This window comes from Notamacropus eugenii, chromosome 1 (assembly GCF_028372415.1).
Source record: "Notamacropus eugenii isolate mMacEug1 chromosome 1, mMacEug1.pri_v2, whole genome shotgun sequence".
Lineage (NCBI taxonomy): Eukaryota > Metazoa > Chordata > Mammalia > Diprotodontia > Macropodidae > Notamacropus > Notamacropus eugenii.
The window spans coordinates 157,706,161-157,850,339 of NC_092872.1; the positions used below are offsets into that span (position 1 = coordinate 157,706,161).

Sequence of the window (144,179 nt, forward strand, 5' to 3'; positions counted from 1 at the left end):
CATATATTTATATGCACACACATATATATTTACATAATGCATATAAATACACATGCATATATATGCATTTATAAGCACACACACACATATATATACATACATATACATATATACATATATATGTGTGTGTATATATATATATATATATATATATATCTCCATATGTCCCTGCTCACCATCCTGACTAGATTACAACAAAGTTCATCAAGACATTGCAAACCCGTCAACCCAACTTGATGTCAAACTCAAACATGTCCAAAACATAACTTATTAGTTTGAACTGCCTTACTATGGTTGAAAGCATCACTGTCTTCCTATCCACCTGGTTTTGAAAACTTGATATTATCCTTCACTTCTCTCTCTCACTCACCCCACTTATCCAATCTATTGCAAAATTTTGTCCTTCCTAAATTTATAAGAGTGCTTATGTATATCCTCTTCTCTTCAAGAAAACAGTTATATCCTTAGTTTAGGCCCTCAACATCTCTTTCCTGGACTATTATAATAGGCTCCTTATTGTTCTGCCTGCTTTAGGACTCTTCACTGAATTTCATCTTCCACACAGCTTCCAAAGTAATTTTCCTAAAACACAGGTCGGATTATATCACCTCCCTGTTCCGTAAACTACAGTGGTTCCTTATTACCTCCATGATCCAATATAATGGTCTTTATTTGGCATCAAACAGTCTTCACAATCTGGCGCTTAACTGCCGCCCCAGCATTCTTATGTTTTACTCTCCACACATTCTAGAATCCAGCCATATTGAACTATTTGCTGTTTTTCACAGATGACACACTCAGTGCCTTTAAACTTGTTGTTCCATAAACATGGAAAGTCCTTCCTCCTCCACTCTGCTGCTTTGCATCACTGGCTTCCTTCAAAGCTTAGCTCAAATCCCCCTTATGTAGGAGTACTTTTCCAGCCCTGATCCCTCCAGGTGTAAGAGCCTTTACCTATAAGATAAAGTTACCTCCCTTCTATGTTATTTCACATATTTACAAGTTGTTTCTCCCTCTGCTGCTTGAAGGCAGAGACTTTCATCCACTTTTTATTTTTATCCCCAGTGCTTGACACATAGTAAATGTTTAATATTTTTTGACTAATTGATTGACTTGAATTCAAGGATGTAACAAACATGGAGCACTTAAGAGTGCTGCCAGATTTGAGGATGCCCAGAACTCAACTATAAAGCCATTGACTTTTCCAAGATACCTTAATTTTTATTTGTCCCTTTAGTATTTCTGGAGCTCCATTAGTTTAAAATACCTGGATTATGCCCTGGCATGATCCCAAGTAAAGGTTCTGGATGAAAGTATGGTTCATGGTGAAAGTATACTATGTGGGGGGTAGGACCTGGGGGACAGAACAATCAATTTCTGTGATCTAAACTATATTAGGATTGTTGAGAAGCAATGGAATTTAAATGGCTACTTTATGACTATAAAGTCATACACTTTATAGTTCACATATACACTACTTAAATGAGTGGTTCTTTTTATGTGTTTTGTTCAGCCTTTCTCTTTATTAGTTTATTTCTAAACTGAAAAGAGATTGTTTGGAAAGTGTTTTTGGACCATTCTTCCAGACCATGGCAAGAAATAACAAAATCCTAACTCCCTTGCTTTTCTTAAGTGGAAATCATTTATGTATAGCCCAAATATCACTCTATTTTCTTTATTACACTGAGCTGTGTTTAATAAGTAGACCTCTGTGGGAGGATTAGCTCTTATACAAATATAGAGAGTTTTTTATTGTATTATTATTCCCCAAAGATAATACTCTTCATATATTTATTTTAATGTGACTTTGAAAATAGGCCATTTCATACTCCTTTTTTTCAAATGCCAAAATGACTAGGTTGACTTATATTAGCTAAAAGTATTTATTAATTTCTTTTCCAAAAGCAATAATGCAACTTACTTCTATTAAAATTATTCATGACAATTTTTTCTCTCCTGGAACTTCTCTCACTGTCTGGCACCTTCTACCTCTGCAACATCTCACTATCTCTGTGGCTGATTCAACTTGGAACATCTCTTTCAGTGGCACACACTTCCATTGGTGAATTCGTCCTTGAACCTTCATTTCATGGAAGGTTAGAAGCCAGTCTTCATTTACCTCCCAGCCTTCTTCCTAACCCTTGGACCCCAAAACCAGCATCTTTCTGCTCTTCTACCCCTTATTTTTCAGAATCTTATTGTATGTTACAAAGTACTTAAGGGCAGGACCCAGTTTCCTTTTTATTGTGATTTATTCCCTGTGCATAGCACAATACCTGACACGTAGAAATCCCTCAATAGTTCTTTCCTTCCTTCCTTCTTTCCTGCATTGTTGTAATTAATTACAAAGAGCAAATTTCTCCCATCTCCATATCCTCCTCCTCATAGAAGAGTCTATATTAATCATAGGAATCAATTATTTTAAAATAAAGACAAGTCATTTTGGTATTTGCACAGCATTTTTTATAAAAAGACTAGATGATCTCTAACAATCCTACCAACTCTTAGTCCTATGACTGAGAAGGAATGATTGAATCAATCAGAAGAGAATCGGGATAGAACAACATCACAAACATCTGGAAAACAGAGAATGCCCTGTAAGGGAGAAGGAGAATAATAATGGGAAATTCTTCAGAGAATTAAAGGAAGTGTTTCCAGATCAATTTTCACAGATAGCCATCCAAATTCAAGCACAAGCACTCCAACAAGTGAGAAAATAGGTAGCACGTGACCTTAAATGAATGAAAAAAATTGTTACAAACTTATTGCGTACTATGTATTGTATGAAACAGTGATGATAAAAATACAAGCAAGAAAGATATTCCTTGCCCTTATGGAATTTGAGGAAGAAAGGAATAAATGCTGAGAGAAGAAGAAAACATAAATTTGAGAGTTCCCAGACCCCAAATTAGCCAATCTAGAATCCTGAGCCCAAGAGCCCTGGGAATCACAAGGGTCTCATGTCACTGGAATTGCTTCTAGGTCTGCCCTTGCAGACATTATAGAGAGAACTAATTCTTGTAAAGACATGCTATGGCAAAGGCCTCTGCAGGTACTTCCTCAATAGCCACAGTTTTTAAAGACTCCCCCCTCAAAGCTTTTATTTTCACCAAAGTCCTTTAAGATACGAAATGTTTCAATATCAGATATGCAAATAGTTTTGTCAGTGGAAATGATATTAAAGAAGATGCAATACTATATACTCCACCATTACAGCCTAAAAGTCATTGGACCTCACTATTTTTGTTGCCACTAAAGTCTCTTACAGGTTTATTTTCCCCTTATTAGAACAGATCACCTTATTTTTTTATTTGGATATCCAGCACTTAACACAATGTTTTGCAGATAGCTAATGCATTCATTCATTCATTCATTCATTGAACATGATAAAGAATGTCTATTCAAGTAAATACTATGTGCTCAACTGAACCACTGAATCCTAAAGATAGAAGGACCAGAAAAATCATCTCCTTCATTTTAATCAATTCAATTAACTCTTTCATTTTAAATGTAGAGTAATAGTATAGGAAATCAGAACACAATGGAAAAGTGACTTACTCAAGGGCAAGTGAGTCCTTAATGGCAAAACTGGCACTAGATTTCAGGTTTTATGTCAAGTCAATGGGATTCTCACCAGACCACCATAATACTTCTATTAAACTCTCAATCTCTCTAAGCTCCCAGCTCAGTTGCTTCAACAAGCATTTGTAAGCATCTCCTATGCACCAGGAACTGTGTTAAGTGTTGAGGATTCAAAGGAAGATTCCCTCTCCCCCTCAAAAAGTTCCTATTTTCAGGTATCCCATAAAGAACTCAAGCTCACACTTTTCTGAGGTGGTATTTGAACGTAGTTCTTCTTGATTTCAAGTCAAGAACTTTACTTACTATGCTATTTTATCTCATGTAAAGTTAAAATAATGGGAATTTTCAGTGGTATCTGATTCCCTACATAGCTGAGGGGGGAAATGATCAAGTCAGACAGTTAAGAAGAAAATGAAACAAAATAGTCAAAATGGTTGCTTGAATGACATCTGTCTTTTTTATGTCGTTGAAATAGTCATATCCCTATTTGTATGGAGACAGAATTAGGAATTCTTGAAAGGCTGATGAGAGAAAGACTGCCTGTCTGCAAAAAATAAGCTCATCAACTACACATAAAGCCCATTACTGTGAGATGACATGACTAGACATATTTGTTAGTCAGGAGTGGGGAACCTGTGACCTCTAGGCCACTTTTGGCCTTCTAGGTCCTTGGGTATGGCCTTTTGACTGAGGCCAAATTTTATAGGACAAATCCCTTTTTTTTTTGAGGGGTCAGCAATCACTTTAATCAAGCACATGTATTATTCACTTAGTTCAGGGGAAAAAGTCAGCACCCTGAACTTCAGAGAAAATACAGAAAAATCAAAATAAACAGACGTTCTTCCAACTGTCTGACATAAGCAATACATACATCATGGATCAATAGACAGATCCAACTGTCTGACCATTACATACATACATAGTTACCAGAGAAGGAAGCGCCAATATCTGGGTTTTCAAAGCCAGGGGCCTGCTTAGTGGCTTCCCAGAATCTTATCTTTTTTTAATATTAATTTTATTTGTTTTTAGTGTTCTACAATCACTACTATATAACTTAGATTATTTTTTCCTTCTCTCCCCCCTCCCTCCCCCCTCCTTCCCAAGACAGCATACAATTTTATATAGGTTCTATACATGCATTCCTATTAAATACATTTGCACTATAATCGTGTTGTGTAGAAGAATTTTAAAAAATTAAAATGAATGAGAGAAATCATATAGCAACCCAAAACGTAATACAAAAGAAAATGATCTGCTATATTCCGTGATTGATTTCTTTTTCTATCTCTTGCTGTTGGGCTTTGTTAGTAATATAGAAATGCAGAAGATTTGTGCGGGTTTATTTTGTAACTTGCAACTTTCTCAAAATTATTTATTATTTCAAATAGTTTTTTATTTGAATCTCTGGGATTCTCTAAGTATATCATCATATCATCTGCAAAGAGTGATAACTTAGTTTCTTCTTTGCCTATTCTAATTCCTTCAATTTCTTTATCTTCTCTAATTGTTACAGCTTACATTTCTAGTAACACATTGAATAATAGTGGTGACAATGGACATCCTTCTTTCACCCCTGAACTTATTGGAAATGCATCTAGCTTATCTCCATGACATATAATGCTTGCTCAGGGTTTTAGATAGATACTGTCTATTATTTTATGGAAAGTTCCCTTTATTTCTGTGTTCTCCAGTGTTTGTAATAGGAATTAGAGTTTTTTTTTTTTTTTGTCAAAAGCTTTTTCTGCATCTATTGAGATAATCACATGGTTTCTGTTAGGTTTGTTGTTGATATGATCAATAATGCTAGTAGTTTTCCTAATTTTGAATCAGCCCTGCATTCCTGGTATGAATCCTACGTGATCATAATGTATGATTCTCATGATAAGTTGCTGTATTTTTTACTAAAATCTTATTAAAATTTTAGCTTCTATATTCATTAGACAAATTGATCTATAATTTTCTTTCTCTGTTTTGTCTCTCCCTGGTTTAGGTATCAAAACCATATTTGTATCCTAAAAAGAATGTGGGAAGGCTCATTCTTCCCCAGTTTTCCAAAATTGTCTGTATAGTATTGGAATTAACTGTTCTTTAAATGTTTGATAGAATTCACTTGCAAATCTATCCAGCCCTAGAGATTATTTCCTAGGGAGTTCATTGGTGGTTTGTTCAAATTTCTTTTTGTGAGATGGGATGTTTTAAGTATTCAACTTCCTCTTCTTTTCATCTGGACAATTTATATTTTTTAAAATATTCATCCATCTCAGTTAGATTGTCGAATTTATGGGCATAAATTTGAGCAAAGCAATTTCTAATTATCATTTTAATTATCTCCTCATTGGAGATTACTTCACCCCTTTCATTTTTGATATTGGTAATTTGGTTTTCTTCTTTATTTTTTTAAACAAATTGACCAAAAATTTATCAATTTTATTGGCTTTTTCATAAGACCAACTCTTACTTTTATTTATTAGTTCAGTGTTTTTCTTAATTTCAATTTTATTAATTTCTCCTTTGGTTTTCAGTATTTCTAATTTGGTATTTACTTGGGAATTTTCAATTTGTTCTTTCTCAATCTTTTTCAGCTGCATGCCCAAATTACTGATCTCCTCTTTCTCTATTTCATTCATGCAGGCATTCAAAGATATAAAACTTCCCCTAAGAACTGTTTTTGCAGTATCCCATAAGATTTGGTGGGTTGTCTCATTATTGTCATTCTCTTGGATGAAGTTGTTGATTGTTTCTATGATTTGTTGTTTAACTCACTCCTTTCAGATTAGATTATTTAGTTTCCAATTAATTTTTGGTCTATCTTTCCATGGCCTCTTATTACATATGATTTTTATTGCATTATGATCTGAGAAGGATGCATTGACTATCTCTGCCTTTCTGCAGTGAATTGTGAGGTTTTTATGCCCTAGAACATGTTCAATTTTTGCATATGGGCTATGTAACACTGAGAAGAAGGTATATTCCTTTCTATCCCCACTCAGTTTTCTCCAGAGATCTATTATATCTACCTACTCAGAGTTTTATTCACCTCCTTAATTAGTTTCTTGTTTATTTTATGGTTAGATTTATCAAGTTCAGAGAGGGGGAGGTTGAGGTACACCACTAGTGTAGTTTTGCTGTCTATTTCTTCCTGTAACTCCCTTAACTTCTCCTCTAAGAATCTGGATGTTATACCATTGGAGCAAGTATATTTAGTAATGGTATTGCTTCATTTTCTATGGTGCCTTTTAGCAGGATATAGTTTCTATCCTTATCTCTTTTGATTAGACCTAGTTCTGCTTTTGCTTTGTCTGAGATTAGGATTGCTACCCTTTCTTTTCTTACATCAGCTAAAGCACAATATATTCTGATCCAACCTTTTACCTTTACCCTGTGTGTATCCCACCATTTCAAAAGTGTTTCTTGTAAACAACATATTGTTGGATTATGACTTTTAATCCATTCTGCTGTCTCCATTTCACAGAATTCAACCCATTCACATTCACAGTTATGATTACTATCTGTATCTTTCCCTCCGTCCTCTTTCCCACCATTTTGCTTTTAGTTCTCCTTTCTCCCTTCCCCTCCACAATAGAGTTTTAATTTTGCACCTCCACCTCCTTCAGTCTTCCCTTCCTTCTTTTAGCCCCCTCCCTTTTACTTTACCCTTACTACTTCTTCCTTCCCTTTTAGCCACCCCTCTCCTTTCTTTCCCTCTTCCCCTCCCACTGCCTATAGAGCTAGTTAGATTTACATACTTAATTAAGTTTGTTTCCTCCTTGAACCAAATCAGATGAGAGCATCTCTCCAACAATGCTCATCTCCCTCCCCTTTTTCCCTCTACTGTAATATAATTTTGTGCTTCTTCCTGTGATGTAATTTACCATTTTCTGCTTCCTCCTTTTCACCTCTCCTGTTAATCACATTTTTATCATCACATAATTTACTTTATACCTGTTCCCTCTGTCTCTGAATATCCCTTTTATATTTCATATCAGATATATAATTCTCTAGATTAACTAGTATCATCTTCCCTTATAGGGAGATAAACAGTTTGCCCAAATTAAGTAATAAGTTTTCCTTTCCCCTGTTTAGTTTTTTATGCCTCTCTTGAGACCTGCATTTGAATATCAAATTTTCTATTGAGTTCTGGATTTTTTATCAGGAAGATCTGGAAATCCCTTATTTCTTTGAATCCTTGACAATTGATTTCATTATCTCCTTGCCTGAAATGCTATGCTGAACTTTGCTTGGTAATTGATCTTTGGTTGTACTCTCAGCCTCTTTGCCTGCAAAATACCGTATTCCAATTCCTTTGATCTTTTACTGTAGAAATTGCAAGGTCCTGTGTGATCCTGACTGTAACTCCTCAATATTTGTATGGTTTCTTTCTAGCTTCCTGTAGTAGTTTCTCCTTCACTTGATAATTCTGGAATTGGGCAACAATATTCCTTCATGTTTTTAGTTTGGAGTCCCTTTCGGGAGGTGAGCAGTGGATTCTTTCGATGACTATTTTGCCATCTGAATCTAGCACGTCTGGGTAGTTTTCCTTGATGATTTCTTGGAATATATTGTCCACAGTCTTTTTTCATCATAGATTTCTGGTGGGCCAATAATTCTTAAATTTTAGCTACTATATCTTTTTTCTGGGTCATTTGGTTTTCCCATTAGATATTTTACATTTTCTTCTATCTTGGGGGACAGAGCCAAGATGGAGGAGTAGAAAGGCATATGTACTCTAGCACTTCCCCCACAGTCCACAAAATACCTGTAAAAAAATTACTCTCAATAAATTCTAGAGCAGCAGAAGCCACAGAACACCAGAGTGAAAGAGATTTCCAGCCAAAGGTAACCTGAAAGGCCAACAGGAAAGGTCTATCCCACAGGATGTTGAATGGAGCAGAGTCCAAACCTGGCCACACAGCATGGGGAGGAATAGGACCTGAACAGACTTCTGGGGCAGAATCCCCAGCAGGGAGGGTCCCAGATCCCTCAACCCACAAGCGACAGAGAAAGCTTCAAAGATCAGTGTGAGAGGGCTTTCCCATCCAAGTGAAAGGGGAGTAGGGTACCCCCAGCACAGGCTCCAGGTGGCAGCAGAGGTGGCGGCAGCAGCAGCAATAGTGGGCAGTGGTTGGCTAATGTGACTGTGGAAGCAGTCTGGGACCATTGTCATAGCAACTCAACTTAAAGGCTCTGGGGGAATTGAGTAGGGAACCTGAACTTTATCTCTCAGAGGCAGCCCTGCCCCCACCCAAAACCCCTGGGGGAATTGAGCAGCTTATCTGAATCTCAGCCCTGAGCACGGTCCTGGGGGGAGGAGGAACACTAGGACTCTCCTCTTGACAAAGAATTCAGAACTCAAGTAACTGGCTGGGAAAATGCCCAAAAAGGGGGAAAAAATAAGACCACAGAAGGTTACTTTCTTGGTGAACAGATATCTCTTTCCATCCTTTCAGATGAGGAAGAATAAGGCATGCTGTCACAGAAAGTCAAGGCTTCTGCCTCCAGTACCTCCAAAATGAATATGAAAAGGGCTTAGGCCATAGAAGTGCTTGAAATGGGAGTCAGCAGCTTGCTAAAGGAGAACCAAAAAAATGCTGTGGAAAATCACACCTTTAAAAATAGGTTAATTCAATTGGAAAAAGAGGTTCTAAAAGCCAATGAGAAGAAGAAGGCTTTAAAAAACAGAATTAGCCAAATGAAAAAGAAGGTTCAAAAGTTCACTGAAGGAAATAGTTCTTTCAAAATGAGAGTAGAGTTCAAGGAAGCCAATGATTATACAATAAACCAAGAAGTTACAAAACAAAACAAAAAGATTAAAAAAATAGATGATGGTGCAAAACATCTTGTTGGAAAAACAACTGACCTGGAAAATAGATTCAGATGAAACAATTTTAAACTTATGGGATTACCTGAAAGCCATGATCAAGAAAAGAGCCTAGACATAATCTTTCATGAAATTATCAAGGAAAACTGCCCTGATATTCTAGAACCAGAGGGCAAAATAAACATTGAAAGAATCCACCAATCACTGTCTGAAAGAGACTCGAAAAGAGCCACTCCCAGGTATATTGTGACCAAATTTCAGAGTTCCCAGGTCAAGGAGAAAATGTGGGAAGCAGGTAGAAAGAAACAATTCAAGTAGTGTGGAAATACAATCAGGATAAAACAGGATCTGACAGCTTCTACATTAAGGGATTGAAAGGTTTTGAATAGGATATTCCAGCAATCCAAGGAACTGGCATTTTCTTCTATCTTTTCATTCTTTAGATTTTGCTTGACTGATTCTTGATAGCTCATAGAATCATTAGCTTCTACTTGTCAAATTCTAATTTTCATCAAATTGTTTTCTTCAGTTAACTTTTGCATCTAATTTTCCATCTGTTATTAAATTATTAACAATGTATAAATAATTAAAATTATTCCTTTTAAGGAATTATTTTTTCCAGTTAGTTTTTGTACTTCCTTTTCCATTTGTTCAATTTTCCTTTTTAAAGAACTGTTCTTTTCAGCGAATTCTTTTTTCATACTTTTAAAATCATTGGCTATTTTTTCCTCTATTTCCTTTTTCAGCTGTTCCAGGAGCAGTTGCTGTACATGCAAGCAGTTCATAGTCCATTCTGAAGATTCAGATAGGAGTTCAGTCTCAATACTGACCTCTTTGGTATTTGTGTTTAGGTCCTTGTTCCCATAGAAAGACTCTGTGGTCTTTTCCTTCTTCCTTTGCTCTTTGCTCGTGATGTTGATGCTTTGTGTGTTGTGGCCTCTGGTTCTGTCAACTAAACTCTAAAGAACTTGGTGCTGAACTGGCTGGTGTCAGAAAGCAATGACAGGTGAACTCTGGTTGTGTTTCCTGGGATTAGTCCTGGAGCTAGCTAAGTGTGAAGGAGGGGTGGTCCCTTCACAAGAAATCTCTTCAGCTGAGCTAGAGCAAAGGCAAACTCAGTGCTTGGTGATCCAGGCTGCCTTCCAGTTTCACCTGGAGCACTTAGGCACACCTGGGTCCCAGTACAAGGCTCCACACCCCTGCAGCTCCAGCTGTCTCAGACAGCTCTGTTCCTCAGCCACAGTAAAGGGAATATTCTTTTGCTATTTTCCTAGCCTCAGGTGTTACAAGACTGTTTGGCCCCTCTGCTGATCCCACTGATCCAGGTTTTTTTTAGGGACATATTTTATAGTTCTCTCAAGGTCAACCAGGGGAAGGGAAGAGAATATTTACTGATCACTCCATCATATTGGCTCCCAGAAGTTCAAATAGGTGACTTACAGATGTTCAATCTGTGAGCTGAAAGTCTGTCTACATGCAGCTGCTGCAGGTACCTGGGCCTCTTTCCACAGCTCTCAATTGCTCAGCTCTCCTTGACTCTCATGCTGAGCTGCTATCCTGCCATGCTGTTGCTTCTTCAGACTGCCCCCGAGCTTTCCTGTAGCCATGTGGTGGCAGGGATGCTGTGCTGTGTGCTGTATACTCCACCCTCGTGGAATAGATTCTTACTGTTGATCTTCCAGTCTGTCCTGGACTGTGAAACTGCCACAGTCTGTTTCCTATTGGGTTCTGCAACTCCAAAATTTGGTCAGATTCTCTTTTTTGAGGTATCTGATGGAGTTTTTCTAAGAGTGTAGATGAGTAGTTGCTCTCACTCCACCATCTTGGCTCCCTAATGAAAGGAACAAATCCTTTTATTAAGGGGATTTATTCTGTGAAGTTTGGATTAAGTCAAAGGGATGCACTTGTGGATCTAGAGGGGCACATGTGACTTCAAGGTCACAGGTTCCCCACTCCTGAGTTAGGTTCTAAAAATGCAGAAGTATATGATGAAGCCATTCACCTACTCAAAACCACAGTATACATAACAATGTCAAATGTTGATATCTGAGATTTGTGTAACTAGAGATAATGAAGACTTGGTGGTTTCAGGGCCATGACTTCTGTGGAAAATCTAGGCAAAACTGAGATGGCAGGTTGTTTTCAAGTGAAGAGGGAAGTAGCATTAATTTCTGCATGAGGATCAATCATCCTTGAATTGAGTATCAGATGTACTAGTGATTGTCAACATAATAAGCATTTTAAGAAAAATAAAAAGTCCACTATTCATTTGGATGGTCTTCCATTTTGTCAGGGGCTGCAGGGTAAATGTAGTCTCTGTGTATTTTGAGAAAACAGAGGAAGATCATAAAAATGGATTTATTTGGAAGGGAAGAAAACATTACCATTTAGCATGCTCTAGAGTTGGACTAGCAAAACTAAAGCTATCATATATTTTATTTGGATTCAATAAAATGGGAATATGGTCCATTAGCTAGCTAATCAACCATGTACTTAGTGACAGAAGCATTGTGGTCCTTATTTTGAAATTATGAGGAAAACTGAGAGAGTTTAAAATGATGCTCCTAAAGGGATATATAGTGTTAGTTGGATTCAGGGAGCATTGGCTACACTGATGGCAGCAGAACCTTGACCTTTCCAGCCCATTCATATCTCAAGTGTCAAAGTGTTTTTGAATTTTCACTCAGTGCACCTACCCAGGGCCTGATTCATAATCTTAATTGACTCCTGTGTATGAAGAATTCCCACTGCTGTCAGTTCAAATTCACCAAAGTTAAAACTACAGACTCTGACTTTGAGGCTGCTAATAGTTTATTATTTCAAATACATTTTTTCAGCTTTATAAAGCCACAGAGTGGACCAGGGGTCCCGGTGTGGAGTAGAAACTAGAGAATGAAGCCTGCATTTAAATTGTCCTCTAGCTTTGGAGACATCAACTGCTTTGTGCCATATTTCCTTCATCTGAAAAACAGGCAAGCAATATCTGTTTCACTGAGATCTCCTTATTGAATTAATGCCTGAAAAGTGCTGGAGGGGTCTTGGAGTGAACATCTACATGGAAAGAGAGGCTGGTGGTTTAGTGCTAAGGGGAAGATTTAAGTATTGGCCTTTTATACAATAATTAAATAGAAAAGAAACCCTCAAAAAGTAAATTATTAAATTAAAGGCAAAAGTCAAAGACATATCTTATCTCCCCTTAGAGACAATAGTTTAAAAGTCACTCCCTGTTAGAAACACTAAAAGCCTCTTGTTGATATCAAAGTGCTGACAAGTAGAGTAGTGACAGCAACATCATATGAAATTAGAACAAGAATCTTCCTTTTTGCAGCAGGTCCTGATAAATTGGACATTCTGATCCTAGCAATTTGTTGCAAGATAGTGTGGCGCCTTTTATTATTTTTATTTTTCTTTAACAGGCGCTAATTATTGAGCTTCAAATAGCGTAAAATATAACAGCTGTGCATCCTGTCAGTGCTGCATGGGCTGTTGAGAGTGTCTATGTATGCATATGCGGGAGCATCTGACAGTGGATGGTTTTGCTGTTTGCTTTATAAATACATTGGAATAAATGGAATTTTAGCAAAGCAGGAGAAATGTAACTGCGATTTACAGCTGAGTTGGCAAGAAGGAATCAGGTTCCTTAAAAGACTGTTGCTTTCTTTTTTGTCTTTTTCTTATTTTTGCCACTGCATTTTTTGAAAGGGCACTCATTCTATATTCTAATGAAGTTTACTTGAGGTGGAAAAAAAACAGGGAGTAAAGGTGCTGCTAAATGCTTGGAGAAGGAAGCAGAAATGCAAATTAGTCTTCTTCTAAAAGATTTCTAGATACCAGATCAAAGAGTTTCTGCATTTGAAAATGGGGAATTAATCATCATAATTCATGTTTACATAGTACTTTCTTTTCTTTCAGAGACTGTATCTTTATAATTCAACCAGGTTGGAAGTGCAGCGACCACTCCAGGGCCTGATTCCAATACTCATTTGCATGGGAGATTTTACCTGCTGGGTTTATAGCCTGGGCAATTTCTCCCCTCCTCAGAGGCTGCTGGTGATGACTCACTGGATAAAGCACTGGATTTGGAGTCAGGAAGACATTTACTAGTTGTGTGATCCTGGGTAAGTCACTTAACTTCTATTTGCCTCAGTTTCCTCAGTTAGAAATTGGAGAAATAATAGTACCTAACTAGCAGGGTTGTTGTGAGGATTAAATCGGAAAATATTTGTTAAAAAAAAAAAACGAAACAAAAACTAAGCACAGTATATGGTATATAATAGGATCTATATAAATGTTTATCCCTTTCCCCTTTCCTTAATGTGGCCTCCTTCTTCCACTCTCTCCTTGAAGTTCGCCATAATGGTACTAGACTTAGTATGATCATGTGGTTGGCTGAACCCTACCATAACTCAGAACTCTCCATCTCAGAGTCAGCCTTCCCAGTAGCAGAACTTAGATGAGAGGACTATCAGATCCAACTATTAATTTTTTTTTTGAGTTTTACAAAATGATTTGTGTACGTTATTTTATCTGATTCTTACAAATATCTTGGGGATGTGTTATTTAGGAGTTGCTATTATTATACCAATTTTATAAATGAAAACATCAAAGCTCAGAGACATTAAGATAATTTTTCTTAACTACTTAGCTTTTAAGTGTTTGAAGTGGAAATTGAACCCAGTTCTTCCTGATTCCACTTCCAATACTCCATGCCCTAAGCAACAGCTCCTCCCCAAAGATATGTAACTGATTATAGAAGTTTTAAGGGTGAAAAGTACTTCACACACATAATTTCATTTGGCTCTCACAATAATCTTGTAAAAATAAGGGATACAGATGTCATTATTCCCATTTTACAAAGGAGAAAATGAAGGCTCAACGAGGTCATAAAGAAAATGTCTAAGGTAAGATTTTAACCCACATATTCACAATTCTTTTGGATAATTTTAAGTGTTTTGTTTGAATCATTAATTATTTATTAAGTGCCCACTATGTGTCAGATGATGAATATGGGTGTGAAAAGATGGAAATTAAATAGACCTTGCTTTCAAGAAGCTTATATTCCACGTCTTAACACAATGAATTTTTCATCATAGTTTTAAGTGGATTAGGAACACTCACTTAGAACTAAAATACTGGAAACAAAAATCTATTTTATGATAAAATAGTATCGTAAAAGATGCTATATGGTAAAAATAGCATCTCAAGCTGTATATTCAGCAGAGGTTCCTAATCATCAAAAATTTATAGAATTCCCTTGGGATCTACAACAGTATCATCTTTCTGTGCCTGATTTCTTTTGGCATTTCCATTTTCAGTATGGTTGTTCCAATTCTTATCTACTCATTTGGATGTTCAAACCAATACTCCAGTACTCTTAAGTGGAAAAGCAGCTGTTGACCTTCATTGTCAGAGAGAGTTTACTCACTGAGTGGTCCTCAGAGTAATGAAATCACAGATCTAGATCTATGACTCTAGAGCACCGTGAACAACGATAACCACAAAAAAGATCTAGTTTTATATTCGATAATTTTTTCATGTTTTGAAAAACAGTGGCTACAATATAATTATAGAAATCAATTAGGAAGATATTTCTTCATATCATTGCCCTCCATTAATCTTCCCTCACCGCCCGCCCCGGCTGTAATAGCACCTTTAAGATAACCATTCTCAAGCCAGGTACTGAAGAGCTGAAAAACCATGTTCCAACAGAAAAAAAAAATATGATTCATTGAGAGATAGTCTGCCCTTCAGAGGTAATTTTATAAACAGCCTCTCAAGGAAATAATTTCCCTGCCAGCAGTAAGTAACATGTATGTCTATATTGGACATGGTCTGTATTTTTAAAGGAGTGCATGTTTATCAGATTCCTTGTTTCTCCAGAACTCCAGTATAGTAGAAACAACATTGACTCTGGAGTCAAATCTTCTCTGTGGTTCAAATCCTCTTGGCAGCACATTCCTTGGTCCAGTCACTTAGCCTCTGGAAACATCAGTTTCCTCATCTGTAAAATGAAAGTGTTGGATAATTTTAGTCAATATATGTTGAACAGCACTATTCCTTCCCAGAAAGCCGATTGACTCAAGGTGCAGAGTGAGATATTTTTAGACATGACCAATCTTGACTCTTGCTTTGTTTGACTATGTAGGGGTATAAGAAGTAGAAAAGAAGGAAAATAATTCTTTATTCATACATACATATATATATATATATATAGTTGTCGTAATTCATTCATATCAGTTGTGTCTGATTCTTTGTGACCTCATTTGGTCATTTGTACATCTTTGCAAAGATGCTAGAGTGGTTTGCCATTTCCTTCTCCAGCTCATTTTATAGATGAAAAACTGAGACCAACAGGGTGAAGTGACTTGACCTAGATCCCATAGCTAGCAAGTGTCTGAGGCCAGATTTGGACTCAGAGAGATGATGCCCCTTGATTCCAGGCCTGGCACTCTATCCGCTATGCCACCTAGCTGCCCCATATACAAATCTATGTATATGTGTTTGTATGTGTATATATATACATATATATATGCACACATATATGCGTGTATATATATACTCTATCTATCTATCTATCTATCTATCTATCTATCTATCTATCTATCTATCTATCTGCACACACATTTGATCCCCCTTTCAAACCTAGCACGTCCACTCCACCACACTGCCTCAGAGTGGTTAAATATGAATGTGTGTGTGTATGTGTGATATTTCATCTGAAAGTTCAACCAGAAGGTTATAGAGTATTTTCTGCCCTAAAGTTTACTTTTAATTATTACTTTTGAAATGAGTTTTAATCTGTAATTTATAAATACCAAACCATAGTACCTATCTATAGAAGATAACCTCAAGTGGAAAAAAAAAATCTCCTGAAAATGTTAGGCACCTGCCTTATGATTGGGTCAGGTCCTTAATCAGTTGCAGGATGTTTCTCTTGAAATCAAATGAAAGGATTTCTCCAGGAACAGTTTGGTCTTCTCGGGTTATGGTGAAACAAAATATGTAAAGTTTGATGCTTCTGAGTATGAGAGCAGGTCTTTTAACATTCTTTCCTTTTAAGTTGGAAAAAATGTAGTGAATAGAGACATTCTTTTCAACTCAAAACTTCTTCATGAAGGCTGGGTCTTTTTGTTGTACTGGTAGTACAACAGTGGCTTTAGGTGACCTTGACAAGTATCCCAGGGAGACTTTATCTTGATTAAAATGGTTCCAGACACAGAAGGGGAAGGTCTCTGACATCATTCTGAAGAAAACCTCAACAGGACAAGCTGTAAAAAAAAAGAAGAAAAATTTCTTCTTTCAGAAGAGAGGAGCAAAGAAAATAGGAAGTAGAAGAGGAGGGGGAGGGAAAGAAAAGTCTGTACAGGTTCTGAATGGGAAATGACATGAAAACCTGACTTTTATTTATTAGTCCTAAACACTGATTCTTTAAGCTAATGACTAATGTGTCTCCTACCCTCCCAACTCTGAAGTCTTGATGCACTTTTAGTTCGTTTTTCTATGTCCTCTCCAAAAAGCAATGCTAGGGTTGCATCCAATATTGACCTAACCCATTCATCTGCTTTCACTGGACAAATGTCAAGTTCATATTCTTTTCACCTTGAGGGGGAAGGGAGAAATGGAAGGAGGTAATGGTGGAAATAAAACTGTTGTAACTTAATACAGGCGAGGGGATTTATTTACTGTTGATCATGGTCGGTGAACTTTTTGTATCTCACATATGTGTCGGGTTTGGGTCAAGGTGCATATGCCATAAGAGGGATGGGAAAGAAAGAGAGGAAGGAGACTATGGAATGAGAAAGAATATAAGAAGGAAAGGCCAAAAGGATGAAGCAAAGTAACAAAGGAACAAGGGACTCTGGAGAAAATTTATAGCAATGTGATCTGAGCCCAAGGGAGAAGTCCATACCAGAATACTCCCTGACCATAAAAATGCACTAACTGATAATGGCTGCTAATGGCCCAGTGTTACTTTCCTGAGTAAGAGATCTCATATTTTGATGGGGCTGGGGAAAGAAAGGAAGATATAGATAATCTAGCAATCACACATAAGCACTCTAAAGAATGAAGGAAATGGCATCATGGTATTTGAAAGTGGGGGTTCTCCTCTCCTTGAGATTGTTTTACTGTTTGTAATTTGCTCTCCCCCTCTTCATTCTTCAAGCAAAAGGAACCATACATCTTTGGAACTTCTCCCTTCGCATTGCTCTACAAAATTCCCAGTCTCTCAAAGGCACTGATACTCTCTTCTGAACTGGGATGGACGGTGCTATGAGCCAAGCTTGGATAGAAATGAAAGAGAAGTTTAAAACAAAACAAAAGCTCAAGCAGGGAATGTTTTGTTTTTCTTTCCTTTAAAAAAATGTTAGTTTATGACCCAGTTCATTCCTTTACTTCTGGGTTATGCTTCTTGACTGTGGCATGACAAAGAGACAGCCTATTACGATGGAAAGGGTATTCATCCTGGAGTCAGAGGAGCAGATCCCTACTATTCCATTTACATTTTTACATTTACAAACCCTGAGACCTTGGGCAAGTCACTTGACCTCAGTTTTCTTACCTCTTAAACAAGCTAATTGGAAGCCTCTGAGATGCCTTTTAGTTCTAGATTTATGATCCTCTGAAGAAGGGTTTCTTAAGTTGACGTCTATAAATATGTGTGTGATTATGCATATGTGACTATATACACATACATAATATGTGCATGTATGCATGTATACACACATATATACATTTGTGTGTGTAACTAAATTTTGGTATTTTCAGATTTGATGGAAAGACAGTGTAGTTCAATGGGAAGAACCTTGTTCTTGGCTTCTTTAAATCATAAAGTTGGCTATTGTGCTACTATCACAGTGCCAAGGGTGATCCCAATGACAGAAATACATTCCCTTCTTCCTGACACTTTTTAGTACCTCTGGTTTCTTCTAGGCCTTTCCTCATATATTCCCTCCTTTAGGAATTTCTTCATGATTCCTCACGTTAGTAGTGTTCTCTCTCTACTCAAATAAATATGGATATACCTATATTTGCATGTTACATCACTGAAAAAATAGAAATTCCCCAAGGAGGGGGTCTTTCTTCTTTCTTTATATCCTTAGCCCCTAGCACAGTACTTTGTGCTTAGTGGCAACACAGTAAGTGTTAGAGACCAGTCCCCTTATTATAAAATCAAAGAAATTGAAAACCATATAAGTTAAGAGACTTACTCAGAATCACATAGTAAGTCAGAGTCAAAGTCTAGACTAACACCCAAGTTTCCTAGCATTAAGTCATGTAATCTCTCTCTCAGTTACTTCATTTTTAAAATGAAAAGTTTGACTCTAGTCATTTCTACCGTCATTTCTCTCTCAAAAATTATACTTCTGCAGACAAACCTATGACTGATTTTCTTGTGAATATTGTTATCTCCCATAGGGGTTCCAAAATCATTGGAATTCTACATCTCTTTGCATGAGATAAAAGTTTCAAAGGATGAGTCAGTTGCTGGTAATAATGAGATCTTAAAAAAGTAATTTTTCCTTTGTAGTAATGTCTAGAGTAGTCTGAAAGGTGAGAAAAGAACTGCTAGAATTTTGAGAGTTTAGCCTTGTATGAAATGTGACTACTACAAAATAATGGTTGATTTGAATATGTGTCTTGTGGAATGCCACATTATTTTTTAATTTCAACCCATATGCTGAAACCCATTAATTTTCTTCTATTGCTGTTGCCTAGTAAAAGTAGAGCCCTGTTTCAGCAATGTTAAGGGTATTAAGAAGCAAATTAGTTGTGAGTTGTTTCATATGAAAGGGTTTTTTTTCTGAAAAAATGCCAACTTTATTTAAAAAAACAGATAATGCTAGGGATATGGTAGATATTCAATAGATAATAGTCAACTGATTGACATGTAACTCAATTACATTTAATTGTCTTTCCAGGATCTGACTTAAAAAGAAAGTTTTCTTTATTAATCAATCATCAAAATATTATACGTGACCCAGCAATTAGACATTGTGCCCTCCACCCTCTTACCCTTATACCCTTCTCTTTACATAAACAAACACAAAACTCTAAGCAAAACAGAAAGAAAATTTTTTTTTTCATACTTCTGCTCCACCATTATAAACATGCAACACTGATGGATTCAAGGAAAGGTATCAGTGAATGAATGAATGAACGATTGGATGAATGAATGAGTTAGAAAGTGAAGGAATGAAGATAGGTTTTACTATGTATTGAGTTACTGCATGGAGACTCAGTGAAACTAAGTACCTAGGCGGTGTATGTAATTTGCAGCTTGGATTCAAGGAGAAATGGGTTCAAATTTTGCCTTCTATATTTATTAGCTGTTTGACCTTGAGCACCTCACTTTATCACTTTGGGTATCCATTTCCTCATCTGTAAAATGGAGATGATAATGACACACACCACAAAAGGTTGTTTGAAGAGAAAATAATATTTTAAAGCATTTTTCAAACCTCAAAGCGCTATAAAATATTAGCCGTTATTATTTTCATTCTTCTTGGCAATAAACAGAAAAATATGATTCCAGAGTTCATTACAAGTCAGGTTTTCAGCACCTCATAGCTCTCTCTCTCTCTCTCTCTCTCTCTCTCTCTCTCTCTCTCTCTCTCCCTCTCCCTCTCCCTCTCCTTCTCCCTCTCTCTCTCTCTCAGTTACTCACTTACACACACACACACACACACACACACACACACACACACACATTTCACCAAAACAAATGATTTGACAATTCAACTCTTACTTTTAGATCTCTTAATTTTCCTTTCCTCACTCACACGTATAAAATCCAAGAACGTTGTGTTTAGTTCTTTTCTGTGAATTAATTTTATAAGAAGGAATATATAAAAGACAATCTATGCCATAGTATTAGATGGCACATTCAGTCTCTGGTTACTGCCAGAATCATCAGAAATTCACAATCTCTGGCTGATGGATTTTTTTTCTTGACAGATGGAGAAATTTGAAAATAATCTAAAACACATAAGCTTACTTACTCTAGTCTATATGAGCATATTTGTTAGATTGTTTTAGCTAGAACACAAGGCCAACTTTAAGATTTCTCTTGAATTTTATTGACCACCTACACCAGTTCTACTGTGAATTTTGTTCCAGTGTGTTATGCTTAACAGGCTAGAAAAGAAAAATTTAGAACAAAGCCAAAGGGACATAGGAGTTGAAGCTAATCAGAAAAAAAGGTTATTTAAGTTCACTTAGGAGCCTCAAGTATTTGGTTGCAGCTGGGGCAAGAAGATACTTTTATTCCCCTCTCTCTTGAAACAGAAATAGGAAACATCTGAAAACTGACTGAAATGTTTTACTGTGCTCTATTCAGAGGGACTCTTTATTTGAGCCTCGTTCACTGACCAACAGATATGCCAAGTGAAACTCTTCAGAAGTGCTGCCTTTAGAAACAGATTTGCAAGTTGGGATATTCCAGCCCTGGAGTTGGATCATGGGTTCCTAACCTTCAAAAGTTTGGCCTTTGAATAGAACTTGGGAAAAAAAAAAGAAAGATAAAATGAAAATACAAAAAGCAAAATAAATCAAAAGCAGCTTTCTTAGTAACACCAACATCTCAAAGGCCAAGTGCAAAAGGGCTAGGGCTCTAATGATATCAATTAGGCTCAATCCATTGTGACATTTTAGATATATTGTACCTACGGAGTATACTTAAGTCCATATGGAAAAGGTCATTAACTGGGTCCAGAACATAACAAATTATCAGGAGAAGTACCCCCCCCATGTCTAATACTTTCAACTTTATGAAATAAATTATAACCTGTAATGGTTTAATGTTGAGAAGGTAATTCCACTTAATTATTTTTCTTCTAATACTGAGGAAGTGGTTTTCCTATTGTTGCATGTTTAACATCAGAAACAAGAGAGTTCTTTGCTTTTACTGCCTAGTTTTCTTCAATTTGTGAGATGGTTTTGGCTTACTACTGTGAAACTTGCACGAAATATATTCTCTACTTTGGCTGATATTCCATAGTTTCTTTCAAGATATAATTGATGTTTACAAAGCCTAGAGATATCTTTGATGGGGTATAGTGGATAATATAGTAATAAAACTAAAAACTCCAATATTTTCTTTGCAATATTTTAACAGCATTTTAGAGGCCCATCAGCATTTTGTAGCAGTAGCACTTCAGGATACAGTGACCATCTAAAGGCATTCTTATAGACTGACAATAAACTTTTACTATTCCCTGTTGTAACAGGCTTCATTCTACAATTATAGTCATTTTATTGTTACTGTTCAATTATTTCAGTCCTAACTCCTCATGACCCCGTGGACCATAGCATGCCTACACCTTCTGTCCTGCACTATCTCCCAAAGTCTGTCGAAGCTCAAGTTGTTTCCATGACACTATTTATCTCATCCTCTGACTTCCCTTTTTTTGCCCTTAATCTTTCCCAGCATTAGGGTCTTTTCCAATGTCTTATTTTCTCATTACGTAGCCAAAGTGCTTAAGCTTAAATTTCAGTATTTGACCTTCCAGTGAATAGTCTTAGTTAATTTCTTTAAGAATTGACTGATTTGGTCACTTTTCTGTCCAAGGGACCCTCAAAAGTCTTCTCCAGCACCACCATTTGAAAACATCAATTTTGCAGAGCTACGTATTTGACCGTATAGACCTTTGTCAGCAAGGTGATGTCTTGGCTTTTTAGTCTGTTGTCCAGATTTGCTAGAGCTTTTCTTCTAAGGAGCAAGCATCTTTTAATTTCATGACTGTAATTATTCTCTACAATGATATTTGAGTTCAACAATGTAAAAATCTGACACTGCTTCCATTTCATCTCCCACAATATTTTCGTTGTTTTTTTTATATATGAAGCTTCAAGCAAGCTTTTATACTCTCTTTTCTCTCATCAAGAGATTTCTTAATTCTTCCTCGCTTTCTGCCATGAGAGTGGTATCATCTACATATCTGAGATTGTTGGTATTTTTCTCAGCAACCTGAATTTCAGCTTTTGATTTACCCAGCCTGGCATTTTGAGTGGTGTGTGTTCTGCATATAATGTAAATAAATAAGGTGAAAATATGAAGTTTTGTCATACTTTTCCAATCAAATCAATCAGTTGTTCCAAGTTTAGTTGTAACTATTGTTTCTTAGCCTTCATACAGGTTCCTCAGAAGAGAAATGAGATGATCTGGCATCACTTTGAGGACTTGCTACATTTTGCTGTGATCCATAAAGATTTTTGTATAGTCAGTGGAGCAGTAGATTTTTGTTTTCTTGAAATCCTTTGCTTTCTCCATTTTCCAGCAAATGTTGACAATTTGGTCTTTAGTTCCTTTGCCTCTTCAAAAACCAGCCTGCAGAGGTGGAGCCAAGATGGCGAAGTAGAAAGACGCACATACACATAGCTCCGTACCCACAAACCACAGAACGGCAGAGGGGACTAACCCAGGGCGAATTCTGCACCCAGAGACCATGGAATATTGGAGCGAGGGAGATTTCTGTTCCGGAGAGACCTGCAAACCTCTCGCAGGGGGCCTTCGCACCGGGGACTGGGCGCCGGGGCGGGAAGAGGAGAGCAGCCCTGCCGCGGCAGCGACACCGTGGGAAAGAGATCCAGCGGCCACGCGGGTCCCCCCACCCACAGAGGGACCTGCAAACCTCTCGCAAAAGGTCCGTTGCACTGCAGACACGGTGCCCAGCCCGGACCTGCGGCGGCGACCGCGGCTCCGAGAGACAAAGTTCTGAGAGGGATACGGAGGCGGGATCTTCAGCAGCTGCACGGGACCCCAACAAAAGGTGACTGACGGGGGTAGGTGAGAGAGTCTCTTTGGCAGGTTGAGAGGGGAGTGAGGTGCCCCCATAGCTCGGGCCCCCCCAGGAGGTGGGGGCTGAGAGGCGGCTGCGGACGGGGGCTCCCCAAACGAGTGGGAGCCTGGATCCATTGTGGAAGGTCTGTGTATAAATCCCCTGAGGGAATTGAGCCAGAGAGGTGGCCCTGCCCCTGACCTCAGCACCTGAGCCTAATTTAACACTGAATAACAGCCCTGCCCCCGCCAAAAATCCTAAGGCGGGAAGCAGCATTTGAATCTCAGTCCCCAAACGCTGGCTGGGAGGACCAGGAGGTGAGGTGGATGTGAGGAGAACATTCAGAGGTCAGGCCACTAGGGGGAATCAATGCCAAGAAAAGGGAAAAGAAATAAAACTATTGAAGGGTACTTTATGGGAGAAAAATCACTTCCTCCCTTCCTTTCTGATGGGGAGGAACAAGGCTTGCCATCAGGCAAAGACACAGAAATTGAGGACTCTGTGCCCCAGCCCACCCAATGGGCTCGGGCCATGGAAGAGCTCAAGAGGAATTTTGAAAATCAAGTTAGAGAGGTGGAGGAAAGACTGGGAAGGGAAATGAGAGGGATGAGGGAGAAGCATGAAAAACAGATCAGCTCCCTGCTAAAGGAGAACCAAAAAAATCTTGAAGAAATTGGCACCTTGAGAACTAGCCTAACTCAGCTGGCAAGGGAGGTGCAAGGGGCCAATGAGGAGAAGAATGCTTTCAAAAGCAGAATTAACCAAATGGAAAAGGAGATTCAAAAGCTTACTGAAGAAAATAGATCTCTCAAATCTGGAATGGTACAGATGGAAGCTTTGGACTTTTCGAGAAAGACAGATATCTCAGAACATACCGCGCAGATTCGAAAAATGGAAGATAATGTGAAATATCTTATTGGAAAAGCAACTGACCTGGAAAATAGAATCAGGAGAGACAATGTAAAAATTCTGGGTCTACCTGAAAACCATGATCAAAAGAAGAGCCTAGACATCATCCTCCACGAAATTATCAAGGAAAACTGCCCTGAGATTCTAGAACCAGGGGCCAAAATAAATATTCAAGGAATCCGCAGAACACCGCATGAAAGAGATCCAAAAAGAGAAACTCCTAGGAGCATTGTGGCCAAATTCCAGAGTTCCCAGGTGAAGGAGAAGTTATTGCAAGCAGCTAGAAAGAAACAATTCAAGTATTGTGGAAATACAATCAGGATAGTACAGGATCTGGCACCTTCTACATTGAGGGATAGAAGGGAATGGAATAGGATATTCCGGAGGTCAAAGGAACTAGGACTGAAGCCAAGAATCACCTACCCAGCAAAACTGAGGATAATACTTCAGGAGAAAAAATTGTCTTTCAATGAAATAGAAGACTTTCAAATTTTCCTGATGAAAAGACCAGAGCTGGAAAGAAAATTTGACTTTCTAACACAAGAATGAAGAGAACCATAGGAAGGCGAACAGCGGAGAGAAATCATAAGGGACTTACTAAAGTTGAACTGTTTACATTCCTACATGGAAAGACAATATTTATAACTCTTGAAACATTTCAGTATCTGAGCACTGGGTGGGAGTACACACATACACACATGCACACACGCACACATACATAGAGACAGAGTGCACAGAGTGAATTGAAGAGGATGGGATCATATACTAAAAAAAAAAATGAAATCAAGCAGTGAGAGAGAAATATTGGGAGGAGAAAGGGAGAAGTTATATGGGGCAAATTATCTCTCATAAAAGAGGCAAGCAAATGACTTATTAGTGGTGGGATAAAGAGGGGAGGCAAGAGAAAAACATGAGATCTACTCTCATCACATTCCACTAAAGGAAAGAATATAATGCACACTCATTCTGATAGGAAAACCTATCTCATAATACAGGAGAGTGGGGGACAGGGGCACAAGCAGGAAGCAGGGGAGGATAGAGGGGAGGGCATGGGGAGGAGAATGAAATACGAGGTCGACACTCACGGGGAGGGAAAGGACCATAAGAAAATAAAAGTAATGGGGGACAGGACAGGATGGAGGGAAATATAGTTAGTCTTATACAACACAACTAGTATGGAAATCATTTGCAAAACTAAACAGATATGGCCTATATTGAACTGCCTGTCTTCCAAGGGGAAGGGGTAGAGAGGGAGGGAGCTAAAGAAGTTGGAACTCAAAGTGTTAGGACCAAATGTAATGTTCTTACCACTGGGTAACAAGAAACACAGGTTAAGGGGTCAAGAAAGCTATCCGGCCCTACAGGACAAAAGAGAAGATGGAGACAAGGGCAGGGAGGAAGGACAGAGGAGAGAGCAGATAGGTCACAGGGGCAATTAGAAAACTTGGGTCTGGGGGGGGAGGGGGAAAAAAGGGGAGAAAATTTGTAACCCAAAATTAAAAATTTAATAATTAAAAAAAAAAAAAACAGCCTGCACTTCTGGTAATTCTTGATTCACATATTGCTGAAGCCTAGCTTGCAGATACTTAAGCATAACTTTTCTAGCATGGGAAATGAGCATTTCTGGCATTACCCTTCTTTAAGATTGGTAGGTAAACTGATCGTTTCCAATCCAGTGGCCACTATCGAGTTTTCCAAATTTACTGGCATATTGAGTGCAGCACTTTCACAACTTCATCTTCTTGCATTTTAAATAGTTCAGCTAGAGTCCCATCACTTCCACTAGCTTTAGGGTTAGCAATGCTTCCTAAGTCTCACTTGACTTCATTCTCCAGGATGTTCAGCTCTAGATTAGTAACCATACCATTGTGGTTATCAGTGACATTAAGATCTTTCTTATATAATTCTTCTGTGTATTCTTGCCAGTTCTTATTAAGAAACTTCACTAATTTAGGTTATCACAGCATGACTTTGACATGTATGTATGTATTCATGTATGTATACATATACATATGTCATGTTTAAGACATAAGGTACCTCTGGTAAAACAAACTTTCCAAGTCCAATATCAATTCTTAATTCTTGGCCTTCTTTAACTCTTAGGTAGTGTTTGACACTACTGACTTCCCCCTTTATCATCTCTACTAAACTCTTCTTTTTTAATTTCAGGATACTATATTTTCCTAATTCAACCCTATCTTTCTGAAATCAGTCTCTCTTTTTTCAAGATTCCTCTTGCTCCTTCAATTAACAAAAATTGTAATGTTGTTAAAATTAGTGCCCAGTTATTATTTTTTCTACACTGTTCAGTCTGAAATTCATTCACCTCAAGAGAGAGTAAAAGAAGTTGTGAGCTCATTTCCACTAGGAATCTTCCAAGCTCAGAAAAGGGATTTTTCTATTGAGAGGAAGATTAGACTACATGATTTTTAAGGACCCTTATACCTTGAAATCCAGGAATCTTTGAATTTGATCTCAAATTTGGAATAAAAAGTAGACTTCTGGAAGCACATGTGAATTGAAAAAAAATTAGTTTCCATTTGTAATGGAAATTTAAATAGAAGATCTTTCATATTCATTAATAGACCCATGTAACATGCCCAGGTCACATGGAAGCCTGAGTTATATGAGTCTGAGTCACATGCAGCCTGTGGTGTGAGAAATTTGGTGAACAGGTAGAAAAGGAAGAGATGGAGCTGGAGCAGAGCTGAGCTCTGGCAACCAGGCATCTGGCTAGGGTGAGTGATTTTGTGATTGTGATTTTGTTTAAGAGAGACTGCTTGTGATTTGTTTAATGGAGCTGGTTTGTGGGAAGCCTAGTAGGGGGGAAGGCTTGGGGATGGTGTTGCCCTCTGTATTGCTACTATGTATAGATTTTTGTTACTATGATGGATTTGGCTTTATGGTGTCTGAATAAATGTTTTGGCTCTGTCTTCCATGTGGAGAGTTTGTTGTATTTCGTGATTTAGAATTATGCAGGCATATTCATGACTGCTGTAGGTGCTATGAATATCACATTGGCGCTACACCATTACCAACATATGACCTCTAAATTAAGTTATTTTTAATTGTATCTCTTTTCTCACAAACTCTCAATGATGTTCATGTTTCCCACTCTGGGTGACTCTCAGGCTGTGTTCCTAACAGGAGGATGTAGGTTTTTGTTCTCTATTAGTATCCACCAGCTGCCACAACCTGGGCCTTCTGCCACTAACAATGTAACAAATACATATATCCATGATGCGTACATGCACACATACTAATCTCAGGAATATATCATACATTCTTTTAATGCATTTTCTGTGTGTTTAGCAGGAGGATTTATTATCTTGACATGACTTGGAGAGAAATATGATTAGCAGAAGAAAGATGGGAATGGAGAGGAATAGTAGGAATTAGAAGAAGTTATGGTATTATCACATCTACCAGTACAATTTTGGAAGGCTTTAGAAGGCTGATTACAACAGTGCCCAAGGAAAGATGGACTTTTTGTTCTCTAATTGTTTATTTAAAACATAAGTGTCTATGCAATGGCCATACAAAGATGGTTTAGTAAAAACTCAATCTACCTTCACATTGTAAAGAACTTTCTTTCCCCCCCCCTCTTAAGTGATAAAGCAATTCAGTTAGAACCTAGGTAAAAATCTGCTTAGTCTTCTGTCAGCAAATCCCTCTCTGCATCAATAAATAACTTTTTAATTGTTTGCTTGGGACAAAGGGTCTCAGAGGGCTAAGTAGAATAAACAAGATAATTTCCTTCCTGGTGTTGACAAAGGGTGCACAGACAGTTAGGTGGTGCAATGAATAGAGTGCTAAGTCTGAAGTCACAAAGACCTGAGTTCACATCTCTCCTCAGAGATATGCTCACTGTAACTTTGTGCTTTGCTTCCTTCAATTTCCTCAAAACATAGAGAGGGAGATAAGATTAAATAACTTGTAAGAGTCCTTACAACTTGAAACCCATAATTCTATGATATTTGTAAAACTCTTTATACAGTGCCTAGCACAGAGTAGGAATGCTAGCTGTCATCATCATCATCAAAAACAACCATGATAATCCTATAGACAAGGTACATCAACCCTTGGAGATGGTTGACCAGCATGAACTCTTCTGATTATATTTTTTAAGGTGATAGGAGGAGGTGGAAGGTTGTGGTGGAAGGATTCTCCCATTCCTGAGCTAGGTTAATTACACTTATTTTGCCTCCGCGTTTAAAATAATGTCAGCTAGATTAGAAACACAGCCCAGATATATTACATATAGCTGCCCTTCATCTGATTGCTGCTCAGGTCTCTATCAGCTATTGGAGAGGGAGACTTCACTTTTTTTAATACCAAAGGGTTTCTCCTGACCAAGAGGAAGATGACTAGGGTTAGCAGATGGCATAAGAAAAGGAAAGTAGTTGATATTATGACTATGATAGGCTCCTCAAGATAAGAAAAAAGCCAACAGATCTCTATTATGTCAGTGCTGCACAAAGATGGTTAGTATGGTGCCCTCCTTATCAGTTAAAAATCTTTTTCTGTGTATTTTTCAAAAGCAGTACATTTTTATTTTCTTTTCAACATCAACAGGCTTTCTCTCAGTATTCCTCCTCCTCACCCCTTCCAGAGAGCAATCACATATAACAAATATTATATTTTTAAGGAGAAAAGAAAATGAGGAAGAAGAGGAAAAAGTCAACAAAATCAATCAACACATTTAAAAGTACAGAAATAGACATAATCTTTCATACCCAGGAGCTTCCACTTCTGCAAAGAAGTAGGGTAGGAGTAGCTTTTTATATGTCTCTTCTTTGCAACCACTGTTGTTCTTTGACACATTAACATTAACTTTTGATACTTTGGAGACTATTATTCTTTTCATTTATATTGTTGACATATAATTGGTATTTTTTTCTTGACTTAACCTAGTTCCCTCTTCATCAACATATGTAGGTCTTTCCATGTTTTTTTTTCTATTTTTATCCTGCCAATCATTTATTTCAGCCCAGTAATTTTCTATTACTTTCATATATCACAACCTTTTTAGCCTTTTCCTAATTGATAGTCATTTGTATTGTCTTTAATTCTTTGTTATCACAAAAAGTATGTGTTGGAAAAAATATTTTGGTGGATATGGAGACATTTTTCCTTAAAAAAGGATCTCTGGATATAAATCCCACAGTAGAATCTTTGGGTCAAAGGGCATGCATATTTTACTCATTATATTTATATAATTTCAAATTGTTTTCCAAAATGGTTTTACTTTTCTTATTTTGTTTTGCTCCTCCACGATGTACAAGTATGCATATTTTTCTATGTTCCTCCCAACACTGGCAATTCTTATCTTTTATCATTTTTGACCATTTGATAGATATGAAATATAATCTTAGGGATGTTCTAATCTATATTTCTTTAAGGGTTGGTGCATTCTTCTACATGGCTTTTAATAGTCTGCAATTCTTCTTTAGAGAAGTGTTTCTTTTATATCCTTTGAATCTTTGTCTAATTTACTTATTGGGGAATGGCTTTTGCCTTTATGTCTATGTCATCTAAATATCTATATACATAGATATGAAAATAAACATGTAGAAATGCTTATAGATATGTACATATATAACATGTGTCAATTTTCTAGAGAATAATTTCATATATATACATAAATTTATATTATGTAATAAATTACATCTTATATAATAATGTATATAAAATATGATAATTTTATCTGATAAATTGGAAGCAAAGATTTGATTCCATATTTAATCACTCCATTTCTTACGCATAATGCATGAATTTTGTTTGTGGAAATAACTTTCCAGTTTCATGCAATCAAAGTTATCTATATTATCTTTTTAAAGGTCTCTCTCCTCTGTTCAGTTAGTAATATACTTCCTACTCATATCTGTGAAAAGCATCTAATTTATTGCTCTTCTAGTTTTTTATGGTATGATCTTTATATTAAGGTCACACTATATTTTGAATTTATCATGAAATTTGAATTTATTATGAAAACTATAAGGTGTTACACTAAACCTATTTTTGTTAAACTGATTTCCAATTTTTCCCGCAGATTTTTTATTAATAGGAATTTTTTTCCTAAGTAATTTATTTTTTAGTTTATTGAATACTGGGTTAATAAATTTTATTGCTGGTTCCCTTCTAAATTGTTTCATTAATCTATTTCTACTTTTAATCCAGTATCAAAAGATTTTGAAATTTGCTGCTTTCTGATATGATTTGAAGTCTGAGAGTAAAATTAGTCCTTTATCTCTAAATTGTAAAATTATTTTCCTTGATATTCTAGATATTTTATTTCCTAAATTTTATCAAATTCTATAAATTTTCCTATAGAGAATTTGATTTATGTAGCATTAAAACTGCAATTGATTTAATAGTATTGTCATTTTTCTTATTTAGTTTTGCATATTCACAAACACTGAATAGTCTTCCAACTAAATTTTTCTTTATTTCTTTAAGAAGAATTTTGCAGTTTGATTTATGCAAGTATTCCATGTGCTTTGATAGATTCATCACAGGATATTATATGCATTTTGTATTTATTGGAATGGGTCCTCCTTTTGTATTTTTGCTTTATTTTTTAATATTAAAAAGAAAATACTTTTCGTTTTGTGGGTTTATTTTGTAGCCTTTGATTATTTTATGAACTGCCTCAGTTTGTATATTTGCTGATTTCCTTATTTTACTTTATTTATAGATAGTTTTATATCCTCTTTGTCTGTACTAATGTAATTTATCTTGTGTCGTTGCTATTGCTAGTATTTCTAGAATATCAAATAATAGTAGAGAGCATGAATATCCTTACTTTATTCCTGTACATATTGGAAAACCTTCTAGCATATTATTTTTGCATATAATTTGTTTTACATAGGAACTTTTATGTGATTAAAAAAAGTAATCTATGCATGTACTTTGTACATTTTTTAAAAGCATACATGATTATTATGTTTTGCCAAAGTTATTTTTCTTTATCTGTTGAAATAATCAAGTTATTTTAGATGTTTTCATTTTTTTATGATTAATTAAATTGTTCTCCTAATGATGTATTCTTTTATCATTTGTATAAATCTAACTTTATCATGATGAATGAATTCTTGAATGCATTACTATAGTCTATTTAATAGAATTTTAGTTAAGTGTTTGGAACTGATATTCATTAATGCAATTATGTCAGAGTTATGCTTTATCTTTTCATAGTTTAGCTATTAGAATTTATTTATCTCATAAAAAGATTTGGTAAGGTAGTTTCTTCACACATTTTGGGAAATAATTTATGTAGTATTGGTATTTAGACTTAAAAGTTTATGAAGAGTGTGGAATATGATATTCCATAAGGCAAAGGAGCTTGGATTAGAACCAATGATCAATTACCCAGAAAAACTGAGCATAAATGTTTCCGGTGAGGAGATGGACACTCAGTGAAATAGGTGACTTCCAGACCTTCCTGATTAAAAGAAATGTTTATAAAATTCTCCTATGAATCCAACAGGAATGGAAGCATTTTGTTTTCTTTATAATTTTCTTCACACCTAATCCTAATTCCTCTTCTAATATTAGATTGTATGATATTTATATTTGGGTTTTTGTTATTTTGAGTATTTGATGTTTTTCATGGTATTCTTTTTCTTTGGTGTTTTTAGTTTGGTTAGTAGTTTCTTATTATTTTTTTTATTTTTTCCTGGTTTTCCTGTGATTTCACTTTATTCACTTGCTCTTGATTTTATTTTCTACCCTATTCTTTTAAATCAGATGTACTACAGATTTAATAATTTTGTTAGTATTTTTAAAGAGCCATATTTTGATTTTAAAAAATAATTTCTATGTCTTTTTGGTTTCCTTCCCTAACTTTCAATATCTTCTCTTTTATACTTATTTATATTAATATCTAAGGAAAAGTAGGTGACACAGTGGAAAGAATGCTGGACCTGGAGTCAGAAGTTCAAATTTGGACCCAGATACTTCCTAAATATGCAACCCTTGGCACTTTCTGCATCAATTTTCTCATCTGTAAGATAAGCTGGACAAGGAAATGGCAAACCACTCCAGCATCTTTGCAAGAAAACCCCAAATTGCATCACAAGGAGTAAAATACAACTGAAATGACTAAACAATTCTCAGGTATATACCTCAGTTTTCTGACATTTTAGATCTATGTTTAAGTCATCAATCAATCCTCTCCTTTTCTCTCTTGAAGTTTCTTACGATGATCTGGCTTAATTTTATGTTTTCTCTCCTCTTCTAACAGGAGGGTTTATAAATGAGTGTATGTTCTAAATTGACTTCATTTCCCTTGATGCTATATCTTAGAGCAGGGCAAAGAGATAACGTATTTCCTTGCTAAAGTGGTTTCCATTGTCCTGTGGAAACCATGTTGAAATTACTTTGTGTCCTTTTCAATTCTGTAGGAGATCCTAATGATACATGTTAATATATTTCTATTATCCATTTTTCACTTTTTATGCGTAGGTATCTTATTTAAATTGATCTTATGGAAAAAAATATTGTACACTGTATTTTCTTCTTACTTTCCTTTTAATTGACTCCGCTGTTTGGTCTTTGCTCAAACAAAGAAACAAAAATGATTACCTAAGTGTATCTTGTCTTTTATTGAATAAAACGTAGTCAATTTATTATTTTTTCTAATATTGCTTAGTACTCATAATATCTAACTCTTCTTTCTTATCAGAGCATATTAAAAACATATGAGTATAAGACTGATTTAGTTTACAAATCATTTTTCCTTTATCCTTTTTCATTTCATTTATTTATCCTAAGGTATATTTTTCATTGACATTTCCCATGCATACAATTCCATGGAAATTCACTGCTTATTGAAGTGCATGATCACTTAATTTAGAATTTGTGTTTAATTGAGTATTTTGAATATTTTTCTACCTCATTATCTTGTGTGATATATGTTTTGTCATAACCTTCAAGGATTTCCATGGTGGATATTTTCTCAAGCTTATGTTGAGCACTTCTATGTGAGATGACTGACTGTCCAAGAAAAAAGTAATAATAAATATCGTTTTTATAGACCTTCAAGGTTTTTTTTTCCTAAACAATTCAGACATAAAGGGTGAAATCACAAATAAATTAATGGAGCATGGGAAAATGTACCTGTCAGATCTATGGATATTGGAAGAGTTTATGACCAAACAAGACATGGAGACAATTATGGGAAATATAATGGACAATTGTGATTATATGAAATTAAAAAGCTTTTATACTAACAAACCTAATTCGGCCAAAATTAGAAGGAAAACAAGCAAATAGAAAAATTTTAAAGCCAATTTCTTTGATAAATGTCTCATTTTTAATAAGTTGAAATTATATAAAAACTTAAACTGATGCATTTTATCTAGTAGTATGATTGGTCATTAGACAAGTAGCTCCCTCATATTTCAAGTTATTTTAATGTTTATTGATCATATAAAAACTGTGAAATTCCTCTTAACTTCTTCCCCCCTTTCTACTAGGTCTTCACCAGAAGAACAGAAAGGGACCTCAAAGAAATGAATGTTCTTTTATATTTTCTGTGTAAAAATATTGCATTATGTTTTGTGCAGGATCCTGTTTATGAAGCTATTCATATTTAGCTGTGATGGTCTCAGAAACAGATGGGACTGAGACTAAGATAAAGCCTTCCCAGCATGGACTTCTCTTACATAGTTTTAAAGAATTCAATCTCATTGACATTATAATGAGGCAGTTTAATAAGACTTTCAGGAGGGGAGGGGGAGAAAGGGGAAAGGAGGAGAGAGGAAGGGAGGGGACAAGAGGGGATTGGTGGAGAGGAGGGAGGTTGAGGGGAGGGGAGATGAGGGCAGGGAGAAAGAGAGACAGAGAGAGAGAGATTTTGGTACAATGGAAGCTGTAGTAGATCTGGATTCGGAGGAACTGGGTTCTATTTCCACTCCTGATGTTTATTTACTATCTATGCAATCTTGGGCAAGTCATTGATTTCCTTTGACCTTAGTTTTCATGTCTGTAAAATAAGAAGAGGAAAAGACAAACTATTAAATGCTTTCCAGGTCTTGTTGTGTAATCCTATGAAAAAGACATACATTAACGTGTAGGTATTGACCGTTAAATTTGCATAATGTGTTGTGCATATTGTTGGAGAAATAAAGTGATATATTATCAATTAAATGCAAACTTACTCAGAACATAATTAATAGTAGCATTGTAATGATATTACTTCTATTTTGTAACTGACATAATGAATTTTTCCTCCTTTATTGCAGTTCATTTTGTTCTCAGAACAATACTGAAATAGACAGGTCAGCTATTATTATGTCCATTGCTTTGGTGGGGGTGGGGTGTCAATGAAGCATAAAATTAGAAGGTTTTCAGTATTGGAATGACCTTGGACACTAATATAGATCCACCTAATGGGACAAAGAAAGGTCCTCAGTATCAAAAAAGGGGAGGGGGGTCCCAGACTTTGGCAGGTCTTATACAATTATATAACTGGAATGAGGTCACATAATCAATATATGGAAGAGCTGACTTTTAACCCCCTTTCTAGGGTTTTAACCATTGTACTCTGTTTTGGCCAACTTTGTCTACTTGTCTTCTTTTCCACCCATTAACATCTATCTATACAAGGACACTTGTATATACATACACACATGTTTGCGCACAGGTATATCATATATGTGTATGTATGTATATACACATTTGTGTGTGATATACCTATATGCACACATGTATGTATTGTGTATGTACAATACATGCACATATGTGTGTATGCTTTCCTTTTTCACATTTTCAACCTGGAATTTCCTTTCTGCAATTTCACTCCTTTTATCCAAACTCCATCCATATTAATCCTATCACATAAGAATATCTCTACAACATTGAATGAATTTAGAATTCAAATGTTTGAAGGAGGTCTCTGCTGCTTTTTTATTAAATAGATTTTCATTATTAACTAAAATATCAGCCCCAGATACAGGTCACATGCAAATGATCATTTCCACCACTACCACCCTATTTTAGGAGTTGACAAATAGCCATTCACAGGCATGATGTTAAACTTATACCAAAATGATGACCCCTGTTTTAAAATATTGTGCTTTCTTATTCTTGGCCACAAAACTTGCTGTTCTTTCCTTACACCTTAGCTTTGCCGACAGCTTCAGAAGTTCCACATCACATATTTCAACTTGCACAACGTCTTGCCTTCCCCTCTTCTTTTTTCATCAAGCACAAACACATCTGTTTTCTATTTATTGGAAAGGGATAAAATGAATCCTTTATTTATTGTATCCTACACAATTTAATATTTTGCATTGCTTATGGTCTATGCATTTGTAGAGGGGGAGAACCCACAAAATCTCTTGAGGTAGTCAGAAAGAGAACCTTTAGAAATGGGTGAATCATTGCAAAAATGACTCGAAGACCTTGCCTCAGATCTTTCAAACAGACAACCTCCAGGGTCCAGTCTTCTTTAGCTGTGACTGACAAGTGATCACTTAATCCTCTAATAAATATTATTTATATAGGAATACTTGAGGCCACCTATTCACATCTGGTTGAATAAGTAAGTAGTGGCTGGGCAGTGGTTCAGTTCATATTTAAGAATAAGTTGTATTAACAAAACAGCTGAATCTTAAACTATTTTCTAAAAATATTTAAATAATAACTAATATTTATATAGATTTTATATTAATTCATTTGATTCTTACAGTTGCCCTTTTTATATGTGAGTAAGCTAAGGTTCCAAGAATTTGTAATTATCATATGACTACTGACATGATAATAAGTATTATAATGAAAATTTGAATAACATTTCATAACATGAACTGTGATAGCAAAAAAAAAACACAAACAGAAAAACACCTAGAAATCCCATAGTGCCATTTGACTGGAGCATGACTTGACCCTATTGCAGAATTTAAAGAAATATGTATTGAGTTGAATTAAGTGGTAGAGAATGAGAAAAAAGTAGAATAAAGGAGAAAAAAATGCATGATGATAATAGCATCAAAGACAATGAAACTAAAAGGCAGTTAAACATTGCAGAATTGTATTGACTTTGTCCTACAGAAGTGACAATGAAATACTTCTCTTAGGAAGGTGGAGGACAACAAAGGTATAATGAGGTATACAATGTCAGACACCATGACTGATTCAGTTAGCTTTGCTAAGATATTGTTTTTGGTCACAAGAAGTGCTTCGTTGTAAAAATGTGCATACCCTTTGACCCAAAAATATCACTTCCAGGTCTGCATCTCACAGCAATCATACAAATGGGAATAGCACCCACATGTACCAAAATGTTTATAGCAGCTCTTTTTGTGGTGTCAAAGAACTGGAAATTGAGGAGACATCCATTAGTTGGGGAATAGCTGAACTCACTGTGATACATGAATGTGATGGAATACTATTGAGCTATAATAAATGGTAACCTGGAAAGACTTCTATAAGCTGATGCTGAGTGCAAGGAGCAGAACATTGTACACAGTTACAGTCACATTGTGTGATGACTAACTTTGATAGACTTGGTTCTTCTCAGGATTGCAAAGTTCTAAGACAAGTGCAAAAGACTCATGATGGAAAATGCTGCCCACATCCAGAGAAAGAACTGTGGAGTCAGAATGCAAATTGAAGCATACTATTTATTCTCTCTCTTTTTTTTGTTTATTCTTTCTTGCCGTTCATTCCATTGGTTTTAATTCTTTTTTGCAACATGACTAATGTGAAAATATGTTTAATATGTGTGTATGTGTATGTGTGTGTGTGTGTTTGTGTGCATCCTGTACAAGATTGTATGCAATCTTGGAGGAGAGGGGGAGAAAATTTGGAACTCAAAAGTTTGTGGAACTAAATGTTGTAAACTAAAAATAAATAAATTTTAAAATTTTTTTGTTGGCATAGAACTTGAGAATAATGGGGAAATGACATATAAAGACAAATACTGTAATGGATATGTTGCCACATTGATTTGGGTGATCCCTCCAATGATGCTGATTGGAATGCATCCATACCTATTCCTTCCATAGAATTCTTGTCTGGCTCAAATAAACAATACACTAAGTATTTATTAATCCCTTACTATTTGCCATGCATTCTGCTAACTATTGGGGATAAAAAGACAAATATAAAATTGTTCTTGAATCACTGTTGTTTCCCACATTAAAATAAAAGCTCCTAGAGGGGAGGAAATATTTTGCTTTCCACTTTATATCTTCTCATGTGATACTGTGCCTGGCATCTAACAGGTAACAGGTGGATGATAAATGATTGGTGATTAACATTCAAATTCTGTGATTTTATTAATATTCATTGATGCTGAGATCTTAAGATTTTAATCAGTTAGTGATAAGTACTTTCTCTCAAACAGTACTTTGTCCTCTCTTTTTAATAATTTCTGTGATACATATTTTCTGTTTTGGGACAAATGTCCCAAGCAATCACAACATTTTCTCAGAGAAATTGGTATCCTAATGTGCAGATAAAATATGTTAAGGGAATATTTCTTGTTAAAAATTTATCCCCCTATAAAGGCCTCATTTCTAGAATATATAGAGAACTGATCCAAATGTATAATCATACAAGTCATTCCCCAATTGATAAATGGTCAAAGGATATGAACAGGCAATTTTCAGAGGAAGAGGTTAAGGCTATCTATAATCATATGAAAAAATGCTCTAAATCACTATTGGTTAGAGAGATGCAAATCAAAACAACTCTGAGGTACCACATCACACCTATAAGATTGGCAAACATGACAGAACAAGAAAATGATAAATGCTGGAGAGGATGTGGGAAAGTTGGAACACTAATTCATTGTTGGTGGAGCTGCGAGCGCATCCAACCATTCTGGAGAGCAATTTGGAACTATGCCCAAAGGGCTACAAAAATGTGCATTCCCTTTGACCCAGCAATATCGCTACTAGGACTATATCCCCAAGAGATCATAAAAATGGGAAAGGGTCCCACATGTACAAAAATATTTACAGCAGCACTCTATGTAGTTGCCAAAAACTGGAAGTCAAGGGGATGTCCATCAATTGGGGAATGGCTGAATAAATTATGGTATATGAATGTAATGGAGTACTATTGTGCCATAAGAAATGATGAACAAGAAGACTTCAGAGAGGCCTGGAAGGACTTATATGACCTGATGCTGAGTGAAAGGAGCAGAACCAGGAGAACTTTATGCACAGCAACAACCACAGTGTGTGAGAGTTTTTTCTGGTAGACTTAGATTTTTGTAATAACACAAGAACTTCTTACCAAAAAAAAAAAAAAAATCCCAATGGAGGATCTCAAGGCAAAATGCCTGCCACACTCAGAGAGAGAAATATGGAAGTCACTCACATATTGTAGCAGATCATGTTTGTGTATGTGTATGTGTTTGTGTATCATGTTCTGATTTGTTATACGATTTCTTTCATTTATCTTAGTCTGACTACATAGCATGACTATAGTGAAAATGTACTCAATAGGAAAGTATATGTAGAATCTATACAGAATTGTATGCAGTCGTGGGGAGGGAGGGGGGGAGTGGGGGGTAGGTGGGGGGGATAAAATCACAATTGTATGGCAGTGATTGTTAAACATTACAAAATAAAAAAAAATAAAAAAAAAATTTATCCCCCTATCCCATAGAAGTGTTCTTTAGTGGAACCGTGTCTTTTCATAATTTGGGGGAAGAGAAGACACTGCCTTCTTAAATGCCTTCATTCTTGACCCTCCCTCTTACTGTTTTTTTTTTTTTGTCTTATCTTTCCTCTAGTCTTATGCTTTTATTGAGAGATAAAAGGGATGGTTATTCCTTCACTCATCACCAGTAGACTTCTGAAGTTTTGCATCAACTCCTTTGCTTAACCTATCCCCAGTCACACAAGTTCCCATTTCATTATGCTTTCTCATGAAATATACTGATTGACTTTAACTTACTAAGAGCTTTAGTACATGGAGCATAAATTTCTCTCTTCCACTTTGTTTTTGCCTGTTTTAAGTGTTCCTTAAATCTTAGTTATTTAGCTCCCTTTTTTCCATGATGATATTTCTTTGCTCTTCTTTTCTCAGAGATAAGTCTCGTTAGAATAATAACCAATAACTTTGTGAAAATGATTTCATTACTATTTTCTTTATAATTAGTTATATTTACCTTTCTAGTGTGTATGTTTTAGATGGAAGTTTGTTCATTTTCTCTGCAATAGTTCTTTTTAAAACTTGGGAATGCATTACATGTCTCTCTTGTTTAGTGACCATATTATTAAATTGATGATTGAGCTCAGTTGTGCAGAATATATTATTTTGGATGGAACCTGGAGAAAGAATCTGTGGGTTCAGTTTTTTTTTTAATGTTTTATTGTATACATATATATGTATATGTATATATATATATATATATATATATATATATATATATATATATAGTTATAGTTATAAGAAAGCTAAGTTGTATTATTCCCTGTAGTATTTTAGTCATTTTTTTTTAATTTGACATGTTTTGTTCTAGAAGATATATGACTCTTAAGTTACCTCACAGGAAATCTTCTTTAAGTCATTTATAAGGTCATTCACTTTGGTTTACACAGAATTCAGTTCTTTTAACAGTGCTGACTTTTGCTTCTCATCTGTCAGATTTTCTTCTACTCTATAATTTTTTCCCAGTTTCTTATTACTCTCCTCCTCTTCCTTCCTTCCCCTTCCATTAATTAATTGGCAGATATACTCCATTTTTCCTTATTTTTAAATCTGCATTAATATATCTACATTATGATTTAAATTCATTCCAAATATCCTTTAAAAGTTTTGTTTCTTCTTGGAAATCACCCATCAAATTGTTCTTATATGGTTTCTGTTGAATCTACAGCATTTAGTCCTTCATCAGTTAATATAGTCAATTGATAGATTTTTAGAAAATAATGAGAAATATTTTGGTTAAAATTAGGTTCAGCACAACAGCTTATGCCATATATCACAAGTACATTAAAATGGATATACAATCTAAATATTAAAAAAATCTTGACAATATAAAAGAACTGAGAATGAGGATAGGTAATTTAACAGCTGAGAAGAGTTCTTGACAGAAATTATCAGGTAAAATAAACTAGATAATTTAAATATAAAGAGCTGAAAATTGCATTGAAGCATTTTAATTCACTGAGGATAAAAATGGAAATTATTGAACTAATTAGCTAAAAAAAAAATTAGATTCTTCTTATGTTCCAGGCACTTTGTCAATCATTTTGTAAACACAGGATTTAATTTATTAACTTCCTACTTTATCCCAGGCACTTTGCTAAGGGTCAGTTAATAAAAAGAAAGACATTCTTTGCCCTCAAGGAGTTTGCAGCAAAAAGGGGAACAGAACACACACACACACACACACAAAGTCAGAAAAGGAAGGGAGGGAGGACAACAGGGGAAGTCTTATCCCATGGCACTGAAACCAGGAAAGGCAGTAGATGTAAAGTAGAAGTCCACTTTCTGTCCTCTATTTGGTTTGGTACACTGCCTTCCAGCCTCCCAAACAGAAGGAAAAAGAGGCTGAGGAAGGTAGAATCAATAAAACCTTGAGTAACAGCATAGTAGTCAGTGTGTGGGGTGTTCAGGACGACTAGTACCTCTGGTTTAAGGGCTTGCTAAACCTCTTTCAGGCCTGCTCATCTGCCTTTGGTATCCAACTGCCATTCAATTCTCACCTGTGGATCCAAAAAAACTGTAGCATATGCAGTATCCACACCTTAAACCATCTTGGCAGATGGGTTAACCTAGGTTGAAGGTAACTGACAGGCCTCAGTCACATTGGTGAGTTAGGGCAATGTCTACTACAAATATATGAAGACTCTCCCTAACTGAATAGGTGGAGGAGAATAATTTGTTCCAATGGCCACAAAGATGGGTGGAGAAGGTGCCTGGTCAGACATAGAAGATATCATGGTAATCCACTGCATCCTGGGCCATCATCAGTCTTCTTGAATTTTGTCCTGCCAATGGACTTCAATGACTTTGGAAGAAAAAGTGAAGCTGATAACTTTGTGCAACTCTGCCTCACTTAAATCCAATTCATGTGTGAACCAAGCTCTCACACTGTAATGTCATTGACCCTCTTAGAAAACAAAGAAAGAGCAACAAGTAGTGACATTAGAAATGGTAAGCTTGTCCTGGAAGGGGCTTCCTGCTCCTTGATTTGAAATCAGGGAGGATAACAGATGCAAAGTAAATAATTCAATTTTTATTATGTTATTTTAATCAAATTACTTATGATTATGGTTTGATATCTGTGCTTTATAGGAAACTACCAAAACTATGAAGACAAATAGTCATTGTCCACTTCAAAATTGGTCAAATTGAAAATTGATAAAATGTACATCTGTTCTTTCTAAAATGGAGAATATTCGTATGGAATATTGCATCTAATGGCACACTTGGTTCATGTGTTGGTTGACTTTAACTATTTTTACATTCTTTTAAAATATTACAAATGATTCTTCTAATTGCTGAATATAGGAGGCATATAATTATATATGAAAATTATGAAAAAGGAAAATATATCAATAACAAAACAAAATTAAAGCAATAAAACAAATAGAGTTATTCAAATGTTGAATGGGCTGCCTTAGGAGACAGGATGCTTTTCTTTTTAAACAGTTATTTTTTATTAATTTATTTGTTTTCAGGTTTTTTTGCACTCAAATTTATTTTTTAAGTTTATTTATTTATTTTTAGTTTTCAACATTCATTTCCACAAAATGTTGAATTCTGAATTTTTCCCCATTTCTCCCCTTACCCCCACCCCAAAATTCTGTGCCTTCTGATTATGCCTTCCTGAAATCTGCCCTCCCTTCTGTCACACTTCTCCCTTCTCTATCCCCATCTTCTCTCTTTTCTCTTAGGGCAAGATAGATTTTATATCCCATTGCCTATACTGCTTATTTCCTAGTTGTATGCAAAAACAATTCCCAACCATTGTTCCTTAAACTTTGAGTTCCAACTTCTCTCCGTTCCTCCCTCCCCACCCATCCCCACTGAGAAGGCAAGCATTTCAATATAGGGTATATAAATGTAGTTTTGCAAAAGACTTTCATAATAATCATGTTGTGTAAGACTAACTATATTTCCCTCCATCCTATCCTGCCCCCCATTTATTCTTTTCTCTTTTTTGACCTTGTCCTTCCCAGACAGTGTTTATTTTTAATTACTTCTTCCTCCCATTTGCTCTCCCTTCTATCATTCCCCCCTCCCCACTTATCCCCTCCTCCTCTAATATCCTGTGGTGTAAGATAGATTTTCATACCAAATTGAGTGTGCATGTTATTTCTTCCTTAGGCTAAATGTGGTGAGAGTATGTTTTACTTTTTCCCTCTCACCTCCTCCCTTTTGCTCTCCATTTAAAAAGCTTTTTCCTTGCCTCTTTTATGAGAGATAATTTGCCCCTTTCCATTTCTCTCTTTCTCCTCCCAATGTATTCCTCTCTCATCCCTTAATTTATTACATATCATCCCTTCCTGTTCAACTCACCCTGATCTCTCTCTCTCTCTCTCTCTCTCTCTTTCTCTCTCCATCTCCCTCTCTTTCTCTCTCTGTCTCTGTATATATATGTGCATGTGTGTGTGTGTGTGTGTGTGTGTGTATAATCCCTCCAATTACCCAAATACTTAGAAAAGTTTCAAGAGTTACAAATATGATCATTCCATATAAGAATGTAAACAGTTCAATTTTAGTAAGTCGTTTATGATTTCTCTGTCCTGTTTACCTTTTCATGCTTCTCTTGATTCTTGTGTTTGAAGGTCAAATTTTCTATTTAGCACTGGTCTTTTCACCAAGAATGCTTGAAAGTCCCCTATTTCATTGAATGGCCAGTTTTTCCCCTGAAGTATTATGCTTAGTTTTGCTGAGTAGGTGATTCTTGGTTTTCATCCTAGTTCCTTTGACTTCTGGAATATCATATACCAAGCAGTTTGATCACTTAATGTAGAAGCTGCTAGATCTTGTAGTTATCCTGACTGTATTTCTACAATGCTCAAATTGTTTATTTCCAGATGCTTGCAATATTTTCTCCTTGACCTAGGAACTCTTGAATTTGGCTGCAATATTCCTAGGAGTTTCTCTTTTTGGATCTCTATCAGGAGGTGATTGGTGAATTTTATCAACATTTATTTTGCCCTCTTGTTCTAGAATATCAGGGCAGTTTTCCTTGATATTTTCATGAGAGATGATGTCTAGGGTCTTTTTTTGATCATGACTTTCAGGTAGTCCCATAATTTTTAAATTATCTCTCCTGGATCTGTTTTCCAGGTCAGTTGTTTTTAGAATGAGATGTTTCACATTATCTTCTATTTTTTTCATTCTTTTGTTTTTGTTTCGTAATTTCTTGGTTTCTCATGAAGTCATTATCTTCCATCTGCTCCATTCTCATTTTTAAAGAACTATTTTCTTCAGTAAGCTTTTGAACCTCCTTTTCCATTTGGCTAATTCTACTTTTTAAAGCCTTCTTCTCCTCATTGGCTTTTTGAACCTCTTTCGCCAATTGAATTAGCCTGTTTTTAAAGGTGTTATTTTCTTTAGCATTTTGGGTCTCCTTTAGCAAGCTGTTGACTCATTTTTCATGATTTTCTTGCATCACTCTCCTATTTCTTCCCAATTTTCCTCCACCTCTCTTTCTTGATTTTCAAAATCCTTTTTGAGTCTTCTATGGCCTGAGATCATTGTATATTTATTTTGGAGGTTTTGGATGCAGAAGCCTTGACTTTTAGATCTTCCTCTGATGGTGTGCATTGTTCTTCCACATCTAAAGGGATAGAAGAAAATACCTCTTCACCAAGAAAGTAGCCTTCCATAGTCTTATTTTCCCCCCTTTTGGGGCATTTTCCCAGCCAGTTACTTGATTTTTGAGTCCTTTGTCAAGGGGAGGGTATACTCTGGGGACGTGTAAGTTCTCAGTTCCTCCAAGGTGGCATAATCAAGGGAAAGGAGTTTACTCCTCTCCTGGTCTGGGAGCAATCATAAGCACTCTTCTGCCCAGGATCTGCAAGTAGGAGTCACTCTCCAGGGCCTCCACCAGCTCCATCAGGACAGTGCTTCTCCTCACCCCATGGCCACCTCTCAGGGCTGAAAATCAGAGCAGTAGCTGAATTCACCCAGGGGGTTTAGTGTGAGGGCTCCAAAAATGGAGGCTGCCACTGCAGTGGCTACTGCTGGAGGGTCCAGATAACATTCCCTTCTCACCCAGGTGAAAGAGCTTTCTCACTGGCCTTTGAGGATGTCTGTGGTGTTTGTGGGTTGGGCAACCTGGGAACTGCTGCCAGTTGCACCCCGAAGCATGCTCCAGTCCTGTCCTTGCTGCACAGCACAGCCCATGCTGAGCTGGGCTCTGCTCTGACCCAGTGCGATAGGCCTTTGTTCTTGGCCTTCCAGACTAAGGGCTTAGTCTACCAGAAAAATTCCTCACACACTGTGGTTATTACTGTGTAGAAGGTTTTCCTAGTTCTGCTCCTTTCATTCAGCACCAGTTCATATAAGTCTTTCCAGGCCTCTCTGAAGTTTTCCTGTTCATCATTTGTTATAGCACAACAGTATTCCATCACAGTGATTTAGAGCATTTTTTTCATGTGTCTATACGTATCTTTAATTTCTTCCTTTGAAAACTGCCTGTTCATATCCTCTGACCATTTATCAATTGGGGAATGACTTGTATTCTTGTAACTTTGACTCAGTTCTCTATATATTTTAGAAGTGAGACCTTTGTCACAGACACTAGTTGCCAAAATTCTTTCCCAGTTTTCTGCATCCCTCCTAAATTTGTTTGCATTGGGTTTGCTTATGCAAAACCTTTTCAGTTTAATATAATAAAAATTCTTCATTTTGAACTTCATAATGGTCTCCATCTCTTGTTTGGTCATAAACTTCTCCATTCCCCACAAATCTGACAAATACACTATAGCTTGCTCCCCTAATTTGTTTATAGTATCAATCTTTATATCTAGATCATGTCTCCATTTGGACTTTATTCTTCTTTAGGATGTGAGGCATTGATCTATGTTCAGTTTCCATAACACTTTATCCAGTTTTATCAGCAGTTTTTTCAAGCAGTAAGTTCTTATCCCAGAAGCTGGTGTCCCTGAGTTTATCAAACAGCCGATTGCTATATTCATTCCTATTATGTCTTGAGTACCTAACGTTTTCCACTGGTCTATCCTCCTCTTTCATAGCCAGTACCAAGTGGTTTTGATGATTGCTGCTTTGTAATACCAATTTGAGTCCTGGTAGGGCTAGGTCACCTTTCCTAGAATTTCTTTTCATTAGTTTCACTGATATTTTGGACCTTTTGTTCTTCCAGATGAATTTTGATATTATTTTTTCTAGCTCTAGAAAATAATTTTCTGTTAGTTATATTGGTATGGCACTGAATAAGTAAATTAATTTAGGTAGAATTGTCATTTTTATTATATTAGTTCACCCTACACATGAGCAACTGATGTTTTTCCACTCACTTAGATTTGACTTTATTTGTGTGAAAAATATTTTGTAATTATATTCATATAGTCCCTGAGTTTGTTTTGGCAGGAGACTCCCACCATACCTTTAAATGAGATTTCTCTTTCTATCTCTTGTTGTTGGCCTTTGTTAGTAATATATAGAAATTCAGATGACTTCTGTAGGTTTATTTGGGTTTTTTTGTTTGTTTGTTTTATGTTTTTTAAAATTTATTTATTTAACTTTTAGCATTCATTTTCACAAAATTTTGGGTTCCAAATTTGCTCCCCATTTGTCCCCTCCCCCCAACCCAAAACACCGAGCATTCTGATTGCCCTTGTCACCAATCTGCTCTCTCTTCTATCATCCCTCCCTTCCCTTGTCCCCATCTTCTCTTTTGTCCTGTAGGGCCAGATAACTTTCTGTACCCCATTACCTGTATTTCTTATTTCCTGGTAGCAAGAACAGTACTCCACAGTTGTTCCTATAACTTTGAGTTCCAACTTCTCTTCATCCCTCCCTCCCCACCCATTCTCTTTGGGAAGGCAAGCAATTCAATATAGGCCATATCTGTGTAGTTTTGCAAATGACTTCCATAATAGTCATGTTGTCTATGACTAACTATATTTCCCTCCATCCTATCCTGCCCCCCATTGCTTCTATTCTCTCTTTTGATCCTGTCCCTCCCCAAGAGTGTTGACTTCAGATTGCTCCCTCCTCTCATGGCCCTCCCTTCCACCATCCCCTTCACCCTGCTTATCCCCTTCCCCCCACTTTACTGTATTGTAAGATAGGTTTTCATACCAAAATGAGTGCGTATTTTGTTCCTTCCTTGAGTCAAGTGTGATGAGAGTAAACTTCATGTTTTTCTCTCACCTCCCCTCTTTTTCCCTCCACTCAAAAGTCTTTTGCCTGCCTCTTTTCTGAGAGATAATTTGCCCCATTCCATTTCTCCCTTTCTTATCCCAATATATTTCTCTCTCACCACTTAATTTCATTTTTTAAAGATATGATCCCATCCTATTCAATTCACTCTGTGCTCTCTATCTCTCTCTCTGTGTGTATGTGTGTGTGTGTATGTATGTGTGTGTGTGCGTGTAATCCCACCAACTACTCAGATACTGAAAAATGTTTCAAGAGTTACAAATATTGTCTTTCCATTTAGGAATGTAAACAGTTCAACTTTAGTAAAGTCCCTTATGACTTCTCTTTGCTGTTTACCTTTTCATGCTTCTCTTCATTCTTGTGTTTGAAAGTCAAATTTTCTTTTCAGCTCTGGTCTTTTCATCAAGAATGCTTGAAAGTCCTCTATTTCATTGAAAGACCATTTTTTCCCCTGAAGTATTATACTCAGTTTTGCTGGGTAGGTGATTCTTGGTTTTAGTCCTAGTTCCTTTGACTTCTGGAATATATTATTCCATGCCCTTTGATCCCTTAATGTAGAAGCTGCTAGATCTTGTGTTATCCTGATTGTATTTCCACAATACTTGAATTGTTTCTTTCTAGCTGCTTGCAATATTTTCTTCCTTGACCAGGGAACTCTGGAATTTGGCCACAATGTTCCTAAGAGTTTCTCTTTTTGGATCTCTTTCAGGTAGTGATCAGTGGATTCCTTCGATACTAATTTTGCCCTCTGGATCTAGAATATCAGGGCAGTTTTCCTTGATAATTTCATGAAAGATGATATCTAGGCTCTTTTTTTGATCATGGCTTTCAGGCAGTCCCATAATTTTTAAATTGTCTCTCCTGGATCTATTTTCCAGGTCAGTGGTTTTTCCAATGAGATATTTCACATTATCTTCCATGTTTTCATTCTTTTGGTTTTTTTTTGTGATTTCTTGGTTTCTCATAAAGTCATTAGCCTCCATCGGTTCCATTCTAACTTTGAAAGAACTATTTTCTTCAATGAGCTTCTGAACCTCCTTTTCCATTTGGCTAATTCTGCTTTTGAAAGCATTCTTCTCCTCATTGGCTTTTTGAATCTCTTTTGCCAGTTGAGTTAGCCTATTTTTCAAGGTTTTATTTTCTTCAGCATTTTTTGGGGTCTCCTTTAGCAAGGTGTTGACCCACTTTTCATGCTTTTCTTTCATCTCTCTCATTTCTCTTCCCAGTTTTTTCTCCACCTCTCTAACTTGATTTTCAAAATCCTTTTTGAGCTGTTCCACAGCCCAAGCCCATGGAATATTTATTCTGGAGGTTTGGGATACAGAAGCCTTGACTTCTGTGTCTTTCCTTGATGGTAAGCCTTGTTCTTCCTCATCTGAAAGGAAGGGAGGAGATACCTGTTCACCAAGAAAGTAGCCTTCTATGGTCTTATATTTTTTTCCCTTTTCTGGGCATTTTCCCAGCAAGTGACTTGACTTCTGAGTGTCCTGTCCACCACCACCTTGCCTCCAGATCCACCCAGCCAGTGCTTTGGGTCTGAGATTCAAATGCTGCTTCCCAGCCTCAGGGCTTTGGGTGGGGGCAGGGCTGCTATTCAGTGTGAGATTAAATTCAGGTGCTCAGGTGGGGGCAGGGCAGCATCACAGGGCTCATTTCCCTCAGGGGGTTTATGCAGAGACCTTCAACAATGGATTCAAGCTCCTGCCTGCTTTGGGAGCCCCTGTCTGCTACAGCCTCTGCTGCTGCCTCCTGAGGGGGCCTGAGTTATGGGGACATCCCACTCCCCTCTCGACCAGCCAAAGAGACCCTCTCACCAACCTTCAGCACCTGTGGGTGGAGGGACCTGCATGGCCACTGGAGATTATGTCCCTGAAGCCTGCTAGGATCTGCTCTTTTCGGTGCTGTGTGGCCAAGGCATGGCTGGGCTCTGCTCCAGGTCTGCAGTGGGACAGACTTTTGGTGTCTGTTTTCAGGGGTCTCTGGAACAGAAATCTCCTCCACTGTGTTGTTTGGTGGCTTCTGCTGCTCCCGAATTTGTTGGGAGTTCTTCTTTACAGGTATTTTATGGGCTGTGGGTTTCGGAGCTAGCATATATGTGTCTTTCTACTCTGCCATCTTGGCTCCTCCCCCCATAGGTTTATTTGTAACCTGCTACTTTGACAAAGTTGTTTTTTATTTCCAGTAGTTTTTCACTTGATTCTCTAGGAATCCCTAAGTATATCATCATATCATCTGCAAAGAGTGATACTTAATTTATTCTTTGCCTATTCTAACTCCATTTCTTTTTCTTCTCTTATTGCTATAGCTAATGTTTCTAGTACTGTATTGAATAATAGTGATGATAATGGACATCCTTGTTTCACCCCTGATCTAATTGGAAATGCATCTAGCTTATCGCCATTGCATATAATGCTTGCTGATGGTTTTAGGTAGATATTGCTTATTATTTTATGGAAGGCTCTATTTATTCCTATGCTCTCCAGTGTCTTCCATAGAAACAGGTGGTTTGTTTTGTCAAAAGTTTTTTCTGCATCTATTGAGATAACCATGTGGTTTCTCTTAGTTTTTTTGTTGATATGATCAATAATGCTGATAGTTTTCCTATTATTGAACCAGCCCTGCATTCCTGATATAAATCTTACTTCATCATGATGTATTATTCTCATGATAAGCTACTGCATTCTTTTTGCTAAATCCTTATTTAAAATTTTTGCATCTATATTCATTAGAGAAATTGGTCTATAATTTTCTTTCTCTATCTTGGCTCTTCCTGGTTTAGATATCAGAACTATGTTTGTATCCTAAAAAGAATTTGGTAAGCCTCCTTCTTCACCAATTTTCCCGAATATTCTATGTAGCATTGGAATTAACTGCTCTTTGAATGTTTGATAAAATTCACTTTTAAATCCATCAGGTCCTAGAAATTTTTTCCTAGGGAGCTCATTGATGGTTTGCTCATTTTCTTTTTCTGAGATGAAGTTATTTAAGTATTCAACTTCCTCTTCTGTTATTCTGGGCAATTTATATTTTTTAAAAATATTCATCCATCTCACTTAGATTTTCAAACTTATGAAAGCTGGCCACAGTAATTTCTAATTATTATTTTAATTTCCTGTTCATTCAAGGTGAGTTCATCCCTTTCATTTTTGATATTGGTAATTTGAATTTCTTCCTTCTTTTTTTAATTAAATTTATGAAAGGTTTATCAATTTTATTATTTTTTTCATAAAAACCACTTCTTTAGTTTTATTTATTAATTCAATAGTTTTATTAATCTCTATTTTGGTTCTCAGTATTTCTAATTTGGTATTTACTTGAGGACTTTCAATTTCTTCTTTTTCTAGCTTTTACATCTACTTGCCCAATTCATTGATCTCCTCTTTCTCTGTTTTATTAAGTAGGCAATCAATGATATAAAAATTCCCCTAAGAGGTGTTTTGCAGTATCCCATAATATTTGGTTGTCCCATTATTGTTATTCTCTTGAATGAAGATGTTGATTGTTTCTGTGATTTGTTGCTTAAACCATTCGTTATTTTGGTTTAGATTATTTAGTTTCCAATAATTTTTTGGTCTACCTTTCCATGGCCTTTTATTACATATAATTTTTATTGCATTGTGATCTGAGAAGGATGTATTGACTATCTGCCTTTCTGCACTGAATTGTGAGGTTTTTATGCCCTAGTACATGGTTAATAGCTGCACATGTTCCATGTACTGCTGAGAAAAATGTATGTACCTTTCGACCCCCATTCAATTTTCTTCAGAGATTTAACATATCTAACTTATCCAGAGTTCTATACACCTCCTTAACTTCTGTCTTGTTTATTTTGAAGTTAGAGTTATCAAGTTTTTAGAAGGGGAGGTCGAGGTTCCCCCCTAGTATAGTTTTCCTGTTTATCTCTTCCTTTAACTCCCTTAACTTCTCTAAGAATTTGGATGCTATACCACTTGGTGTGTCTATGTTTATTACTGATATTGCTTCTTTGTCTATGGTGCCTTTTAGCAGGCTTTAGTTTCCTTCCTTATCTATTTTGATTACATGTATTTCTCCTTTTGCTTTGCCTGAGATTAGGATTGCTACCCCTTCTTTTTTTACATCAGCTGAAGCACAATATATTCTTCTCTAATCTTTTACCTTTACCCTGTGTGTTTGCCCCTGTTTCAGATGTGTTTCTTATAAACAACATATTGTTGGATTACAGTTTTTAATCCACTCTGCTATCCACTTCTGTTTTATGGAAAAGTTCATCCCATTCAAATTCACAGTTATGATTACTATCTGTGTCTTTTCCTCCATCCCATTTCCCCCTGTTTATGCTTTTAGCTCTCTCTTCCCCTCCACAATCTTTCCTCCCTTCTTTTAGACCCCCTCTCTTTTAATCCCCTTTTCCCTTATTCTTTCTTGCCTCCCTTAAACTCCCCTCCCCTTTATTTCCCCTTCCTCTCCTACTTCCCATAAAGGTAGTTGTATTTCTATACTTAACTCAGTTTGGTGTCCCCTCCTTGAACCCAATCAGATGAGATTAACTCTCAAACAATGCTCTTCTCCCTCCCCTCTTTTCATCTACTGTAATATATTTTTGTGTCTCTTCCTGTGATGCAATTTACCTTTTTCTAATTCCTCCTTTTCACATCTCCCATTACAATCCCTTCACTCTCTTAAATCACATTTTTATCATGATATCATTTTCTTGATCTCACTCCCTCCATCAATGTATATCCCTTTTATATATCACAATAAATAAACACTTCTCAAGATTAACAAGTATTACCTTCACTTGTAGGTATGTAAACAGTTTACTCATATTAAATAACAAGTTTTTCCCCCCTATTTATCTTTTTTTGCCTGTCTTGAGACTTGTGTTTGAAGATCAAATTTTCTATTGAGATCTGCCTTTTCATCAGGAAGGTCTGGAAATCCCTTATTTCACTGAATGTCCATTTCCTTGCCTATAATATTATGATCAATTTTGCTGAGTAATTGATTCTTGGTTGTAGTCCCATCTCCTCTGCCTTACAGAAGATCATATTACAGTCCCTTCAATCTTTAAATGTAGGAGGTGCAAGGTCCTGTGTGATCTTGACTGTAGTTCCTCAATATTTAGATTGTTTCTTTCTGGATGATTGCCGTACTTTCTCCTTTACTTGATAATTTTGGAATTTGGCAACAATATTCATTGGTGTTTTCAGTTTGGGATTTCTTTCATTAGGTGATTGGTGGATTCTTTTGATGACTATTTTGCCTTCTGGATCTAGGGCAGTTTTCCTTGATGATTTTTGGAAGATATTGTCCTGGCTCTTTTTTCATCATGGATTTCTGGCAGATCAATAATTTTTAGATTTTTCTGTCCTGGATCTATTTTCCAGATCAGCTGTTTTCCAATGAGATATTTTACATTTTCTTCTATTTTTTCATGCTTTTTCACTGATTCTTGATGTCTTATTGAGTCATTAGCTTCTATTTGCCCAATTCTAATTTTAATAGATTATTTTCTTCAGTCAGCTTTTGCATCTCCTTTTACAATTGCTAAATTGTTTCTTTTAAGGAGTTATTTTCTCCACTTCTTAGGTTTTGTACTACCTTTTTCCATTTGTTCAATTTTTCTTTTAAATTCTTCCATGATTTCTTTTTTTTTTATATTTTTAAAATCATTAGCCAATTTTTCTGCTACCTCTCTAATCTGGCTTTTAAAATCCTTCTTGAGCTCTTCCAAGAATGCTCTTTGAACTTGAGACCAGTTCATATTTCCTTCATAGGAGTACAATCTCTATGCTGACCTCTTTGGTTTTTGTGTTTTGGTCCTTGTCCCCCTGGTAAGATTCTATGGTCTTTTCTGGTTTGCTTTCTGCTCATGATAATTGCCTTTATCCTGGCTTTTAAAATGGATCTCTGTTTCTGGGGCACAGGGGGCTATGTCCCGTGGTTCTTGTGCTTGGGACTTGAGGCTTTGTGTATTGTGACCTCTGGTTCTGTCAGCTAGAGGCTAGAATACTGCAGCTTACCTGGTGCTGAGCTGTCTGGTGTGCCAAAGCAGAGGCCAGGTGAAGTCTTTCTGAGTTTCCCTGGAATTACCCTGGCACTTACTGTGTGAGGTGTGGGGGATGGGTGGTCTGGCTGCAGGAGGTCTCCTCTCCTGAGCTACAGCACAAGCAGACTCTGAGGCTGGTGAACCTTCTCTGTGATAGTGTCCTCCCAATTCCCATAGGTGTGCTGAGGTAGGCCTGGGATCCTGGTTTTGTATTTTATGGGTTCCACTTCCCTGGGACTCATAATCTCCCCCCAGTTCACTGAGGTGTGACTATCTGGGACAGCTCCAGCCACAGCAAGAGTGACTCCCCTTTGCACTCTTCCTAGCCTCATGGGCTAAGACTGTTTACACCTTTGGCTGTTCCAGGATTTTTCCTGGGGGAATATTCTCTGGGTTTTTCAAGATCAACAAGGTGAGGGAGATTCATTTACAGATCACTCCATCATCCTGCTCCTGGAAGTTCAAGTTAAAATGTTTTTGTTCATTGAACATTTTTAAGGAGAGGCTGTGGAGTATTGTGGAGTATTTCTGAGAAAGGACTCATAGACAGGAACACAGACACTTACTAGCTCTGTGATCACGGCATGTTATTTAATGTCTTCCTTCCCCCTCACTCCTGTTTCCTCATCTGCAAAATGGAAATAATAAAAACATCTCCCTGTTAGTGCATAACTCTCTGTAATGGGTTCAGGAAATTCTAACTCTTAACATTAGCACAAAAAAATAAAAAACTGAAATTTCTTATAGCTCAACTTTAAAACCAATTCCTAGAGCATTCTGACCATAAATTATGTAAGGTAATTCAAAATCAATCAATTAAATGCTATCTCTAATTTGGAGAAAATCATACTTTAAAAAAAGAAAAGAAAACAGACAAGTACTATACAATTGTAAATTGTTGCCATGATGTTGATGGTGATGGTGATAATGTTACAGAATTTTACCACTTGGAAAACCCTTAGAGCTCATCTAGTCTTACCCCATCATTTTACATATGGGAGAAGTCATAAAGAGGTGAATTGACTTCTCCATGGTCTTGTAAGACACTAAAAACAGAGGGAATTAGAAGACAAATCTGATTTTCAGGCCAGTATTATTTACACTCAACCATACTGCCTTTCCCTATACTACTTAATAGTTTATACCAATAATATTGTCCCTTTGTCATATACAATCTTACATTATTCTTTGCTTTATGAGTTTATGGCTTAATTTCCCAATGAAATATGTAAGTTTTTTGAAAGATGTAGCCATATATCAAACTGTATTTTCATGTATCTCACAGAGCATCCAACAGAATATATCAGAGGAACTCAACAAATACTATTAGCCATATATTATTATCTTGTTGTCATCTTTAGATAGTGTTCAGATAGAACTTGTCCTGAAACAAGTATTTTTATGGATAATATTCTATGAATTATTATTCAGATGGATACACATATGTATATACACATATTTATATTTAGTAACTAACATTTATAGAACTTCAAGATCCATAAAGCATCTTACATGTTACCTTGTTTGATATTCACAATGTCCATTTGAGGTAGGTATTATTCTTAATAGATGTGGAAACTGAGTTTGCAAGAGGTTAAGTTGCTTGCCTAGGGTCACACAGATACTCAGTATTTTAGAGAGGATTAAAACTCAGATCTTTATGATTCCAAATTCTGATTCTGATTCCAAAACTCAATCTATCATATCCCCTAACTATCTTATTTGTATGTTATTTCTATTATTATTTTTTTCCATATAAACTGGATCATTTGCACAAAACAAATCAACTCCTTCAATCTCCTTCAGAACAGAGGTTAGATGTGTTCTTACAGCATATGATGAGGTTGTATGAATATGAAGCCTTGTTGCCATTTCTATTAATAGAACATCAAGCATAAAAAAGGAAATGAAAAGAAATTAAAAATTCTCTAGATGATTTTTTAAAGCTTCAAAGTTAAAAACAATCTAGTAAATTAATTCTCAGGTGAAAGCATAAAGTAAGATATCCTTTAGGAATTAGGAATTAGCCCAAGAGCATGAGGGAGGCAGTGGCAAAGGCCATGCTTGAAGAATACCAGAAAAGATTTTGTAACAAATTAGGCTCTGAATGAAATTGTGCCTGATGTTACAGGCCATTATTATGCACAGTTATGAAACACTGGTGTGCATTAATAATAAAGATCAGTGTCGCCTTCTAGGGAAAAATAGAGTATTCTTTTAATTAACTTAAATTTTTCATCAAATTGATTGAAAAGCTCTCATCCTATTTTGCTTTCATGTAGCCCTACATTTTGTGCCGTAGGCCCAGAGCAGTTTTATCTCCAGTAGTTGGTGTTTTGAAATACCCCACGTGTTCTGAGTCTCAAAAAATATCAGAGCAACAAGCTTGAAGCAAGCAAGGGCATGAAATGAGAAGAAATATGTAGGCCCTTTCAAGTGAATCACTTTTTAAATTCTTATTTATCTTACAAGAAGGAGAGGGAAATGACTTTTCTTCACATGAGGCACTGATGAGCAGTTTTACTCAAGCAGAGAACTTGGCAGCCACACTAGGAGTGGTGACCTAAACCAAGAGGTTTGTGTGAATGGCCCCAGGGAAGAAATTTTCAAAACCTCTTTATATATTTTGACTGGAACTCATGTCTCTATTTGCATGTATTTCTTCTTTCCTATACAATGATGCACAGTAGAGGGAAACAAACTAGGAAACATGACATCTGACTTCTCATTGTGGCTCTGCACTCTAGCAATGATTATAACAAGTAAAATAATAACTAGAATTTATGTTTCATATATGTTATTTCATGTGTTTCTTGCAACAATCCTGGGAGGTAAGTGAAATTATTTGTATTTTACAAATCAAGAAACTGAGACTGAGAAAGATTGTGACTTTCTTAAAGTCATACAGCTAAAGAATTGCTTGAGGTAGGATTTGAATTCAGTTCTTTCTGACCTCAAGTTCATCACTCTATCCATTATATCACTTAGCTTATAGCATTCTATATGATCGTGGGGAAGTCATTTACACAATAGTGGCAGAACATATATAAAAGTGCATTTATTTCTGGGTCTCAGTCTCACTTGTAAAATCAAGGGGTTGTACTAAGTGACTTCATTGATTCTTCCATTCCTCACAGTTGATGATTTGTTTGTTGACCCTAAGTCTGATCTCTTGTGGATCTTTTCTTCTAATTGTAAGACATAAAAAGCACCCTTCAAGTTGATAAACAGTTGATAAATTTATATGTAAGTGATAATAATTCACATTTTGAGGATAAAATTATTAACAGAGAGCTGGCTTCAGAGTTTTTATAAGCTGGGTTTGAGTTCCCTCTCAGACACATCCTTCCTTTCTGACTCTGACCAGAGTCAGTACATCCTTATATCCCCAAATCTGTAAGATTGTAAATTGAACCAGTGATAATAAGCATTAGTAGAAAATTTCCTCTTTGGAACCTCTACGTACTGACTGATGAAAGACTTTGACCTTAAATAAGCTTCAAAATCAAATATTGCTGTGTTCTAAGAAATGATGACTATGAGAAGTGCAGAGAAGGATAAGATGCATGAACTGATATGAAGTGAAGTAAACAGAAGCAGGAAATACGCTTACAATAGTTTCAAAATCAAGTAAGAGAGGTAGGGAGAAAATTGGGAAAAGAAATGAGAGTGATGCAAGAACATTATGAAAAGAGAGTCAACATATTGGTCAGAGGCACAAAAATGCTGAAGAAAATAAAACCTTAAAAAGCACAATTAGTCAAGTGGTAAAAGAGGCAGAAATATCTGGTGAAGAGAAGAACTGCTTACAAAGCAAAATTGGCCAAATACAAAAAGAGGTGCAAAAATTCCCTGGAGAAAAGAACTCCTTAAAATGTGAAAGTGGATAGGGGAGCAGAGCCAAGATGGTGGAGTACAAGCAGAGATTTGCTAGAGCTCTCTCCTCAAGCCCAGTCACATTTCTGTAACAAAATGACTCTAAACAAGTTCTGCAACAGCAGAATGCACAGAATGATGGAGTGAAGCAAATCTGCAGCCCAAGACAACCAGAAAGGTCAATGGGAAACACCTGTCATGCAGTGCTGGAAACACAGTGGCCCATGCTGGGTGAGGTAATTATAAGTAAATACTTTTGAGGAGGGACAAGATCAAAAGAGAGAATAGAATAAATGGGGAGGGGGGAAAGGATGTAGGAAAGTATAGTTAGTCTTTCACATCATGACTGTTATAGAAGGGTTTTGCCTGACTACACATGTATAACCTAAATTAAATTGTGTGCCTTCTCAATGGGGGTAGGTGGGGAAAGAGGAAAGGAGAGAAGGTGGAACTCAAAGTTTTTCAAATGAATTTTAAAAATTGTTTTTACATGCAACTTGGGAATAAGACATGCAGGCTATGGGGTACAGAAATCTATCTTGCCCTAAAAGGAAACAGAGGGGAAGGGGGTGAGAGAAGAGAGATATGTGATAGAAGGGAGGACAGATTTGAGGAAGGGATAATTGGAATGCATGATCTCTTGGGGTGGATGAAGGGGAGAGATGGGGAGAAAATTTGAAACTCAAAATCTTGTGTAAGTGAATGTTGAAAGCTAAAAATAAATAAATTTATTAAAAAAGTAGAATTGGGCCAATGAAAAAAGAGGTACAAATCTCACTAAAGATAGTAATTCTTTAAGAATTAGAATTGAGAAAATGGAAGCTGTCTCTATGCGACATCAAGAAACTATAAAACAACATGAAAAAAATTTAAAAATAGAATAGAATGTTAACTATCTCATTGGAAAAGCAACTGACCTGAAAAATAGATCAAGGAAAGATAATTTAAGAATTATTGAACTACCTGAAAGTGATCATAAAAAGGAGCTTAAACATCAAATTTGAACAAATTATAAAGGAAAATGGCCTGAATGTTCTAGAACCAGAAGGTAAAATAGAAATTGAGAGGCAAGGAGGTGCATAGTGAATAAAGCACCAGCCCTGGATTCAGGATGACCTGATTTCAAATCTAATCTCAGACACTGTACACTTACTAATTGTATGACCTTGGGCAAGTCACAACCCCAATTGCCTTGCCCCTCTAAAATATCGAAAGAATTCATTATTCACATCCGAAGAAGATCCCATGAAAATTCCCAGGAAAATTATAGCCAAATTTCAGACTATTCTAACCAAATTCAACTAGAAGATATTTTAAGCAGCCAAAAATAAACACTTCAAATGTCTTGCTGCCACACGATTTTAGTCACTTCCATTTAGAAGGTTTAGAAGGCATGGAATAACATTCTGGAAGGCAAAGGAACTAGGGTTACAACAAAGAATGGCCTACCCAACAAAACTGAGGACAATCCTTCAGGAAAAAAGATGAATATTTAATGAGAGGACCTTCAAACACTTCTAATGAAAAATCCAAATTAAATAGATAGACCAACACAGAGAGACTCAAAATAACCTCAGTAAATGAGCTTAGAATAGAAAAAGATCAAAAGAAACTGACAAGAAGGGGTCAGAGAAATAGTAGAAGAACCAGGAACTAGAAATGACATTAAAACCTAGAAAAGAGAGAAGAGGTGTTGAATGCTTCAGAGAGGTCAAAAAGTTTAAAGATTGAGAAGTGACCATTACATTTCAAAATTAAGAGGTCAAGGCTAACTTTGTACAGAACTGTTTCATTTGAATGATGAGAACAGAAAACTCATTGCAGAGGACGTAGAAAAGATGAAGAAGGGAAGAAGGATAGATACCAAGTGTAGATAGGAGTTTGCCTGAGAAACAGAAAAAATATATAGAATACTGACTCAAGTAATTGATGGATGGGATCTAGTATTTAGAGATTAATTTGATATGATAAGTTATTAATGAAGTAATAATCACAGTTAATATATTTTTATTTTAACATACAGCCTTCTGGATACTCATTCAACCCAAGGGAGTGATACAGATTTGTTTGCTTTCCATCTAAGTGATTTCATCAGAGAAGTAAACTCTTCATATGTAAAATCTTTCCACCAATACAGATAGGCAGTTTTCTTAAAACTTATAATTTGAGGGTATTACCTTGAACAATGAGAAGTAAATTGACTTCCACACACAGCAAGCAGGTGCTAGATGGAAGACTTGAACTTAGACATATCTTCCTGACCTGATATGTACTGTTTGATTTAGTGTCACTGATCTGGTTGTTTCATAAACAACATATTCCATTTCTCAGCTCTAAGCATTTTCTCTGGCTGTCTCTCATGCATAGAAAGCTCTCCCACCTACACCATGACTACTGATCTGCCTGGCTTTCTTTAAACCCCAACTAAAATTTTACCTTCTATAGGATGCCTTCCCTAACCCAGCTTACTTCCAGTGCTTTCCTTTTGATTAGTTCCTATTCATCTTGCTTATACTTTGCTTTGTATATATTTGTTTCTATCTTGTCTCTTCCATTGAACTGTAAGTTTTCTGAGGTCTGGGAGTATTTGGGGGAACTTTTTATATCCTTAGTGCTCATCACAGTGCCAGACACACAATAGGAATTTAACAAATATTTGTTGATTTGAATTGAATATTGATCCGTACAACTTCACAAATTTAATTATTGGGATTTCATTTACCCTCAAAGCTAATGGATGAAATATATATTTGTTAATTTATTTGTTTTAAAATTTTAACAATTATTTCCACAAAATTTTGAGTTCCAAATTTTCTCCTCATCTCTCACGTCCTTCCACCCCAAAACACCAAGCATTCTAATTACCCCTATCACCAGTCTACCCTCCTTTCTAACATCCCTCCCTTCCCTTATCCCCATCTTCTCTTTTATCCTGTAGGGTAAGATAAATGTCTATACCCCATTACCTGTATTTCTTATTTCCTAGTTGTATGCAAGAAAAATAATCAACATTTGTTCCTAAAACTTTGAGTTCTAACTTCTCTTCCTTCCTCCATCCCCACCCATCCCCATTGGGAAGGCAAGCAATTCAATATAGGCCATATCTGTGTTGTTTTGCAAATGACTTCCATAATAGTCGTGTTGTGTAAGACTTACTACATTTCCCTCCATCCTATCCTGCCTCCCATTACTTCTATTCTTGCTTTTGACCTTGTCCCTTCCCAAAAGTGTTGACTTCTAATTGCTCCCTCCTCGCATTGCTCTCTCTTCCATCATCCCCCCACCCTGCTTACCCCTTCTCCTCCACTTTCCTGTATTGTAAGATAGGCTTTTCATACCTAAATGAGTGTGCATTTTATTCTTTCCCTGAGTCAGATGTGATGATAGTAAGCATCATGTTTTCTCTCTCACCTTCCCCCTCTTTTCTTGCCTCTTTTATGAGAGATAATTTGCACCATTTCATTTCTCCCTTCCTCCTCCCAATATATTCCTCTCTCACCACTTAATTTCATTTTTTAGATATGATCCCTTCCTATTCAACTCACCCTGTTCTCTCTGTCTCTCTCTCTCTCTCTCTCTGTGTGTGTGCGTGAGTGTGTGTGTGCACACACGCACATAGTTCCACTAACTACCCAGATACTGAAAAAAGTTTCAAGAGTTACAAATGTTGTCTTTCCATGTAGGAATGTAAACAGTTCAACTTTAGTAAGTCCCTTATGATTTCTCTTTCCTGTTCACCTTTTCATGCTTCTCTTGATTCTTGTGTTTGAAAGTCAAATTTTCTTTTCAGCTCTGGTCTTTCCATCAAGAATGCTTGAAAGTCCTCTATTTCATTGAAAGACCATTTTTTCCCCTTAAGTACTATACTCAGTTTTGCTGGGTAGGTGATTCTTGGTTTTAGCCCTAGTTCCTTTGACTTCTGGAATATCATATTCCACGCCCTTTGATCCCTTAATGTAGAAGCTGCTAGATCTTGCGTTGTTCTGATTGTATTTCCACAGTTCTCAAATTGATTCTTTCTAGCTGCTTGCAATATTTTCTCCTTGACCTAGGAACTCTGGAATTTGGCTACAATGTTCCTATGAGTTTCTCTTTTTAGATCTCTTTCAGGAGGTGATTGGTGAATTCTTTCAATATTTATTTTGGCCCCTGGTTCTAGAATCTCAGGGCAGTTTTCCTTGATAATTTCATGAAAGATGATGTCTAGGCTCCTTTTTTGATCATGGCTTTCAGGTAGTCCCATAATTTTTAAATTATCTCTCCTGTATCTATTTTCCAGATCAGTTGTTTTGCCAATGAGATATTTCACATTATCTTCCATTTTTTCATACTTTTGGTTTTATTTTGTGATTTCTTGGTTTCTCATAAAGCCGTTAGCCTCCATCTGTTCCATTCTAATTTTTAAAGAACTATTTTCTTCAGTAAGCTTTTGAACCTCCTTTTCCTTTTGGCTAATTCTGCTTTTTAAAGCCTTCTTCTCCTCATTGACTTTTTAACCTCTTTTGCCAATTGAGTTATCCTATTTTTAAAGGTGTTATTTTCTTCAGCATTTTTTTGGGTCTCCTTTAGCAAGTTGTTGACTTGCTTTTCGTGATTTTCTTGCATCTCTCTCATTTCTCTTCCCAATTTTTCCTTCACTTCTCTTACTTGATTTTCAAAATCCTTTTTGAGTTCTTCGATGGCCTGAGACCATTGAATATTTATTTTGGATGCTTGGGATACAGAAGCCTTGACTTTTATGTTTTTTCCTGATGGTAAGCATTGTTCTTCCTCATCTGAAAGGATGAGAGAAGATATCTGTTCACCAATAAGTTCAGTCTTATTTTTTCCCCTTTTTTGGGCATTTTCCCAACCAGCTACTTGACTTTGGGGTCTTTTGTCAAGAGTAGGGTATACTCTGAGTATCTGTAAGATCTCAGTTCTTCCAAAGTGGCGCAATTAAACATGTACACTGGTCTGGGAGGAACAAGAAATTTTTGTGCCCAGAATCTGAGTAGTAGAGTTTCTTCTCCACAGTCACCTGGCCTCCAGGTCCACCAAGCCAGCACTGAAGGATGAAATTCACATAAGCAGTGGGGGCATGACCTCCAATCGGTGTTAGATAAATATCACCTGCTCAAATCCCCCAGGGGTATTAGGTGGGGGCAGGGCCACTAGATAAGGTTGAGGTAAGAATCAGCTGCTCAATGCCACCAGGGGTTTTACAATCCAACAATGAAAGCAGACTGCTGTAGGGGCTACTGTGGGAGCTGCTGCTGCCTACCAGATGTCGCCTCTGCTGTGTCAGCCTGAGGGTGGAGCTATGGGAAGGTCCTTCTCCCTTCTTGGCCAGCTGAAAAAACCCTCTCACTGACCTTTGGAGCCTCTGGGTTAAGGGATCTGGGAACCACTGCTAATGCAATTGGGGATTCCACCCCTGAGGCCTGCTGGAGTCCTCCTCCAGATGCTGTGCTTTGCAGCCAAGCCTGGAATGGGCTCCACTCAGAGTCAGTGTGACTGACATTTCCCATAGGCCTTTCAGGTCACTTTGGGCTGGAAATCTCCTCTATTCTGCTGTTCTGTGGCTTCTGTTGCTCTAGAATTTGTTGAGAGTCTTTTTTTTTTTTTTTTACAGACATCAATTTCCACTTTATTGTAAGCTTTTGTATGAATGCTAGTTCAAATGAATTTATCTTAAAACTACTTAAATGAACAAATTATTTGGTGTAGTATCTGAAAATATTTGTTATTTTTATCATTACCTTCCACTGCCCCAAAGCCTGTAATCTACTAAACAAAATAATCCAAAAACCTTTTGGTAAATGTATTTTTTTAGCTGAATTTAATCAAAATTAAAAATCAAACATTTATACACATCAAGATTAGGGTTAAGTCCAAGAAGGACTTAATGAAACAAACACAGGGATTCTTCTCCCCCCTGCAACTATGGAAAAGAAGGCAAGATAAAAGAGATCATTTTAAATTTCTTTCACCCAGAGTGTCTAAGAGAAGGATGAAAATCTTAGTTCCCTACGAAAATGAGATCATTCCAGTATATTAAGAGTTAAGTGGAGTAAAACAAGAAATCATTTTTCTGCTTCAATGTAAATCACATGGCCTTACTATATGAAGTCTCTCAGGGTAGCCTCCGACTGCTTTAATTGTGTCTAAAGAGTTTTATGCCCATCCAAGTTCAGAGGTGGAAAAACACATACACTGGTATGGTGATCGGCAAGAGAAGACTGTAAAAGCAAAGGCTGTTGGTGCTGGTGCAGCCATGGGAAAGTTTTCATCTACAGAGGCGGAGTAAAACAGTCCAGCTAAAGAGATCAGGGGAACAAGGCCAGTCAGTGTGGGAAGAGACAGAAACATTTTCCTTGACTGCATATCTTTTCTTCCTCCTAATGTCTTGTGTCCAGGAGTTTCGTTTTTAATAAGAGCAGACTGTTCTTTTTCCTCTTGCTGTTTACTCTGGTGTATCATTCTTGCTGCCTGGGGTATCATATTAGGAATACCATCAATGACAGGATAAGCAATTCCCAGTTCTTCATTAATCAGTTCGTTTGTCGATACTTCATACCTCAGAGGCTTCTTGGAGAGCGGGCACACCAGCACGTCCAGCAGGGCCGTGTCGAAGTCGGCCGGAGGCAAGGCCTGGCCCGAGCCCGGGCTGTCGGGGACCCTGGCCTGGGCCCCGCGGCCTGCCCCGCGGCGCAGACGCATCTCTTCTCCATGGCGCGCTCAGCATGGCCTCTCCCGCGGGGAGGAACTCTCGGCAGCCTAGTTCTCCCGCCCTCTCCGTCGAGAGTCTTTCTTTACAGGTATTTTATGCTCTGTGGGAGAAGAGCTAGTGTATATGAATCTTTCTACTCCACCATCTTCTGGATGAAATATCTTTGAAGTAAGCTCGAGATAATATTGACAAAAAAAAAGAATCCACATGTCTAGAACTCTCCTGAAAGATGAATCTTTTCTTCCTTTTCCCATGAAATTTTTGGTTATTCCCTTCCTTGCACCAGAATACTTATATTCACACACATGTATGTACACACACACTTCTTACCTAGAAGAGAGGTATTGAGTTGTGGTAGCTAGAGTGCTGGCATGGAAATCAGAAAGACTGAGTTCTAATTCTGTCTTATGCACTTAATAATGTGTGACCCTAATCAAGTAACTTAATTTTTCTGTGCTAGTTTTCTTCATGTGAAAAATGGATATCAGAATAGTAGACTTGTTATAAGATTGTATGAAATAATACATGGAAAGCATTTTATACACCTAAATGCACTTTATAAATGTTAGATATTATTAGGAATAGAAATACTACAGCTTTGTAAGAAAATATTTGTTCCTGATGCCTTTGTCCCATTTGATTATAGATGACACTAATATTGCCAACAAGGCATTCTTTCCCTATGTAGTTCAATATAAGATAAAACAAGGTAAATTAACTTTCATGGGCATTACCTGATCAATTTTTCAAAGACATTCAAATGCCTTAACCAGGATTCAAAGCCTGTCTGTCTTTTTTAATGCTAACTATAGCATGCAGCTAACAGTTTAAATGCACTTGTGGATTACATGCATGATTATTGATGCCCCACCTGATGATTACTTTTGGGTTACCTATCAGTATCAGTATTTGAATTATGAACTTCAATTAGCCCTATACTAGAACCATAAGAGCAAACTCCATAGGAACAGCAGAGTAAATATCCAAACATCAAAGCCTAGGGACTCCGAAATCAATAAAGGTGGTCTGTCGTTTACTAGAGTCCATTATGCTATTGGGATGGAAATGCACTGAGATTATATTATCAGACCTTTCTTTCCCATTATGTTCTGTTATTAAAGTCCACAAAGAATGATAGAAGAAAGAGGGAAAAATTTTTTTTTTGTTTTAAAAGATCAACAAATATTATGGGATAGTGATTTTGAAGAAAAAAATAGCATACTATGAATAAACAGGCTCTTCATTTTTGTACAAATACTCCAGGATCATTTTTTTAAGCTATAACCCTGGCAATGTTTTTGTTCAGTTAGAACCACCACAATATGACTGATGATTTCTGCTATTTGTACCTTTCCTTCAGCTTGCAGTAGCTACCTTCTCAGTCCCTTTAATGTGCAAAGGCCCCTCGTCTGCAGCCAGGCAAGATTAAAGTTCCCCTTCCCCTTCTTGAGAATGAAGGCAAATTATACATTTTGCAAGAGAAAAGATAATAAAGGAAAGAGTCTATAGAAATACTTTGATGAATTATATAGTAGCAATTTTCTGACATTAGTAATGTAGGGCAGAAGACAATGTTTCTGATATATAGATGTAAATTCATCATCCCGACTCCATTAAAGAAAACTACAGAAGATTCGTTGCTCTGGGGACTGCTTACAAGAGCAGTCAGTGAGTGTTAGTGGCCCTTCCAAGAAAGCTCCTTTGAGTGCCAAAAAGGAAGTATTATAAGGATGGAATAGCTTTTCTAGGTGAATTGTCCCAGATATATAATGATGTGGACAGTCACAAGGCTATACTTATATCCAAATGACAGTACCTATGTTGGGCATCACATAGCAAAGAGAATAATAAAAGTGGCAGTCCAATTTTAATTGCTTTTAGCAAAACCAGAGGGTTAACCCTTCTCCACTGGTTTTCTCCCAGAAAGAAAAAATATTTTTTTTAAAATAGGAAGTGTTGTGTAATACTTTAGGACACCAGTCTAGTCATTATCAGTTCAGAAATTGATGAAGATAACCTAAATGTATTGAACAATTACAATAGACAGAAGAACTGACCTTCAGAGGGAATAGTCAAAACATTTTTATGGCCCCAATAATAGATAAAAACACCATACTCATTTCTAAGTTTACTTGGACTGCATCATATTTAATCTAGGTGAGAACTCCAATGCCTCTCTGTACAATATAATGAGGACAAGTAATTTTCCTAAGGTACCCAGATGTTGCTTTCTTTTAACAATACCCAAAACCAATTCCCCACTTCTCCATATTTCATAGCTTCTGTTTATATTTGTCCCTTTTTACTAAAGAGATGTCTCTGTCTTCCTGTGAGAGATCATCAATTTTAATCCCTTTATGAAGAGATGTTTAAAATCAAGATAGAACTGTAGGTACCTGGAGCTAAAAGGCTCTATGCTAATTTAGTCCCTTGCTAATTGGCAAATTTGGAATACTGTTACAGGCAGATGGTTATCCATTATGCCTTGAAGGATCTCCAATCATAGAAATGTCACAAACTCCCCTAGTATCACAGTTTAATATGGAAACAAGTTCTTTCTAATATCTAACGTAATTAATCACCATAAAGATGGTGAATTTCTTCCCTTTCTACGATAATCCCTCACTATGAATTCTTACTCTATTAATTTTTAATAAGAGCAGAAAATGTAAACAAAGAGGGTACTCGCAAATCTGGAAATGACTAAGCAAACTGTGACATAAGAAGCCAATTGAATTTTATTGTTTCATAAAATGGCAAAAGCGAAAAATTCTGGGAAACAATGGAGGACTTGTATGAACAGATGCAGAGAAAGGTGAGCAGAACCACATTCCCTTGTGATCATTTAAGCTGTGATCACAATAACATAAAGAAAAAACAATGAAGTTATGATAATTCTTCTCAATAACAAAAACTTTTCTATGGAAGATTAATGATAAAAACATACATCCTTCTTCATAACAGAGGGGTGTGGGTTTTTAGGCATAGCCAACGTATTAGTTTATTTTTCTTAGCTCCACTTCTTTGTTACAAGAGAAAATACTACTGGGTAAGGGAAGTCATTTGGAAAGACACTTGATTTAAAAAAAAAAACAAACATTAATAAAACATCATTTAAAAATTGAGTGGTTAAATTTAAGAATAAAATTTTAGGGTACTCTCAAAAAATGAATTTAGAGGAGACCCCTTGAGGAAATGTGGGAGACAACAGAAACAACAATGAACTTTTACAAAATCCCAATGTTAACAAAATTCTAACAAATCACATTCTATTTTTTGTGTAGAGATTGACAAAGTTAATTGCTATGCTCAAGTAAATTTTTTTTTTGACATTTTTTTTTTTATTTAGCTTTTAACATTCATTTTCACAAAATTTTGGGTTACAAATTTTCTCCCCTTTTCTCCCCTCCCCCCCCAAACGCCAAGCATTCTAATTGCCCCTATGACCAATCTGCTCTCTCTTCTATCATCCCTCTCTGCCCTTGTCTCTGTCTTCTCTTTTGTCCTGTAGGGCCAGATAGCGTTCTATACCCCTTTACCTGTATTTCTTATTTCCTAGTGGTAAGAACATTACAGTTGATCCTAACACTTTGAGTTCCAACTTCTTTTCCTCCCTCCCTCTCCACCCCTTCCCTTTGGAAGGCAAGCAATTCAATATAGGCCAAATCTGTGTAGTTTTGCAAATGACTTCCATAATAGTTGTGTTGTATAGGACTAACTATATTTCCCTCCATCCTATCCTGTCCCCCATTACTTCTATTCTCTTTTGATCCTATCTCTCCCCATGAGTATTGACCTCAAATTGCACTCTCCTCCCCATGCCCTCCCTTCTATCATCCCCCCCCACTCTGCTTATCCCCTTATCCTCCACTTTCCTGTATTGTAAGATAGGTTTTCATACCAAAATGAGTAGGCATTTTATTCTTTCCTTTAGTGGAATGTGATGAGAGTAGACTTCATGTTTTTCTCTCACCTCCCCTCTTTATCCCTCCACTAATGAGTCTTTTGCTTGCCTCTTTTATGAGAGATAATTTGCCCCATTCAATTCTCCCTTTCTCCTCCCAATATCTTTCTCTCTCACTGCTTGATTTCATTTTTTTTAAGATATGATCCCATCCTCTTCAATTCACTCTGTGCACTCTGTCTCTATGTGTGTGTGTGTGTGTGTGTGTGTGTGTGCATGTGTGTGTGTGTAATCCCACCCAGTACCCAGATACTGAAATGTTTCAAGAGTTACAAATATTGTCTTTCCATGTAGGAATGTAAACAGTTCAACTTTAGTAAGTCCCTTATGACTTCTCTTTGCTGTTCACCTTTTCATGGTTCTCTTCATTCTTGTGTTTGGAAGTCAAATTTTCTTTTCAGCTCTGGTCTTTTCATCAAGAATGCTTGAAAGTCCTCTATTTCATTGAAAGACCAATTTTTCTCCTGAAGTATTATACTCAGTTTTGCTGGGTAGGTGATTCTTGGTTTTAGTCCTAGTTCCTGTGACTTCTGGAATATCCTATTCCATGCCCTTCGATCCCTTAATGTAGAAGCTGCTAGATCTTGTGTTATCCTGATTGTATTTCCACAGTACTTGAATTGTTTCTTTCTAGCTGCTTGCAATATTTTATCTTTCACCTGGGAGTTCTGGAATTTGGCCACAATGTTCCTAGGAGTTTCTCTTTTTGGATCTCTTTCATGCGGTGTTCTGTGGATTCCTTGAATATTTATTTTGCCCTCTGGTTCTAGAATCTCAGGGCAGTTTTCATTGATAATTTCATGAAAGATGATGTCTAGGCTCTTCTTTTGATCATGGCTTTCAGGTAGGCCCATAATTTTTAAATTGTCTCTCCTGTATCTATTTTCAAGGTCAGTTGTTTTTCCAATGAGATATTTCACATTATCTTCCATTTTTCCATTCCTCTGGCTTTGTTCTGTGATTTCTTGCTTTCTCATAAAGTCCTTAGCCTCCATCTGTGCCATTCTAATTTTGAAAGAACTATTTTCTTCAGTGAGCTTTTGAATCTCCTTTTCCATTTGGCTAATTCTGCTTTTGAAAGCATTCTTCTCCTCATTGGCTTTTTGAACCTCTTTTGCCAATTGAGTTAGGCTAGTTTTCAAGGTGTTATTTTCTTCAACATTTTTTTGGGTCTCCTTTAGCAGGGAGCTGATTTGCTGTTCATGCTTTGACTTCATGTCTCTCATTTCTCTTCCCAGCTTTTCCTCCACCTCTCTAACTTGATTTTCAAAATTCTTTTTGAGCTCTTCCATGGCCTGAGCCCATTGAGTGGGCTGAGACACAGAAGCCTTGATTTCTGTGTCTTTGCCTGATGGTAAGCATTGTTCTTCCTCATCAGAAAGGAAGGGAGGAAATGCCTGTTCACCAAGAAAGTAACCTTCTATAGTCTTATTCCTTTTCCCTTTTCTGGGCATTTTCCCAGCCAGTGACTTGACCTCTGAATATTTTCCTCACACCCACCTCACCTCCTGATCCTCCCAGCCAGTGTTTGGGGTCTGAGATTCAAATGCTGCTTCCAGCCTCAGGGCTTTGGGAGGGGGCAGGGCTGCTATTCAGTGTGAGATTAAATTCAGATGCTCAGGTGAGGGCAGGGCTGCCTCTCAGGCTCAGTTCCCTCAGGGAGTTTATGCACAGACCTTCAACAATGGATCCAGGCTCCTGCCTGCTTGGGGAGCCCTGGTCTGCTGCTGCCCCTCAGCTTCTGTCTCCCGAGGGGGCCCGAGCCATGGGGGCACCCCACTCCCCCCTCGACCCGCCAAAGGGACTCTCTCACCGACCCCCGTCACCTGTGGGTGGAGGTACTTGTGCGGCCGCTGGAGATCCCGTCCCTGAAGCCCACTCGGATCTGTTCCTCTCGGTGCCGCGGCCACGGCAGGGCTGTACTCAGCTCCCAGTCCCGGCACCCAGTCCGCAGCACGAAGGACCTTTTACGAGAGATTTGCAGGTCTCTCCGGAACAGAAATCTCCCTCTCTCCAATGTTCTGTGGCCTCTGGGTGCAGAATTCGCCGTGAGTTGCTTCTTTGTAGTTGTTCTATGGGTTGTGGGTTCGGAGCTATGTGTATGTGCGTCTTTCTACTACGCCATCTTGGCTCCGCCCCCCCCTCAAGTAAATTTTTATAGATGAAAGCTGAAAATGATCGTCAGACTACTTGGGGGACATTATTCACAAAAGCACCAGGAATCTAGTCACCAAAATCTCAATATTAAAAAAAATCATCAGAAAGAATTATTGGCTTATATAACTTCTTCTGGGACTCTTGGATGGCAGAGTGAAGAGATCAATATACCTTATAGCACTGAACATCTTCACTAACAACTTAAAAAAAAAAAAAAAAACAACCAAAACCAAAATCTCTGGATTTCTGTTTTTCAAGTTTTGCTTATTAGTGAGTAAAAAAAAAAATGGCTCTATGTGGGAGGAAGTGTAAACTTAGAAATAAAGAGTAGGCTTTGTTTGCTAGGTAATTCAGCAGGGAAGGAGAATTAAAAAGAAGAACGGAAGGCCAAACAGCAGCCGTGTTGCCAAATCAACAATTCTTCATGAAGGTGAGCCATAGCAACAAAGGGCAACTGAAATCTTGGTTCCCACCCTCTTGTACTTATTACTATGGCACAGCATGACTAAAACATGTCAAATCATAACAAAAGATCTTCCTGCAGGCAAGGGACAAGAGAGGAGGCCAGTCACAGAAGGAAAAGGAACTTATTCTCCAATGATGTAGGGCAGCAGGGAACAGAAATCACTGAAGCAAAGGCCGACATAATGGGCATGGTACACAAAGCGCAATAACCACATATGGATTGAGAGTCACTACATCTGTGAGGAGGAAGTCAGGCTTAGGTGTCCATCCTCTTGATCTTACCACCTTTTAACATGCCTAAAGACAGAGGCAGATACAAATCCACCCCACCTATCTCCTCCTTCACTCCTATCTACTCATGTTTATACCTTCTATAATACAGGGGGAAAATGCATTAAAAACAAAACAAAAAAAAAAAAACTTTGCACAGTGCCATAGTTACTTATCTACCAATACTGATAATGTCAACATGCTATTGTCCAGTGGGTGAATTATTAAGCAACACAGAAGGGAAATTAATGAAGCAGAAGGAAAGCTGAAACCTAAAGTAATAACATCCTTCATGTTAAACGGGCAAGTAGGGGTAGAATACCAGGTGTGTCTACTCTTTGATCTTTTATCTAGCAAGTTCTTTTATTTTTTTCCTCTCTGAATTGTAGAAAAATAGTCCATCTGTATTCTCAACAAAGGTGAAGTCATTTTCCAGTGGAAGTTAATGTTTAAATACCCAGTGCAACAGTCCCATTGACAGAACTACAAAAATATTTTTTTCCACTGTTATATGCTAAATATTAATGATCTGAATGTTTATTTTAAGGTAAGAGTAATTTTTAATCACTCAGTGTTTGAATTAAATGTCTATTCCAATGTTTATTCTTAATTAGAATCTGCAATTGGTCGGGATGAAATAGGAGATACTCATCTTTAGCCATATCTAGTACTGAGCGTCCCCAAAGCTATGGCCAGAATGATCCTCCCTCCCATTAGAGAGGCTGCTTTTCTACTTGTCCCTCACTAAGTTCTACTCTGACCTTCAGGCACTCTCTATTGATATCCTTTTTGCCCCTACCCTATAGTTGACAAATAAAATTTGGAAAGGTGCTTCCTCTGTAGACACAGATCCAATTTTCTCCCTGCCTGATCATTCTAGGGTTGTGCAGAACCAGGAAAAGAAAACCTTACATGACCCATTAAAAATAATTAGAGTGGCGACCCTTCTGATTATTCTTCTGTAATCATCACAAAAATGCTAGGCCCTCTTAGGGTGCTAGATACGGTCAATCTTTCCCGAGGAAGATTAGAGAGCATGCAAGTTTCAGTCTGGAAGAACATTCTTTGCCACTAGGCTAGTATTAATTTCCTGTTCAAAAGGGGCTATATTGTCAATGTGACACTTTAATCAGGCACCAAAGTGACTCCGGGAATGCAGACTTCGCAATCAATGTCAATGTATTTCATGTTGCCTCAATGTCGCTTAGTCATTTTGTTTCAGAAGTGCACAAGGAGGGTCAATACATTTCATTAGTTTGTTTCATCTAAAGGACAGTACAACATCAGAACTTTGATTATATTATAAGAATTGCCTTAATGTGACACCAGATTCCCTGATTGTGCAATACTAGGCATTCAAGTGCTAGAGGGCAGCTGAGTTATCCTTTGCCTACACATTTAACCAGCCACCACTGGCAAAATGTACTACAAACAGTAGATGAAAAGAACTAGCTCCATTTACATAGTCCATCCAAGATCATAGCATCTATTATTGTATTGTGAAACTGGAACACAAAAAATTTAACTTTCAAGGATTCCAGTGAAGAGTTACAATTCATATTTGCCAAATATCCTGTGCTATAAAAAATTTAAGATTCTCAAGTAGCACATTATTTTAATAGCATGTGCTACTTAACTAGCTGCAATAGAATACTTATATGTTTTTCTTAGCTTATTTTATATTCTCATAAGTCATATGAATACAAGCTAGTAATAAGACACTATGGTGCCAAATGCTTCATTCCTCCCAACATTGAGTGCTGATTTTAGCTGCCTACAGAAATGTTAAACATGTAGTCTAAGTAAAGCAATAAAGAGCAATCCTGGTGCCCAGAGCAAGTACTAGCAATCATGCCAGGGGTAAGCAACATAAGATACAGTCTGTGTTTAATGGTAGACAGTATGGCAGCATTATCCCCTGGGGATGTAATGATAGAAACCCTGAATGTCAGCCTGACACCACGGCTGGAGACATCACCAGCAATATCAAAGAACAAGATGGGTTGGGAGAACAGAGATCATTTCTGTTAAAAATCTGGTAATATCCTATCTTAACAAACTAGGTAACGATGTTAATAATTTTCTTTTGCAAACTGTTGGAGTACAATTTTCAGGCAAGGTTTCTATTTTCTAACCCTTTTTTCATTTATAAATCTAGAACATTTTTGATTGTTTCCTTCTCTTTTTTATACCTGGAATTCTATGACTATTTCCTAATAAGAATGACTTCTTATTTCTTGGACTAATTTTCTGATTTTGTTTTCTCACTTTGTTCCCTCACCAAGGAGATTTAGACAATATTTATTTATTTGTCTTATGAGGTCCGGTCCATAAATTCATCAGTATAAGGAGCATTGGGGAAAGTAAATTCCTATGTCAATTCACTTTCTTTATAACTTAAACTCTTAGAAAGCCACATGACTCACTAAAACATTAAGTTGTTTGCACATATAGACAGTGTGTGCTAGAAATAGAATTTGAATTCAGATCCTCTTGGTTCTGCGAGGAAGGGCTCTTCCTACTGCACTGGACCAAAGTATCACTCTGAGAGCACTTAGATTTACTTTTACCCACCACCAACAACTTCTATCTTAGTTATATTTGGGACCTGAGTCCACAGCTTTCACAGAAAAAAGACAAACAAAAAAATCCAAAACTTTGATTCTGAGCTTATGCAGATTCTATACTTAATGAAACATGCATGTGCAATTAATTATTGATGTCAAATATGTGCTCAAGGTGTCAAGGCTCTGTTCTTTTTCTACTTTTCAATGTGTATGTGTTTGTGCGTATGTATATATGCATGTATGTATATGTATGTGTGTATATATGCATATATACACACACCTCATGATTACATTCATTTTGCATTTCAAATTTTGTTTAACATACAACCATTTTACTATACCAAATAGCAGATGTGAGTTTGCAAATAATTATTAGGACAAAATCCTTTTTTTTGTGTCATATATCATGATCATCCCACAATTTTTCCCTAGAAAATAGAAGCTAGACATGTAAGCAAAGAATCTTAAAATATATGCATATGTACGTGTTATATACTTACTATAAGATCAAATCATGTTTTTGCTTTGAAAATTTAATGAATCTATGATTTCAAGATAGATAGGCTTTTCATTGAACCCTATTAAACTTCTGACCAGCTTCTAATACCATACTATTCTTTTTCTTGAGTTACCATGATCAAGTGAGCAAATAAGATAATATTTGAGAAGCACTTAGTAAAGTTCCTGGCACAGAGTAAGTAGTCAATAAACCCTTATTCCCTCCACCCAATATTCTATATAATTTGTATGTGTGTATATACATATGTATATATAGACACATATATACATGTACACATATGTATATTTATATGCAAGAGACCTTCTTAAATTACATAAATATTAATATTGCAATTAATATATTGCAGTTATTAACATACTAGTTGGTGTGTCCATCTCTCCCCTTTTTAAACCAATCAATGTTTGTTTCTGGTCATAGCTGTCCTCAATTATATCTATTATGTAACTTATGATTCACAAGTTATTGTTAGTAACAAGATGTGGTCTTCTTCCACCCACTATATGTGAGCCTTTCTATTGGCTTTCAATTTACTTATTATTTAAGTTATTCTGAGATAGGAATCAATGAGTCATAAACACATAGTATGAATAGAATCACTGAAAACACTGCATTTTATGAAGTATGATCCAATACAATTCCTCCTCCTACTGAATTCAAAAATCTTATCCATCTACAGGAATTGTTTGTGATTCTCTAATTAATGCGCTGTCCATCTCCAGGTCCTGATCTAGGGCAATAGGAATGTGGACATGATGCTAAAGATCCAGAGCAAACAATTTTTCCACTGCAAATGATGAATGACAAAACTTATTAGTGTTTTTCAATACTATTTAAATTTTAAGATATATAAGAAAATAAAAATACATTAGCCATCAATATATATTATGTAATATATATAATCCATATGTGTATATGTGTTGTGTTATCCATTTGCATTTCACAAAACAGTATGTTACATTATATAATTATTGTGCATAATAATATGTTTTGCAGAAATAATTTTTATCCATTTTTTTCCAAATAGAGTCATTCCTACTATTATTCATTAGGGTTATTACCATCCTAAAGTCATATTCTAAGAACTGCTGCATTTTAGCAGGTTAAATGTATAGTCCTTTTAAAAAAATTATTATTTATTTTCCATTTTCAATATTCACTTCTACATAATTTTGAATTTCAAATTTTCTCCCCATTGCCCCCCTCCCTTCCCACCACAACAGCATATATTTTGATTACCCTTTCCTATAATCTACCCTCCCTTCTATTATTCCCCTCCCCCATTTTCTTCCCTTATATTTTCTTATAGAACAAGGCAGATTTGTATATTCCATTGCCTGTATATCTTCTTTCCTAGTTGCATGTAAAAACAATTTTTAGCATTCATTTTTAAAGCTTTTAGTTCCACATTCTCTCCCGTTCCTCCCTCCCCACCTACCCTCATTGAGAAGACAAGGAATTCAGTATGTCATACATGTGTAGTCATGCAAAACACTTCCATAACACTCATGTTATGAAAGAGTAATCATGTTTCCCTCTATTCTTTCTTATGACCTGTCCCACTACCAAAGTGTTTGCTTCCAATTACCCTTCCCTCAATCTGCAGTCCCTTCTATTATATCCCCTCTCTTATCCCTTACCCCTTGCCCTGCTTTGCTGTACAGTAAGATAAGCTTCCATACCCAATTGAGTGTGTATGTTAGTCCCTCCTGAAGCCAAATTTGATGAAAGCAAAACTCACTTTTTCCCTTTCACTTTCTCCTTCTTCCCTTCCATTGTAAATATTTTTCTTGACTCTTGTATGTGAAATGATTTACTATATTCTACCTCTCTCTCTCTCTCTGTTTCTCTTTCTCCTCCTCCATTCTTCTCAACACTTAATTTTCTTTTTAGATATGATCTCTTCATTTTCAGCTCACCCTGTGCTCTCTGCCTTCTCTCTCTCTCTCTCTCTCTCTCTCTCTGTATGTATGTATGTATGAATCTATATTACATATATATGTATATATACTACATATATAAACATATATATTCATATATATGTACACACATATATTCCCTAATACTGAGAAAGATCTCCAATTACAAATATTATCTTTTCATGTAGGGATATAAACAGCTCAACTTTAATAACATTTAATAGTCAATTATAGTTTCCCTTTGCTGTTTCTTTTTCATGCTTCTCTTAATTCTTTTATTTTAAATTCAGATTTTCTATTTAGCTCTGGTCTTTTCAGCAGAAATTCTTGAAAGTCCTCTATTGCATTGAATATCCATTTTACCCTAAAGTATTATACTCAGTTTAAATCCTATCTCCTTTGACCTCTGAAATATCATATTCCCAGTCCTCCAATCCCTTAGTATAGAAGTCTAGTCTTGCATTATCCTGATTGTGTGTCCATAATACTTGAATTGTTTCTTTCTGGCTGCTTGTAATATTTTATTCTTGACCCGGGAATTCTGGTATTTGACTGCAATATTCCGTGGAGTTTTCCTTTTATGATCTCATTCAGGAGGTGATCAGTGGATTCTTTCCATTTCTATTTTACCCTCTGCTTCTAGAATATCAGGTCAGTTTTCCTCAATAATTTCTTGAAAAATGATATCTAGACTCTTATCTATTCTTGATCCATTTTCCATGTCAGTTGTTTTTCCAGTGTGATAATTCACATTGTCTTCTATTTTTTCATACTTTTGATTTAGTTTTATAATTTCTTGATATCTCGTAAAGTCTTTATCTTCCATTTGCTCCATTCTAAATTTTAAGGAATGAATTTTCTTCACTGAGCTTTTGGACCTCTTTTTCCATTTGGCCCATTCTGCTTTTTAAGATGTTGTCCTTATTAGCTTTTTAGACCTCTTTTGCCAGTCTATTTTTAAAGCTGTTATTTTTTTCAGCATTTTGGGAGATTTTCTTTAACAAGCAGTTGACTCATTTTTCATGATTTTCTTGCATCGCTCTCCTTTCTCTTCCCAATATTTCCTCTACTCTTAAATCCTCTTTGAGCTCTTCCATGGCCCGAGATCAATTCATATTTTTCTTGGAGGCTTTGGATGCAGGAGTTTTTGCTTTGTTGTCTTCTGACTGTCTGGTTTGATCTTCCTTGTCACCAATGACATAAGATAACCTCTCTTCACTGAGAAAGTAAGACTCTATAGTCTGTTTCTTTCCCCCATTTGCTCATTTTCCCAGTCAATTACTTGACTTTTGAGATCTTTGTTAAGTTGAGCCTCCAGAGGTAACTGCCCATCCAGTTACTTGACATTCTAGCTCTTTGTTAAGTGAGGAGCTCCAGAAGCAGCCTGTGGTACAGCAGTGGCAGCCAACAACCTGGGGCTAGGGCTGGGGTTGGGGCTGGGGCAGGATCGAGCCCCCTTCCCAACCAGATGAGAGACACCTTCCACTGACCTTTGAAGCTGCCTGATGTTTGTGCATTGAGAAGTCTGGAAACTTCAACGGGGCCTGCTCCAGCTCCATTTGCACTTTTGCAGCCCAAAGTAAACTGCGCTCTGCCCCCAACCCTGCATGACAGATCCATCCTGTCAACTTTTCAGATTATCTTTGACTGGAAATTTGCTTCAGTCTGGCATCTTGTGGCTTCTGCTGTTCTAGAGTTTGTTAAGAATAATTTTTTTTACAGTTATTTTGAGTGGCTTGGGGGGAGAGCCCTACCAGGTCCCTAGTTCTATTCCACCATCTTGGCTCTGTCTCCCTAAATGTGTAGTTCTTAAAGAATTAAAAATTTCTTAATGATTTTCTTCTGAGTGTCTTTCTTAAACTCTAATTACTGTGGAATAGCTAACAAATGTGGCATCACAATGTTAAGAATGAGACAGTGCTAACTTTCAAAAGGAAAAGTTAAAGTGCTCATAAATCACAGGTGCCAGTTTAACTTTCATATCTCAAAAAAAAATAGTGACAAATAGAAAATTTGCACATGAATTTCTATATTATTCATTCTTCAATGATAAGAACAAAAAATGAATATTCTGCCATGTTCAAGATACTGATGGCTAGGAAATGCACAAAAAATAAATAGTCATTTTATCCAATACAATATACTTACCTAATATGTCACTAGATTAAGAAACATGAGACAGATACATAAACAGCCATGATACAAGACAAAATATAGATGTAAAGTAAGAGAAGAACAAAGAATTATGGGAGCTGGAGTTAGATTCCTCTTGCATTGGGAGATTAGGGAGAGAAAATTAGAGATGTAATTTTAATTGGGGCTTAAAGAATATGTAGAAATTAGATTCAATGAATGTAGTAAGAATTGACATTCTTGAGAGAGAATAGATTTCTCTAAGACTTCAATGTAGAGAAGTAGGTAAGGGAGGAATGTGCTTAAAAAATGAAAATTAATATAGTTTTCATGAAGCTTGGGGTTTCAGGCAGGGAGAAGTAAAAGTAAAGGTGAAAAGGTAGTTAAGGCCACATTCTAGAAATCTTTGACTACTAGACTGAAAAGTCAACTGGAAGCTCTGGGCTTTGGATTGGATTGGATTTGTATTGAAAGAAACTTGGAGGCATTGAGCCTATTACAGAAACTATTTAGTCCCTATCTTATTGGATTATTATAATGATCAAATATATATATATAGAATTTTTAATTATTTAAAAAATTCTTAACAAACCAAAATTAAATATATAAATACACACACAAACACACATATACATACACACGTATATGTGTTTGTGTGTGTGTATGTATGTATGATAGAAAAGAAAAAAAGGATTGCGTATGAAACTTCAGAGACAGGTAAAAAGAGAGAGACAGAAAACGAGAGAGCTCTTATGTCTACCTTGCTTTTTCTTTGTAAAGCATCCTTTAAAACTTAAAGTGCTACCTAAGTAGAGATTATTAATATTGATATTATTGAGACACAACAGGGAAGGTCAAATGAAGTGATGAATTAGAGCTGGTAGTGGAAATGGATTTGAGAGGCTTTGTGACATACTGAATATGTCAGACAAAGGAGGAATCAAAGTCTCTAGTCTGGACACAGAAACAGGAAAGCTGAGAAGAGCAGTTTGTATGGGATGAAATTGGGATTTAAATTTGGAGACATGCTGAGCTTCAGGGGCTCTTAGGCTATCCAGACAGAGATACCCAGGAGGTAAATGAAGATGCATGTCCAAAATGAAGAGGAATTTTTGGAGTAGCAGATATAGTTATGAGGTCATCTGTGGTGGTTGAAATCTTGTGAGTAAAATCATTAAGGAGGCAGAAGAAACAAAGATAAATAATAGAGACCCTAGAGAAGGTCAAAATTTAAGAGATGAAAGGAAGAAAAGGAACTAAACAAAGGGAACAAAGGGATATAGGACTATACGTATATAGTGAGTAGAAGCAGGTAAAACATAACATTTAAAAACAGAATCTGAGGCAAGATGCCCCATTCAACAATATGAACTACGAAAGAGGGCTAATGATTTTATTTGGTTGTTAGTGTATCTCAACAGAGTAGAAGGGTCCAAAGAAAGATTAAAAACTCCAGAAGGAAGGAATGAGAGGATGAGGACTTGAAAGCAGCAAATATAAATTACTTCTCAGTTGTAGACGGAAGAGAAGAAAACTAAACTGGTAGCCCAAGGAATTAGGATTTAAGGAAGAGCTTTCTCTTTGTTTATTTTGTTTTGTTTTAGAATAAGAGAAACATGAGAGTGTTTGTAGTCTGAGAAGTCAATAGAGAGGGAAATATTAAAGAATGGCTATAATAGCTTGCTATTTGGTTTCCCTAATTTCAGTCAATCTGTTCTCTAATCAAAATTTCCACACTTGCCAAAATAATGATCCTATGATATAGGTCTTTCCAATACTTCCCTCATTTAAGTCTTCTGATAGCCCCAAAAATAAAACACAAGCTTCTCAATCTGGCATTTAAGCCCTTTCCTAATGTGGATCAAGTCTACTTTTCTAGTCTTATTTCATATTTCCTTCCCCCCTTCACACACCATATATCCTGGCCAATTTGAACTACTAGCTATTTCCTGAACTCAGCTTTCCATATCGAATCTGCATGTAAAATCTGCTTCCACCTTAAATCTCCATTTCTGAATTGCAATCTTCCTTTGAGGTCAGCTCAAGTATCACATGCACCTAGGCAGAGAGTAACTATGAGTGGCAGGGATAAGAGGTCAAGAGTTTGGGATCTGCTGTGCCTAAGAACATAAAGAGTTTGCTCACAAGAGAAAACATACACAACACACACACACACACACACACACATTCACAAAGAGTTCGGAGATGAGTGGAAAGATTCACTACCTAAAGTGTATGAATTAGGATGGAGAATCCCCAAAGTCTTCTAAAACCTTGCCTTTTTTGCTAAACACTGCCTTAGAACTGAAAAGAGCAGGTGCTTATTTTAAGGCATCTACCTGTTTTTGAGAGGAGTAGTAAGATGAGGACTGGTGGAGCCTGCTGAGGGACCAGACTAGAAAAGAAGGCCCCTGTAATGTACCATCCTTAGTACTTAATCAATGTTGGTTTGTGTCAGAGAGAGTAAAGGAGAGAAACAGAGACAGAGTGAGACAGAGAGAGAGAGAGAGAGAGAGAGAGAGAGAGAGAGAGAGAGAGAGAGAGAGAGAGACGGAGAGAGAGACAGAGACAGAGAGACAGAGACAGAGAGACAGAGACAGACAGAGACACAAAGAGAGAAAGAGACAGAGACAATGACACAGAAAGACTGAATCAGAAAGGCACAGAGATCAAGAGACAGATAGAGACACAGAGAGAGAGAGAGACAGAAACAGAGACACAGAGAGAGAGACAGAGACACACACAGAGAGGCATAGAGAGTGAGACAGAAAAAGAGAGATGGAGAGAGATGGAAAGAAATTGGGGAAAGAAAGTCAGAGAGAGACAGATAACTTGAATATAGGCTTTTATGGTTAAATCTAGGGTTATTGGTACATCTGCTTTGATTCACTTATTTAAAACAAACACTCCCTCAGAAATCGATAAAAATTAGCTTATTTTTATCTGGAGACAAAAACCATCATAAAACTATAGACAGCTAATAAACAAGATTTGAAGAGGACAGGAAACTCCCAAGGGTAAGTAATGCCAGCTCACTAAGCAGCAATGAGGCAGAGGTGTGGAGAGAGTGGGAATACATGGCCGCACTGGGAGAGCAAATCCAGGAAAATAATTACTTAAGTGGATCAGTGGATCAGATAAAGCTCCAATATCTCAAGCTAAGGTAGATACCTTTCTTATCTTATGCCACTGCCCAGGTCTCCACATTGCATCTGACACTATTCTTGCCACATCCTCTCTTACCCTCTTTATGAGCTTAAATCTCCAATAGAATATAACCTCCTTGAGGGTAGGGAATATTTTGTTTCTTCCCATTTGTATGCCCAAGGAATACCACAGTGCTTGGCACATAGTCATCACTGAATTCTCTCTATCTCTGTATCTATCTTCTATTTCTGTGACTAAGTATGGTTCAGGGTAACAGCTCTCTTTATTTATAACAGGTTCATTGTTTGCCTGATATGAATCAACAGTTATATTCCAGAGTTTCCAGAAGGCTGAGCATGATAGTACAAGCCTATCATCCCTGCTACTAGGGGAAGTTAAGACTGATGGATAGCTTGAGTTTAGGAGTTCTGAGAAGAGTCAAGCTAAAAGTGATTGGATATCTATACAAAGTCCAGCATCACTGGATGCCCAGGAAACAGAAACCCACAAGAAAGTCCAAGGAGAGATAACCTAATATAGATTAAAATATAAAAAGAAGATTAAAATTTCTAAGCTAATCAGTATCATGATGGAGCACTTGAGTGGCTATTTCACTTCCAACCTGGTCTACAGTGAGACTCAATTTCTAAAATCAATTTGTAAAAAGTTTCTAGAAGGCTTCTCCTTTCCTACAGAACTCCTACTTCCAATGATCTTTCAGTCTCTTTCTACAGCTGGGAAAACTACACTTCCCATCAACCCGCTGGCAAATAAGGTACTCTATATGCTCCAATATAAACATCAAGAGGTGACAACTTCCATGACTGGGCTAAGAATAAACCATGACACAGTTCCTTCATGGTTAATTTTATGATCCTGATGTATAAGGAAAAGGAGACAGTATCTTCACATTGTACAGTATATTAATTTTAGGAAAGCTTTTGATTTGCCACTATAATATACAGTACTAATAAATATAGAAAATATGGAGTATGGTATAATTGGCATGTGAGTGCATAACTGGCAAGAAGGTAATTCTCCAAGTGCAGTTACACATGACACAATATCAACTAAAAAAATATAGCATGGAGCTGGATCTGAGCCCAGAATTATTTAATATTTTCATCAATACCAAAAGAGAGTACTCATTAAGGTTTCAGGTGACACCAAAGTGATGTGATGACTATCACTCTGGAGGTTAGCATTAGGATTTATAAATACCCCTTGGAAGTTCAACACATCGTCAGTTCTTCTGTTAAGAAACATTTATTAAGCACCCAGAGGGTACATTACTTCATATTAGACACTTGGAACAAGCATCAGTAGAGACAAATAATTGACTTAAGGGATTAATGTGACATAATGATTCAATATGAATCACTAAGGATCCACTTGTTCAATAGGCAAGCATGAACCTAAGAAGAGTAAACAGAGACTTAGTTTTAAGCAACCACAGGGCAATGTCCTCTCCATGTTTCTTTGTATTTTTTAGGTCCTTTGGGTTCAAGGTGATAGCCAGAGACAAACCAGCCACACTTCAGGTGAAGAAGCTCGTGAAAGAAAGGAAGAAAGGAAGGATGGAAGTTGAAAAGGGGGAGGGAACCGGGAAAGATACCCAACAGTGGGGCATGGTTGAAAAAATCAGATAATTCCCAAAGTAATGCAGCCAGATGAGAAATGAAATGTTCTAAGCTGATCTCCCCTCTTATATTAAGGTTTAATTGTTCATGACTCTACATACAATCAGAGGAATAGAGAGTAATGATGAAGTAGAGTTTAAAGACTGTTTGGATCTTGCAAGATGATGAGGTTATCTCAATAATAAATGTCTTGGAGCATGACAGAAAAGTCAAAGATGGGAAAAAGCCATGTACCTGATCCTATTGATATAATGGGGTTTTTTTGGACAGATTAAATGGTAGATTCAAAGTAAACAACGACAACAGACTGACTGGAAAGACATAGAAATGGAACTTTAGTTACTAAGATTCTGTAATTCCATGTAACCCTTTAGAGTTTTTAATTTGTGTTTCAAGTTTCAAATAATAAGAGTGTGTACTGCAAGGCAATATTTTTTTGTTCGTAAGTACAATTTTAATTGATACATGAAAAATTTAACCTTATTTAAATCTTTCAAATTGAAGTGTATTCCTTTTAACTTGCTAATTATTTTTCAAGCTATAGGATAAATTAAGAGAATAAAACATTATATTAGTCATGTGATTCAGAAGTTTTTTTACACATCTCTGCTTCATTTAAATTTACTTGTGAAATGGGATTTTTAAGAGGATGAAATGGATTCAAAGGGATTTTTCTGAGGCAGCTGGTGTCACAGTAGATAGAGTGTCAACCAGGAGTCAGGAAGACTTTAGTTCAAATCCAGCCTCAGAGGCTTACTAGCTTTGTGACCCTTGGGCAAATCACTTACTCACTCTTTGCCTCAGTTTCCTCATCTGTAAAATTTAAGATAATAATAACACCTTCTCAGAGTTGTGAAGATCAAAGGACATAGTAATCATAAAGTGTCTTAGTAGAGTACCTGGCACAAAGTAAGCACTATATAAATGAAAGTGAGGATGATGAATTTCTGCTAAACATCCTCGTGATTATGACTTTTCCTACATAATTTTGCATCTATTCCTTCATGTGAAAGGAATTTTCAAAATCAAAATGAAAAAAAGTATTATTTGATTAACTATAAATGAAGATAAAATGATGACTCTGGCTATATTGCCTATAGAACATAAATGGGTGAGGATGAATTTTGATGAAGTCCAACAAATTTGCAGAAGTTAAAGCCCGAAGATGTCAAATATAATATCACTCATTACTAAAAGAGATTAATAGACAAATATAAGATTTTTTCCCCATTTTCAAAGAATATATTCATGCAACTAAGAAGTATTGAAGCATTACTTTTTTTTTCTTTTTTACAAGGAATATTTATTTTTTTACCAAAATGGTTACATTTACGATGAAAAAAAATTTTAAAGTTATATAGGTTTTTGATCCATTAGTATTGATTTTCTTTTATAATAATCATTGGAAATAATTTTATCATATCCCTGGGGAGATGCTGGTTAAAAAAATGTATTATACTCTATTGTTAAATTTACTAGTTACACCACTGAGTTTTGTGCCAAGGTGAAAATTCCAATACCAGGTCTGTGGATAGTGGTGGAAAAATGAGAAACCAGGCTCAGGACAACTAAGCAAAAGGTTTGGGTAGGGGAAAGATGTCAGTCATGTGGGTGGAAACTGAAGGAATCAAAGTAAAGCTATAGATCTGATGATAGGCAACAGATCACAACTGAGTGTATGGGTGAATGGATAAAACATTTACTTCAACCTAGCATGTAACAGTCAATTCCAACTTATTTCTACCTATATTCTTTGCAGCATCATTCCCTCCAATTCTTCTTCACAAATTCTGTTTCGACTATACTGAACTATTAATTACTACTGAGTCTTAAAACTTAACATTCTATCTCTTACATCTGGATATTCATATAAACTATTCCCCATGCCTAAAATGAACTTCTCTCCTTATTTCTACATTTCAGAACATTTTTTTCTTCTATCAAGATTTAGCTCAGGTGCCAACTCTTTAATAAAATTTTCTGATACTCCCAGTTCATCTATTCACCCACTCAATCAATTATTCAACAAGTATTTTTGAAGGGATTATATTTCTAGTCACAATGCCCAGCACTGATGATTCTAAGACAAAAGCAGTTCTTGCCCTCCAGGAGTTTATGTGATACTAAAAAGAATATCATGTAAATATAGAAGTAAATACATATTACTTGATTTTGACCTTGAATAAAGCTAAGCATTCCAAGAGGCAGAGGTGAGAAAGGATAGTATTCCAAAAATAGAAGACGGTCTATTCAAGGGTTTGGAGATGTAAGATGGAATGTTCTATACAGAGGACAATGATTAGACCAGTTTTCTGGTAAGCTAAGTGCTTTTATATTCTTTGAATGTTCCATTTATTAAGATGAGTACATCTCTTAAAATATCTTATGTGCTTATTTTTCATCTATATTATGACTGGTATTTTTGTTATTGGTTATTTTATATTATTTTTATTACAACAGCAAACTCCTTTAATTAGTTTTTTTTTTTAATGATTGTTTTTTTATTTTCTTCTATGTACGTACGTCTCTGTCTAGCTATTCCTCTTCCCTTTGGTTGTTTTGTTTTATTTTGTTCATTAACTTTTAGTCAATCATGTGATGAACCAAGATCCCTTTGAGGTTCTCCCTGACATTTTGAATCAATCCAGATTTTCATTTGAATGTATCTTTCTTTTTTGGGGAATCAGGGCTGGGGGAGGAGGTTATTTCTAGATTCAGGGGAAGGAACTAAAATTTGATGAGATCTTTTCACATTCTTCAGTGTAGTATTTTCAGTTCTTCTCATTATGAAATGAGATCAACTGCAAAACTAATATGTAATAGTTGGACAGAAATTAAAAAGATAATATCAAAATTATCAATTCTGTGAATAACAACAATAAAATCTTTACTTATTTGTTGATCATATATAGCCACACAATCAAGGAAAAACAACACCTAAAGAATCTGAAGGAAAATAATTTCCAGTTTTGAAAAGATAGAATTATTTTCCATTTCAAATGCTGTGATAATCATCTGCTAAACATTCCAGGTATAGGCATTGTTGTGGCACGGAAAGAGTTAATTCCCCAAGCATGTCTCCAAGTTGAAGGTAAAGTCCTAGCTTGGATGGCAATAAAAGTTTTTAAAAAGAATAAAGCAGCAAGGAATTTTAAACAAGTTCATCTTGAGATGGCTCATGGATGGGGATTTCTGAGGACTTCCAGATCTGCTTCTCTTTCCAGAAGTTAATCTCTCCAAAACCTTTTCATGTCCTGACATCATTGTTGGTAGAGACGGAAACTCACAGCAAATATATCTTTAAACATCCACCTACTCAATCATGCTACCACTCAAACACATGTCACCATCAAGGGAACTTCCATAACAGATTTCATTTGGGGGATGTTGCTGTGAAATGTGAGCACTGCTCAAAAATTTACCTGCCATTTCATTAGAGAGATGTAGGAATAGTTATAGTTCCTTCCTCCTCCACCTCCATCAAGGGCAAAATATCATCCTGCTGCTCTTGCCGCTGAGAATTCATTTCTTGACACCAAGGATCTGATATCTCATGAGAGATCTTATATAATTCTATCAAATTTAAGCATTAATGCCTATGTATAAATTGTATGTATATACAGACATACACATGTATGTATCCTAGATATGTCATATCTTGTTTTAAAGCAAAGGTTTAGTTGTTGTAAAATTTATAAAAAAAATACATCAAAGTGTCAATAAATTTTTTTGGGAAATGAGGATAGAGGTTGTGTTCCTTAATTGTATACTTAATTCTAGCCCCATTTTAGAGATCCTTATAAATAATGCTAATTTTAGGCTTTTAAAATTACTTTTCTTGATTGAATGACTTGTCTCAAAAAAACTTACTTCATATAGTCAGTTCTTAAGAAAAAATCATAATGATACTCATAATAATAATTAATAATAATAACACAATCCCTACAAAAAAATAATTCAATTGACCTTTGCTTTTGCCTTATAGGTTGAGCCATGTGGGCAATCTGAAATACAATTCTAACCACCTTCTCTATCATTGTGCCTATAAATCCTAATCCTAGGCCAGATTTGCAGTTTTATAGTCTTTGAGAGTTCAGATTTAGGATTTGTCCTTGCAAATGGGGATGATTATTTAAGTAGATCTCTACCAGTGAACTCAATGGTGTCCTATTACTCTAGTTTTCTTCCACTGAATTCTGTGTGCATGCTGGGTGTACATATCTGAGGAAAAGACCTAAACTTGCATTTCCCTCTTCTTGAAAAGAGTTTTGACAGATAAGTAGCAGTTTGGTTGGAGAAGGGAAAGCTTATTATTCATCCCTAGTGGACCTAGTCTTTTGTTGAATGAAAGTGATTAATATGTACTTGGTGTGGGAGTAGGGGAGCTCATCCATGTTTAGTAACTTAGGGAGCCAGGAAACATTTAGTAAATTACTTATTTGGGGCCACTAAATGCTACCTTTCACTGAAGCATTTGGAACTACATATTGCTTGACAAATAACACACGCATTCTTGATATTTGGCTTGCATTAGGGAGGAAATGAGGTTAATTGTAGGGTATACTGCATTCATTTTACAAAATGACCTGTACAGCATAAACTATATTTAGAACACATTGAATGAATTTAATAAAATTAAACAAAATTTAAATGTAAGTTGCTTTTTAACACAGATGAAGAGGGAGGTCTCTCTGGATGCAGCTTTCTTGATTATCTTAACTTTTGAAGTATATAACTTATCTGTTAGACAAAAATGAATTATTTGGTGCAATGAAATCACACTGATTCATTATGATGATGTGCAATTATATGTGTGAGAATATTTTGCACTCCTTAATGGAAAAGTACTGTGGTCAATCCAGGGTATTTTTCATTAATATTTTCATTAATGTAAAAGTCCTATTAACTTGAACAGTTAAATGAAATTTTTGTTTGGTTCAATTCAAGGATTGGCAGAGACTCTAGAGGACACTAAAATACTCTCATTTTAGAATTAAGGAAATTGAAATGATTTGACCAGATCATATACATAGCAAGGGAAGGGCTCAAAATTCAAGTTGAGGACCTTTTGCTCTAAGTCCAGAGCTCTTTTTAAATAGTATATTTAAGGAGTAACTAGAATTTCCTCTATAATTGCAAAAACAAAAGAAGTCTCCTAATTCTTTAATGTTTCTGAACTAATAAATACAATTGGGAAAAACAACGCTTTGAAAGTTTCCAACAAATGGGAAAACTTCTAGGATAAACCCAGAAATTGAAGATATACCCTTTGTTCAAGGACCAGACTAGATAAGTTAGGTGAGGTTCTTCCCCATATTGGTAATTGTAAGGATTGGCTCATTGGTTGGTGAAATTTTCTACTATAGTAGTAAGCCTCAAAAACTATCTACTAATTCCTGATGGGGCTACAGTCTATGCCAGTGAAGGATTATAGATCTTTCTAGGATTCAAATACATTTGAAGCATATGTGCCTGAAATTCCTACTACCAGACTAGCTAAGGCTGGTGGATTGCTTGCTCTCAGGAACGCATTGGCATTAAAAATAATCAAGTCTGCAACCAATATGGTGATTCCCAAGGAGAAGGGAACCACCAGTCTACATCAAGAGTTGTGAAATGCTCACATTAAAAGTTAAACAGGCCAAAATTTTCATCCTAGTCAGCAATGGGACTGAGTTGAAGAGTGGTCACTAAAATTCCAGTCTGGATTAGATAAGGACCCAGTTTAAACACATGCACACACACACACACACACACACACACAAGCACACACCCCAAATACTTTTTAGCACAAAGGACCAAATTTAATGTGTTTTTGATAACGACACACTTGGCAATAGCAGGCATTCTTCATTCTGCATGGTGTAGCGGGAAGAGCATTGGGGGTAAACATAAAGAGACCCAGGTCCTTGTCCCAACTTTGCAACTAATTTGCTATGTGACCCTTAGCAAGTCACTTAACCTGATATGGAAAGCAGGAATAATGATATCTACCTTATCTCCCAAGTCTGTTATGAGAATGAAATGAGTTAATGTCTATGAAATCCCTTTGAGTAGTATGAAGTGCTATACAAATGTAAATGATTGCCTTGCCCCATAGTTATAAGAGCTTGGAGAAGTTATGTACTAACCCTAAGGTGACCTAGAAATTGTGTGCATGTACATTTTAATTAGATTCCTGACGTGACCTTGTTTACCTATGATTTACTTCTTTCTCCAAAATGGAGAAATTAAATTAAATTAAAATTGTTTGAAGAAAATCAGGATTAACTGGAACTTAACTAGAAACTTCTGTTAACTGTAAATTTATATTCCAAAATCTCCTTTTAGGAGAAAGAAATAAGTATAATGTTATGAGGTATATTTGAAAATCTATATCTACATATGTACATATACATCTATCTATCTAAAATTTTTTACTTCTTAACTCATAAGAACACTGGAATAATAATCAGTGAATCATCAGTTTGAGCATGCAAAGTAATGCAGAAATAAAAGACTTTAGTTTCTTTTAGAGACCCCTGTACTGTACTTTTTAATTAGATGTAATTAGTTTTCAAAAATGACAACGATCCCCCAATGACTGATATTCTTGCCTTAACTTGGGTCCTGTCCTTCCTTAATTTTATCCCTATGGACTGATTTAGTGTGCATGCAAGGAGGAAAATTTTAGTTCAATGTAAGGAACCTAGAGATAGTGGTGGAGATTTATACTCCCTGCTACTAAAGAAAATTCAGGCTGGTGAATGGCCTGCATTCAGGAGTCCTGAGTTGCAGTGGAAGTAGCAGAACAGCTCTCTACAATAATTCCAAAATTCGTATGGTGAGTCCTCAATAGCTGAGGTCCATCAAGCTGCTTAAGGAGTGGCAAACTTATCCTATGTCAGAAAATTAGAGCAGGTGCGTAATGGTATTGGGATGTCCTGTTGAGTGAATGCTCTACTTGCACCCTGAGACTGGGAGAGACCTGCTTTCCAAAAGAAAAACCAAATAAGGAAGAATAATATCCAAAAGTTGAATAGGGCTAGCCCATAATATGACTGGCTTCTTTATTAATAGAGCAGATCAAATGAAGGTAATATAACAATGTCCCCAAAATGAACAGAATGTCTTTCTTTTCCAGTTTGGGAGTGTATGGTGTTACCTATTGGAACTGTTAAGTTAAAATAGAAGTGAGAACTGAAGTACCTGCAATCAATACTGATTTCACAGCATATCAAAATGTCTCCTCTGGCTAAGTGTTTTTAACTCAGGAAGGATTTTTTTTCAATTCCACTTAAACTAAAATATAAGTACTATTGCATACTCAAATAATCATATTCTTGTAAGTAAACTTTTCAGTGCTGACAATGTATTCCATCTTAGCCTAAAGATAAGTCTGAAGGCCTAAAGACTTATTCTATGTCATAAATTAATTTTCAGTTTATTGTAAGCAGGGCGTAGCTGAATATAAAGACACAAAAAGCTAGGTCTAAATTAATTTTCATCATGTTTACCCATATTATATTTACTTATTTTACAATGAATCTGCAATTTCAATATAATAGGGAAACTCCTTTTTTCAGTATAGCTCATCAACTGTTCTGTAGCTTATAGGTGGAGAAGGTTGTGTGGGGGACTAGGAAGTTGGTTTGCTTTTCGTCCACAATTAATTAGTATTGGTCAGATACATGACCTGAACTCAGGTTTTCCTCACTCTAATGGTTGGATGGCTCTCCATCCATTATGTAATGTCACCTTTACTAAAGATATCTACATACCCTTAACAAATGTAGACTGAAATAAGCAAAGTTATTACATTTTACAGTTGAAAAGAAACTCAGATTTCAATCCTCCCATGTCAATAACACCACCACCACCAGAACAACAATTAAAAACTGCATTTATGCAGCACTTTAAGGTTTACAAAATGCTTTATGTGAACTTTTTCATGTATTCCTAAAAAGTTTTAAGGGAAGTATTTACATATCCTTTACATCTTGCATGGAAATCAACATCTTCAGTGACCAGAAAACAAGAACAAATTATATATCAGGTAGATAACAGATGTGCAGTAATAACCTTGAAATATTAATAGAATCATAGGAAAGCATCTGATCCATTGGATATTTTCTCAATGGAGGATTTATAGGAATACAGGAATAAGTCAGACATGCCAAGATGCCACAGAAGGGTAGAATTCTACATCAGTGGTACATACCCCCATTGATTAAAGCATGGATCCATTGATGTATTCATATACAAAAAATAAACCTTCCTTTTTTATATTATGAAATGATGTTATAATTGTTTAGTCATTTCAGTTGTGTCTGACTCTTCCTGACCCCATTTGGAATTTTCTTGGCAAAGATACTGGAGTGGTTTAATATTTCCTTCTCCAGCTTATTTTACAGATGAGGAAACTGAGGTAAACAAGGTTAAGTTTATAGATGGTCTAAAAGCTCAGTAATTCTTAGCCCCCTCTTCTTCACTTTCCATCACTTGACCATTGTCATTGCAGAACCAGAAACATAGGGATAAAGGTAATTTTTAATTTTTCTAAGTTTCATGGTTTGTCCTGGTTAGAAGAATTTATTCCAAAGTGGCCAGATTATTGGTGTTGAGCCTCTCTAGATTTATCTTAAGAGAAATATATATATATATATATATATATATATATATATATATATATATATATATATATATATATATAATATATATATATATATATATGGGGAGAGAGAGAGAGAGAGAGAGAGAGAGAGAGAGAGAGAGAGAGAGAAAGAGAGAGAGACTGAGACTACACTCAAAATCTCCCCAAATTAATCTGCTAATATTTATGCACTGTTGACCTAACTTTAGCCAACACAGGATTGTTTGCCATGCAATGAGGTATCTGAGTAGTATTATATGCATTATTTTATAATGGAACCTAACCAAAGGAAAAATAGTAGGGTTATCCATAGTTATTTCAGGACAGAACTAAACAAACATTATCATGAACACCATTTTTATCCTCACTAATGTAAATTAAGAGAACAAATACAGAACAATATTTTCCTCCAGCACAATAATTCTTATATCTTGGTACTTTTTAAGATCATAATAAGAAAGATTTTTGAAATGATGTCAATAGCTCATCATTCCTAAGCTCCACAAATTAACACCTTTCTCCAATTATAGGCCTCCCAAACCAATCTGTTCCAAAAAAAAATGCCATGCTAAGGAGTCAACACAAGTTCAACAGACTATATAACATGTGTGTCCCAAATTGCTGGATTTAGGTCATTATATTTTTCCAGGCAGCTAATTTTTCCCTTTGAAGAGTGCACACAAGGTCAGGAGCAGTTTAAGCATCAAAGCTTTATGAATTAAGCAGTTTCATAAAGAACAGAAGGAGACAACTTGCCTGCAGTAATGTACTACTGTGAGGGCTCGTGGTCAACCTTCCAACTAGAATCCACTGTACAATAAAGAAATCTAGAGCTCACTGTCACAGAACAGACTTCGAGATGCCAAGCAAAAGTGACCCTTTCAAAGAGAAATCTGTTTTGATTTTTGTTTTGTTTTGTTTGTCTTTAGAGTATTTTTTGTGGTCATCGATTTGGAAGAAAATGAGGCATTAGGGGAGAAGAAACTGTTTCCTGCATTTTATAATCTGTTAATTTTTTCTACATTTTGTAATCTATCTCCAGAATTGAAAATATCCAACTAAACATATGAGCAATAAATATCCTATTATAAATGATTGAGATACTATTGAGATATAACTATTATTCTGTATGTTTAGCAATTTGAGTAAATTTCTCTGACCATAAGGACATGCTCCTTTTTCCATAATATGAATTCCAATAACATGAGTCTTATTCTTGCCCCATTCATTATTAATGTTAGAGAATTCTAGAGTATTTCAAAACCCCCTCCATAAGACAAATTAGCCTTCTTTAGGTAGAAGGCCATTTAGTTATTTAAATTATACTTAATATCAATGAGTAAATGTACTTGCAATTGTGTTTTTATACCCTATTTTTCCTTTTAATTGATTTAATGCCATGATATACTAATTAATAATCAACCATTGTAACATATTTAGCTATATTTTCCAGGATTGTGGGAGTTGTTTGTATTACAATTAAATTTTCTGATTGACTTTCTACTTCCGTTTTCTATAAGATATTGTCATTTGGGTAAAGAAGCATGAAAAGTCCTTGTTCAGAAGAATAAAATGAAGAAATGAGGGGTGGGGAAGGAATTGTTTGGAAAGTTTTCTAATAATTAACAAGTCCAGAGATGGTACTTTGGTGAGGGTAATTTGGGAGGACTTGGGGAGAAGCTGAAGGAGAAAAAAGATTATGCTAAAATAAAAGAGGGATAAAGCCAATGGAGAAGAAAGATTTGGGCTAAATTAGAAGAGCAAAAGAATTCAAGGATGAAATGGCTCAAGCAAGAAAACCCTAGAGAATAAGAATTATAAAGAAGGGAAGAAAAGACAAAACTGAGGAGAAAAAATAGAATAAAAAAAAGACCTTCAAAGAAGCAAAAGTCAAAGGCACAGAAGAGAGAAAAAGAGTTGAAGGAAGAGGTGAATTAATCAATACAATGAAAGAGCAGAAGGAATTTTGAAAGTCTTCAAGGTTTTTTGCAATTCAAACAGATAGAAGTTAAATTAGAGAAGAGAAAATTTTAAATAACTTGTAGATAATTTAAAGAGGAGAATGTGCTCTTATTAACACATGACTTGGAGGCCTGCATGAGCTCCTAGGGAAAAGATGTGAGACACCAAGATTCACATATGGTTTCTGGAGTGAAAATGCCATTGACTGGAATATAGAGTTTGCTACACAAGTGACTCATAGGTTATTTTCTTATGAAGGAGAGTCCAAAAAGCAGAGGGGTTTTATATATATGAAAAGGAGGACTGGCCAGAAAGAGAGGAAATTTGTGTTAATTGTTTATAAATTATGGTGAAATTGTGTTTTATGCATTTTATTGCATAGAATCAAGACTGTGTTAAATATAACATATGCATTTTACCTTGAGTGTTTTCATGGGATCTAGAGACCTTTTTATCCACATTTATGTGAATCTAGACACAAGGTCTATCTAAATTATATTCTGAAGTTGCCTAGAAAAATTGAAATAATATAAGTCAAAGTGAGGATGATTTGAAAGGTAGCCCCCAAAATTATACAAGGATTTCTTGTGGTGCCCTTAAATGATTCTAAGTCGAAAGACAGATTCAAATCTTGACTCTCCTACTTATTAAGTTTATTACGTTAGGAAAGTCAATGAATGTCTCTGAAACCTCAGTATCATCATCTGTAAAATGAGGTGAAACCAGATGACTCATAAGTTTCCTTTCAACCTTTAATCAATGATCTGACCCTAAGTGACTGGATTCCTAACTCCTCCTTCCAGGAGCCTCAGATTCAGGAAATGTCAACATTTCTACAGAAACCTAGAGGTCAAAAACTCATATCAATTTAGAACAAATTTGTTGATAGTTTCTATATCTCAGGCTGAGATTATATCACTGTCTCTCAATGTCTGGATCAAGGAATATAGCCCTGCTAGATAAAATATGATTAGCACACATGTGCCTTTCACCCAAATCATCTGCTAGCTAATGCTGGGTATAAGGATGGAGTGGGAGATTGTAAGAGACAAAAAGGATTAGAACACATTTCAATCTTGTGATGGAGCTGAAATCTCATAATTCTGTATACTGTCTTCAAAGGTGTAGAACATAGACAAATCACACGTGCTTATCTTGGGAGATTGTTGCCTCTGTAATCCAAAAACATCATTAATAGAAGATCTACTCAGTATGCTAAAGACTTTCTGAATTGTCCAAGTCTACTAATTCCTTAATCCCCAAACACGACCAATTTACTTCCTTTTCTATTCTCTGATGACATTTCATACATAACTTCTCTTCAGCTCCTCATTGCTAATATATTATGAAATTAAATAAAATACTTAATTTGTAAATGTTAAAGCATGACAAATGCTAACTATCAACATTGTAATTATTAAGTAATGATGATGTTGATAAGAAGTTGTAGTCCACTTATATTCCCTCTTTATTGTCCTTTTGATGACCTAAAACTTTTAATTCTGTGGAGGCTACGCCATAACTCATAGCCAAGGAGCATTCAGCATTAAATATTTAGGGATTATTGATAAATAGTATGGGAATATTAGAATTACTCACTCACCATTTCCCATAATCAAAAGCCCATTTCTTTTGCCTGACTTCCAAGGAACTCCATATTCCTATCCCATTGCAACTATCCATTCTATCAACTGCCCAGTACCCTAAACTATCAACTACCAATTATCCAGTACCCTAAATAAGAACCTTCCATGTTTCTCAGACCTGTCTCTATACTCCAAGCCCAGTTCCATTTCTGCTTATTTATGCTTTTACCTTCACCCGGAAATAGTATCAATCCCACTCTGTCCAAACCATGAAAAGATCCAAGATCTGGTTTATATCTTACATATTCTAAAAAGTTAAAAATATCAGGACTCCCCTTTAACCCACAATAACTGGGGGAAGCTTCACTAAGTTAAATTTGATTCAATTCAATATTGATAAGAACCTAGTAAGTAAGAGGGTGTAGTTTTCTCTGCTACATGTTTTCACGGACATTAATCTTTCATTTGTTCAAGGCTTCTCCCCTCAGTATTTTAGGAGTAAATGTGTGCATATTTGGTTTTCCACGTCCCCAAATTATTGATTTGACTTCACAACATGCCCATCTTAAAACTCGATCTTAGATATGCCTCTTAATGGGTTTTTGGGAACCAGCACAATGTATTGAAGAATGGAAACACAGAAAAGACACAGAGTTCTGAGATATACTACGTATGAAAAGCAAAGACAATTGCTTTAGGGGCTATTCCAGAGTTTTGACAGTACTAAGACATTGATACCTGTATCATAGATCATATGTATGTGAGGAGGGGAGGAATTAGAGATTATTTAGCACAACCTATTCATTTCACAAATGAGGATAGTGAAGCTCAGAGAAGAAAAATGATTTGACTAAGGTAACAAAAATAATAAGTAACAGAATTAACCCTAGAAACCATGGCCTCTGATTCCATATCCACTCTATGTATTTGTTCATATTCCTAAAAGTGTGCCATTGGCAGAACTACATACAGAAATACAAACGTGTATATATAGATGTGCATGTGCAGGCATATGCATGTGTATCTATAATCATGTATTCTAATGCCAATTCTGCTACTCACTGAGCAAAATAAAATACTCACATATGTGTAGGCATATATGTATGCATATATACAGAAACACATCTGCATATACGTTTCTGTTCATGTATATATATGATGTCTATTGTATATCTTATGAAAAAGATAAGTAAAAATACATACATACATACATATATCCATGTACCTAGATATTAATATATGTGGAACAATGCATATGCATTTGTATGTATATGTATATATAGGACACATGTATATGTATATATGTACACATATATTCATATATCCACATGCATATATACAGCTATAAATGAGTATTATGAACACATATTGCACTATACAAACCTGCTTATTTCTACAAATGGTGATGGAAATGCACCTGTGTATATTTCTAAAGTGTAGTAAAAAAAATACCTCAATTGAGTATCTTTGACGCTGAACCCTTAATAGTACTGTATAAAGCACAGTATGATGTAGCTGGTAGAAGTGGGTTTAAAACCAAGAAATCTTAGTTTCTGATCAACCTTTTGAAAATGGGCAGGTCCCTTCAAATTTTTTTAGCTTCAGTTAGCTCATATATAAAATCCCACAGGTATCTCTAAAGCCCAAATGAGATCTTCTATCTAAAGTATTTTACAAACTTTAAAAGCTCAGTATTAATGTAAGTTATTTTCATTATAAAATAAATGCTTGTGGTACATTGATTCTCTTAAAACTGTTCAAATCATGAAATGATGCAATAAAACCTTGATTTCATCTTTAAAACATAGATGGTAAAATTATTTCTAAGCCAAAATAAAACATAGCTTAAGCAAGTTTGTGTTTGATGAGCAGAAGGAATTGGGAGGAATCTCTGACATCCACCACTGACTTCCCTAAATTTGTAACAGTTGTGGCTTTCTAAAGTCACTGTTCTGCTGGCCTTCCCGAAGAGCCCCTTTCTCTTGCTTTTGGAAGGTAAAGGGCATGCATCCTACTGAGATAATACCATGCTTCAGGTGATTGAAAAGCATTGCAAAATGCACTCAGAATATGACGTTATCTTAGCAGGACAAACACCATGGAGTGGCCTATTGCTCAAATGATGTATCCTGAAAAGTGGTAGGGAAAAGAGAAAGAATATTTTTATTAAGATACATCAGCTGATACATCAGATGACATTTGTGACTGCACTATGTTTAATTCTCTTTTACACCACCCCCACACATACATATGCACATATACATAAGGGTGCATCTATTCAGACAGAAAAACAGATAGACACATGAAAGGAAGTGTGAGATAATGGTTAGAAGTCCAGCTTCATCAACAGTAAGATTTGGTCTCAAGTTATTTTTCTGACATAGATTGGCTTTGTGACCCGGGCAAGCAAATTAATCTCTAGAGTAGCGCTCTAGTCAATTCTGTAATACTATGAGTTGTAGAATAGTGTCTGATCTGCATCGGTAGAGGGAGTTTTCACTCCAGAAGTTTCCTGCACTTATGAAATCAAAGATTCAGAGCATAAAAATAAGCACACATACGAGCAAACATTTTGATATGGATTTCACATTTTTATATTTGTTACATTCAATAAGCTGTACATATATATATGCACATACATGAACACACAAAATGTATATTGTAGATGCATGATCCATATATACAGATATTTACACATACATAATACATAGCTGCATGTATGTGCATATATACCCAGATAAATATACATATATGTATGTATTATATATTTACATAAATAATATATATGAACATAGAAGCTCTCCCCAAAATCTTAATTCCCTTTCAAGTTCACTTTAGTAGCTTAAAACTGAACTAATACTTTTGCAACATGCTGTATCACAGATGAAAATATCTAAACACATATATACTCAAAAAACTACAAGTATTCAATTTTACATGTATTATAAAGCAGCATATGCATGTGTAGATTATTGAATATAGCACATGTAATTACATTAAATCAATATAAAAAACTTGTAGTATATGAATGTCTCAATATAGACATTTATCAATACATACATAAACGCACACATGTACATGTATATTGCAGGTTTTACTGGTTTCATTTCTCTACTTTAAAATGAGAGAGTGAACAATTAAAATATTCAAGTAAAACCTACTACATTTAATATACAGAATATCCTGGATAGTTTTGAAGGCACTTAGATTATTTATATAATCTTGTCAGTTATGGATTCTCAGTGTATATAAAAGGATTTGGCTGGTGGATCACCGTCATTAATATTAATGATGGTGACAGAAACCAAAACAACTTTAGCCCTGGGAAGCTGAGCTGGCCTCATTCATGGGGGACATCTATATTGTATAATTTCTGAACCTCTAGGGAGTTGCCCAGTATTCTTCCCCAACCTGTTTGCTGATGCTAAAAATTGTTTTAATAGAAGAAAAATCAGAAGGTTGAAAAACTGGTTAGATGCTTTAAGAGGCAAATGCCTTGAGAGAGATCACACACTAACCTATAAATAGCTAATATCAGATCCTTTTTTTTCAGAATTGTGGTTTGATACAGAAAAGATGAATCAAAAGAAAAGGGGGGAGAAGACCCTAAGTATTGGAAATGGGCATGAGGAAGTAGAAAGTTTAAGTGGCTAATTAAAGTCTCCCTACTTAACAATATTGCCTACCCTGAACTGGATTGAAGAATATTCACAATAATAGCAGATACACTTACAAAAGCTATATAAACACCTTTCATATAGAAAAGAGATTAACTATCCAGCTTCATATATACCCAGTACCTAACCCAAAGCCTTGCATATGGTATTTCATCAATAATTGCTTTTTGGATTAAACTGACTCCAGAAGGCAGAACTTGGGTGAATGTTTGGAAGTGAAAGGGAAGCTCTAACTCAGTGGGAGGAAGAAGTTTCTAAAAAAAGAGCTGGGTTAAAAAATAGAATGGTCTGCCTCATTTACTAGTGTGGTCCCTATTAAGAAATATTTTCAAGCAGAGAATGGTGATCATTTATAGGTGGGATATTTACTGAAGTAGATTTTAACACTTTAATTAGAGCATGGTATAAAATGCCTTTGATGTTCCCCTCCAACTCTAGGATTCTATGCCAACATCCTCTCTCTGACAAATGAAGATGAACATCAAGCCTGCTAATAAGTCTGAAATAAGGGGAAAAAAAATCAGAGAAGTCTATAATATCAGGCTTCCTTAAGAGGATCATGGTGTGCCAGATTGGTAGCCTTACTCTACTCAGTAAGGCACAGTGAGAAAAATGGCAACTCTGGAACAAGACCTGTGTGCAAATCCCACCTTTCACTGCCTACCACCTGTGGGATCTTTGGCAAATCATTTATCCTTCCTAGACGTTAATTTCTCATCTACAGAAGGTGGGAGTTGAACTTGATGGCTTCTGAATTCCCTTCCTGTTCTACATCTATTATGATTATAATATCTGCTCTGGTAAGTCCTTATCTGAAATACTTTGTTCAGTTCCAGGCACAAGAATAATGATAAACTGGGAAGAAAACAGAGAATGGTAACCAGAGTGAAGGAAAGCCTCAAGATTAACCAGTATAAGACTGGTCGACAATTATTTAATACTGAACGTAAATAACCTTGGGGCAGGGGAGGGGGATGATAGTTATCCTCATTTACTTAAAGGCATGTAATATGGCAGATAATTATACTTGTTCTGTTTGGCTCAAGAGGCAAAATTAGGAATTATGCAAGTGGAAAAGAGGGAGATTTTAGCTTTATTTCCAGAAAAAGAAATTCCCCAAAACTAGTGACAAACAAAATCAAAATGGGTTATCTGGCAACATTTGGATGGCCACTTGTAAGAAGTGTTACAGAGGGACTTTGTGAGATACAGGCTGGTATAGAGGTTCTTTACAGTTCTCCTTCACTTGGAATCCACAGGGCTTGGATATGAGAGAAACCCAAAGAGATGAACCAGCAGAAAACTCACGCATTGACTGTAATCCACCCAAATCCTCTTTGGGCTATGTAGAAACAAACAAACTTCATCATTCCAGGGCTATGAGCAAATCAGGCAATGGTTTCGAATGAAATTTTTGTTTGTACTGTTTGTGGCATCAGTCTCATCAATGACATAAAATTTGGATAATTTATTCTTGACCCCAAGCCTCAAATCCCACATGGCATCCTTGGTAACAAGTAGGTACCAAGAATCCATGTCCTGTAAAATTCCACAGACAAATCATCTCTCAGGCAGACTATGCTTATGTCTAGGGTTGCTTGAACTTTTCAAACCATTTCAGTCCATCTCTAATGGAAATCTAATGGAAATCATAAATTACCAAAACAGGTCCACAGGTGCTGAAATTTACTACTGTGTTGACTGCTGGCAAGGTCTGAAACTGAAGAACAATGCAAGATGTGCTATGGAAATGAAATATTTATGGCATTCATATTCTCCCTCCAGCTTTTTTAAAAGCCCTTTTACTTGGTGACAAAATAATAAGGCAACAGAATTTCATGAAAAACCAATTTGCACTGGTATTTTTAGAAATTTTGCTAAATAATTCTCTTTAATGGATCATGGCTTTTTAGTATTAAAACAACTTCTTGAATTCTAAATAAACCTTAAAGCAAGAGTGAAGGGGGTGGGAATGTCCCATATCACAAATTATATTGCACTTTGCCCAGCACTAGATACCACATGCAATTGCTTCAGCAACACCACTTCCTAACCTCTCGAAAGCAAATTGGTCACTGAGGAATTGAATGTACTTAATAATAGAGGTATCATAAAGAACATATAAAGGGAGAAAAAAAAATCCTGAAATGTTGCATATAGAATTGAATACAATACAGCTTGAAACAAGGTTACAAAGGAGTCCTCGCTAAAAAAAAATGAAAAAAAAAAACATTCAGGGGAAAAGGTAAAAGAATATCCTGGGTTTTTTTTAGAGACAGTGGACTATCAAAGGGGCACAAAGATCTCATGACATAATGCTCCACCTCTAGGGACACTGTATCATTGTGAGATGATGTTATATATTTGAACCTTGCCAAACAGATATATCTAGTCTGTTGAAGCAATTGTGGATTTTTTACTGTTTTGGGAGTTCATATCATTTTAGTGTTCTGACCACCACCCCAAGACCCAGAATTACTGCTGAAAAGAATGCAGAATTCCAGAATGAGAAAATACAAAGCAAAGAGCTTTTGCCATCTGAATGTGGAAATAGAGTTAATGAGGTTCTACTTTTCCTGAGTTGGGTGACAAATAGAAATGAAGTTATATCCAAGTCTTACGCCTCAGACCCCAAATATTCAATTGGTGTCATGGTTATTTCATACAGCTCAGCTAGCCTACTGTGAACCCATGATTCTCTCTGGAGTTATTAACAAGCTACAGATGGAAACCACATGGGAAAGAAGAATAATAAAGTAGGGTGTTATAACGATTATAGTCTTTATTCAAAGGTGCAGATGTGTCCCAGTAATAGTTCACTTGTAGGCTCGGCACAGAAATATACAATAACAAATCAAAAAGGAAAATCACAGCATTTAAGAGGCTTGATAATTATACTTATCCTTTCATATGTACCGTCCAGGGAACTAGGACTTGCTCTTTCTTTGTCCCTACTCTTTCAGTCCAACTGACTTCTCATTTCTACTATATCTTATATTTAGTCAAACCAATCACAAAATCATAAACACAGGGCTCAAAAGGACCTTAGATACTCATCTAGAGGTAGCAAATAATCCACAAAATTCCCAAATGCTGCCTGAATCAGGATAAAATGTAATAGGCAACTTTTAACTAACTAAATAAAATACAATAAAACCTAGGTCATGTTAATTTATGGTTTTCTAAGTCAATATGGAGCCCACAGGGAATCTTTTCTATTTACATTCAACATTAGGTAAACTCCTTGAAGGCAGGATCTTTTTTGCCATTTTTTGTGTTCCTAATTCTTAGCATAGTGCCTAAAACATATTTAAAACTTAAGAAATGCTTGTTGCCTAAGTGATCTCCATCCACACACTGAAGATATAGAAACTCTGGCTCAGAGAAGTCAAATTATTTGCCAGTAGTCAGATGGTTAAAATTAGAAAAACTGAGATTTAAACCTAGGTCATCTAATGCTAGAACCACCAAACTTTCCACTATTGCCATTCTGTATAGGCTTAATATTAGTTTGCACAGTATGGAAAGATGTACCTTTTATGTTTTGTTTTCTTTTGTTTTTACCACCCATGAGCCTTTCTGGGTGTAGGTATGGAGCAGGAGGTGCTTATTCTATCCAATCACACAAAGAAAAAGGAAACAATGGTGGAGAGGGGAATGGATAGTGAATAAGGTAAAGAGCTTTTGTGCCATTGGGGAAAGTGCCAGGAAATCCAGATGGAAATGAGTAAGCAACAAAAAATGGCCATAGAAAGCTAATACAATGGCAGGGAAGACCAAGATATAAACTCAGAAGACAATCATATGCCAAACAACAACAAGCAAAGCCATAAAGAAAAACACTAATTGAACTCAAGCTGAATAAGAATTCCTAGAAGAGTTAAAGAAAGAGGTGAGAGAAGTAGAAGAGAAATTGGAAAAGTAATTGAGAACGATGCAAGAAAATTATGAAAAGAAAACAGTTGGGAAAAAGAGGAACAAAAAAGCCTGAAGAAAATAAAATCTTAAAAAAAAAAACAAAACTATCCTAGTGGTAAGAGTGGCACAAAAATTCACTGAAGAAAAAACTCCTTAAAAAGTGGTTTAAGAAGATGGTGGAGAAAAAGCAGACACTCACCTGATCTTTCCCCAAAACTCCTCAGAAAATTTTCATAATACATCAAAAATGATCATTAAATTCAGTTGATGCTGTGCCAACAGCTAATTGGAACAGAGAGAGAAAATGTATTTGCTGATTGAAATACTTCTATTGAACATAAGGATATTACTGGAGTATATCTCCAGTCATCCTGATCTATACCTTGCCGGTGGACTACCAGAAGAGATAGTGAAGTTGATGACCTTGCATAGCCCTTCCTCACTTAAATCCAATTTACTTGCAAGTCATGGCATCATCTTCCTGTTGTCATGGTCCTCTGAGAATAAAGGACAAACAATTAGAATTGAAAGACATCCCTTTGATTTCTAGTTCTTAACTACCATTAAATGATCTTATATAAATATTTTTGTACATATAGATCCTTTCCCTTTTATCTTTTTGGGATACAGATTTAGTAGTGGTATTGTTTGGTGTATAAATCAGGTACTGATTTTGACTTTATCTTGGTATATGGTGTTGGTCTGCAAATGTTGGTCCATACTTAGGTTTTGTTTTTTGTTTTTAATTAATTAATTAATTATTAATTTTCAACTTTGCATACCACAAATTGTTGAGTGTTAAATTTTCTCTGCCTCCCTCCCCTCCTTGCCTCCCCACAATGGCATGCAATCTGATATAGTCTCTTCTTATACATTCATGATAAACATATTTTCACATTAGTCATGTTGTAAAGAAGAATTAGAACCACGAAATGAACCATAAGATGAACCACAAGAAAGGAGAAACAAAACAAAGTGAGAGAGAGAGAGAGAGAGAGAGAGAGAGAGAGAGAGAGAGAGAGAGCAAATAGCATGCTCCAGTCTGCATTCAGAGTCCATAGTTTTTTCTCAGGATGTGGATAGCATCTTCCTCATGAACCTTTTGGAGTTGCTTAGAACTTTGCATTGCTGAGAAGAGCTAATCTATCACAGTTAGTCATCACACAATGTGTCTGTTACTGTGTACAATGTTCTACTGGTTCTGTTCACTTCACTGAACATCAGTTCATAGAAGTCTTTCCATGTTTTTCTGAAGTTTGCCTCATCATTTCTTATAGCACAATAGAATTTCATTATATTCATATGGCACATTTTGTTCAGCCATTCGCCAACTGATGGACATCCCTTAAATTTCCAATTCTTGACCACCATAAAAAATCTGCTATCAATATTTTTATAAATTTATCAATAATAAATATTTTAAATATTTTTTATGATCTCTTTGAGATACAACCCCGGAACTGGTATTACTGTGTCAAAGGGTGTGCACGTTTTTATAACCCTTCAGACATAGTTCCAAATTGCTCTCCAGAATGCTTGGATCAGCTCATAACTCCACCAACAATGAATTAGTGCTCTAATTTAACCACATCTTCTCCAGCATTTATAATTTTCCTGTTTTGTCATGTTAGCCAATCTGATAGTTGTGACATGGTATTTTTAGGGTTGTTTTGATTTCTATTTCTCTAATCAAGTGTGATTTGGAGTATGTTTTCATATGATTATAAATATCTTTAATTTCTTCATCTGAAAACTGACTGTTCATATTCTCTAATCATTTATCAATTGGGGGATGACTTGCATTCTTAGAAATTTGTCTCAGTTCTCTATATATTTTAGAAATGAGGTCTTTATCAGAGACACTGGTTGTAAAATCTATACCCAGTTTCTGAGAGCATCCTGCTTGTCACTTTTTATAGCACAATATTATTCCATCACAATCATATACAACAACTTGTTCAGCCATTCCCCAACTGAGAAAGAACTGATGGAGTCTGAATGCAGATTGAAGCATACTTTTTCTTTGCTTTTTTTCTTTTTCTTACTTTTTGACTGTGTTTTCCTTTATAATATGCCAGGCCTAGAAGCCTGAGGGCTACCCGAGTCTTCTTACCTCTATCCCGAGGTCTTCGGTTGGCCAAACCGGATGCTCGTATGAGAGAAAGGACGTTCCAGAGTCGAACAAGGGTTGATCTTTATTTCAGGGTCTAGTTACAAGTGCAGGGGAATTCTTCCTTAGGAGGGAGTGAAGAATCTCCCAAGGAGGTAAAGATCTTACCATAAGAGATTGGAAGTAGAAGTATAAGTGGGGAGAGAGGGGGAGGGGAGAGAAGAGAGAGGAAAAGCAGAGCCTTGTTGTCCTGTCCGCTCCGCGCCCCTCCCGCCAAAGAGAACTTTCAGGCTTTCCTGATCCTACTTAAACACTTCAGCAGCATAGTTTGCATCTGAATACCATGCTGTTAGATAACAATAGTGTGCCCAGATCCGGGACAATCTCGAGGGTGGGGAGAGCTCGCTACCATCACGTTTCTCACGGGAAGAGGCGGAAATACACAAGATAGCTCGGTTCACCTCGATTCCCAGTCGTTTCCTGGGGGGTCTCGTGAGAACTCTAAGATTTAGAAGTTCCCACCTTTACCCGCCCGAGACTGTCCACCTGGAATTGAGCTTCCATCCCCAGCAATAATATGACTGACATGGTTGATGGCTATGCAATAACCTATATCAAATTGTTATGCTTCTCAATGAGGGGGAAGAGGTGGGAGGGAGAGAATTTGGAATTCAAATTTTAAAAAATGAATGCTAATAACTGTTTACATTTATTTGGGAAAATAATATGTTAAAGTATAAAAAAGGAGAAAGTTTAAAAAGGAGAAAGTATAAAAAAGGAGAAAGGTCAAATAAAAACGTACAAAAACTCACTGAAGAAAATAATTCCTTTAAAAACTAGAATTGGACTAATTTAGAAGCTAATGACTGCATAAAACAATAAGAAACAATTAAACAAGGTCAAAGAAAAAACAGAGCAAAGTGTGAAATATCTCATCAGAAAAAATAACTGATCTGAAAAATAGATCTAGGAGTTATTATCAAAAAATGTCCCAAGTTCAAAGCTCTATTCTAAGTCATTACAAATTTTAACTCTTTTGATCCTTACAATAGCCTTGTGAAGTAAATTGTACTTCCCTGGACATGATAACAACTCCTAATAGTAAATGATTCCCCAAAGGCAGCCAGTAAATATAAAAATGTAGAAGCAGAGGTAGAAAAATATGACCTTAGAAATAGGATTTTAGGAAGAAAAGTTACTATCTTTTCAGGTCATTAAAAAAAATTAGGGTTTGTAATGATGTTTTAGAAAAAGCAAAACTAAAATTCTGTAGTTTCAAGAGAGACAAAGAGGCAAACTACATTACATAATGAAGAAAGACAGGTAGTGAACCAATATCAAAAGAATGTTTCAAATAATATCAAAATTCACAAAATGAAATTTAAATGAATTGCAAAAAAAGACAAATATTAAGTCATTATTGGAGACCCTAATGTATCTCTCTCACAACTTGAAAAATATATAAGAAAGACAAAAAAAGGAAAATGTAGAAATGTTAGAGAATGAAATATGTTTGGCATTTCTAAATTAAAAATTAGAAACATTTCCCAGAACTATATAATACCTTTACATAAACAGTCCATGTGCTAAAAAGTAATAGTTCTAAACACAAAACTTATAGACTACAAATCAATAAAATAGAAATTAACACAGGAGAAATGAGCAAAAAATAAAGGCCTAAATAGAGACCACCATCAATAACAGGCAGTTAAAAGGACATGTTGTAGAAACAATTGGCAACTATATGAAAAAATGATAATAAAGAGATAACATACACAAATTTCTGAGATGCATTGAAAGCAGTCTTCAGAAGGAAAAAAAACTCTGAAAACATATATTAATAAACTGAAAAAGAATATAAAATCTTTATTAGGTCGTGTATTAATCCTTCTTAATTTGTTTTCTGCTAAATTATTCAGTAATTTTCTAAATAGATCAAAATTTCAACAGAATGATAAAGTCATGCTGTGATTCCCTTTCTAAAAAGTTGTCTAGCAAGCAGGATCATGTTACTTGTGAAATTGTTTTCCAATCACATAAGACATTCTCAAGAGATTGGATTCAATGTTCTGTAGGGACCCTTCTAGGACTAAACCTATGATTCTAATGATAAGATGAGATCTTCTGGACAGCTAGAATCTCTGCTTTGCAGTGGGCAGATGAGTCTATCTGCTTAAAAGAGCTATGTTGCCCAACCAAAAGGTGGAGTAGTCAGTAAACCTGGTTCCCACAGTGCTTTGAGGCAATCAGAATAACCTTGGGTTCCTATCCTGTTCCTTCACTGTTTGGGCCTGACTGCCTCTCAGGAATGGCAAGTTGCAAGAAAAAACTCTTCTTTATGCCTTTCCTTTAACCAATGATCTTGCCAGTAAGATGTTTCTATTTTACATACTTTCCTACCAAAAGTTCATGCTTAGATGTTGGGCAATGGGGTGTAATGGAAATCGTCTCTGAATTTTAAATTAGAAGATCAGTATTCAAATTACTAATCCATGAATAATTTGATCACACATGTATAACTGAGTCACAAGAACAAACATGAGGGAAAGTAAGAGGAAAGATGTTGAACCACTTACTTACTCTATACAGTCTATATAGCTAAACCATGTGAATAAATGTGAGTAAGTCATTTGATTTTTCAGGGCCTCATACTGCGTGGACCAGTAGAGAGAGTGTGGAATTGCAGTCAGGAATACTCAGATTCAAATTATGGTTGAATGATGATGACCAAACTTTGTTCTAAAGAAAAAAATGACAATGATGATTATGGTAATGACAGCATTTGTATAACTCTTACTGTATGCCAGGCACTAAAGATTATCTCATGTTATCCTCAGAAATAGGAGAGGAATATCCCCATTTTATAGTTGAGAAAACTGAGGCAGAGGTAAAGTGACCTGCCTGAGGGCACACAGTCTGTAAGTAGCTGAGGCTAGATTTGAAATGTAATGTTCTTGACCCTAGGACCAGCCCTCTATCCACCGTACCACCTACCTGGTAACACCTTCTCTCTAAAACAATTTCCTTGTAAATGTGAGGTGAGTAAGTATATATATATATATATGCATATGTATATGTCTGTGTGTGTACACATACATATATGTATATTTTGTGTGCACATGTATATATATATGTATACATATATAATCAGATATGACTAATATATGTGTATTTTAAATATTTGTTATATTTGACAGTTCTCTAGCTGAAAGACAGAGATATATTAAGAAATGAATGTGATATAAAAATAAATATTAATAAAAGGTACTGAGAGAAAATGTGTACATGAACAACATAAAAGTATAAATAAAATAGAAAATTGCAGATAATTTTAGAAAGATATTTATCAAAATAGGAACATTAATTAACAATGTGAAGAGAACTTAGAGATGAACTACATAAATACTTTCTTTTTGTGGATAAGCCAAACAAGTTCCAGGAAATTGGTATTTATAAGGCCATACATATAATAAATAGCAGATTCAACATTCCAACCCATGTTCTCTACCTTAAAATGCATTGGGCTTCCCAGGGAACCATATTTTTCCTCAAATATATGAAAATGAATGTAGATCATATTAATAATGGAGCCCATTATGGAAACCTAGAAAATTAATCATTAATCATCAAGAATCAAATGACTTCATGAAAATCAGGGGATTATAATCTATTATCACTTTTTTTTTTAATTCACAAGACTGTTGGTATGGAAATTCTACAGCTATATTTTACCTATATGACAAAATAACATTTCACAAAGTCTTCTACACTTTTGTCATCATAAAAAATAGCATGATTGTGTGGTTGCATAAATGGCCAGATACAAATCCTGTCTGTTATTGGCCAAATGGAAAAGGAAATTCAAAAGCTCACTCAATAAAGGAATTCCTAAAACTTAGAATGGAGCAAATGGGAAAAAAATGACTTTTTGAGAAGTCAAGAAATTATGAAACAGAACCAAAAGAATGAACAAAAAGAAGACAATGTGAAATATTGCATTGGAAAGACAACTGCCCTGGAAAATAGATCCAGAAGAGGCAATTTAAAAATTATTGAACTACCTGAAAGTCATGATCAAGAAAAGAGCCTAGACATCACCTTTCAAGAAATTATCAAGGAAAACTGCCCTGATATTCTAGAAACAGAGGGTAAAATAGAAATTGAAAGGATCTACTGATTGTCTCCTAAAAGAGATCTCAAAAGGAAAACTCCTAGGAATATTGGTCAAGGAGAAAATATTGCAAGCAGCTAGAAAGAAACAATTTGAGTACTATGGAAGTATAATCAGGATAACACAAGATCTAGCAGCTCCTACATTAAGAAATTTGAAGATTTGGAATATGATATTTCAGAGGTCAAAGAAGTTAGGATTAAAATCAAGAATAACCTACCCAGCAAAACTCAGTACAACACTTCATGAGGAAAAAAAGGATATTCAATGAAATAGAAGAATTTTAAGCATTCTGGATGAAAAGACCAGAGATGAATAGAAAATTTGACTTTCAAATACCAGAATCAAGAGAAACATGACAAGGTAAAAAAGATATAGAAATTGTAACAAATCATAAAGTTGAACTGTTTACATTCTTGCATAGAAAGATGATATTTATAACTCATTAAACTTTTTGCAGTATTAGGGTAGTTGGAGGAAATAGATAGATATACATCCAGATAGACAGACAGACAGACAGACAGACAGACAGACAGACAGACAGACAGACAGACAGATAGATAGATAGATAGATAGATAGATAGATAGATAGATAGATAGATAGATAGATGGTGCACAGGGTGAGTTGAATATGAAGATGATGATATCTAAAAAATAAAATTTAAGGGTGAAAGAGAAATATATTAGGAGAAGGAGAAAGGGAGAGATAAAATGGGGTAAATTATCTCACATAAAATAGGCAAGAAAAACTTTTACAATGGAGAGGAAGAGGAGGGAGGTGAGAAGGAATGACTGATCCTTGCTCTCATCAGATTAGGCTTAAGGAGGAAATAGTATACACACTCATTTGGGTATCTTACCCTATAGGAAATTAGAGGGAAGGTGATGAGGGCAGGCACTAGAAGGGAGGGAAAATTGGAGGAAGAGGTAGTTCAAAGGAAGCACTGTTCAAAAGGGATATGGCCAAAGGAAAGAACAGAATAAATGGGGGGCAAAATAGGATAGAAGGTAATATAATCTTTCACAACATGACTATATGGAAGTGTTTTGCATAAATACACATGTACAAACTATATTGAATCACTTTCCTTCTCAATTAGGGTGGGTAGGGAGGGAAGAAGGGAGAGAATTTGGAGCTGAAAGTTTTAAAAAACAAAAGTTAAAAATTGTTTTTCCATACAACTGGGAAATAAGATGTATAGGCAAAGGAGTATAGAAATCTATCTTGTCCTACAAGAAAGTGACAGGAAAGGGAGTGTTAGAGGGGAGGGCAGACTATGAGAAGGGGTAATCAGAATGCATGCCATCTTGGGGTGGGGGAGGGGAGAGGTGAGAAGAAAATTTGGAAGTCAAATCTTGTGGAAATGAATGTTGAAGACTAAAATAAATAAATTTGCAAAAAAAAAAAAATCCTGTCCGTTAATTACTACTTGTTTGATTTAGTACAAGTTTCTTCACCTCTTCCTACCTGTGTGTCTGGTAAGAATGCTTCCTCCTTCCACATCTGTTATAGATAAATATATGGAAATAGAGAAAAACATTTAATATACACTTATACACCAGAAACTTTGCCTGTATTTCATAGACTGAACCTTTATTCCTTCGCTTATTTTTGATGGCAGGAGAAAGTCATTGCTTTTTCAACAAACAATGCAGACCCAAATACAAAAACAAGTATGCATGTGCACACATGCATGTGTGCACACACACACGCACACATCCACACACACTTAATTTAAAAACAACTGTTCAGCACTCATTCCTTAAACACAACACTCCATTTCTCATCTCTGTGCTTTTGCTTTTGCAGTGCCTGGAATACTGTTTTATAATCTCTGGTTTTCTTTAGAATTTAGCTCAAGGGGCAGAGCAAAGATGGCTGAGTAGAAGGATGAACCTGCTCTAGCTCTCCCCCCATAGCCCATAAAATACCTGTAAAAAAATGACTCTAAACAAATTCTTGAGCAGCAAAAGCCACAAAATGACAGAGTGAAACAGATTTTCAGACCAAGGTAGCCTCAAAGGCCAACAGGAAGAGTCTATCACACAAGGCTCAGAGAAGACTGCAGGCCAGCCTAGCGTGGCCTGCACAGCATGGAACAGACTGGAGCAGGCTTCAGGGCAGGGAATAAGAAGAAGCAGCTGTGGTTTTCAGAATTCTCAACCAACAAACACCAAAGATAGCTTCAAAGGTCAGTAAGAAAGCTCTTTCCCTTGAGTGAGAGATGTGGTCCTGTGGCAGCCCTGGTCCCAGGGTGGTGGCAGCCATTGAGGCATCAGTTTCTACTTTTGGAGCCCTCAGCCTAAAGACCTTGCTGGGGGCGGGGGGGGCAAGGTGCTGATCTGCTTTTCAGTCCTGAGTGGTGGTTCAGGGGTGAGAAGGAGCATTGGCATGATGCAGCTGGTGGTGGCTGTGGATAGGGAATCCTACTGCCAGTTCCATGGCAGAAAAGAATGCTCTTAGTTGTCCACAGACCAGAGCACAGGCCAGAAGAGTAGTTAACTCTTCTCCCATGATTGTTTCACCTTGGAGGAACTGAGAACTTACAGGTCTTGAGACATCTCAGAGAATAGCTGCACAAAACCTCTGAAACCAAGGGTAGAACACCCTCCACTTGACAAAGGACTCAAAAAAGTTAAGTAACTGGCTAGGAAAATGTCCCAAAGGGAGAAAATAAGGCTATAGAAGGTTACTTTCTTAGTGAAAAGGTATTCTCTTCCATACTTTCAAATGAGGAAGAGAACAGCATAACATCAGAGGAAGAAAGCAAGGTCAAGACTTCTACCTCTAAAGTCTCCAAAAAAATATGCAGTCATCTCAGGCCATAGAAGAGTTCAATAAGAATTTTGAAAATCAAGTAAGAGAGGTGCAGGAAAAACTGGGAAGAGAAATGAGCGCAATGCAAGAAAATCATGAAAAATGAGTCAATAGCTTGCTAAATTGGGAGATGCAAAACAATGCTGAACAAAATGACACCTTTAAAAATAGACTAACCCAAATGGCAAAAGAGGTCCAAAAAGCCAATGAAGAGAAAAATACTTTAAAAGGCATAATTGGCCAAATGGAAAAGGAGGTTCAAAAACTCATTGAAGAAAATAGTTCTTTAACAATTAGAATGGAGCAGATAGAAGCTTATGGCTTCATGAGGAGCCAAGAAATTATAAAACAAAACCAAAAGAATAAATAAAATAGAAGACAATGTGAAATATCTCATTGGGAAAACAACTGACCTGGAAAATAGATCCAGGAGAGGTAATTTAAAAATCACTAGGCTACCTGAAAATCATCACCAAAAAAAGAGCCTAAACATCATCTTCCAAGGAATTATCAAGGAAAACTCCCCTGATATTCTAGACCCAGAGGGCAAAATAGAAATGTGTATTTGTCCTTCGCTGCTGAAGAAGACCATGCCACCAGAGAATTGATGACATGACTTGCACTTGACTTTGTTTTGAGTGAGGGAGGGCTGTGCAGGTCACCAGCCTCACTTCTCCTCCAAAGCCATCTGAATCTAGTGACCAGATATTCATCAGGATGACTGGAGATGACCCAGGGTGAGTCAATTGGGATTAAGTGACTTAGTGAGTGTCAAGTGTCTGAGATGAGATTTGAACTCAGGTCCTCCTGATTCCTGCACTGGTGCTCTATTCCCTGCACCACCTAGCTGCCCCAAAATAGAAATGTAAAAAATTCACCAATCACTTCCTGAAAGAGATTTCAGAAGGAAAACTCCTGGGAATATTATAGCCAAATTCCAGAGTTCCCAGGTCAAGGATAAAATATTACAAGCAGCCAGAAAGTAACAATTCAGTATGGTTGAAATACAATCAGGATAACACAGGATTTAATAGCTTCTGCACTAAGGGATAGAAGGGCTTGGAATATGGTATTCCAGGGGTCAAAGGAGATAGAATTAAAACCAAGAATCATCTACCCAGCAAAACTGAGTATAATATTTTAGTGAAAAAATGGAATTTCAATGTAATAGAGGACTTCCAAGCATTCTTGTTGAAAAGACCAGAGATGAGTAGAAAATTTGACTTTTAAATATGTGAATCAAGAGAATCATGAAAAGGTAAACAGGAAAGAGAAGCCTTAAGGAACTCATTAAAGTTGAACTATGTAAATTCCTACATGGAAAGATATTATTTGTAACTCATGAGACCTTATACAGTATTAGGATAGTTAGAGGGAATATGTGTATGTGTATGTGTGTGTATATGTGTGTGTGTGTGTGTGTATATATATATTATACACATATAATATATATACATGTAGGGGTGTGTGGGTATGTATGTGTATATTATATATGAATTGGCATGTGTGTGTATATATATATATATATATATATATATATATATATATATATATATATATATATATATATATATATGGGTGTGTGCATATATTTATATACATAGACAGAGGGCATAGGGTGAGGTGAATACGACGGAAGAATGCCTAAGAAATAAAATTTACTGTTAAGTGGAATGTACTAGGAGTAAGAGAAAAGGAGAGGTTGAATGTAACGAATTGTCTCACATAAAAGAGGAAAGAAAAACCTTTTATAAGGGAGGGGAAGAAGGGGGAGATGAAAGAAAATAGGTGAGCCTTACTCTTATGGGATTTGACTTAAGGAGGGAATAGCACACTCAGTTGAATATGGTAATCTACTTTACCCTGCAGGAAGGCAAGGGGGAAGGGAATAGGAAAAGGAAGATAATAGACAGGACTGGAAAGTGGAGAAAGAGATAATGAGAAGCAAAAATTATTGTGGGAGGACAGGTCAGAGGGGAGAATGGAACAAATGAAGAGTAGGATAGTATAGAGGGAAATGCAGTTAGTCTTTCACAACATATATATTATGTAAGTGTTTTGCATTGTTACACATGTATGACTTACATTGAATTTTTTGTTTTTTCAATGTGGGTGCATGGGGAGGGAGGAAGGGAAAGAATACAGAACTCAAAACTTTAATAATGAATATTAAAACCTGTTTTAGAATGCAACTGAAAAATAAGATATACAGGCAATGGGGTACAGAAATCTATTTTGCCCTACAGGAAAATAGAGGTGAGAAGGATGGGATAAGGGGGGGGTGGGGTAATAGAAGGGATGACAGACTGGAAGAAGGGTGGATGGGGTGCATTTTATTCTGGGGTGGGGTGGGTTGAGATGGGGAGAAAATTTTGATTTTAAATTCTTGTGGCATAAATGTTGAGAACTGAAAAATAAATAAATTATATATTTACAAAGAAGAATTTAGCTCAAATTCTACCTTCTCCTGGAGACTTTTATCCCAAGAAACTAGGGCCTTCACCTCTCAGGCTACCTTCCATCTACTTTATGTGTACACACATGCAACTTTACACATGCATTGGGGGGAAAGGGGCTTTTTTTGTTCAGTCACTTCAGCTGTGTCCAATTATTTGTGACCCCATTTGGGTTTTTCTTGACAAAAATTCTGGTGTGGTTTGCCATATCCTTTTCCTGGTCATTTTATAGATGTGGAACTGAGGCCAACAGTTTTAAGGGACTTGTCTAGGGCCATACAACTAGTAAGAACTTAATACTGGATTTAAACTCAGGACTTTCTAACTCCAGGTCCGGCACTCTATCCACTGAGTCACCCAGTTTCATAGATAGATAGATAGATAGACAGACAGACAGACAGACAGACAGACAGACAGACAGACAGACAGACAGATAGATAGATAGATAGATAGATAAATAGATAGTGTGTACACACATACATATTTACATATACACACATACAAATTTAAACATGTACCTGCATGCATATATGTATATATACCTACACACATGCATATGCATCTCTTTAAAGGAGTTTATATTCTAATGGAAGAGAATATATGTGTATGAATGTATGTATATGTCAATATATACGTATATATTCTTTTCCATTAGAATATAAACTCCTTGATGGCAAAGATTATTTTGCTTTCTGTCTCCCCAATACTTAGCATTATCCCCTGGCACATGTACAAATAAACACTTAATAAATCTTCATTGACTAACAGATTTTTCTGTACTTTTACTTTAGAATTCAAAGAATGTTATACCTAGAAAGAGTCATAAAAAATACATAACCACCCTTCATTTTATATTTTATATTGGCCAGATGAAGGGCTACGTATGGATTATATAGATATCTAATATGGTTCATAAGCCAGAAAATAATCCAACATGTCAGGGATGTATAGAGTAATATTCAGTTATTCTATCATTTTGCTCATGTGCATTCTCTATCTTTTCCTTCGTAGATGGTTTCATTAATTGCAGTAACCAAACAGGTATCACTTTGCTGCCAAATGGTAAGGATCCTCAGATCTTAAATAAGCTGATTTTAGATTATAGAAATGCAATCCATTTCAAAACCACTAAATGAAGTTCTTCTAGAGAGATAGGCCTACCCAAGCTTCTATTATACTGACCTAACCTTTGAAAACTCAAGCTCATCTTCATGCCATCATGAAGAAAGAGAATAATTTTAATAAAAAAAAATGTTGTACAAAAATGTTTATAGTAGCCCTTTTCATTGTGGCCAAATATTGGTGCCTAAGGGGATGCCCCTCAGTTGGGGAATGGCTGAACAACCTGGGGCATATGAATGTAATGAAATACAATTGTGCAATAAGAACTGATGAACAGACAGAATTTGGAAAATTCTGAAAAGATTTGCACAGACTGATGCAAAGTGAAATGAGAAGAACCAGGAAAACTTTGTATACAGTATCACCAACATTGTGTGATGACCGACTATGAATGAATCAGCTTTTCTCAGCAATGCAATGGCCTAAGACAATTACAAAGGACTCACAATGGAAAATGCTATCCATATGAATACAAATCAAAGCATATTTTTTCATTTACTTTATTCCTTTCCATGTTTTTTTTTGCTTTTGATCTGTTTCTTCTTTAACAATTGTGACTAATATGGAAACATGCTTACATGATAGTACATGTATGACATATTAAATTGCCTACCATTTTCAGAAGGAGGAGTACAGAGACAGAGAAAAATTTGGAACTCAAAATCTTGTAAAAATGAATGCAGAAATTGTCTTGACATGTAATTTGGAAAAATACAGTACTATTAAAATAATAATAAGAAAAGCAACAGCTCTGAGATGCCACATCACAACTATCAGATAGGGTAATACTACCAAAAAGAAAAATGACAAATACTGGAGGAGATGTGAAAAAATAGGGACTCTAATGTACTATTTGAGGTTGTGGACTAGTTCAACCATTCTGGAGAATTTAGAACTTAGCTCAAAGGGCTATATAACTCTTCATACCCTTGGACCCATCAATACCACTTCTAGGTTTGGATCCCAAAGAGAGCAAAGGAAAAAGAAAATAGCCTATATATTCAAAATTATTTATATCAGCTCTTTTTTGTTTTGGCAAAGATTTGGAAGCTGAAGGGATGCCAAACAATTGGGGAATGACTTAACAACAAAATGCTTTATGATTATGATGGAATATATTGTGGTATAAGCAATGTTGAACAGGATGGTTTCAAAAAACCTGGGAAGACTTCCATGAACTGAAGCAAAGTAAAGTGAGGAGAACCTGAGGAACACTATGCAAAATAACAGCAATATTGGAAGGATGATAATCTTTGAAAGACTTAGATACACTGATCAAGACAATGATAAGAGACAATTTCAAAAGATCCATGATAAAAATTACTATCTACCTCCAGAAAGAAAACTCATGAACTCTGAGTACAGATTGAAGCATACTTGTTTTAAACCTTCTTTTTCTTGCATTTTCTTTGTGTTTTCTTTTCCAACATATCTAAAATGGAAACATTTTCCATGCCTTCATCTGTAAATTCAATTTCATATTGTTTGTCTTCTTAAGAGTGGGTAAGGGGAGCAAGAAAAGGAGAGAATTTGAAACTCAATTAATAAAATAATGTTAAAAGTTTCATGCATATTTTGGAAATATTTCATGAAATAAATAACACAATATTAAAATAAAACCGTGGCTGTTTCATGTTTGCTTTTATTCAGGAATATAATGAAATGAACAGAGGGGTTGGGAGATGTCACAACATAATATAATCACTAAACTTTAAAATGAATAGAATAGATTAATCCTCTCTTAATCAGAAAATTTCACTAGAGAAGTTCCTGTTCCCTAAACATTCTTAATATTGATATTTTTTTTGTAATGCTATATTTGACTGGCAATTTGAATACAATTATTACTATTACCTGGATTTTGGTGAAAATCCTGGGGTATTTTTCATGAGACTGTCCTAACTGCTGGGAGTAGGGGGAAGGTGATGTTCTGCTGCAAGCCTGCTTGAGGTATGGAATTGGTGGAAAATTTTGGAAAGGAGACATGGTCTTATTATTGTTTTTCAAGAGAGAACATGTTACGCTAGTCTTTGGGGGAAATTGACTCCAGACATGGGAAGAGGGATAAAGATATATTTTTGACGCTATACACATATATATGGGAAATTGGCACCTCAGACCATTTCTGATTTTGAATTTGCCTCCACAAAGATCTGAGGGAATTTCCCTTTATGTTAGATAAGCAACTCTCACTTTGTTGGATTATAGTGTCATTTTGATCTCCTGTAAAGAGTTCATTCACTCTATACATTTTTGGTATGTTCTGTGTGATATATGCAATTTCTGATGAGAATTTTTTTGGATAAATAGATTCACTCATTATTCACTAATTGTGATAGCCTTTTTCATTCATGTCCTGCTCTCTCCATTCTCAAGAAGTTAATATCTTTCCAAAAATGAACTTGCATATGAAGAAGATTAAGGTTAAATCCGTGTCTATCCCTCAAAGCCTTCCCAGGAGAAAATGAGTAGGATACAAATTCAGTTACAAGTAAGTACAAACCAAATGTCAGGCCAAACTAGATTGTGATTCTTTCCAACAGTCAAATCTAAGGGAAAGGGATGAGACAGAAGCAGGAAGCCTTAGGCCACAGCAGAAATTTTAGATCAGGGAGGTCTGCAGCGAATCATGAAACAAGCTACCAAGAGTATTTGACAAAAGATTTGTTTAAGGCAATGCGACTTTCTGAAAACATGAGCCTTTTATGGTATCATGGCACCAGGGATCTTCTGTTCTCATCCTACTCTGTTATCTCGGCATTACCATAAGCTAGATCTGTCATAACCTGTTTGAACTTAGCTGTATCCTGAGATGGTGGTTTCAGACATGTGTCTTTCCTTTCTTTGTCCTCCACAAACAAAATGTGGCAAGTCCTCAAAGAGATGGGAGTACCAGATCATCTTCCTTGTCTTCTGAGGAACCTGTGTGAATCAAGAAGCAATAATCACGACCAAACATAGAACATTGTTGATTGGTTTAATACAGGAAAAGGATATTGCAAGGCTGTATATTGTTACCTTATTTATTTAACTTATATGCAGAGTAAATCATGTGAAATGCCAGGCTGGATGAATCAAAAGTCAGAATTAAGGTTACCAGGAGAAATATCAATAATCTCAGATTGCAGAGAGTACTACTTTGATGGCCGTAAGTGAAAAAAAACTTAAGAAGCCCCTTGAGGAGGGTGAAAGAGGAGTGTGCAAAAGTTGGCTTCCAACTTAACACTAAGACAAACAAATAAATAAGATTGTGGTGGCTGGTACCATCACTTCCTGACAAACAAAAGGAGAAGAAATAGAAATAGAATCAGTGTCACAAGAGACTGCTAGATGGTACAGTGGATAAAGTTATCGGCCCTAGAGTCACTCAGTCTCCTGAGTTCACCTCTGGTCTTAGACATTTATTAGCCATATGACCATGGGAAAGTCACCTAACCCTGCCTCAGTTACTTTTCTGTAAAAGAAACTGATAAAGGAAATGGCAAACCTCTCCAATATCTCTACCAAGAAAACCCCAGATGGGGTCACAAAGTGTTGGACTTAACTGAAATGACTGAACCACAAAAAAAGATCTCTGCACATGGCAATTGGAGTCATAAAATTACAAGATGTTTGCTCCTTGGAAGGAAAGCTATGGCAAATCTGGACAGCAAACATTACCTTGCTGACAAAGGTCTTTATAGTCAAAGCTATAGTTCCATAGTTTTTCTGTGAGTGGCTATGAGAATTGGACTATGAGGAAACTTGAGTGCTGCAGGATAGACACTGTCTAATGTCATGCTAAAGAAGACAATTGAGAGTCCTTTGGACAACAAAGAGATCAATTAGTCAATACTTAAAGAAATTAATTCAGACTGTTCATTGGAAGGATGAATTGAAGCTGAAACTTAAATACTTTGGCCACATAATGAGAAGGCAGAACGCATTGACAAAGACCCTGATGTTGGAAAAGATTGAAGGCCAAAGGAAAAAGGGACAGAAGTGGATGAGATGGATAGATAGTATCATGGAAACAATGAATATGAGCCTATACAGATTTCAGGAGATGGTAGAAGACAGAAGAGCCTAGTTTGCTATGGTTCGTGGGCTGACAAAGAATCAGACACAGCTGAGTGAAGAACCACAAATACCTGGCATGAATCCCTCTCATCATATACCTGCCTATTTAAATCCTTCCCTTCTTTCAAAGACCAAATAGAATTCTGTCTTCATCATGGAGGCTTCCCCTATAAACACAATAGTATAGCATTTTGCTTGAACCTCTCCTTTACATTTATCTTTTTCTACCTGTTTTCAGTGCATTTATCTTAGCTCCACTACCCCACTACCATTAGAGTATGAGTATCTTTACAAAAGCATCTGTGTCCTTTTGAGGGATTGTGTAGTTTTTGCTTTTCTTTGTATCCTTATTGCTTAGCACCGTACCTGGCACATACAAAACACTTAATAAATACCTATTGAATGACTGATTATATCCTTGCAACCTTGCATGGAATAGGTACTTAATAACCTCTTGTCAAATCAAATTCAAAATATAATTAAGTTATAGAAGCATTCTTCCCCTCTCCCATTTTTCTGGGGGGAGACAAGAGAAGAAAAATGGTTAAAATAGGAATTGGCAAGTAACCATTAAGGACAAAGATAAATAAATGGTGTTGGAGCAGAGCCATGTCCCTCGATTTTTATCTTTCCAAGGGTATGAGTTCCTTCTTACTTTCTCTAGTAAACAGCACTATATGCTATGATACATTCTAGTGTCTACAATATCTCTTCCCCCGTCAATGGAGTTATCACTACAACTTATGCTGAATTAAAATACCACCTGAGCCCCCTCTAAAAACATACTCATCACAAGTTATTGAAAACAATCATGTTTACTATGATTCCAGTAAATCATAGCTGTACAACACATGTTTGATGATATTTGAATAATGTTTAAATAAACCAAGTATGTGGTGAATATTATTCATTCTGACAGGCTCAGTGCAATAGTGCCTGAATATCTACTTGTCTTTGAGGTCTACAACTAGAGTTGAGGACCATCATTTAATTTTCAAAGTTATATGGCAGTTAAACAATGCATGACTCACCTTATAAAAAAATGTTAATAACTTCCTACTGGATAAAGTCCAAACTCTTTAGAATTTACTTCAAATCTCTCCACAATCAGGTCGGAACTTACTCTCCCCTTTTTAGCTCTTTCCTATCCAATATAAAAACAGGAGCTTTAGCTGAACTCATTTTCTTATTTTTCCTCTTGAATTTTTGGAAATAGCATGAAGTAGTAGAAAGGATAATGGATTTGCTATTAGGAGGCCCGGGATTTGAATCCCTATTCTGATATATCCTAATTGTGTGACCCAAACCAATTCAGTCAGTCAACAAGCATTTATTGTTTCTTTCATGGCAGGCACTGTGCTAAGCATTGGGATTACCAAAAAAAGAAAAAAATAAAAGGTGAAAATCAAACTGCTCTTAAGGAGTTCACAGTCAAATGGTTTCGAGGCAACATATAAACAACATGTACAAACACAATGGATACATGATAAATTTGGAATAATCACAGAGGGGAGGGAGGAATTCATTCCAGACATTTGTTGCTGTTGTCATTCAGTTGTGTCTGATTCTTCCCTGAGAAGGGCTTTTGAAGGTGAGACTCTAGCTGAGTCTTGAAGGAGTTCAGAAACTGAGGGTCAGAGAAGAGGAGGGAGAGAGCTCTATGCATTGGCAATAATCAGCAAAAAGCCTGGAGTCAAGAAATGGAGTGCCTAACGTGTGAGGGACAGCAAGAAGTCACTTTCATAGGATGGTAGAGTTCATGGAGGGGAATAGGGAAGAAGAAGATTGTCATTGTAGAAAAGGGTCAGGTGATGAGGGACAGCTAGATGGTACAGTGGATAGAGCACCCGAGCAGGAGTCAGGAGGACCTGAGTTCAAACCTCACCTCAGACACTTGATACTCACTAGCTGTGTGACTTTGGGCAAGTCACTTAACCCTAATTGCCTCATCCTGGGTCATCACCAGTCATCCTGATGAATATCTGGTCACTGGATTCAGATGGCTCTGGAGGAGAAGTGAGGCTGGTGACCTTCACAGCCCTCCCTCACTCAAAACACAAAAACAAAGTCAAGCACAAGTCATGTCATCATTTCTCTGATGGCATGGTGTTCTTCGGCAACAAAGGACAAACACACAGGGGATGAAAGGCTGTAAAAGTCAAAGGATTTTATGTTTGATCCGGGAGACTTCTGGGCCCAAGATTTCTCATCTATAAAAGGAAAATAATAATAAAATCCAAGGAAGAGAAAAGTTATAAGGATCTCATGAGATAACGGCAATAAAGTGCTTTTCAAAACTTAAAGTGCTATATGCACATTAAGTGTTATTATTTGTCTTTGCTGAAGCTTAAGGAATAGCCTCTCTCCATCTAACATGACTTCTACATATTCAGCACTTCCTAAATGCTTGTTGAATATCATTGAATTGAATGCCCTCCTACACAAATCCTACCTGTCTTTCAAGGCACAGTTTGCCCTCCTCTTCCAAAAAGTTTCCTCTGATCGCTGCCACCCACTGGCAATTACTTTGTCCTCTAAATTCCTACTGTGCTTTTTCTCTGCATCCTTCATATAGTGTATGAGTTTACTTTATTGTTTAGTTCCATTTTAATGAATATATGCTGCCTCTCCCCACAGTGCTGTAAACTTGTTGAGAATGGTTACCAAAACTGAAATATATTTTTATAAGTACTTTGTCCTGAACATAGATAGAAGTTCCTCAATCGATATTTACATATTGATGATTTGATCTCAGAAAAACTCCTGGACGTCAGTTATCTCCTTTCTAACATTCCAGGAAGGAGGACTAGTAGATGCAATTGAATGGGACTAGGACTAGTCAAGACCTGTAAAGAGGACAGTGAATAACCTAATTTAGTTAGAACATGGAGTCTATGTATCTATGTAAGGGAGCAAAGAGATGGGAATTTAGGGAGGAGGTTGCTCCCAGATTATGGTGGACCTGAACTATAGTGCCAACATTATCTACTAAGTCATTGGTTGGACCAGGAGCTCAAAACACCTCTAATCTTTGAAACTTTTTCTCCTTTTCTTGAAAATGCTATGTGAATTTGTAGATTTGATTTGAAGCAGTAAAGAAAATCGAATAAAGGTTAATCCCCCAAAAAAGTGACTGTCCTTGTAATTTAAACTGTTTAAATAGCAATTCTTTTCTCACAGACAAAACCTATGTGAGAAAATGGTGACCCTCATTAATGCCCTCCTTACAGAGTGCTTATTGTTTTTACTTGTTTTATTTCTTTGCACTTGGATATAGAAGCAATAAATTTCCAGGGAAATGAAACTCACTTATCAGATTTCCGAGCATCAAGTTTCATATTAGGAAAGTAAAAAATCATTCTAACTGGACTCAATATAGCTGTAAACCAATATATGTAAGCAGTATCAGAGATTAAGCCTTCAGAGTTGGCTTGTTCATATGAGCTTCCCGTTTCAGTCTGGGAGGAATAACAATTTTCTGGACTGTTATTTAATGATGCATAATGTTCCTTAAAAATAATAAATCAGCTCAATGTAAGTGACATCTTAAGATATTGAAGATTGTTCACAGTTGAAGAAAAATGTGAATTGAGTAATAATTTTCATCCTTTTGCAAATTGTTTTAACCAAGATAATTGCCTGAGTCAAAGGGTCCAGGGTTTGTTGTCATTCCATTGGTGATTTTTACTACAAGTTGTGAAAAGAAATTTGGCTGTGGGGTGATTTCAAGTTTCTCAAGGTGTGGGGGGGGTGGGTAAGAAAAGGACTTTGGAGTGCATACCTATTTTACTTTGGTGCAAACATTCTTTGAAGTTTCATAGTAACCTGAAAAAAACTGAAAAAGTATAGACTTTCTGAACAAAGGAAGGAAGGAAGGAAGGAAGGAAGGAAGGAAGGAAGGAAGGAAGGAAGGAAGGAAGGAAGGAAGGGAGGGAGGGAGGAGGGGAAGAAGAAAGAAAGAATGAAAGAAGAGAGGGAGGGAAAGAAAAAGAAAAGAAGGAATGCCGAATTATATTTCCTCTTTATGTTGGGAGGGAGGGAGAAAGAGAGAGAGAGAGAGAGAGAGAGAGAGAGAGAGAGAGAGAGAGAGAGAGAGAGAGAGATTCTTGAAATAATTTATTCCCTATTTTATGTTAGCATTCATACACGCACACAATGTGTGCCCAAATTGTAGAAGATACTATGTATGCTTAAAGATCTAATTAAAGCAGTTAACTATTACTTTCATTTTACCAGCATGAAATGTAATTAGTCTTGTTAAGAGAAGCTAGGAAGCATAAGGGTAACAACTGTGAAAAAGCATTCCAGAGATCTCTGAACTCCAAAACCAGGAAAAGTTTATTGAACAGAAAATCAGCAAAAAAAAAAAACCCAAAAAAACCAAAAAAAAAAAAAAAACTAGTCTGACTTCTCCAGAGCTCATCATCCAAAGTGAATGCAGCACAATCTCCGGAGTGCGATCATGTCACCATGATGGTGCATTTATATCATAGAGTGCCCAGGAATTCTGTCCAGAGACCCTCTGTGTAATATATACGACCATAAAATTATTTTGTATTTAAAAACAAACAAAAATGCAATAAGTGATATGCATTAACATCCCACATCGAACTTCAATACTTGGTCGAAGAGCTTGGATTTCAAACTAGATTTTAAAGACTTTAGCTTAAAATCACATGAAAAGCACGGTGTAGAACAGGCATTATAACAGAAACAGGCAAATGTTGTTTGTGAGTCAAATGCATCTATGCACACCTAGAGCAAGCTAGAGGAAAATAGCCACATGGAAGGGGGAGAAAACGTCTAACAAAAGTGCAGGAGACAATATTTCAATAACGGAGAAGTCGAATTTCTAAGTCATTAGGGATTCCCAGCTCACCTTTAGTGAGCAGTTTGCCTCAAGGACTTTTAGTCACTAATATTCTAAACGACAATTTCCTGTTTCTGAGCAACCGTTTCCAACTGTCAGACAAGTCTTCAATAACTACATCAAAGTTGCTGTTAAATTTCAGCAAGCAGACACTTCAGCATGTCCCAATCATGCCTTAATCTAGAAGTACTGTTTCTGTTTTCTTTTTCCTTTAAGGATGGTGGTATTTTTTACAGCTCCCCCCACCCATCCACGCTTCCAACCTCCCCAACAGCTAGCTCTGAAGTAGCAGCAGCCAGGATCTTGCGAAACCTGCAGTTTCCCAAAGAACCCAGCTCTGTTCTCTGACACTAGGAGGCACTGCTGCCTGCTTTATGCAGGGGGAAGAAAATCTGGTGAAGTGTGTATTCCACACAGCCATGGCTCCGGTGTCATTCCCTATTTAATGGCTGTCAGTGAGGGGGAAAGACAACGTGGCGGGTAATTAAAACCAAATTGCAGGCAGGAGATGACTGCACAAGAATGATATTGTCATTAATACTGATTTAACATGCACCTGGGTAAGGTGAGGGAGAGCAGCATGGGAATTCACACAGACGCCAGGGTTACCTAATTTAAAGATGTAGTGTTTCCAGCTGAAGCATGTTTAAAAAGTGAATAAAACCATCATATTATGACAGCAGAAATAAAACTGAAACAAATGTACTACATATGTCTGTACTGTGTGTGTATGTGTGTATATCTATACATATATTACAATTCAGTCAATTCCATGGAGTCCTGAGCATTAATTCCTTCTTTGAACATCAAAAAGTATTTTTGCAGAATGTTTTCTTGTATATTGGTTTCTACAGTGTTAATTTCTGATATAGATGTTCATGGATTCTTCTTTTCACAGAACTGAATGAAGAACTGGAACATTTATTCAAAAAAAAAACAAAACCGTTGGCTTTTGCAAAGCCCAGTGTCATGGGAAAAGATTTCTATTCCAGCAACATTTTCAGGAGGCAGATTTCCCACCTGGAATTAAGTTGTTTCATTCACTTGTAAAGAAAGGAAACTACCACAAAAGTATTGCAAGGAAGGACAGGAGCAGCAAAGGGTTGTCAATCCAATATACTTGAGGCATCGGGGACAAAATTTGCTGAGGTAAAGCTAAAAGAAATAGGGTAGATAGTTAAGTGTCTGGGGAGACCCAAAATTACGCTAATCTTTCCAATGAGTAAATGGAAAAAGACATGGGAAAAAATACAACTACTAAACATAGTTTGAAAATGACATTCCTTACCACCACTCCTCAAGCTAGTATCTGAAATAACCAGTGGGCATTTCAAGACCCAGTTAACATTTTCCTGCTCTAAGAATAAAATGTATCCCGATTCCTACCCAAAGGGAAGAAATGTACAACTGTACTTTCATCATTTAAATTAAACTTTAAGTTTTGACATTAAGACCGAAAAAAACCCTATTTGAGACATTAAAGAAAAAGACACAACGCTTGCAAAAGTTGGGAATATATTTCTGGAGAAGAAAATATAACTATGAGTTAAGAGTTCACCCTCTTGCTGGAACAACAGTAGTGACTGATAAATCTCCTTCTGGTGTAACCTTAAATGAAACCTGTGTATTCTAAAAATGACCATCCTTCCACCCAATTCCGAAAGAAATGAATCATTAGGAATGTCATGAAAATTTTTAATCACACTATAAAGAAAGTAAATTCAAAAAGCATTTCTTGTGCAATAAAGATGGTATTATAGCAAAGGGTCTCACTAAACAATGTTGTATTGGAAAAATAATAAAACCTCATGCTTGCTAGATCTCAAAAAAGCTCTAGTCAACCAGTGTGCTTATTTTAAATTTTGAATGTTTGCCAAATTCATAAATTATACAATTATATTGGTTCTTAAACATCCTGATTTTTTTTCCAGAATGCTTTGTTGTTGAACTTTGTTAACGAGTTTTAAAAATCATAGGATTTTTATTTTACTTTGTAAACAGTGCTTAGATTAGAATGGAAATCAGAATAGGATAAGTGCAAATATTTAGTATGTTATAGAAAAAAATCAGAATACAGAAGAATTTAAATTGTGCCTTTAACCTGGAACACATACATGAAAAGTGACATTTTTTTCTGAATCCACTGGTGACTCAGATTTTCAGAGACTAACATAAGATGAGAGCAAAAATGCCTACTTTTTAACTTGACCTTTATGAAATGCCAGGAAAAGGAGACAGAAGCCAACAAGGAAACATCCTAAAAGACGAACATATCCCATGCTTTGCATTTGCTTCAGAAAGTCAAACTTGCCCACTGATAGAACTGTAGAAATTGAAACATACGTGTGTGTGTGTGTGTGTGTGTGTGTGTGTGTGTGTGTTGTCTTTAGGCTTGCCATACAGAATTTAGTTTTCAAGTTCTGTTCTCACATTTGAACTGAAAAAGTCAGTGATGCTCATCCATACTCAAGTTTTAGGATTTTCTGGGATCAGTACCTTTTACAAGACCAGAAAAAAAAAATCTCTAAGGAGAAATAACTCAGTAGACTCCAAGTGTTATCACATTCCAGGAAATATGAAAAATGCAGCATAGCAATCTCAAAGCTGAATCGCTAAGGACACTTGCTGACATGAGTGAACCAGACAATTAATTTGGAAAAAAAGATGTTTTATTATAATTAAAATTGACTTATCAAAAACCACTATAGCTCTTGTGGCAAGTTTTCCTTTCCTAACTGATGTATACATCCTCACTCCTTCATTGTAGACATGATAGGCATAGAAACTATTAGTACTGAAGTTTTTATTTAAATTTATTTTTCATTCTATTTGCCATGAGATAGAAAATGGCTCTCATAATCACTTGAACTGGTCTCCCAGGTTGCCAGTGTAACAAATATAATTTTTCAGCAAGATGGCTGCTGCCAGAAGCAGGCTCAGAAATGTCAATTTTAATTAAACATTTTAGTTTCAATTACATTTCACAGTTTGCATACGGTGACACTTGCTTTCATCACATGGACTTTTCAGGGACTAGATTGATACTGTTTTCCTATGCAGGGAAATGTGTATTGGTCAAACTGATTCACATCTGGAAAATCAAGTATTATCTTCTATCTGATCCATGGAAAATTAGTTTCATAAAGGGGATGGTAAAAGTAGTCTTGTGTTTCAGGTCAAGCTCTGGGTATTTCAGAATCATAAAAGGGAATCAATCTTATTACTACCAATATTAGAAGCAGCTTGGATTTAAATTTCTTTAGGCCTTTTGTTAGCATAAATGCTGATAAGCCTGTTTTTTTAAGATTATCTGAGAAAATACATCACCACCTTTAATACAAGCTTGGGTTCTGTGTTTTATATTCTATAAAATAAATTAAGCAGATATGATCCCTGTCCTCTAGGAGCTTAAAATCTAAGAGCAACAAAACTGATAGATATCTTTTTTGGGGCAAGGTGGGAAGAAATAAAGGATTATTCAAGCACAAATTCAAGGACCTTTTCATGTATGTCCCAAGATCAATCAAATGTTTTCACTGAAGCAAGATATGAAAACTAATTGGTGGACCTCTCTGGAAAACAGTATTTGAATTATTTATCAATCACAAGAATGTGGGGAAAGAACTTGGCTTAGTGTGCCAGGGGCTTTGGACTTCATTTTAAGCAGATAAAGCTTGGAAATAATGCAGCCAAGGCATCTCCTATGTTGACATGAGTCTCAAAGGAAGATATTAACCAGGATGTGGGAGGTCCATTTTCTGTCTTTTTAAAGTGAAAAATCACTGGGTGTTCCTCCACCTACCTCCTCTAGCTGACTGCTGGCTAAAAATCAAATACATGCTGATTTTCCTCTGAATCAGATATTCACAAGTCTATGTGTTTTCCCACTGATTCATGTATAGAAAGAGCTCTGTACCAGCAAACTGACAAATTAGGTGGAGGAGGGGATTATTAAAAGAGTTACTAAAGTAAAAAAACAAACAAACAAAAAAACTCTTTTTACTTAGACAATTATCCTTTAGTTTTTTCAACATGTAGTATTCCCAAGTTGGAGGGCACTGTGGTGGGGGGGGGGGCAGAGATTGTTCAAAATCCTGGAAAATTCTTTTTTATTCTTTATTTTTCATAACTTTCTAGGGAATTTTTTTTTCTTAAAAGGTTGATAGGTCCCAATTTCATCTAAGGTTTTAGTAAATATATTAAGAAAGTAACAGTAGAATTTCCCATTTTCAGCTTTAAAGTGAAATATCTTTTCAACAGGTTACCAATCTGGTTATGAAAGAGGCCAACTCACAACTAGTTCTTACTCTTGAAGTAATGATTTCTCAGTGTTTGGAATTAATTCCTAGTTATCATAACAATTTACTTCATTTAAGTCTCATAAACACAACATAAGCCAGGTGATTATTGTTGCTTAAATGAAGAAACTTGAATACTTAGCCAGAGTCACACATTTTGACTGAATTTATAGGGATGGGTTTTATGACAAGTTAATCTAGCCAATTTGATACCCCCAAGAGAGGCAAGTATGGTCTTAGATAATTCAAAGTGCAGATGTCATGACTCATTTAAATAGGAGCAAAACTCTAGAAAATAGAAAGGTATAGAAATCCTGGAATATAATTACTTTAGACAGCATACACTATAAGGAAGAAAAGAAAGGTCAACAGATGTCCAAAAGCAATGAATCTCTTGCTGTCAACATATAACAAAATAAAGTGGAAAGAATTCTGGGATTGGAGTAAGGAAACATGGAGGTTTGAATTTCTCACAATATAAAGTTAAAACAAGGTTTGTGGGCAGAGCCTACCTCACCTGAAGAAAGAGAAGCTTTGGAATAACTTTGGTGGGATGTGAGATAGGAAATCAATTAAGGAGTATAAAAGAGAAGAAAGAGAATAAGGCCATAAGCATATATTAAGCACCTACCACATGCCAGGTATTATTCTAAGTGCTTTACAAATATTATCCCATTTGATCCTCAAAGCAAACTTATGAGTTACGAACTTTTATCTTCAGTTTACAACTGAGAAAACAGGCTGAGAGAGATTAAGTGACTTGCCCAGGGACACATAGAAAGGGAGCATCTGAAGCCAGATTTGGACATAGATCTTCCTGACTCCAAGTCCAGTTCTCCATCTACTGTATAACTTAACTGTCTTTCTGGAAAATACCTAGTATAAAATGTCAACCTATATAGTTATCAAGGGGGGAACCAAACAGCAGGATATATTTGGTGTCATGCAACCAACTACTTTTTAAATCACTATTTTTTCATTTGTGAAATATACAGATTAGAATCATACTTATGATGAATAAGTGCTTATACACCAGGATAAAAATGTAAAGCATTTTTACTTCTAATCATGTCATATTATGGTTCAAGTGGGATTTTATGGCACATCTAATACAATCAATTTCAGATATGGAAACAGAGACACAGCTAATTTAATGTGACCAAGGTCACATAGCTAATTAATATCAGGACAGTAATCCATATCTCTTGACTCCAAATCCAATGGGTCTTTCTTTATGTCATTTTTGCCCCTTAGGCCTAGCAACTGAGGCATTCCAAAATGAACCAAACCTGGATATTCTAGGAAGATTCAATCTGTCCCAGATAAGCATATGACTGTTACATAAATACATTCGTTAACTCTTTTAGGGGGTCACCCTCTCTTTTCTGTGCTTCAGTTTCCATATTAATAACATGGAAACAATGATCACTGCACCTACATTTGAGGACTATTTCATTTATGAAATTCTCTCTACATGATTTTGATTTTTTAAATTTATGACTATATGAACTTTGAGAGGCAACATGACATATTGCATAAAGAACAAATCTCAAAGTTCCCACCACCAATGAAGCATTATATCAGTAAAAAACAATCTAACTTCAGTAATTAAAATGTGAGGCATACCAAAATTAATCAGTGGTTTGATATATCAAACTATCAATAATCTGTATCAAAACATTCATGATGGCTCCATGTTCTTGTCTATGTGGCTATACTCTACCCTGCTCCTCCATGCTTTCTAATCCTGTGAGAGTTTATGTTCAATTCCTCTTCTCAGCCCCTTGCTTTTGATACATGACCAGTTCATGTCCATCCAAACAATATATGGTAGAATGTGTGTGAACATGTGTGTGCTTAAATGATTTCTACTTAGTGAAAAATGGACAGTAAATCATTAATAAATGTTTGTTCAATTTCTTGAGTAGAGAGCTCTTTATGAATTACAAGGGCAGCTAAGAGACCTAATGGATAGAGGGCTCAATTTGGACTCAGGAAAGCCCTCGTTCAAATCATACCTTAAACACTTAACCAACTGCATGATCCTATATGTCATTTAATTTTTCTCAAGCTCAGTTTTATTAAATGCAAAATGCAAATTATAACAGCACATATCTCACAAGATTGTTCTGAAGATCAAAGGAAATAATATATGTAAAGCATTCTGTAAAATATGATCCTGCATAAATATTAATCATTGTTATCATCATCATCATCATCATCCCTGCAATGATATTTATCCTCTACCACATTAGTTTTTCTTTTTTTATTAATTAATTTTATTTATTTTCAGTGTTCTACAATAACTACCATATTACTTAGATGATTATTTTCCCATCCCTCCCTTCTCCCTCCCTGAGACGGCATACAATTTAGTATAGGTCCTACACATACATTCCTAGTAAATACATTTTCACTATGGTCATGCTGTGTTGAAGAATTAAAATGAGTGGGAGAAATCATGTAACAAAGCAAAACACAAAACATACATACATACATACATACACACACACACACAAAATGATCTGCTACATTCTGCAGTTGAATTCCATAGTTCTTTCTCTGGATATGGAAGGCATTTTGCCTTAGGAGACCATTGGGAATTTTTTTTAAGTCCTTGCATTGCAATGAAGTTCCAAGTCTACCAGAAAAAACTCTCGCACACTGTGGTTGTTGCTGTGCACAAAGTTCTCCTGGTTTTGCTCCTTTCACTCAGTATCAGATCATATAAGTCCTTCCAGGCCTCTTTGAAGTCTTCCTGTTCATCATCTCTTATAGCACAATAGTATTCCATTACATTCATATACCATAATTTATTCAGCCATTCCCCAATTGATGGGCATCCCCTTGACTTCCAGTTTGTGGCCACCACAAAGAGTGCTACTATAAATATTTTTGTACATGTGGGACTCTTTTCCATTTTTATGATCTCTTGGGGATAAAAGCGCTATTGCTGGGTGAAAAGGTAGAGCATTAGTTTTTCTCTGCTTGATTTCATACATAAACTCTCTATCCTTCTACTCCCAGGATTTCTTAGCCTACATTCATCCAAGGGTTCCAAGGTAAGACTTCAGGCAATCCATGGACTTGGGTGGGAGTGGGGAAAACCTACCATTTTATTTCAATATAATTGGGTTTCATTTGTAATCCTATGTATTTTATATATTCATTTAAAAAATATCATTCTAAGAAGGAATTCATTGGCTTCACTGGACTGCCAGAGGTTTCTATGACACACACAAAATGATTAAGAAGCACTGCTGTACACCTTTAGGTCATAGAAATGAATCTTTAAAAGTTAATGTGTTTTACACATGTAAGGTTCAGCTGAACTATTCCCTTTTTCCTTGAGGTCATTCCCAACCATTTCAACTCACACTTTTTTTCTTCCTCTTCTCCTAGCTCCTATAAAATGAATTTCCTATGTCACTCATATTATAATCTTTTAGTAAAAACAGTGTACATAGTGCTTTTGCGTACGTGCATGACTCTGTTCCAAGAGACAGGACTCTTTCTCATATCACTTTTGCAACTTCAAAAGTACCTGGCACAGTATAAAAGAAGTAATTTTGAAAGAAATAGGAAGGAAGGGAAGGAGGCAGGGGGAGATGGTGGGAGGGCAGAAGGGGAACAAGGAGGGAAGAAGGGAAACATGGAAGGAAAGAGAGAAGGAAGGAAGGAAAGGAAGAAGAGAGGGAAGAAAGAACGAAAAGAGAGGAACTATTTCCAAACTGCTTCATTCTCACCAATCATTAAAATTTTTAACTACCATAATTAATTTGGCACTAACTGTATATTGTGGTGGAAATACTAGAGCAAAACATTCACTTACTGTTTACACAACACAATTGGATATCTTAAAAATCAATCATGTTTATGCATCTCTATTAACACCATATATATTTTTCCATGCTTTCAAATTTTGATGCCTTCACGCATTTTATGACTAGAAAGACACATGCCATTGACTCCTTCTTATTAGACTAATATAAATTTATTTTGCTTTCAGATAAGAACACTGAATACTAGACTTATTTTAACTCTGCAAATAATGTAATATTAATGAATCGTCTGAGTGGATTATGACATTTGCCTTGTAGCATGGTTTTAGTATTCATTCTTTCTGACTCCTAGGAAATTAAAAAAAAGATAACCTTTTAATTCCTCTACTTTATAATTAAATGAAGCAAATGAATGAATCAACTGGTTGGTATCTATGCAATGCAGATAAAATCATTTCATGTTTGAGTATGCATATTGATTAGATCACTGAAATGGTGAGCTGCATGTCATCATATATTTTACCTGTGTCACCATAGAAAATGTTGTGCTCACTACTTAAGGCCAGTTGAACATATTCAAACACACTTCATGAACCCAGTCAAGTTATGTTGGATATATTTTTTTGAAATCTCTGTACATAGGGAATGTGGACTTTAATGTTAAAGTCCTGTAAAATTCCTTCCAAATAAGCCTCTCCTTTGTACCACCTACACCTCAAGATCTGAGATTTCATATTAATAAAGTACTATAGGTAAAAAAATTGGAGATTTTTGAAGTACATTTATTCACTGTATTGAAACATGTGTTCTTTTTTTCATCCCATTAAGCCTCCCCATCAACAGAGAAGGTCAAGATGTGAAGGAAAAAATATACTTTGGCTCCTGGTGAACTGGGGACATGTTAAAAAAAAATAGGTTTGGAATTTGACTGTCAAGAAATAATTTGGGAGGGCAGAGCCAAGATGACAGAGTAACAGCATAGACTTTCTAGAGCACTCACCCACCAAGCCCAGTCAAGTACCTGTAAAAAAAAATGGCTTTAAACAAATTCTGGAGCTGTAGAATGCACAGAATGATGAAGTGTAGCAAATCTCTAGCCCAAGACAGCCTTAAAGGTCACTTAGAAGAGTCTATCGAGGAGAGTGCAGTTCAATGTGGTTCACACCAGCACAGATGGAACCTGAGCGGGTCTTGGGGGGACAGAATCTCTCACACCTATAGTGGTTTCCAGACTTCATGACATCAAAATGCTGAGCACAAATTGGAACGTCAGTGGAAAAAATCCTGTGGGACCTATATAAGAGAGTAGAGTGGTCAGGCCCCAGCCCCAGGGCAGCAGAGGAAGGAGGGGGTAGAGGAACCTTCAGCAGCAGCAGGGGTAGCCATAGCCACAGTTTCTGGAGCTTTTGGCCCACAAATTGTGGGGGAATTGAACAGCTGACAGTATACTCCTCACTGGAAGCAGAAAACTACCTTAAAAAAGAGCTCCAAAGTCAAGTAAATGGTTGAGGAAATGAGCAAAAATAAGAAAAAGAATCAGACTATGAAATTCTACTTTGGTGACAAGGAAGACCAAAACATGCAAACAGAAGACAACAAAGTCATAATTCCTCCATGCAAAACCTCCAAGAAAAATATGAATTGATCTCAGTCCATGGAGGAGCTCAAAAAGGATTTTGAAAATCAAGTAAGAGAAGTAGAGCAAAAATTGGGAAGAAAAATGAGAGCAATGCAAGAAAATCATGAAAAACAATTCAACTGTTTGCTAAAGGAGACCCCCCCAAAATGCTGAAGAAAATAACACTTTAGGGGGCAGAGCCAAGATGGTGGAGTAGAAAGACACACATATGCTAGCTCCGAACCCACAGCCTATAAAATATCTGTAAAGAAGAATGCCCAACAAATTCTGGAGCAGCAGAAGCCACAGAACAACAGAGCAGACAAGATTCCTGTTCCAGAGAGCCTGCAAACCTCTCCCAAAGGTCCTTCTTGCTGCGGACCCGGAGCCAAGCCTAGCCCTGCCTTGGCCACGCAGCACCGAGAGGAGCCAATCCAAGCAGGCTTCAGGGACAGAATCTCCAGCAACCGTGCAGGTCCCTCCACCCACAGGTGACAAGGGTCAGTGAGAGGGTCTCTTTGGTGGGTTGAGAGGGGAGAGGGGTGCCCCCATAACTCAGGCCCCCTCAGGAGACAGCAGTGGAGGCAGGAGCAGACCAGGGCTCCCCAAACCAGCAGGAGCCAGGATCCATTGTTGAAGGTCTCTGCATAAACTCCCTGAGGGAACTGAGCCCATGAGGCTGCCCTGCCCTGACCTGAACAGCTAAACCTAATCTCACACTGAATAGCAGCCCTGCCCCCGCCAAAAGCCCTGAGGCTGGGAAGCAGCATTTGAATCTCAGACCCCAAGCACTGGCTGGGCTGAGCTGGAGGTGAAGTGGGGGTGAAGAGAATATTCAGAAGTCAAGCCACTGGCTGGGAAAATGCCCAGAAAAAGGAAAAAAATAAGACTGTAGAAAGTTACTTCCTTGGTGAACAGGTATTTCCTCCCTTCCTTTCTGATGAGGAAGAACAATGCTTACCATCAGGGAAAGACATAGAAGTCAAGGCTTCTGTATCCCATACATCCAAAATAAATATACCTTGGGCTCAGGCCATGGAAGAGCTCAAAAAGGATTTTGAAAATCAAGTTAAAGAGGTGAAGGAAAAACTGGGAAGAGAAATGAGTGAGTGACATGCAAGCAAAGCCTGAAAGACAAGTAAACACCCTGCTAAAGGAGACCCCAAAAAATGCTGAAGAAAATAACACCTTGAAAAATAGGCTAACTCAATTGGAAAAAGAGGTTCAAAAAGCCAATGAGGAGAAGAATGCTTTCAAAAGCAGAATTAGCCAAATGGAAAAGGAGGTTCAAAAGCTCACTGAAGAAAATAGTTCTTCAAAATTAGAATGGAACAGATGGAGGCTAACGACTTCATGAGAAACCAAGAAATCACAAAACAAAACCAAAAGAATGAAAAAATGGAAGATAATGTGAAATATATCATTGGAAAAACAACGGACCTGGAAAATAGATCCAGGAGAGACAATTTAAAAATTATGAGCCTACCTGAAAGCCATGATCAGAAAAAGAGCCTAGACATCATCTTTCATGAAATTATCAAGGAAAACTGCCCTGAGATTCTAGAACCAGAGGGCAAAATGAGGATTCAAGGAATCCACAGAACACCTCCTGAAAGAGATCCAAAAAGAGAAACTCCTAGGAACATTGTGGCCATATTCCAGAGTTCCCAGGTCAAGGAGAAAATATTGCAAGCAGCTAGAAAGAAACAATTCAAGTATTGTGGAAATACAATCAGGATAACACAAGATCTAGCAGCTTCTACATTAAGGGATCGAAGAGCATGGAATAGGATATTCCAGAAGTCACAGGAACTAGGACTAAAACCAAGAATCACCTACCCAGCAAAACTGAGTATAATACTTCAGGAGAAAAATTGGTCTTTCAATGAAATAGAGGACTTTCAAGCATTCTTGATGAAAAGACCAGAGCTGAAAAGAAAATTTGACTTTCAAACACAAGAATGAAGAGAAGCATGAAAAGGTAAATAGCAAAGAGAAGTCATAAGGGACTTTACTAAAGTTGAACTGTTTACATTCCTACATGGAAAGACAATATTTGTAACTCTTGAAACTATTCAGTATGCGGGTACTGGGTGGGATTACACACACACACACACATGCACACGCACATGCATACACACATAGAGACAGAGAGTACAGAGTGAATTGAAGAGGATGGGATCATATCTTAAAAATATGAAATCAAGCTGTGAGAGAGAAATATATTGGGAGGAGAAAGGGAGAAATGGAATGGAGCAAATTATCTCTCATAAAAGAGGCAAGCAAAAGACTTATTAGTGGAGGGATAAAGAGGGAAGGTGAGAGAAAAACATGAAGTTTACTCTTATCACATTCCACTAAAGGAAGGAATAAAATGCACACTCATTTTGGTATGAAAACCTATCTTACAATACAGGAAAGTGGGGGATAAGGGGATAAGCAGGGTGGGGGGGTGAATGATGGAAGGGAGGGCATGGGGAGGAGGGAGCAATTTGAGGTCAACACTCATGGGGAGAGACAGGCTCAAAAGAGAGAATAGAAGTAATGGGGGGCAGGATAGGAAGGAGGGAAATATAGTTAGTCTTATACAACACGATGATTATGGAAGTCATTTGCAAAACTACACAGATTTGGCCTATATTGAATTGCTTGCCTTCCAAAGGGAAGGGGTGGGGAGGGAGGGAGGAAGAGAAGTTGGAACTCAAAGTTTTAGGAACAACTGTCGAGTACTGTTCTTGCCACTAGGAAATAAGAAATACAGGTAAAGGGGTATAGAAAGTTATTTGACCCTACAGGACAAAAGAGAAGATGGAGACAAGGGGAGAGAGGGATGATAGAAGAGAGAGCAGATTGGTCACAGGGGCAATTAGAATGCTTGGTGTTTTGAGGTGGGGCAGGGGACAAAAGGGTGGGAAAATTTGGAACCCAAAATTTTGTGAAAATTAATGTTAAAAGTTAAATAAATTAATTAATTAATTAATAAAAAAAGAAGAAAAAAAAGAAAAAAGAAAATAACACTCTAAAAATAGACTTACCCAAATGACAAAAGAGGTCCAAACACCCAATGATGAGAAGAATGCTCAAGAAAGCAGAATTGGACAGAAGGAAAAGGAGGTCCAAAAGGTGACCTAAGAAAATAATTCCTTAAAGATTAGAATGGATGAGATGGAAGCTAATGACTTTATGAAAAATCAAGAAATTATAAAGCAAAACAAAAGAAATGAAAGCATAGCAGACAATGGAAAAACAACTGGCCTAGAAAAGAGATCCAGGAGAGACAATTTAAAAATTATGGGACTACCTGAAAGTCATTATTTTAAAAATAGAGCCTAGACATCCTCTTTCAAGAAATTATCAAGGAAAACTGCCCTGATATTCTAGAACCAAAGGGTAAAATAAATATTGAAAGAATCTACCAATCACCTCCTGAAAAAGATGCCAAAAGGAAAACTCCTAGGAATATTGTAGCCAAATTCCAGAACTCCCAGGTCAAGGAGAAAATATTGCAAACAGCCATAAGGAAACAATTCAAGTATTGTCGAAATACAATCAGGATAACACAAGATCTAGCAGTTTCTACATTAAGGGATCACAGGGCTTGGAATATGATATTCCAGATATCAAAGAAGTTAAGATTAAAACCAAGAATCACCTACCTAGCAAAACTGACTATATTACTTGAGGGGGAAAAATGGTCATTCAGTGAAATAGAAGACTTTTAAGAATTCTTGATGAAAAGACCAGAGCTGAATAAAAAATTTGACTTTCAAGCACAAGAATCAAAACATGAAAAGGTAAACAGAAAAGAAATTGTAAGGGACTTATTAAAATCGAACTGTTTACATCCCTACATGGAAAGTTAATATTTGTGATTCTTGAAACTTTTCTCAGTATTTGGGTAGTGGGAAGGATTATATGCATATAGAGAGAAGACACACGGTGAGTTGAATAAGAAGGAATTACATCTAAACAATAAAATTAATGGGTGACAGAGTAATATATTGGGAGGAGAAAGGGAGAAATAGAATGGGGCAAATTATTTCTCACATAAAAGAGGCAAGAAAAAACTTTTTCAATGGAAGGGAAGAGGGGTGAGGAGAGAGGGAAAAAATGAACCTTACTCTCATCACATTTGGCTTAAGTAAGGAATAGCAGGCATACTCAATTTGCTATGAAAATCTGACACTACAGGAAAGTAGAAGAGAAGAGAAGAAGCAGGATGTGGGTGAATGATAAAAGGTATGACAAATAAGATGAGAGAGTAATTAGAAGTTATCACTTTTGGAGAGGGACAGGGTCGAGAGAGAGAGAATAGAATAAATGGGGGGTAGGATAGGATGGAGGCAAATATAGTTAAATCTTTCACAGCTTGACTTTTATGGAAGCCTTTTGCATAACTACACATGTATAGCATATATCTAATTGCTTGCCTTCTCAGTGAGGATGTGTGGGGAGAGAGGAAGGGAGAGAAGTTGAAACTCAAAATTTTAAAAATAAATGTTAAAAATTGTTTTTACATGCAACTGGGAAATAAGATATACAAGAAAATAGAGGAGATGGGGATAAGGGAAGGGAGGGGTGTAATAGAAGGGAGGGCAGATTGAGGGAAGGAGTATCAGAATGCACAGCATCTTGGGTTAGGGGGAGGGGAAAGAGGGCAAGAAAATTTGGAACTCATAATCTTGTGGAAATGAATGTTGACAACAGAAACTAAATAAATAAATGAATAATAAATAAAAGAAATGACTTGGACAGAGAGACATTACAAACTTTGTAGATCCTTACTATGAATCAGTTCAGTCAATTAATCAACTAATCAGTAAATGCTAATTAAGTACCTACTAAGTACCAGGTACTGTGGTGAGTGCTAGAGATACAAAAAGAGGCAAAAGACAGTTCCTGTCCTCAAGGAGTTTGCAACCTAATGAAAGAAGTACTCTGAGCTCTTCAATGAAACAGTAGTTGGAGACTGCATTGCATAGTGACAAAATCTCTAAACTCAGAATTAGACTACCTGGTATCAAATACAGGCTTTGCCACTAAAAATCTGCATAGTGTGAATCAAATCAAAAGGAATGGCACCTTTATCAAATTTACAGAAGACAAGAAGTTGGCATAGATATCTAATATACTGCATGCTAGAGTCAGAATTAAAGATATTGATAGGCCTAAATATTGGGTTGAATTTAATAAGATGAAAAACAACATGGATAAATTCCAAATCATTGAACTTGCACTGAAAAATATAATTTCACAAGTACAAGATGGAGGAGGTGTGGCTACATAGCAGATTGCCTGAAAAAGATCTTGGGATTTTTGTGTACTGAAAACTCAATGTGAGTCAAGAGTGTAATGTGACAGCCAAAAAAGCAAATGCCCAAGGCAACAACCACTCTCTTAAGGTTGACAAAAAAGAAAAGAAAGGAAAAGAAAAAAGGGAAAAAAAAGAAAGAAAAAGCATAGCTCTCACAACCAGGGAGATGATATTCTCATGGTACTTTGTCCTGATCATGCTTTGTCTAGAATATTATGTCCTCAGTTCTGGGCACTGATTGGAAATGAATGTTGACATTGGTAGGACATTGGAAAGGACATTGATAAGTTGGACTGCTTCCAAAAGTGCATTAGGGTGACAGGTGTGAAATAAAAATGGTGTAGAAGAAAGGGAAGGAAATACACATTTATGTATCCCTTACCATGTGCCAGGCATGGCACTAAATACTCAACAGATAGCTCATTTGATGCATACAACAACCCTGAGAGATAGATGCTATTATGATCCCTGTTTTCAAGTTGAGGAAACTAAGGCAGATAGAGATTAAGTGACTTGCCCAGGATCACACAACTAGTAAATATCTGAAGCCAATTTAAATATTGATCTTTTTGACTCCAAGTCTGGACTTCTATCCACGGTGCCATCTATCTCCAAGCCCTACCATATGGAAACTGAATAAAGGACACGGAGATATTTAGCCTGGAGAACATACTTAGCCTGAAAGTGACTTAAGGCTTCAGGAAAGCTATTTTCAAGGCTTTGAAGAGATTTGACTTGGAAGAGAATTTATTCTACTCAGAGCAATTTTTGGAATATGCAAAAAAACCCCATGTAAACTAACTGAAGGAGAAAAAAATGTAATGTTTACAACTACCTCAATGCAAAACTGAAATCCAGGTGTGATGTCCTTATCTTTGCCTTCTCTTCAGTCACTATAATTTTGGTCTATTCACCTCACTCTTTCCTCTCCCCATAATCACTTTAGCCTCTTTTATAAAAAAAGTTGGGCCTAAGTGAAAGTCCTATTCCGTCAATTCATGCCACAGTGAAAATGGACTCAACCCTGGGATATTTATTGTTTATTTTCTTTTTGTTTACCTTTGTGTGTGTTAAGGAGAAAGGTTACTATAGAAATATATGTTGTATTTGATTATTTTCTTCTTACTCTGGTGTAGAGGAGGTGTTTGTTTTGTTTTTATATGTTTTTTCTAGAACCTTTGAAAGTACCATCTTTATTTAGAAGCCAATCATTGAAGGTCTTTGTGTATGTGTGTGTGTGTGTGTGTGTGTGTTAATCTTTCATTGCCAAAGAAGACCATGCCATTAGAGATATAATGACATGACTTGCACTTGACTTTGTTTTGAGTGAGGAAGGGCTGTGCAGATTACTAGCCTCACTTTTCCTCCAGAGCTATCTGAGTCCAGTGACCAGATATTCATCAGGATGACTGGAGATGACTCAGGATGAGGTAATCGGGGTTAAATGACTTGCCCAAGGTCACACAGCTAGTGAGTGTCAAGTGTCTGAGGTGAGATTTGAACTCAGGTCCTCCTGACTCCTGCACTGGTGCTCTATCCAATGCACCACCTAGCTGTCCCATGGAGGTCTTTAAGCAAAAGGGTGAATAAACACTTGTCAGGTATGCTATAGAAGACATTGTTGTTCAAACACAGTTGAACTAGAAGGTCATTGGGAGCACTTCCACTTCTAAAATCCTTGCATCAAAGGCAAGTTATTCAGTCTCTCAGGTTTTCAATTTTCTCTCCCGGAAAATGTAGAAATTGGACTAAATGATTTCTAAGGTTTCTTCTACCTTTAAATTTTGATAATACCCTTGTTCCATCAATATTTCTGTTCTAGCGTTAGTTATCAAATCTGTATATGTATTCCTACTGTACTACTTCATCATAGCATGGAGAACGACTCTGTTCCTAAAGGTTACCCAATGCCATTCGATGTCTGGCAGGTCTACAAATCCCCAAAGTCTGGGTATTGATCTATTGCTAACCTCCATTATGTTTACAGCAGGCTTCATATGTTCAGAGAGCCTTATCCACCGAAGTTTGACTGCTAGGTAATTAGCATATTCACCTACAGTAACTTAAGAGGGGTGTGATATATTAGACCCAGAAGATAGAAAGACAGATGATAGAGAAAGAAGATAGAGAGACAGCAAGACAGAGAGAGAGAGAGAGAGAGAGAGAGAGAGAGAGAGAGAGAGAGAGAGAGAGAGAGAGAGAGAGAGAAGAGAGAGAGAGAGAGAGAGAGAGAGAGAGAGAGAGAGAGAGAGAGAGAGAGAGAGAGAAAGAGAATAATTTATTTCATTTATTTAGTACTTACTTTGTAGTAGACAAGTACTTTGAAGACAAGACATGAACCTTCTCATAATTTGGAGGTTCCAGAGAGTGACTCATGAATTCTTGAATCAATGAGTTAGAGTCAAGGCAACATTTTCCCCAGAGGGAACTCATATGACTAATGTCTAACATAACTAGAATTATCACTTCAAAATCAACATGTCTAAAACTAAAATTATTAACCCCTTTAAAAATGAGATGGGTTATTCTCTCATTAACTTAGGATCAAAACGTTTTAGTCATTTTGCATTCATCCAGAACTTCCACAACTAGTCAAGGAGTCAGGTGTATTTTTCATCTGTACCATTTATTGTACCCTTCCATTCCTTTTCATTTCCCATTACCACCCCCCTAGTGTATTTTCCCAATATCTCAAGCCAGAACTATCACATTTTCTTAATTCGTATTACCTCCTGTTTCTGTACTTAAATCCATAGCAAGACTAATTTTTCTAAAAATTTCAGCATATTATATGTAACATATAATTCTAATATATAATATATTCTAAAATTCTAGTATAGAATACATATTATTTTAGTGTGAAATATATTTATGTAATATACTAAATTTTTAGGAAGATTGATCTTGTCATAGACAAGTGGAAAGACTGTAAGTATATACACATATGTATATGTAACTAATATTATATATGTATGTATATATGTATATATGTGTGTATATATGTATATATATGATAGTTATCTGTGTGCGTGTGTGAGTTTGTTTCCCTTTCTCAAAAATCTTCAATATGTCAAATGCCTTGCAACAGATATTCTTAAGAAGTCAGATTCCACAGACCTCCAAGTGGTCCATATATAGGCTGCAGGGATTAATTAACTGGGACAGGAAGAATAAATATTCATTTTAAATATAACTAGTTACAATTTTATGCATTGAAACATTCTGAGCAGGGTCCCATAAACTTCACCAGACTGTGAAAGAGGTGGATGACACACAAAAACATATTAAGAATCACTGTGGAGAAGGTCCAAGCTAAACAGTCTTGACATTCAGGACTCCTTATAGTATAGTTCTATGTCTTTATCTCCATTTTCCAAACTTCTCTCCTACCACACCATTACATGAAACATTCACTGCAGTGAAAATTTTATACTCATGGACATTACATTCACATCCAGACTTCTGGTTCAAACCATCCATTATCTGTAGTTATCTAAATACCCTCCTTCAAATTCTAGTTCAAGTTTCTCTCCCCCCTCCCCTTCTCTCTCTCTCTCCTTTGTGAAACCTGCCTTGGCCATGCCAACTTGAAGTGGTCTCTTCCTTCTACAATTTTCTCTCCCTTGAATTGTCAATATTATTTATTAGACTGTGGTCCAGTGATCTACACCTCACAGTTTTCAACACTTATTTTGATTCTGAATCGGTGTTTATCCTATATTCCATTAGTTTATTTTTAATGTATCTACCACATCTTTCCACCTAGAAGTTAACCTTTTTATGCATGGGAAGGGACCAAGGCTTAGACCTTTCTACACCTCCCAAAGGCTCATTATGAATGTCATATCTATTTATTGCTATGTTTAGGGAGATTTGTCATTATAATACTTCCCCCTTTTCCTCCATGATGGTTTTTTTCATATTACTGATTAAAGACAAATTAGTATCTATTTGTCACTTATGCTAATGCAGTAACTTCAGAAACATTAAACTCAGAATCTTTTCTCTACTTACTTTATAATATAATTAGCTGAGAGGCTTAGATGTGAGAATAATACTTCATCAATGATTTTGCTTTTTATGAATTCTTTGTTTCCTATCAATTTTTATTCATTTCATTGAGATGGCATAATGAATGAATGTATTTACATTCATCCAGGCGAGTAATAAATCCCCCAAATGTGTATTAGAAATATTCAAAATGCACATTTTAAAACAAGACCTCTTGGATCAATCAAGAATATCCTATATGGAGTGAAGTAGCTGATATAATTCATAAGAACTTTATTTCTGAGATACAACATGGGATCGTGGATGGCACGCTGAACCTAATGTACAAACAGCCTAAGTTGAAATCCCACATCTGACATTTACTGGCTGCTTAACTATGGGCAAGTCACCTTAACTTTCTGAGCCTCAGGCAACTCTTGAGGACTATAAATTATGTAAGCAGGTCATGATCTGCCTCAGTAGAGTCAGTTCCCACATGGAAGAAAATCACAGGTCCTTGATGTATTGACATAACTTTGTTCCCAGGAAGCATCGTTTTCATAGGTACATGTACAACTTTCATGTAAGGACTCATTTCCTCATCAGTCAAGTTCTATTCAACAGCCAACCATTCCCTAATGGTTATTATGGGTCCAGAAAGGATGTAAACATTATAAGTAACACAAAGGAAGTATAATACATAATATTTAGTCCTTATTCCAAATGAGTGAATCCTCTAATTTGAGAGAAGACAAATGTACATGAGATGGTTAAAGAGCATTAAGTCAATGTAATGTGGGATTTAGAGTTAATTGATTTCGAATAAGTTATAAGTGAATATTCAAAGAATTTGAAATTTCATTAGTGTAGGAAATCTTTAGTTTGGAAACTTTCCCCACAATTATAGAGTATCTTGCAACTTATCCATGACTCAATAGAGTTGCTTGAAGTAAGATATTAAGTGACCCAGTGACATCTAGTAAGTGTCAGAGAGAACATGTGGATCCTGGTATTTCATAATCCAATCCCAACTTCAGACCACTGCACTAAGCTGCCCTATATGTATGTATTTGTCCAAATAGAATCTAGACAGGAATTATTTCAATTTTGTCCTTGTGTTGTCAGTTTCTAGAATAGTGCCTGCCAAATAGTAGGCACTTATTGATTTGATTGCCTCTCAATATTCAGTAAACTAGGGCAAGAAAAATATTGTTCACATAACATTTCCAAACTTAGAACATTTTAAGAATTCATCATTTCTTACAAGATAAATCTCCAAATTCCCTTGGAGGCAAGAAGATGTGAAGCTGAATGTCCTTAGCTAAGTCTTTTAACTCCTCTTACTCTCATTTTCCTCATCTGCAAAATGAGGATGTAGAACTTGATGATGTACCAGATCCATGTGTATATATATATATATATATATATATATACACACACATATATATATACATACACACATATATGTATATATACACACACACATATATATAATGTGTATATATGTGTGTGTGTGTGTATATATATATATATATATATATATATATATATATATATATAATTTATTTATTTTTCAGTTCTTAAAATTCACTTCCCCAAGAATTCGAATTCAAAATTTTCTCCCATCCCCCACCCCAGGACAGCATGCACCCCCTCCACCCCTTTCTCCAGTTTGTCCTCCCTTTGTTACCCTCCCTTCCCATTCACCCTCACTGAGAAAACAAGCAATTCAACACAGGTCGTATATGTGCAATAATACAAAGCACTTCCATAATAGTTATGTTGTAAAAGACTAACCACATTTCCCTCTGTGCTATCCTGGCTTTGTTTATTCCATTCTTTCCCTTGACCTGTCCTCCCACAATAGTGTTTGCTGCTGATTATATCCCTTTCCCCAGTTTGCTGTTCCTTTTATTATCTTCCATCTCCTATTCCCTTCGCCATTGCCTTTCTGCAGGGTAAAATAGATTTCCATAGCCAAT

General features: G+C 36.2%; 1 long non-coding RNA gene across 1 annotated transcript; it reads right to left on the minus strand.

The window, feature by feature from the left end:
- Nucleotides 1-33,800: 33,800 nt before the first annotated feature.
- Nucleotides 33,801-117,424, minus strand: LOC140524228 (uncharacterized). Its single transcript, XR_011973625.1, has 3 exons — nucleotides 117,053-117,424; nucleotides 53,014-53,075; nucleotides 33,801-34,075 (listed from the first exon to the last, which is right to left on the minus strand). It is a non-coding gene; the product is annotated as an uncharacterized lncRNA (long non-coding RNA).
- Nucleotides 117,425-144,179: the final 26,755 nt, after the last annotated feature.